Source organism: Megalops cyprinoides, chromosome 16, assembly GCF_013368585.1.
Source record: "Megalops cyprinoides isolate fMegCyp1 chromosome 16, fMegCyp1.pri, whole genome shotgun sequence".
Classification (NCBI taxonomy): Eukaryota; Metazoa; Chordata; class Actinopteri; order Elopiformes; family Megalopidae; genus Megalops; species Megalops cyprinoides.
The window spans coordinates 3,522,729-3,633,769 of record NC_050598.1 but is presented as its reverse complement, the minus strand read 5'-3'; the positions used below and the strand labels follow the sequence as shown (position 1 = coordinate 3,633,769).

At 43.2% G+C, this 111,041-nt stretch overlaps 1 protein-coding gene across 6 annotated transcripts; it reads left to right on the top strand.

The window, feature by feature from the left end:
- Positions 1–6,967: 6,967 nt before the first annotated feature.
- On the top strand, positions 6,968–88,548 carry LOC118791128 (kelch-like protein 13). 6 transcript variants are annotated; one of them, XM_036548396.1, is made up of 8 exons: positions 6,968–7,027; positions 22,244–22,318; positions 60,301–60,442; positions 66,373–66,505; positions 68,885–69,081; positions 71,207–72,002; positions 78,394–78,507; positions 87,281–88,548. In XM_036548396.1, the coding sequence occupies exons 2-8, from the start codon at positions 22,266–22,268 to the stop codon at positions 87,766–87,768; spliced, it is 1,923 nt and encodes a 640-aa protein (XP_036404289.1). In that variant the 5' UTR covers positions 6,968–7,027; positions 22,244–22,265; the 3' UTR covers positions 87,769–88,548. The 6 variants fall into 6 exon arrangements, with proteins under 6 accessions (XP_036404289.1, XP_036404286.1, XP_036404287.1 ...); XM_036548393.1 differs by having other exon boundaries at positions 22,244–22,330; XM_036548394.1 differs by having other exon boundaries at positions 7,016–7,082; positions 22,244–22,330.
- Positions 88,549–111,041: the final 22,493 nt, after the last annotated feature.

The window sequence follows — 111,041 nt, the reverse complement described above, 5'->3', positions numbered from 1 at the left end:
TAAATGATTTTTGCACGTTTTCTAAAGTCCGAAGAAAACGTGCAATCTGGCTGTATAACTATAATGTTTGTTAGCATTGTTTAACGAGCTAGCGGCCTCATACAGCATACTTTGCTACCCATGCTACATTATTAACTGGCCTATTTAATTTACTTGTTCAATTTCATGCGATAGATTACTAAAATCAACAATGATGTCTCGTCTTGTTGGTACCCCTTAAGATCAGCGAAGGGATTTTTTATACCGCTTATCAAGTCCAACAAAGGTTCCTAGCACAATATTTGACTGCAACATTTGTATATGAAAATTGATGCTCTTTGGTGCGAGGTCAGTATTGTCTATACTTCAGTTCATTTGGTTACAGATAATCGCTGGATCTGCTTACACCGCCAGATCCCTATAACCATTCAAAACCGGACCTCCCTACAAAACGAGTTGATAGCTGAACGTAGAAAGTAATAGGCTTATCTACACTGGTATTTTATCTTGTTCGCTTACAGAGTTTAGTCAGCTGCTTCATTCATAGAATTGCTGAATTCACAATCATCCGTAAAAGCAATACACTATATTAGAGTAGCCTACAGATTATTATGTGATATCATATTTCACAGGAAAGAAAACCAGATGATGCAAAGCAGAGAACTCGTGTTACGTAATAAGGTCAGGTGATGGTCCGAGGGTAGAAATTGGCCAAGCCCTTGATCTAGTAAGATAACACTGGTATCTTGAATTTGGCGCGAAGAGCGATCAGTACCCAGCAAAAGGGGACAAGGAAAGGCGATACATGTGCATAATTGCGGATGCTAAATGATGAAGAGGTTAGGAGCTAGAGGCAGGGAAGCAGCTGCCCAAGAGAAATAGCTCACTGGAGGAGCTGGGTGAGGTGAAGTGTACGGTTTTTTTTTTCTTAAATGTTGTTGAAGAAGACCTCCACAGCAGCCGGGTGACCGAAACTATGTTCTCAGAAACGGACAACTTGTCATCACAGAATCCTGTTGAAGACGGTGATATCTCCCCGGTTTTCCCGGGTCTGTTTTGTCCTGGATGAAGTTCAGATGTGCAGATCCGACTTTGCACACTTGAGGGCACTGTGCTACCATCCATAAAAGCTCCGGAAAGCGTAGAGTAGTATGCAAGCTGGACAGAGATTTAACCTTACACCTGTAGTCCGGATCTCTGTATTAGGCTACTTTTGGGAAGTTGTTCTTAACGGTTTCGACTGGTCAAATGAGGACAATTTTGAGGAAATTTGAAAATCGAGCACATTTCAAAAATTATTCTGATACTACTATAACAGTAATAAATATGATTACTGCATACACATGGCCCAATACGTCATAAATGACAGAAAAAAACTCTGAATTTTGAACTGAATTTTCGGCCATTTTCAGAGCCTTGTAGGAGAATACCTGATCTGATTACATTTTTGAATTCTACAGAAAAAGTTAGCCCTAGTCACAAAGTTTCAAAGCTGTACATGCCATAGCAAACGAGCTATGAATGTCGGAAGTTGGACCGAAAGGCTCGTTCGGCAAAATGCAGACCTAATATTTGGGATTTCTCCTTAAGTTTGGTATAGGAGCACCTGTGAATTTTTTTCAGGGGAATCTGAGAGGGTGACCTGGGAAATTTTTCTCAAACTGGATGATTTGATATGGAATGACTCTCAAGCAGTCTATGGCTCCAAATTCCACTCTGTGTCTGTTAAGCATGCCTGTCTGTGTCTCATGCAGCTTTACTACCACTATTAATGATTATATCAAGGCCATTTCACTGTTTGTGAGGGCACATATGCTGAGGCATTTACAGCACACCAAACAATTTTGCCTTCACTGTTGACTCAGCTAGAAAAACTCACACTAGTAATCACATTTCAAATAAATATCTATACTTAAAAACTTAAAGCAATTGCTGACATTTCATAAATAAACATTTATTAGTATATACAAAAGTGTGGATTTAATGAATACTTGGGAGTTTGTACGTAATTGGAATCTTAAAAGTAACGTTTTGCACATAGGAAATTTTCAATGAGTACGTGAAAAATGAACTCCAGGGAGAGTGTTTCCTGTAAGGAACCAGGCCAGTTTATTACAGTTTGACACACTCAGCCAGTTTCTCTGGACATTATATTCTCGTAGATCCGCCCAAAGTGGTTTTTAAAAGAAACTGTTGGTGTTGCTTTCACTGAAGAAGCGGTTATATTAGCAGAGTGAGACGCAGTGTCAGGAGAGAGAAATCCTGACTCACGCGAACGTGTTGAATGAGATTCAGCCTAGCCAGCACAGTGTACACCCATTTATTTCCCAATTGTCATGGGAGAAGGGGGGGGGTGTGCACAAGTTAATTGCTTAACCTGTGCACTATTGTGACATCATCATATTTGACCAGTCTAAACCCACCAGCATTTAATTGACTCAGAGACCCGCTATGTCACAATTGGTTCAATTACAGATGGTGAAGAGAACAAAATGACATTTTCACTTGCATGCCCTCAGCACCTCCCCTCATAATGCTAGAAGCAAAAATAAAAGGGGGAGGAAGAAGGGGAGGAGACAGGAAGGGAGAGGGAAGGTATCAGGGTGGAAAGGGAGAGTGAGAGGGAGAAAGGAGCTAACAGTACCACAGCACCACCGCAAAACCTTGCAATAGATTCTCATAACTGATTTCTTTAAATAGACTGATGAGCTTCAATTTTAATTCTGATGATTAGTTAAGCTGGCAGTAGATAATATACCACATGGAAGTTATTGTGACATCATATAACCTCAACTAGACAATGCCCTCTGGCTTTTTATTAGTTCAGAGGCCCCCTGTGACATGTTCAGTTGAATCTGCTCTTTCCCTAAAGAAGGAGAAGAAGGAAAGGGAGATATTTCTGTACAACCTTTTATTGAAAACTGTCCAAATGAACACTAACAAAACAGGATAAAGCCAAAAACAAGAGAAAAAAGGCATACATGCCATACTAACCACAAAACAGCGTAATGAAACTGAGAATGTTTACTCCTTCTGACATACTCCCATTGTGAGGGTCTAATATTGTCCACATTAAAAACTGATTCAGAAGATTTGCACATTGCCCAGAGAAAAAAAGCAAAGAAAAGAGCCAGCCAGACAGCCCAACAGATGCCCTCAGCATCTCTCCCCAGTATGGGGGCATGAGAGAAGAGGAGTGAGGGGGAGAGAAGGGGAAACTGAGTTCACTGTATTGTAGGACCACAACCAGAAATACAGAGCACTAGTAAATGAATCCTACAGATTGATTTTTTAATGACTCACACCGTGCTTTCATGATTGTTATGATTAACTGAACTAATAGTCAATAATAATTACTATCACCTGAAGGCATTTGTGACTACATCATATTTGACCTCACAACCCACAGACAATGGCTGCTGGCCTTTGATTGGTCCAGAGACCCTTGCGACATCTTTCAGTATTTTTCAACCTCAGAGTTTTTTTTTTTTAATTGTCAGCACAGCTACATAGGGATAGGGTTGTGCTAGGAAAGATGCACAGACCTGCACATTATTAGGTGTTGTTAATCATAATTATGAGAAGTGATTTTGACTTAGAATCCCTGAGTGTGATGACTTCTTAAGTTATTTACAGATAGCATATAACATATCAAAGAAAGAAAATATTATTACATGTAATAGGTACAACACAAAGATCTCATTATTAACATATAAGCCATTCTTGTTTTTTGTGGTGAGAATAGGCTTCCATGCCTAGCTTAGGTGTGTTTGCAAACTGTTCACTCTCTAAACTGCTAAATATATATTTTGTAACCAATCATCCTCAATACAGCCAGGAATGGCCAATACCAAAGTGCCCCCCTGTAGCCTCCTGATTTTACATTACCAGCTGTAATGTATCCTCCACCATCTAACACCAAGAATAATAATGGACATAGCTACACTGCAAAAATAAATATAAAATACATAAATAATATAGATTAAATGAATACATTTAACGCAAATTAAATATATAAAAATGAACAAAAGAATTTCAAGAATAGCTTTAAAACTTTTAATATAATATTCCTTTCTGTTGACATTTATTTGAGTTTAATAAAACTAAAAACCTCTTTGGTTGAACCGTCATAGAAAAGTATGATTAATAGTAAAGCCGTGTGCCTCCTAGTAATGACGCCAATGCTAACTGGAGGGGATGTGTATGTGGAAAGTGTGCATTCACATTCAGGAACCTTATGGGAGAAATACATTTGTGGGGAAGTAAAAATATGGGATCCCCCCCCCAAAAAAAAACACCTATAAAAAATAGAAATACATGACCCTTCTGTTTTTAATTGAGCCCCCCCCCCCCCCCCCCCCAAAAAAAAAAAAAGATTGTTCAGTGTATACAGTCTATATAATCACTTCTTTCACATTTATAATGATTTGTTTAAGTGGTAGCATATAATATACATAATTTCACCTGTACATTATAGTGGTATCATATTTGACCTCACCACCCACAGACAATGCCCACTGGCTTTTAAGGAGAAAGGAGGGAAGAGGAAGTGATTGACCTGAGAGATGTTTGTTTTCCTGAAATGTGCTTTAACAACTTTATTATGTGCACATTTGTCATGTCAATAAAGCAAAATGAATTGAACTGAATTCACCTGAGGTAGAATAGGGAAGGGTGGAGGGAGGAGAAAGAGGGGGGGGAAGAGAGAGGATGGAAAGAGAGAAGGACAGAGAAGGGAACAAGAAGGAGAAAGGGTGAAAAAAGAACAGAAGATATCTTCAAAAAATGAGATTTTCATGTTGCAGCATGAAAACAAAAAGTTAAAATACATCCTAAAACCCGATTTCTTTAATAGGATGCTGAAAAGGAACCTTTCATGGTTGTAATGATTAGCTTATTATGATTAGATTATTGTAACATCATCATGTTTGACCTCACAGTCTAATTGGTTCAGGGACACAATCCAATCACAGATGAGCGCACACCATCAGTAAAGAGAACAGGGCTGCTTCCAAAATAACATTTCACTCTCCTGTCTTCAGCGCTACCCTCATAATGGGAGGCACAAAAATAAAAGGGTGAGGGAGAAGAGAAGGAGTCCAGGAGGGAGAATGAGAAAGGAGCTCACAACAGTGACACCACAAACTCTTAAAATGGATTCTCAGAAATAATTTATTTGAATGGACTCTAATAAACATGTTGTGATGTTTAATGATTGGTCAAATTCACAGCAGATAGAGTGTCACCTGTAAGATGCTGTGAAATCATATTTGACCTCACATCCCACAGACACTGGCCTTTGATTGGTTCAGAGAAGGACAAAAGGACAGTGGGAGTGAGCAGTTGTTAAAAAAGAACTCATAAATGGTAGGAAAAAATGTGGGGTTTCAGTGGTGAACAAGATCTGCCTGATTAAACCTGATCATTACTCAGAAAGAATGGAAAAAAGAGGGAGATAGAATCACACGCTCAACATAAATGAACACTAACACACACTGTATATTGTATGAATGTGAAATGGTACAAAATTTCTGGTCTGCTATAATTATATATTTTAATGAAATAACAGACATAGATCTAACCCAGAGCATATTAGATATCTTACCAGAGGAAATAAACCTCTCTCCTCAACAAATATGCTGTTTCAAGTCTGCTTTGTAGTGGAAAGTAGGATCTAGTGTTGCAACACTGTAAGACAAATGATAAAATCCCTTTCAGAGAATGGTGATGAAATGGTTAACATTGCCTCATATGAGCAATCTATTTATAAAATACCTGTGTTGTATGGAAACATAGGCCCCCTATTTAAGTGTGATTTCTCAGAAATAAGATCTATTAATGTCCCATATCAGCCCTACTCCCATCAATAATAACTGGTTTATGGTGAAGTGCTCTGTGTACTACAGAATGCAATAAAACTGAATGCTGTATTGTAGTTTATTTCTGTGTGTGATTTTTCATGTTGTTCATATATGCATGTATGTATGTAAAAATGTATGTTTCTTCATCCGAGCTGTGGTGATAGAAGGCATGATGATAGAAGAGCATGTAAGATTCAGGAAGCAATGAGTTACCATGATTTAATTTATAAACCCCATCTGAACATAACTGTTAAGTTAATCAAGATTAGGTGACATAATGGCAAGCATCTGCGAGTGGAGCTTTGGGTAGTAGATTTAGTGGCCTACAGAGATGCAACAGCTGATAGATATTCACCGGGTTAGAACAAAAAGAGATTAAACTGATTAAGGGTTCATCATATTATCAGACCTATGTGACAGTCCTTAAATGAAAGCCTCAAAAGAATCACTGATTAGACGCGAGTGATCTGCTTTGACGGCTGACATGTAAAGTGAGAGCCTCAACTTGGAACAGTTCACTGCAAGATATTATAATGACGGAGGTAGTAGTAGCCCACACCAAAACACAAGGATGAAGAACGTAGAAATGGGCTGGTGCAGGGGATCTCAGATTCCATCTATATGACGTCAGAACAATTTTCTTACTAGCTGTAAAAAAGTGTTACATGGCACCCCAACGGTACGAGAACAATGTCCGGCGCACTGACACGTCCGATGTAAATAGACGCACGCGTGCATTAATAGATCGGTGAGTTCAGTGGACAGCTGCGTCCCGGTGAAAGTGTGATCCCATACACGTGATATATTCGACGGATGTACATTTACAAAGGTGTTAACGAAGCAGTACGTTCCCAGTGTGCTTTAAGGGAATGTAAATTGACAAAACCAACAAGGAATTACGTGTCTTTTGAACCCCGATCGGTGTCAATCCTGTCAATAGCTGAAATGACACCTTCCAAGCGGTGCGCTCGCATTCCCAACATGCGCACTCAGCGCTGTTCTGTAGCGGAAATCCTGGCTCTCCGCTGATTGCCATTGGAGTTCTCCATTGGTCGGCGTTGTTTCCGGAGATTCCTTTTCCACACGACCAATATAAACGGATGGCGGAGGCGGGCTTTACTGCGGTTTAGGTTAGGAGTAGTGGAGACTTCAAGGAGGAACAACAACAGCAACCCCGACAGTGGCAGGTACGAATCTTGCATTTAAAGTGATATTGGTCTGAGCCAAAATACCGCGAAAGAGGTATGTACACAGCCTGTGATAAGGCTGGTGTGTTTTACTAGCGGGAGAAGTGTAACTAGCCGGCTGTGTGTTGTCGTTACAATAGAATGATTTCCCCCCCGGCGAAGTTGATGTAATTTGACATGCTGTTCTGGCAAAGCTGTCTCATGTAGTTTATCGAAATGTGTCAAGAAGGCAAAAGGTCAGTCTAGGAAATGCCTTTTAAAATTAACTCTTGAAAGAAACCGACCGGCAACGGAAGGCTCCCCTACAAAAGATGTCATTTATTGGTAAGATTATGTGTAACTTTTTTAGGAAGTTGCAATACGTTGCACCAGCCGACCAGTCAGTCTGGTTCATGGCTAAATGAGTGTTTGATGGATGTAAGCGGGGAATTGATTCGAACGGTAATCAGCCGCAGGAAGTCGAGCTTCTTGGCGTCCTTAGACATGCTGAGACCGCGTTTAACGCGCTAGCTTTGACTTACAAATGTTGGTTTGGCGTGGACATGGCCGTGGCGTTTCTTGGTTTTGTGTCTAAAAGCAGGATCACCGTGACGGCGGGCTGTCACGTTATGGCGATTTTGTGATTTGGGTCAAGTGCTAAGTCAGAATAACAAAGATTAAGCTCGAAGCAGACAGCGGTGACACGGGACTGTGTTTTCGTGGACTGTGTCACAATAATACGTGGTACCGCTGCGCCTTCGGAAAGGGCTTCCCCGTGTTTTTTCCTGGCTGTGGCAGTAAATAGCTTGCTTGCTAGCTATAGTAATCCGCTGAAATGCTTGCCATACTTACGCTGTTGCTATCTGTCTGGTACCATGCACCCACTCCCAGCGCAAAAGGGGGTGGGGCGACACATGCATGTATGTTTGAAGATGCAGATAATTTATTTTAGAAGCACCTGGTTTATTTTGCAGCCTGCTCCCCAGCCACTGATTTATTTTGATTTGAATTTGTGCATCATCAAATTAGCAACATTAAATATGTTACAATGTGGCGTGTGCTTCTAACCGCGTGTTCCTGGATTTTTAAATTGATTTCCAAAAACATTTAAAAGGTATTTCGGTGTGTCAGTTGGACTGTAAACTCTGTTTGTTTTTAGCTGGTGAGCGTCTTTTTCTGTGGTTTTCATGAGTTCACGTGTCACGAGCTCAGCGCATACGGTTGGGCTGTTGGAATAGGAGAATCGTTTTATGTTCATTGCGCTCGGGAGGCATTCAGTGGTTGTTAAACCCTGCAGTATAACCAGCTGTCCATGTCATGCTGATAATGCTTTCAGTCATTCAGAGGACTGTTAATGTGATCTGCATTGATTGCTGTAAGTGCAGTGGGTCTAGATCGTGATTATTTTCGCGGGCCACATTAATGACGCAACTCCATACTATTTTGGTGTCTGGATGGTTGTGGGCGTGTATGATTTACATTTACATTTACATTTATTCATTTAGCAGACGCTTTTATCCAAAGCGACTTACATAGGTTACAATTTCTTTACAATGTTATCCATTTATACAGCTGGATATTTACTGAGGCAACTGTGGGTTAAGTACCTTGCCCAAGGGTACAACAGCAGTGTCCCAGCGGGGATTGAACCGGCAACCTTGCGGTTACGAGTCCTGCTCCTTAACCACTATGCTACACTGCCGCCCATGATGACTATGCTATGATGACCGCGAGACTCTACCGCTGAAATGTCTTTTACATTTATTAAATGTCTTCCCCGCTCAGTGTCTTGCTGTCACTGTGCTTAACAAATCAGATAAGAGGTCACATTTCTTGAGGGACAGAAACTCCAAGCACATTTCCCATAATCCTTTCCCCTTTAACAGCCGTAGTTCTGGGGGCACGTGCGTGCCCTGGTGACGTCAACTTGGCTGGTCCCTGTTGACAGTCAGGCCCAGGACTACGTGAACAGCTGATGGTGGCAGGTTATCTGCCTGCTCCCAAAGAAAAGCTTTCTGTCACCCAGAGCACCGCTAATTGACAGTAAGGCTGTGTTTTGTCACGTGTCCTAGACGGTTATCTTCATCAACGGCAGTGGAAAGGAGCAAGGCTCCTAACCAAAAAGTTGCCACTGGGTTGCCATTGTACTCTGGCGCAAGGTATGTAGCCTTACTTGTCTCAGTAAATGTGTCCAACTACGAATGGTTCGTATGTGAAAACTGTGACCTACGCAAGTCACTCTGGTTAAAACATCTGCTAGGGACCTGCAGTGTATAGATTGAAGTAGTTGGTGTCACGGTTGTACTGTACACAGCAGTGGTGTGATTGCCCCATGTGTTCATCATTATGGATTTATTTGTCAGGTACCCGTGATTGTAGACATGCCATTTCAGAACACCATCTGCAGGGCATTGTAGGGGAGGTCAGTCTTTTCTCTTCATCTGTGATCACAGCTTTTTTTATTCCTTGAAAGGAGGGAATAAAATGTGGTTTAACCATTAAAATAACATGGAAGGGAGACATTTGAATCAAAAATTTGTGTGTGTCGGGGGGGGTGGGGTGCAGGGCAGGAAATGGGTGACACAGGATGGCTTTTCCAAAACAGAATGCAGTCTTTCCTTTATTTCATGATTTCTGATCACTGCCCATTGAAGCCTGGCTGCACATAGTGGTTACTGTATAAAGGAGATTTGTGCAATATAATCAATACATAATATATAATATGATAATAATATAATAATATAATAAATAATTACACAAATAATGAGGCTTGCCAGTGCTTTTCAGGCATCAGATTTATCAGCAAAGTGTCCTGTTTTGGCACCAGGGGGTCCTGGCCCGTGGCAGCAGGGCTGCACATGGGGCATATCATGGGGCATATTGGTATGCTGGACCATCCCTGTTTCAGAGCAGAGCCGGCTGTTAGCAACAGGGCCAATTTATGCCACCTGCAGTTAAGCACATGGGCCTGGCGCTGCTCCAACTCCATTATTTTTTTTTCCATTTGAAAAAAGAAAAGCTGCAGTAATCATGTAAATGTGTTGTTTTTTATTCTTCTCTTTTTTTCTCCCGAGTGTTTTGTCCTTAAAGGATTCCCACACTTCGCCTTCTCACTGGTCGTGTCTGCTTAATTGGAATGTTTATTATAGATGCAGAGGGGGGAAAACAAATCTTTGTTTCATTTAGGTTGAAAACAAACAAACAAACTTGTTTCTATTAGATGAAAACAAATAAAAAAAGGTTGCATTTGAAAACTTGTGTTTGGTGTGAATTGAATTTGTTTTGATGTGCGCAAAGATTCGGAGGCACAGCAAGAAACCGTTCACAGTGGTGAATCTGTCATGGAGCCGTTGTTGCACCGCTGTAATTCTGTGTGTGTAAATTTGAGGCTACTGTGAAATGTGCTATCAACAACATTGCCTTCCACGTCGCTCCTGTTGTGTGAAATTGGTATTCTCTGGAATATTTGAGTGCAGCATTAATGAGCTGCAAATTGAGAAACTGGGCTCGCCTCCCAGGGGTAATAAAACAGTGCTTATTTATTGTTTCAACGCATCACCCGGGATGGCAGAGATATCGTTGTTTAAAATCACGAGCTGCACATGCAAATGGTGAACAACAGATAAAAAGTGACTGGGGCAGAAAAATATAGGCCTGTATAAATATCCAGGTGGACAAGAATGTTAAATTCTCTAACAAGTTAAACAGGTTCTCTTACCAGCTCAATTCTCATCTGGGAGCTGTTTTTCAGTGTATACATATATTTTCTTTCTTTGGCCAGGCTTAAGTCTCCTGTTTGAGCAGTGATATATCAGTTATTACAGCATTTCTAGCCGGGCTGAATGCTCCATTGATGGCACCAAAAGCCCCATGTTCACTCCCAATGCTGTCCTATGTTTGCTCAGCTGGGAGCAGGTGACACTTAATAAATGGTGTGGTGTTTTGTCACCATGCTCTCTTTGTGAGAAGCAGTGTGGCATCCATGAGCAAAAAAAAAAGAATATGTTTTCTGTGTAGTGCCCATAACAGCTCTCTTTATCCTACGGTGGCATGAATTACAGCACTCGCTCTGCTAAAAAGACACTCCTAATGACGCCTGTCCTTGAAGGCGAGCTCAGACCGGGTCACAATTGCCATGGTAACATCGAAGACCCTCAAACACTCCATGTTTGAGGCAAGATTCTGTGCAACCTAGTGGTACACCCAGGAAATCCAAGGGACTCGTGCTGTTTGTCATTGGCTGAGCCTACTTTGTTTTCATGTCTTTCAGTAAGCATTCGATAGCTCATGAGTGGGTGTTGCTAGGAGAACAAAGGCATTTTCTTTACCTATGAGATCAGATCAGTCCACATTTCTGCTTCACATTACCCAGCATAAAGTCAACACAGGATTTGCACAGCATGGAGACCAAAAGGAAAAAAATTATCTGGGAGGCACAGATGCAAGGAGCTATTGTTAAGGGTCGTATGCCACATCACATTCTTTCTTTAGGGGACACCAGCATTTGATTCGTCTCCCGTCCCCCACCCACATCTCCTCTAGGCAGGTCTGCTTTGGTGTTGCTAGGGGATACTCAACCACCTGTGGCTAGAACAGGCCTGTAATGGCTTGTGCTGATGTCCACATCATGCATTCTTAATGGCAGTTTGGGGGGTGCTTAATATGTCTTAGAACAGATATCGATTCAGCTGGAGAAATGGCTATTTATGTGGTCTGTGTGGTTTGCATAGAGAAATGGAACAAACGATGGTGGTATTTATATATTTAATTATTTATTTAGCAGAGCTGGCAATTTGACTGCCCCAGAATTAGCTGTGAAGTTAAAATTTATCTGTTGTTCCAGGTCAAGCGACAAGAACAACGGCAAATAAGCGTGTGGCGGGACAAATATGCAGAGAGTATCTTGAGGTCAAAAATTATTACACTATTATTGTGGAAAGAAGGGGGTAATAAGAGGGAAAATGACACACTCTACAGTAAAATAAAAACTATAAAAACGATACTCATCTTACAGCTGATTGATGGTCACATGACTCGTTTGTAGATTGATTTTAGCTGTGATTTTAATTGGAATGTTAACGCTGTGCAGGCTTCAGCATAACTGTGCTGTGCGTTTGGGCCTTATAGAATCCAATATGATGGCTAGCATTAGCACTGCCCGTCTGAGTGATTGGCAGTGTTTCCTCATTGCATGTTCTGTGAGCCAGGTGGTGGGTTTTTTTGGCGTATGCAATGGTGAAACGGCCCACACTCACTTCCTGTGCTGTCATGTGCCCGGTCAGCCTGGAAGGAGATGCCACTGAATAGACATAGTCGTGTCATTTTGTCTGTCTGCTCCCTTTGAGAGTGGCAGCGTGACAGTCCCCTGCTGAGCACTGTTTCTTTGTTGTAGGGTTAGCGTTATCATAGCACTGCCTGTCTGATTAGTTAATTCCCTATTAATAAAACAAAATTCAGTGTTCTGTTGGCCTTGTGGTGGGCCTATGCACATTTTTATTTTGTTTACTAATGTCACTTGGCAGGCACTCTTATCCAGAGTGGCTTACATGGAGCATCTAATAAAGTGGCAGGAAAAGTTGCATGAACATGACACCACTAACCACACATGAATGAACGTCAGTGCTAAACATAGTGCTCAGATCACAAGTGTGTGCCTAGATTTGACATGAATGCAAAGAAACCTGTACAACTTAAGGACTGTATCATTTAAAATATAACGCTAACACATACTAGACACAGGTAAACCTCCATATGCTCAAGTACATAAAACTCTGAAACGTGCTTCCACATATATATTTGCACATGAGAAGTCCCTTTCAGACATGCACTGAAAGCTGGAACTTATCTAGCCATTACCCGGAGGAGCTGTATGTGAGAACGCAAATGTCTGAATCAGGCGGACTAGACATGAGACGGACTTCACTCTGCCAGCTCCCTTGTACAAAGTCCGTCTAATGCCGGATTGAGTCCATGAGAGAATAGAGCAGGTCATGTTCTGGAGAATCCATGGTGAGCGAGTGGGCGTGTTGATGATGTTTCTATCTTTCTATCATGCGACTGGCGAGAAACCGGAAGAATACAAACATCTGCTCTGTACTCTTTTCTGCGTGCCTGCATATTGCTTTCTACTCTTTCGTTGACATTGAGCATACGTCCAAATACATGCTATTGTGAGTCCAATGATCATTAAAGAGATGGTTAGCTATAGCTATACTGCCAAAACTTGTCTCTTACGATGATTAATAACGTTGGTTAGTAGTTTATTATCTAGGTAGTAGCTAGCTAAGCTGTAGCTATGTAATAGTGATTGTTATAGTGAGATGAAGTGAACTGGTGACCTAACATTACATAGCGAACAAAAAAAACTTACCTTCCTGTTATAATAAATGTATAATTAATAATAAATTATGTGTACCGGTAGCACCATTTGGATGGCTATGTGTGATTTTTTTTATAGGCTGCCCAAAAGTACAATAGCTATGTTCGCCTTCTCCTCCTCCGTGCCACATTATGTGCCCGCACCACCGAAAGGTAAGACTTTGAAAAGAAAAAAAACTGAAAATACTTCAACTCTAGAATACTTTTTGTGAACTCGTCAATGCTTTTCACTCGTGAGAATGCAAGTTGCGTCTGACTGAAAAATACCACAAGGAAATCTGGATGTTTCTAAACTCGCAATGATTTCATGCGACAATGTAACATACTACAAATGTAATTATTAATGGTCACATACTACACTGAAAAATAGCATGCAGTATACAGTATATACTTGTGTAGTACGCAGTACATAGTATGCAGTAGGCGGTTTCGAATACAGCCGCTACGATTTCTGCAGCGTCCTTTTTGGGTCATGTCCTGCCTCCTGCACGCTCTACCCAGATGCCACCCCTCGCCTAAACCAAACCGGAGTATTTCCAGTAGGTGAGAACGTGTCTGACACGGACAAGCTCCTGTTGTGTGCTGCATGTGTGACAGGGCAACTCCGGGCAATGTGCAGACCTGATTCTCCAGACATTGTCCGAAATTCATATGTGAAAACGGCTAGAGAGACAACAGATCATGCTTGCATAGGGGGTTGAGGTGAGGCCTGAAGAGGTGGGTCTACAGTCTGTGATGAAAGATGGCTATCGTAAACAGGGAACTCATTTCCACCACGGAGGGGTCAAGGCAGGTGGTGGATTTGACCGGGCTGTGACATTACAGGCGGGGGGGTAACAGCCAAATGTGCTGATCATGGTGTGTGGTGGTCTGGCAATCTGGTGGTCTGTGTCGGGCTGGGCAATTCATTGAAGATAAGAGGGAGCCATTCACCTTACTGCTTTTTTACCCCAGATACGGGCCATATTTCCTCATATGATCCTGGTGGTAACCGCTTGCATGTGGATGTCAGAAAAGCAACAGCAAGGCCACCTCACAGCACATTTACAGCAGAACCACTTTAGCAGACATGCTAGCAGACACAAGCTCCCACCCTGGCTGGAGGGTTTCTGAATCTGCTAATGAGCCACAGTCTCGCCATGGCATCTCGGCACAAATAAATGCTGCTTAACAGAAAAAAAACCTGTTTTTTTTTTGTTTTTTTTTAAGAAGTAGAGATTTTGATATGGTGTACGCTAGTGCCGAATGTTGGTACAAGCCTGGAGGAAATGAGTAATCGCATCGGAAACGACCCACAATTATCGGCCTTCGCCTCGGTGTTTGCTCAAGCTTTCTGCCAGATTAGTCAGCACACTCACCTCGCCGTTTGGCCGCGAGTGCCAAGTACTCCTCTTAAACTGGACTGAATGGCATTAAGATGTACAGCGGTGTGGTGTGGTGGCGAGGATTAGGACTAACTTTGACTCACTTTTTTTGAGCCTCTATTGACAGTTTAGTGGCTTTGCTCTGTGGTGCAAGCGTGGGCTTGTGGGCAAGGCCGTCTTATGCGGTTTTATTTTTCACTTGGCTGACTCGGCCCACCCATGTTGCCGTGAACCGTTTCACTTCATGTTGTTTCTTGTTGTTCTCCCTTGAGCCACTACACAGTCTATCGCTTTGTGCACCCAGTGTTGTGGGAGAGTTTCAGGTTTAAATAGTAGCAGAAGGATCGATAATAAGCATTGCTTTGCCTTTGATATGATCCTCCCTTAGTCTAAATGCGGTCGTGATTACGTATTTATTTGACAGACGGCCTTATTCAGATAGGCTTACAGAGTATTAATGAGAACAAGGCAGGGTACAAATGGATTATGCATGGTATGAGGCTAACATGGTTTATTTAATATGGAGACTGATTGTGCATGGCCAATCGTTCATGATTCCTGTGGCACATGTCCACCTCAAAGTCAAAATGCAGAGCTGGGCTAACAGCATTACATTACTACAATTTTGTAATACTTGCAAGTTCTTCAGGTGGGTACAGACTTAGAGATGTTTTTGTTGGGGTCTATCTGTGGTGAAGCTCTTCAGACCTGGCATGTAGCTTTTTCTTTTTTGTCTACAGTGCACTTTCATTGGTGGAAATGTGTCACATATTGTATCTACAACAATCAGAGGGATAGGGGATGTCCCTTCCCTGTGTGTCTGAAAGTCACAGGTTTTGTCGTGCCTGTGGACAGTGGCCTCACCCAGCTCTTGAAGTCTGAGGACATGCATTTCCATGTCATGTATGCCAGAGTGAGCACAAGGAGATCCATGGCTCCACCCCTGGCCACACCCCCAGTACTACCTGTAGCTCCACCTCCGGACTCAGCTCCAGTTAGGATTTTCCTGCTGGGACTCCAGAGTGGCAATAAACTGCTGTAAATTGACCCGGTGTGATATAGTCAGGGCTTCTTTTGCCATTCACACACGGGCCCTTTTTTTTTCCTCCACTGCATTCAGAACGACCCATGCCAAGTTAATCCTCTCCCCCTGGTGGCGTGTGGTGCAAGGCCGAGCCAGCGCTTTCCTCTCTCCGATGTGACAGCACGCTTTTAAATAACTCGGCATGTTGAGATTTGGGTCGTAAACCTGTCATGGCAGAATGCCGAGCCCCGTGCTTGGGCAACACCCGGGCGGCCCACACATTTCACAAGCTCTCTGCTTGCTGTGGTCAATTCAGATGAAGGAAGCTGTCTTATCATGGCTTGCATCAGGGGGCTGCTGCCGGCAAAGCATGTTCTTGCTGCATATTCATTGCTATGTACAAGTGCATTTCAGTACTTTTCATCTACTGTCTGTAAAGTTTTGAGCTTCAGGTGAGAAGCTGCATCCCTGCTTGTCCAGCAGACGAACATCAGCCCAAACTGAGAGCTTTCTTCACCAGAGGCAGACTTTGCAGCCAAATATCAGCATATTAGCAAAGTAATATTGAATAGCTTGAATTCTTCAGCGATTAATTATGTGAATGAATATTCTGCCATTAAGTACAATTCATTATCATATTGCATTTGATTTGTAAGGTCTGAAATGCATAGGTGACATTGGCACGTATACTGGGGATGATGAGTCAAAAGGGCATGAAGTTCCTGCTTTTTTCCCTGCAAAGTGCCAGTGAAAGATAAACTTACAGTTTAAAAAATGCTGGTCGTCTGACTCCATTTAAAGCAGCTGGCCTAAAATGCCACAGTATTTTGCGGTGAGCTTGGATGGTTTTTTATGTTGATAGCGATTTTGTTCTAGCTATACGGTGAAAATAGTCCTTATCGACCAGGCTGCCGAGAGGCTGAGTAGCAGCCACTGTGACTTTCAAAGACCTCACATTTATCAAACGACAGTGAAGTCTTTTATTTGAAATTCAAATTCAGATTTCTCTGTTACTTACAATTACTTGTTTATCAGACTTGTCGACTTACATGGGCATCATGGCAAAATGGAGAGAAAACATTAAGACCACTCCAGTGATAGCACTGTGTGGAGTTCATTATTAATTAAATTTTCAGGATGCTGTTTGCTGTGGGGTTTTTTTGGTCTACCTTGAAACTGAGGTTGCTAACAGATAGTGACAGGGTTCCCATGGTCTTTCAAAATCCTTGGTAATAGTTACATACTTGTCCATGAAAATGGACAGTGGGACATTTGACCTATTCACAGTGATTCTGCTTACTAAGTAATTGCCTGACATGGCCTGCCAGTCTTAGATGTGATGTTCTTCAGGCGGTGACAGCATTATGGTTTAATCATCATCGGGTATAATGGACAGGGTTGCACCTTTCTGGCAGTTTGAGGGGTGGCCCCCTGTTGGCTTACATATGAAAGTGCACCAAGTAGGAGGAGTCAGCTTCAGCCGCTCAGCACAAAGGACCAAAGATGAGTTTCCGCTGCGACCAACAGCAACTCACTCCAGAGTGGTCCAGAAGGAAACCACTCGGGATGAATGTGCTTTGGATGCCCAGCTTCCTACCTTCTCAGCATCTCTTCCCCGGAGAACTCCAGGTATCTGTAGCGAGGGCTTCTGGGATGCCTTGCAGTAATCCCCTAGCGAAAGAACTGACTCCACTTAATCAGAATCCCTCTAAGGCCCCTTACTGCTTGACACCAGATGAACTGTGCATCTTAGCCCTCCCTGTCACTCTCCCTCTCTCAGCCCAGCATGCGTTTAACTGGCCAAGCCTGAAATGCACCTCGGAAGGATCCGGGGAGCTTGAACTTTCCGTGATAAGACTTGGCTGTGATTATCGCCTCAGCTCGCTTCCAGGCAGGGCCGTCATCACCTCGAAGGCTCGGCTCAGGGGCAGACAGATGGCAGAGCGGTCCCCAACAAATTAAGGGCTGAGACTATAAATAGAGGTGCCATATGGCCTGTATGTTCCTGCAGATTGAAGTCCCTCGCCAAAACGCAGAAAGTGACAAAGGTTCATCAGGTGCCACAGGTCAGAAGGTCATTTGCCTATGCAGAAGTTATTGCTCATTTTATCAGATTTGTGGAGACACATTTTGATGCAGCCTTCTTTAAAGCATGTAAAATAACTGGAGAACACACAGACACATTCTTAAACTTCTGTAGTTAAACCTTCTAAAATCTATGGGATGTAGGCATTCTGCTAATACAGGCTGAGTTGTGATGCAGCCGATGCTTTGCAGAAGTGTGAAAAGGTTAAACTGGGTAAATGATGGGGATGTTGATCAGCCGCAGAAATGCGGACACCGAGTGGAAACAACGGCAGTTTTGCACCACTGTTTTAAACATGCCCTACAGAGGCAGAAGCCTCTTATTTTTCTCTTTGGGGAATGAGATTGGCATTTCGCTTTTTGTAAAGGCCGGACAGTGCTGGCTGGGTTAGAGCCACCGCCGCCATGTAATGATGGAGTGCTATGGCCTGAACCACCCAGGCAGCCCCGCAGAGACTCTGGCTCCACCCCCGTCTCACTTGTGGAGCAGCAGGATGAGCATGCCAACCGACACAACTGCTGCTGTTGGTCCATGGCGAGGGGGCTCCATGCTCTCCCACACCCCTCACCATCCCTCCTCATGGTCATCGTCTTTCAGAGCTTTTGCTCATCAACAGAATCTCATATTCATGTTCCACATGAATTCCTTTACAAGCATCTTGTTTTATTATTTAACAGAAGTGGATCACATTTAAAAAAAAAAAAAACTCATTAGTTTTAATGATAATTTAGAGTGACAGAGAACACTGTCAGACAGACGAAGTGTGTCACTTAGGTGAGGTCTTCAGCTAACTCATACAGGCCACGACTGTTTAAAACAAGTGCTAAATGGTGAAAGCTGACTGGCTGGAAAATAATGTAGCTATTTTGTTATGGTTCAGCTCTGGGTCAGTCGCTCATTGTTGTGGTTTCGATGCAGTTTCAAAGAATCACAAAACCCAAATGAAGAGTAATCACACAGTTGCAACGCAGACTGAATTTTATTTTGTGTTTTGGGCTTTTACACTGTGTATAATGCAAAATTCTGCATTAAGGTGAGCTCTGTCCTTGAGGACGATGTCATCATCATCCCCTGGCCGGTGCGGGATGAGATCCAGGGAGGATCCCTGGGCAGGGTGAGGCTATGGAGGTGTCATCCACTCTAATGGAGTGATCCAGGCTATCTTGGCTCGGTCCTTTGACCAGTCAGGGCCTTTGAGTGTATGCTTGGCTGCTTCGAGGCCGTTGGCCAGCTGGATGGTTTGTAAGTGTCCTGTGTGAGGGAATGCAGTAATGGCATTGGCTCACTTTATGGCCTGTCTACGTGTGCTGGGAGGAATCTGCTGGGGAAGAACACATGGATGCACAGAGTGGGTTTTACAAATTGCAGAGTATGGTTTAACACTGGCTGGGTTTTTTAAGGTAACTCACCTCAGTGTGTTCAGGTTCTTTCACTCTGAAGTGTATTATCTGCAACCGGCAGATATTCCCAAAGCTGATTTTCTTTCAGTGTGATGAAAGTGTGAGGAGATGCACTGTGCAGGGACCACACAAACTTTTATCAGGGGCGCATGGGGAGATTGTAATGAACCAGCTGGGCTGGAATCAGGTACAGAATAACAGTAGGCACAAGCCCAATTATATCCATTGGCAGGCAGGGCGGAGTATGACCACCGCTCTCTGTCTCTCACTCCCTCTGTCTTGGTCTGGGCAGGGTAATCTTTCCTGGATTTCGAAGAATCACAGTGAAAAGACTGCCTTTGGCACAGAAGAAGGAATAATTAGATGTGGTTGTCATAGTAACCCTACTAAGAGTGGTGCAAGGTGCACACACTGCTGGTTGCCACTCTAATCGATGTAGTGATTTGAAATGCATAGATCCTCATTAGGAACTAGTCTTAGTCTTAGTCTTATCTAAATCTGGTTTCAGAAAAGGTCAAAAGTCCCTGTTCTTACAGTCATGAAGGTAAGAACAGGAACAGGAGCTGTAAAATTCAAAGAACCATGTCTGTTTAATAAACCAATTTAAAAGTCCATGGCTGTGACTTACTACAGAATTTAACACTAGAATGAGAATATTTAATTACAAAATGTGTACCAGAAACCTCAAAATTTTTACTCAAGTTAATTGACCATTTTGATTACCCTGAAACAACAAAAATGTGTGAAATAATATTTGATGGGTATTTTCATGACCAGTATTGTCCAGTCAAATATGTGGCTGGATAGCAGTACCAGGATAGCAGTACCAGCGAAAGAGTTAACCATGCAATAGATGTGCATGTTTCAGCTCATCCTTTCCTTTCCATTACACATGACTTACTGTGGTTTTGAATGGGAAAGTGAGGCCCTGGTGCATTGTGGGAGTTGCTTTCCTCAGGAGGGCAGTGGTTTCTTTAATGTTTAACAGGATTATTTTGGTCTATAGCTGGAGACCAAGTTCTGTTCTGTTCTGTTTGGTCCTGTTCTTTTTTTATTTCAGCATGAATTTGAGACAGATAATACTTCTGTCACTAAATAAGGGGGTCAGCCCATGAAGAACTGCATCTTGCAGTTCATTGTGGTTCACTTCGACGTTCACATGTTTTTGACAGCATACAGATGATTAACATGCTGGATGGTGCGTGACGTTTTGGTCATCTGTACAGATTGAATCTTGTTTTTTTGCCTTTTTTCACCTTCCAAAACACATTTTGTGCATACATGCATGATTCCATTTGCCTGCCAAATAGACAAAACGTGAAAATGCTCATTGCACTGAAAGTGCCATTGTGCCATTTTTGTGTCTGTTGCCAAGAAAGGTCTTGTCCTGATCGGATGCAGCATTAAGTTTGAGGGTTAGCCATGGCAAAACAAGATAACCCAACGCAAAACGGTGTTTTGGGCTTTTAGCCTAGCAGCATTATGGGTACCTGCTCAGGTCATCGCTCACGCCTTTGACCGAGCTGACCTGCGCTTCTGCGCAGAACCATATGCACAACAGATGGGGAAGAGGCCTTGTGCTCTCACTGATGCAAAGGAAAATACTGAGTCGAATGAGGTGGTAGCTCTAACCATGAGTATTACATGGAACAAAAATTCCATTTACTGATTTAAATCATCACATCACAACATGGCAACCAAATTTACATTATTACAAAGGCCTCTGCATCCATTTTCTTTTTTCCCCCTTTACCTTTCCACTTGGACATCCAGAGCAGGGATTTCTGGTTGTTGTAGTTTTAACACCGACTTACGTACATATCTAGCTGTATAAATTGTCAGTTTTCAGCATTAACATGTAAAAGTTATAACACATTTAATTTGTTAGTTTTCTGAGCCTCAGAAAAAATTGAGACTTATTCTAGAGTGTGAGTGGTTTCTGTTGGTGTCATGTCATTCCATTAAAACCGCTGTTTCTCATGCGCTGGATAGTGGCATCAGCCTGAGGGTCGCTACGTTACCATGTATAGATGGAGTTAGAAGGGACGTTCTGATTCGCTGGGAATTTGCTGTGGGGGAAATGTCAGTCGTTTGTAAGTACCCAGGATCCTACAGTTGGTTTGGCTCACAGTGGTGTGGAATGGCTTTAGGAGGAGTTGCATGGCAGCAGATGGTCTGCGTTCCTGTGCCAGGGCTAAAGTCTGGCCCTCTGAAAGAATGAAATGCACGCATGTGGGGGGGCACCAATCTTAAGGTCTTTCCAGCGTGAGAGCATTCCGCACCATTCTGTCGGCCATGGATGGGATAGAAGAGCACTGTTGGTTATGTCAGTGGTTTGATTCATGCGCAGTGCACGTTTTCCCTTCATTTGTAATGAAGGTGGAGCTGAATCCTTTCTGGTGTGGTTTTTACATGACTGTTTACAAGGGGCTCTTTGTGTGATGTCATCGATTGTCATTGGCAGGTGTGGCAAAAATAGACGCAGAGAGTGGCAACTGGTAGGTCCGACTCCTGAGGCTCCACATCACTCAGCCAAGTAATTAAGCGATAGCTGTTGCCTAAAAATGCATTTCAGTTCATGAGCTGTTGCTTTAGAATGTGGTCTGGTGCATGAGCGCTGTAACTCTGGAATGTATTGCTACACATGAGTGCTGTTGTTTTAAAAGGGGTTTCTGTGCATGAGAGGTGTTACTTAATGTAGATTGTGTCACTCTACTTAAAGGCTGTTGCCTAAAATGCCTTGTTGTACACAAGACTTCCTTTGGATCTTCCTTTTCTGTAATACTAAATGTACTAAATGATTCGGTTAATGTGTTCTCCCTTTATCAAACTGCTAAATAACACTAGTATGACACTGCTGCTGCTGTTTTGAGGGGGTAGTCTTCTGAGGGCACATCCTGACAGAGCTGGCGCTGTGAGTTGTCCCAGGTACGGAGTAAAAGCTCAAACCTCAGGCTCACGCGAGATGTGTGTTTCTCGTTTCAGAGGCGTGGTTTCGGGCGAGGGCATGGACCACCCTGGGCACAGAGGGGATATGATGTCCGTCGGACTGCACGACAGGTACTGTGCAATGTACGTCCCAGCTTTTTTTTCTCTCTTCACTTTTGACGCTGAACATCTCTCTGATTCTGCTGTTCTGTGGGAAATCAGGCTTTACCAGTGTATTTCGTGCCTGTTCTGTGGCAGGTTTGTGGTTAGAGAACAGGTTCCAGTCACACCACTGTCAATGTGCTGACCATGAACCCTTTACACTCTCACTTTGTTTGATTTTTCTGCTGTGCCAGAGGCTGTTGAATACATATTTATGAAGCATTAATGCGTCAGGAGAAATAAGCTGTTTAAAGAGACATTGTGGACTGCTATGCAGAAGGCTTTCAGCAAGTAAATGACAGGAAGATTAGAGGACTGGGGAAAAACTTGAACAGTGTTTAAAGAAGCACTCTCGGGAGATGAGGGAACGTCCTGTGAAAATGTGCAGTCATGATAGGGACGGAGAAACAGGTCTACATTCAGGAGAGATCTAGGGGGCGGGGGCTTAGGAGGAAGATGGGGTTAGAATTGGGAGCAGTCTGAGGCAAAGGAGAAAGAGACATGTTTAGGAATGAGACAGCAGTGACACAGAGTAGAAGCAACGCTTCAGCCAAGAGCTTGTAAACTTAATGTGGTGCATGTTTAGATTATTACCATACTGCAGACTGGATACACAGCCAGATAATGCAAGACTTTGGTTATACTCTATATTGATTGTGACCCTAAAAGAGAGGAGACTGGAGCATCAGTGCCAGACCAATGTAAGGCTGTGTCAGTGTATGTGAGATGTAAGGTGTGTTCCCAGCATGGAGTCAGCACCCTGTAAGCACTGCCCTTTATGTAATTTTTTTTGAAATGTAGATCACAATACTCCTGCGGGTCTGACACTACCATCTAAACTTCAGATCCTGGGTAAAACCCATTTTGCCCCTGTTATTGCTTAGCTGTGCTTGTTTCGGTTTTGCCACCTTGAAATTGATATTTTGAAGATATCTTATCATTCATTCTCCATTTCTGTGGCAAAGAAATTGCGGTCTCAAAGTAGCAGGAGTGTTGTGTCTGCTGGTAATTTGCCTTTGTGGACGTGTCTGTTGGTTAGATCCTGCATCAGATCAGAGGCGGAGATGCACCTGACCCCTCACAGTTGTGTTTCTAGCATTATGTTGCAGGGTGTCATGCTGCCTCCTTGGCTGCATGTTATTCAGCTCATGAAGGTCAATTCCTGTAGGGATGTGGCTCTTTCATGTGCTCTGGTTAAATAGTCATGTATTAGAATGCGTTTCGGCACGCTGGTTGTTGTGTAAAGGCTTCTAGCCTGCAGTCATTACTCTGTACTTGTGACTCATGAAGCCATCTTGAGGGGACAGGGACAGTTTTTCCTTGTTGGGGGGGGGATATGGCTCGGGCTTCAGCATGGACAGTGCCAAGTTACGGATGCCGACAGATTAATAGAACCATCTGGATGCCCGGCCCAATTGCTCCCCCTGAGTTCTGAATCCCTCTCTCTGTTTTTCCTGCTAAATGAAAAGGAGCAAGGTCATATGAACCCGAGTTGCCCAGCAACAACAGCCCGTTTGACAAAGGCTTAAAACTGAGGCCTTGCTGTGGCAGTGAGTTTAGGTTGGCCGGTACAGGCAGACTGCTGACAACTCTGCTGGCTCCAGCCGGTGACAGCGCTGGTGAGGTCACGGCACAAACGGAGAAATCTCTCAGCCGTGCTGCCATCTCCGGGAGATGCTTTTCAGTGTCCCTTAGTCTTAGCACTCCGTCATCCTCAGGATGGAACAAGACATGTTGACAATACCAATTACACAACTTTGGCTTACTCTCCGAGTGCCAGAACAGGGGCATGATCTGTTAGCTGCAGGATGTTTGAAAAGTAAACAGCAGGGGGCGCCCTATGTGTATGAATCATTGCTGAATTCCATCCAAGATGTGTTTGCAAAAAACACAGACCAAGCATTGACTGCTTTTTTGTGTAGTTGCTCTGTTTTGTTTCTTTGTTGGTCAACAGTTGGCATTGGGTTGGATAATTAACTGCGCTGAGTTCAGAAAGTCTCAAAAATTGTCGGCATGCTAAGGAATCCAGGACAATGGGCAGAGGATGAGGATATGTAGTTGCTGTTGACGACATGTCTTTCAGAAAAAGTTTCAGTGTTTCCAGTTCAAGTGACACCAGGCTGACGGTGGTACAGCATATGTGTTATTCTGGAAAACCAATTGCCTGCACCTTGCTGAACCTGAATCTGATGAATAAGCTTTGCCTTGTCCGGCCACGTGATTCATGCAGAGCCACTCCCTGGTTTCTTCCTGGAAGCTGGGACATGTACACAAACCCCCCTCATGTTTCCTGCTTATCAGTAGGAACCTCCGTTGTTCTCGGACCCCTGAGGTAGCACAGATCAAAGCACACAGGCATTTCTCAAAACTGGTTTGGAAATTCAGAGAATTGCCTGGACATGCTATGCTAGCAGTCACAGTGGTTTGTCGCCATGTGGTGGTCACCATGGTGCATCAATAGCAATCCCATCATTAATGGGAGTGCTATTGTTGGACATATTAATTGTGTGTGGTCACCATGATTTATGATTGAAGGAAGGGCAAAATGCTAGGATAAAGAAATTGCTTCATAGCAGCCTTTTGTTAAATATGAAAAATGTAAGACAATATAACTGTGTAGGAATTTCAAGCCATTGTCTGGTGTTAACAATAAATAAGTGTGCTGTAGTGGTAAGGGGCAGGGCTCATAACCTCAAGGTTTCTGGTTAAGTTTCCAGGGAGATGACTCTGTACTCTCGTACTTAACCCAAATTGCTTCCATGCGTATCCAGCTGTCTAAATGGATAAACCTTGTAAGTTGGTCCAAATAAAACCATCTGACAAGAAAATGTGTTATAAAAATGGCTGACGATGATGTTTCATCAGAGAGCGCAGCCGTTCCCTCCAGCAGAGTCCATCCGTTTTGTTTTCCTTCCCTCTCTGAAACGTTTTTGTGACCCTATACACCCTAGAGAAAATCTAGTTGAGGGCCTCCTCTTCCAGCATTGATTTTTTTTTTTTTTTGCAACTGTTGCAGCTCTGTCAAATGGCAAAAGCAAAGAGCTTCAGTCTGTGTGTATGTCTGTGTAGAGAGGGTGAGTGTTTGTGTTGGTCATGACATCGACAGTTACTTGCATGTGACCTCATTTTCCTCTGTACGTCTGAAGACTGACACTAGATCTTTCAGATGTCAGTTTGGGAAGATAAGGCGTTCGGTGAAGAAACAGGATAGTCCATTTGGCACTAATGAAAGTAACATTCACTATGATGACATCATGTTAATGTCAATTCTAAGTCAGCTGCTGTCCAAATAAAATAAGTCAAATGATGAAACAGGGAGCAGTAATTTCAGTTTGTCTGTCCTGAGCTAATCACAAGGACAGATAAGCGTATTTGTTGGCACTTGTGTGCCATCTGTATTTGAAACTATGATCTATTTAATATAGATCAGTGTGTTTTTTTTATGATGAAAGCAAATTTCGTAACAATTTGATCTTAACTTTATAGGATTTACTGTAATCTGAGAATTTTCCCAGGGGTGTGGTTGCACAGGACATAACAGGGCATGCAGAGATGCCCCTAAATGAATTCACCCCTATTTATGTGAATGACTCAATTGTTTAAATGTGTGTGGTAAAAACGGTATTGTCTGGAATTGCAATGGCAGCCTTTGGGTTGCAGCCCCTTCATCTTAAAGCTAAAGCTTGCTGTCATGTTCACCAGCCAATCGGAAGGACTTAAGAGTCACATGTTCTGCAGTTACGCAGGTGGTAGGCATTGTGCCGGAGCTGCTAAGCAACCACAACCAGGCTGAGGGCATGGCTTCAAGTGACAGAAAATGTTCGAATGCTTGGAGGTGGCAATGATGTGATAAGAAAATTCAGACACTATGGAATGAATTGCTAGCATTTTTCCTGCATCCTGGTTAGCCATTTAGAACCAAGTATATTTGCTTTGTAAGTTTAACTGGTCCCTTCAGTAAGTTTTGCTAACAGACGTCCCAAAGTACCTTATTAAAGATGTTGAACCACATGCATATTCTTATAACCAGATATTCAGCTCCAGTGTTCCATCCATGCTCCATCTAGGATGTTCTGGTTGGTAGCAGGAGGTTCCCATGCAGTCTGCATTCCTGACAACTGTACTTGTTCTGTTGTAGACCCGCAGCAAGCCAGCAAGTCAGAGCACTTGTAGCTTCAACATGAAGCTCACCAAGATGTCTGTCTTGTGAATATAGGCTGTTGAAAACCTATAGTGTTAGCATGTTGTTGAAGTAAAGGGACACGGGCAGGTGAAACTCACGCTAATTGGCTCATTAGCCTTTGGTTGAAAAGAACATGGACGAATGGTTCACGAACGGTGGGTGGATGCTGCTAATGCTTACGTGAATAAGAAAAGTAAAGCCATTCATCTGGTCCTCTCTCGGAAGCACTGAGAGTCTGTACATGCAACGTCCCCTCGTCCAGGAACAGGTTGTGCTTCTTGAAATGCTACCCTAAGCAGGGGTGTGATCACATAGTGTAATTGCCTGGTGGCAGTGATGTAATACATGAACACTCACCTTTGTGAGGGAGAATGTGGTCTGAGTGGACTATTTCAAGGAACTCCGTGTCGTGATTGCAGCACTGGGGGTTAGTCCTCAGGCCTTCAATGCTGTAGATTAGCCTAGTCTTCAGGCCGTGCGCAACTACAGATGCTGTTCTGTTTCATATCATGGTATTTTCCATACCATGATATGGCGTATGTCATCATAATTCCCATAATTCCCACTCACATGAGGCAGGCTGTTTCGAACCCCATCAGCAGACAGGGTGGTACTTCATCCTCAGTGCTCAATCCTAGATCACCGCTCAGCTGTTAATTTCTACTTAATTCAGCTTCTCCAGCTTGTTTAGTTACTCTGTTTAATTGACATGCTAATGGGTATCCCTTGTGGAAGACAGTCCTGAAGTCAGCTTTATAGAGCTATTCAGTCTGTCTATGACATGATGTTGGGGGAGGGGCCAATGGGAATGCTAATTAAAATTTTTGTTTACTTTAAAAGCATGCTCTGCTTTGTTGTGGCGTTGAGTAAGTATGCTGAACACAAAGGGGGAAAGCTGGTCCTGGATCTGGTATTTTGGAGTCATTTAGGCCTCTAACGTTACAGGACATACCAATAAGAAGTATTGGTCCTCTGAGCTCTGACATGACCTGCTGTCTTTTCCCACATAGAGTCCATGAGGCCTAACAAACCACTCGCCTTCTCATGACCATTGCAGATAGTTCCGTAAAAACTGATTCTCAGAGGAGCTAATCGTTCGCAGCCGTAGCGTCATGCGTTGACGTTCACATCGCTCCAAGTATGAAATTGATACTGACATCCCCCCAAGGGCCAGCCTTCAGGAGGTCTCTGCTGTTTATCTGCTGTCGGTAAACATGGCTGGGGCATCAATCTGCAGCTCCCCGAGGCGGGAATAGTTCAGATGCAAGCTCAGGGCGAAGAGAAGCTGGTCATTTTACTCCAACTGTGTGCCCGCCTCTACCCTACCCGTTGGGGGTCAGGCTGCCGTCAAAATTTTTGGGCAGGGGATGTTTGTGGGATTATTCACAGAAAGAATGTTTATAGCTGTTGAGCTGTATGGTATACATCAGAGAAAAGCAGGTTTTTATTTATTTATAAATGGTAGAACAGTTTATACACAGTTGCTGTCAGTCCAGCCCACGGTCAGTTTGAGTTTGAGTATTCTAGAGATTCAGATGAATGCAGTTGCTGAATGGCATGCTCTCAAGGGGCTAATTTCATGGTGCGAGCATTGTGCTGGTAAACACCTGTGCAGATAGCAACCTTGCAGCTGGAAATTGGCAATAATTGTTCAAGGTTGTAACCCCTATGAAAGCAGTTAACCTCACTGCAGCAATGTTTCCCACAATGACACTACATTTCAAGGATGGCACTAATGATTTTGTATCTGTGCGGCTCATTACCTGTTGAATGCACTTTGCTGTGGATAAGAGCATCTGCGAAATGAGCTTCTGTAAATATAAAATGTGAAATTTTCTTTCCATGTATTTTTCAGTCACTCTCAATCCACAGCTGCAGGTCATGTGATCATTCTTCAACTCCACTGTAATGTTCTCCTAAAAAAAAAAAACAAAACAAAAAAAACAATAATTGTGTTAGGTGTCATTTCTCAGCTTCAGGTTGAAAATGTCCATCAGGTTCACATTCTGAAAGTGCTCAGTCCACCATTGCACTTGCTTGAAGGACTTTCATCTTCAAGCCGTTTCAGTCAGCAGTGTAGTCCCAGAGACTCGCGAGCCAGATTTAGCTTTGTTTCAGGTGAGTGTAGGCTCTTCATCTATAAATGGTAGGGCCTGTAGTGGCTCTTATGTAGGCCGCGGTGTACAACGGTAGCTAAACAGACTGATAATTAATGGCTTGTTCCCTGTGGTGTCAACCTGGCGCGGATAAGGGGGGGGGGTGTTCACTGTGCGGATGTATTTTGGGCCATTCTGACAGCACAAAAAGCTCCTCTAACCAAGTAAAAGTCTCAATTCATGCGATTAAAGCAGTCTGATCTCATTAACATTGTTGTGGTGCAGTGGGTGGTGCACTGTCTAAAGGGTGGACCAGACTGGTGTCTTCTCTTACTCCTGCTTTCCTGTCTCGGGTTTAAGGTGTCCATCTCAAAAGGTTGTTGTACTGGTAGTACTTGTGCTAGTTTCTCAATCTCGTACTGGTTAGCACGCTTAGCACCATTAGCACCTTGAAGGGCTTCCTTTATCTTGGTGCAATTTGGAAGTATCTGTGCTTTAATTTGCTTAAAGTTTGTCTGCATCTGCAGTGTTCCTGTTCAGCAGTTTCGGTCACGCTCCACCAGAGGGCTTTCTCAGTAGCTCTCAGCAGGGATAGGTAGGGCTGTCGCGATAACCGCAATATTACAATACCGCGTTATTGACAAGCCAACCGCAGGGGATGGCAAGCAACCGCCACAACGGTACGCACGAGAAACTATTTTGGTTGAGCAAAAAAGAAATTTAAATAGTTTCTCATGCGCACAAGAAACTTTGATAAAACTTTTTTTGTCATGTTCCCCATTTTTTTTTTTTTGCTCACGTCCCTTTAGGGTCTCTGTAGATTTGCACTTAAAGATTTAGCCTAAACAATTTGCTTTATTTTCAGTAGTCCCCCCTTATCCGCGGGGGATATGTTCCAAGACCGCCAGCGGTTGCCTGAAACCGCGGATAGTACCGAACCCTATTTACTTTCTTCCTATACATACATACTGAACATACATACACATGATAAAGTTTCATTTATAAATTAGGTGCAATAAGAGATTAACAACAATAACTAATAATAAAATAGACCAATTATAACAATATATAGGGTTACTTAAACACAAGCACTGTGTTACTGCGACAGTCGATCTGATAACCGAGAAGGCTACTAAGTGACTAGCGGGCAGGTAGAATATACAGTGTGGATACACTGGACAAAGGGATGAATCACACGGGGGCGTAACGAGCCAGCACCAGGCCCCAATGTAGGATGGTCAAGGTGGGCCCCCAGCCCGTCCCACTTAACCAGAATGTCAGTAGCAAACGGGAGAAGTATTTTGAAGCATGCAGCTTTAAAATGACCGGCAATAGCAAAATGCACTGCACAGTTGACGCCACAATTATATTATTCGGCCACTAGTAACAGGCAACATTATAGGAAAGGAGAGAAAATAGCAAGGCCTATACATGGGCCGAATACGTATTATTGATGGAAGATGGAATGCATTAGCACTTCCCAAGTGAAATCAAGATAGTGATGGGCTACTTGACAAAATCTGGTGTCAGCGCACCACAACAGATGATAAACATTGTTGGTGATGGCGCACCATGACCCAGATATACAACATTGCAAATAAATAGGAAGAAGCTCTACTTACATCTCTACATTTACATTTTCTGGGCTTTTGGCTGTGCGAAATTATTGATTTCTCTTGCTCCAGCTCTAGCTCACAACTACTGCTATCTCCTGCTCTTTCTTTTTAAAGAAATTACCTATTTTTGGAAGCTTGGCTTTTTGTTTCTCAGCTGCTTTTTTTCATTTTTGTTTTTGAAACCCGCTTTTATGTTTGCACTTGTACTCCATTGCTTCTTGACTTGCCGTTTCACTGTGTGGAAAGTTAGCTAGCTCAAGTTCAACATACTGTTTTGGCCATGCAGTATGCATGTTCGTAATTACCATGTCCCAGAATTCCGAGTGCCCACTTACTTGAAAACTTCATTTAGAGCTATAATATGTAGCCATGAGTTCATACAAATATATATATATGTATGTATAACTGTTACATCCTATTGTGTTATTTATTCGGTCAATGACATTAAGAATGACTCACCATCAAGCAGATGACTCTGCTGATTACACTGGTAAGTAGCTCACGCTCACAGGCCCCCAGTTGTCACAACTGCAACCGCATTAGCTGCTTACCGCTAGTTACGCCCCTGGATTCACGTCCCAGGTGGGATGGTACGAGATTTCATCACGCTACTCAGAACGCCACACAATTTAAAACTTATGAAGTATTTATTTCTAGAATTTTCCATTTAATATTTTCGGACCACAGTTGACTGTGGGTAACTGAAACCACGGAAAGTGAAAGCGCGGATAAGGGGGGAAAATTTATATAGGCTATAGGCTAGGCTTAATCCTTTTTCCTTTCCATAAAGGAGAAAAGGCGTGTAGCCTACCTTGCTTTCTTATTGCCCCTCATTGCCCTTCTGTGTTCTGCATTTAACAATAAACAAGTATTTAATTTGTTTTAAAACTGTGTCATCTTTGTCATTTAAAAAGCAACAATATACCTAATAATAGCCTAGCAATAAAGCTTATTTATATAGCACTAAAATCAGGATAAATGAAGTAATTTGCAAAAACAAAAACAACAACAACAACAAAAAAATGGCGGTAATATCGCGCATCACGCTGTTGAGCCACCCTAAATCACCGCAGGAGAAATTCCTTCACCACGACAGCCCTAGGGATAGGTAGGATGCTTGTTTGAGTGGAAAAACAAGGTGTGAGCATTTACCAGCCTGAGTCCTGGAGCTTGGCTCTCCCTACCCATCTGCAACAGCTCAGCAGCATTTAGAGCATTTAATGAAGCAGTAATGATCTAAATCAAGTCATCTGCAGCTCTGGTTTAAACGCTTTGAGGTGGGACAACATTAATGAAGGTGGGGCCTAGAGCTGTAGATGAATGAGTTGAGCTCTAGTTTCATTACTCAGGGTCTCAGATAAGGAGTAGAGATGTGAATAAATCAACAACAGTAATAGTCAGAGCACTTGTAAGACAACAGTAATAATAATTTCTAAAAATACTTCCCCAGGCTTGACAGTGTGTGTCATCCTACTGGGCCTCAATGATTTATCCATACTCTTAAACTAAATAAAAAAAAAACTGTCATTGTTTATTAGCTGAATTATTTTTTGTAATATATTAAAAATGACTTTGAAAAGCGTTTGAAAAGCATTTGTTCTTTGTTTGGAAAAATTGAGTTTTTGCAGAAACAGTGTGATGTGAAGGCAAAATTGGAAGATGACACTGTTCTGTCTCACTCAATAAATCACTTGGTTTGGGAGCTGTATATCAGTGTGTTGGTATTTTTATTTGTTCAAAAAAAGGTGAACCACTGATTTAGTACTGTTAGGAGTGGATTAACCTTGCTTTGATGCAGAGGATTTTGCATTCAGTACTGCACTGTGACCAGCAGGTGGCATATGTTCATCTGTATAAAATGACTTCACAGCATGTTTGCAGTCTGTGTTGGCTGGGCTGTTTGTCGCAGCAGTAGGCTTGCGCTTGAGGCGCATTTGAATTTGACAGGGAGGCAGAAGACCAGAAAGGCTTCGCTCTCCCCAAACACCCTGGTTCTTAAGCTGTCAGACACGCCATGTTTGTCTGTATCTGCAGTTTTTAAAAATCTAATTAATCTCCATAGGCTGGGGACAGCTGAGGTGTCCATAATACAGTTTGACTTTGAAAGGCTTTACTGCTGAGGACAGGGTGCATGACCCAGAATGTGGTAGAGGCTCTTGGCTCGCTGTTGGAGTCACCGCGATTTCTGAGAAGAGCAGGTTACTAAGGCTGAGACGTCCCAATGTGGCTAGAATCTGAGGCTGGCATGCTAACATTCAAAGAGAAGTTTCAGCATTACACTAGAAGATGCACTATGCTGAAAGGTGTATAAAAATCAGTGTTGACATTGTGAAGGGTTTAAGGGTCATGATTGGAGACAGTGTTTTTCTGCCAAGGCTAAAGTGAAGTATTGTAGTAGTGCAGCAACATCAGGAAGTTTTCTGTGAAATTGTTTTTCTCCATTGTGACAGTTGCTCCTTTTGATCTGGACCAAGTCTTGACACTCCTACGTAATAACTACAGCATAGTGCATGGAGGTAGCCTAACTCCACTTTCGCTGGGCTTGTCTAGACCTAACTTCTCCCTCATTTGCATTTATTATAGGTAATTGTGCCCCACTAAAACAAATGCCAACAAATTACTTGCTAGTATGGAGAGCAGTTTCATTATCCTGAGGAAAAATGATCATTTGGCCCACTGCCTACTTCAGGCCCATGAATCTAAACAATGCTCTTCTGACTATGCTACATGCTAGCTGCTAGCAGTAGCAGCATTCCGTTGGTTTTTAAAATTCTGGAAACACCCACTCCTCTTTTTCCTGTCCATATTGTGTCTGAAAAGTAGCTAAATACTTGGTAAGTCAATCTCATTTAAAATTTGGATTTTAGCTTGTGGAGCATGGAATGAAAAATGCGCTTGGCTTTAAATTACATTTTGATCGAAGGAGACTCAAGAGGGCCTAAAATACATTGTGTATCATGTAATATGGGCCTCTTGCCAAACTAAATTATGCACTTGCACCATAATTAAAATGTGTAGTGCAGTGTCTTCTTACAGCTGGTTTTTGTGGGAGTGAATGTCCCCTGAACTGGAGTACAATGAATAAACTGAATGCAATGCAAAGCAATCAGCTCACACGAACTCTGGGAATTCCAGTGCAAGGCAGAATATGCTCTTTGTTAGCATAAATGCTGAGTGCTGGAAATGGACTTTGAAACAGGCCTGATATGATTTGCATATATGAAAGCCAACTCATTTTGGTGTGTGTGTTATTTTCTTGTCACTCTGAATCTGATTGGAAATTGAACATTGCCTCAGGTGATAATTTATGTGACTAATCTAACATAACAGCAGCATAGTGCTTGGAGGTAGCTTAACGACACCTTCTCTAAGCATGTCGAGGTCTTCCATGGCGATTCTTCAAAATCTCATTGTACTTGAGTTTTCTATTTTACTACAAAGATCTACTACTGCAGTCTATTGCAAAGGTCTCACATGGACCCACATGGAGCCAGTTAGTCTTGCAGTGCAGCTTTGCAAAGACCTTTCCTTGAAAATAATTTCAGTTTGTATTAATATGAGGAGTTCAGGCACAATGCCTCATGGGATGCCATTAAGCAGTTGCACAAGTTCCCCTGTGTTTTTTTTTTTTTTTTTTTTTCCCCTCTTTTTGCTTTTTTTTTTTTTTTGCTTTTGCCCTAATGTTGGAAATGCCACTTGTGCACAGTCCTCCCCCTTGCATGCAGCCAACACAATTTGCACTACACTCCGCTCAGTGCACCACAGCTGGGTAGAGTCAGTTGACAATGGGTACACCTCCTCTTAATGTCATCTGAGCCTCTGAGTCGTGAGATGGCCCTATTGAGTGGTGCAATGAAAGGAGCGTAGTGGAGGTCATGTCCCCCCGGCAGGTTCGAGCCAATTATGTTCTGCTATTACATTGCCTAATTGGCTAATGGCACAGTCTTGGAAAGGTTTGTGGCATTAACAGGGGCTGTTCAAGTATAAAAAAAGAGTCTGAAGAGTCTCAGAAGCAGTGATTTACTACAGTATATTAGCTAGTTAACAGCACTTTTTTGTCCTCATTTTGAGTAGCATATTTAATTTAATTTTACATCATATTCATGTATTAATCATCTACGAACATTCTGGTTTATACTATTCAAGCTGTATAATCATCAGATGGTACCATGAATATTAGGTGCACAGAATAATGATTGTCCATACAAATATGAATGTTTATGAGGTAACATGCATGCATACCCTACAACAGCATTTCTGTCTAAATCCCTGCATCTTGTAAGTTTGTACCCTGCATGTTCCTCGTCTGTTGGCTCTGACTGGTGCTCAGGAACTGCTTGAGAGGGAAAGCCCCCTGGGGAGAAGTACCTGTCACTCTGTCCTTCAGGCAGGTTCAGGTTTGCACACTGCCCCCTTAGGTCAGTTACATGCATTGCAACTCAGGGTGAGCATCGTACACATACATTTCACGCAGAAATTGTATTACATCTTAAGCCGTCCACCTGCTGCCTTGATCCTCTGCCTACAAGCTTCTTTAAAAATGTATTTAATTGCCTGATGACAGATTTACTACAAATATTAATTGTTCTCTCCTATCAGGCAATTTTCCAAAGTCTTTGAAAACTGCAGTTATTAAGCCTCTATTTTAAAAAAAGCAGCCTAGATACTTCTGTAATTAGCAACTACAGACCTATATCAAACCTACCCTTCATAAGTAAAATCATTGAAAAAGCTGTCCACCAGCAACTTTACAACTTTTTAACCTCAAATTGCTCCTTTGACAACTTCCAGTCAGGATTTCGGCCCCATCACTGCACTGAGACTGCTCTTATCAGAGTTCTAAATGACATCCGCTTAAACACAGATTCCGGAAAAATTTCAGTTCTAGTGTTGCTGGATCTTAATGCAGCTTTTGACACTATGGACCATACAATACAGTTAGACAGACTGGAGAACTGGGTTGGACTTTCTGGCTCGGCCCTTAATTGGTTTAAGTCCTTCCTGCAGGACAGGGACTACTTTGTCTCCATTGGCAACTATGCATCAGAGCAAATCAACATGACGTATGGAGTCCCCCAAGGTTCAATCCTCGGGCCTCTTTTATTTAACCTTTACATGCTGCCATTAAGCAAAATTATGCAAAAAAAAAAAAAAAAAAAAATTCTAACCATAATTATGTGGACGACACCCAAATTTACATAGCTCTTTCACTGAGTGACTATGATCCCACAGACTCGCTCCTTCAGTGCATTAAACAAATCAATGACTGGAAGTGTGTGTGTGTAAACTGAGATAATTGTCTTTAGTGCCCATAAAGAAAGGCTGAAAGACAGTGCCCACCTTGAATCTCTCTCTCTCTGCACACTAAAAACCAGGCCAGAAATCTAGGTGTAATTATGGACTCAGATTTAAATTTTAATAGCCACATCAACTTAATAACAAAATCAGCTTATTATCATCTTAAAAATATAGAGAAAATTAGAGGATTCATGTCCAAACAAGACTTAGAAAAGCTCATCCATGCCTTTATCTCTAGTAGGTTAGATTACTGTAATGGTCTTTTTTCAGGTCTCCCTAAGTCTAAGTCCCGAAGTCAAAGAATTGACTTTAAAATACTGTTGGTTGTTTACAAAACACTCAATAGCTTAGGACCAAAATACATCTCTGACATGCTTTCACCATATGAACCCTTTAGATCCCTTAGGTCAGCTAGGACTGGTCAGTTAACTATTCCCAAAGTTAGAACTAAACACGGTGAGGCAGCATTTAGTTACTATGCTGCACATAGCTGGAACAAACTTCCAGAAGGCCTCAGACGCACCTCTGACCACTTTTAAATCTAGACTTAAAACTTTTTTGTTCTGTATTGCTTATGCACCATGACCTTATTCTTGTTATGTATTGTCTTACTTATCAAATTTTAATTATTTGTTTATTTCCCTTATACACTACATTACTTCTTTTTATTTGTTTTTTTATTTATCTGTATTTTTTATCTAATGTTTTTGTTCTGCACTGCCTATGCACCTGATCTTTACTCCTTATTATGTAGTCTTACTTTCAATTTTAATTCTTTGTTTATGTTTGTTAAATTCTTGTTTATTCTCCCTTATACACTACATTACCTCTTTTTATTTGTTTTTATTTATCTTGTTCTGTATATTCTTATCCAATGTTTTATATGCCTTGTGTGAAGCACGTTGAATGGCCTTGTGTATGACATGTGCTATATAAATAAACTTGCCTTGCCTCACACTAAACCATTTTAGTATTTTCAGATTACCTGCAATCTGTGTCTTCTGAATTGCACCTTGTCATTATACAGGCAAAAGAACATGTTCTAAATGAATCTGCAAATGGGCATTTTAGTTTGTGAACCATAGCAGTCAGTTAACTTGGATGTTTATGGGCCACTTTGTATATTTAGTTGTTAAGAGCTTTAATCAGATCAGACCTGATTGGTTGGAGAGTTGTCATCGTTTGATTTACTGTCATTTTTGACCTCAAAGTCCAACTGGGATGAAATGTGAAAGCTTGTTGTGGTTGTTTATGTCCTGAAGCACAACCTCTCTTCCAGCTCTGTTCTGTGAATATGCAGTGTTGTTAGCAGTTGTTAGCAGTTGTTAGCAGTCCTCATGGGTCCTCACCTCCAGAATTTCTGCCATTTTAGGACCTTAATGTCTAGGAGGCTTTATGAGTAACTTTAGTACTTGCACTTAGCACAATTTGAACTCTTATAAATTTGAAGAATATGTACAGAAATCCTATTTTTATCTGTCCTGGAGATGAAAGTAGTGCTGTTAAACCAAATTCACTGTCTTGAGGGTGCAGGGCTTGTCCTGCAGTGCCATGAGCAATGATGGAAACCAAAAAGAATGATGCATCCATTAATGAAATGGTTGTGCTAAAGGACTTGGGAGCTCCAGAACAGGAGTCTGTATCACGCCAGAAAGGACTTGAGATGTGCTTATGTTCGCTGCCGTACAGTAGGTTCTCATCGTTATCTCTTGCGGGGTACTGCATGTTAGCATTTTGAGGATGGAGCCAAATTCCACCATTGTGTTCCCCAGCTTCATTTTATGTTGGACAGAAACCCTCTTTAGACTCATAAACAAAGTGCATTCTCCAATCGGTCTTTTGTGAACATGAATAAGAACTATGATTAAATGTTCAGACAATGTGAATGTGTTCCAGTACATCTGGGGCAGGCGCACAAAGGAAGCCTCTATTCCACTTTAGGCCCCGCTCCTCCTGTTTCTCAGTCCAAATGGTGCGCGCACAATCCAGAATGACTGCTGAGAAATCGCTCTGATTACAGCTGTAATGAGCATGTGCAGAATTGTGTTGCCTGGCTACACAGGAAATTGCATGGTTGACCTCTGTAAACAGTGGGTCATGGTGAATTCCTCCAAATGGCAAATTGCTGATTCTGTGTGGACAGAATTTGGACACCAAGGGATCACTGTGGGATAATGTTAGGGTATTTATTTGACTGTGGCTCTGTCTGACCAGAAAACATCACAGTCGCATAGCATTGTGGGAATTGGTTGAAAGCGGGTCCTTCACCAGGGCTTCCACTGTGTGTGTCTGTGCGTCTGCCTGCGGATTGTGGCCGTTGTGTTGCTGATGAGCACTTTAAAAGTGCACTTCTCTCCCCCGCGGTTATGGAGTTTTCTGAAGACGCTGTCTCGGTTACACAGGTATATAATGTGACCGATGATGTCAGCACGTACTGTGGATACATTATAAGGGTGATATCCACTAAGGTGGGGCACGCTGTGGGCTGCTGGGGCCCCTCTTGCTTCTCTCTCGCCCCCCACCAAATGGCGCTTTAGATTAGTGTAGTTCATGGGGATGTGTATCGACTCGCATTAGACGGAGATGAGATTTAATGGCTCAACAGAACAGAATGTACACATATTTCCAGGGAATTGATTTGGGTGCTGCGGGGGGTGAGACGACAAAAATTCCACAGAGGGGTGAGCAACATACAGGTGCAGACACTGTTTCACCACAGGTGAGGCAGTTAAACACCTCTGTGGAGCAGCGGTGGTAATTTGCATGGGAAACTGTTTAAATCTCCCAGCATCCGCACTGCCTTGCAGCCCCTTGCCAAATGAGCAGAGGATGCCATTTGTGCTCTGTCTAAGAGGGATGCCGGTGCAGTCAGGGGCGTGATTTGGGCTTCCTTTCTCCACATGCTTTTCCAACAGACTGGAGACTGAAAACCTTTTATGAAGAAGGATGGATTTGTAAAGCTTGTTATTTGGATTGCCTCTGGCTTTGAACTCGTGACAACAGGTGTAACTGGGAATACTCATGGTCCTTGTAGATGCACGCGCACACAGATGCACACATACATGTACGCATATACACATACACACAGACACCCATGCATACATGCAGTTGATGATTTAGAGCGGCTCTTATCTGTGCAGTATTTATAGCCTGTCACACCTCCAGGAGCTGGCAAAGGAGATGCTTCCATCATTAGCTCTTCATTTCTCATTAGAAAGATGGACTGAATGTGTGTGAAACATGACACTGAGGGGGTGGAGCGTATGATGTCTCAGTAGGCGGGTACATGCCTGTCAAATTAGAATATTACCTAGAAGTCCAGGAGAGTCGTGAAAACACTGCCTTTGGAATTCTCCTGTGTTCAATCTGCTCTCTCATGGTCAAATGTAGGCCTTAATTATACTCCAAGGGGAGATTCAGAAGCATTGTTCAGATATAAATCTGTTAAATGTAGCTCAGTTCAGACCTTCTCTAATGCTGTCTGTCCCCTCTGATTGACTTGGCAGAGGTATGTTGCCCCATGGCAGTGTAGGTTTTATTCAGGACCACTGAGGGAATGGGTAAAGGGATCCTCTTTGATAAGTGGCACAGAGCCTCAGACATCAGTGCCTTTCCTACATCAAAGGCAAAGGAAACAATGCAGCCTCTCATTAGCATGGCGCTACTCTGTACTGTTGTGGCCTTGAGCACACAGGTGTGGAGTAGCAGAAGGACTCTGCTCCCAGCATTCCCCAACAGTAATCATCCACTCCTGTGTGTGTCCTGCGGGAGATGGGAGGGGAAGCAGAGGGGGGAGGTGATGGTGGGAACAAAGGTGGAAACGAACATGGGAGCAGACGAGGGAGGCGGAGGGCATGGGCATAGTGTAGCGTAGCATTAAGGGCTTGTAACCAGTATGTAATGTAATTGCCTCAGGAAATATCCAGCTGGACAAATGGATAAAATTGTTACCTGTGTAAGTTGCTCTGGATATGAGCATCTGTTAAATGACAGTGATGTAGTGGGGGTGGGAGTAGAGGAACGAAGTGAAGGTTGGAGCAGAGGTGGAGGTGGGTCAGGCACAATGGCTGCCTCTTTGAACTCAGCTGCTGAGTTAGCTTCTCTTCCTGCAGGTGCCTGCTTTAGCAGGGGGGGAGGGGGCCGCCTTTCCTTACTGCAGGAAGAGAAGAGGAGGAGCAGGTGGAGAGAGGAGGGGGTAACAGGGTTGGCTGCAGATCTACAACACTCAAGGGAATGCCCATCTTATATGTGGGGGGTGGCTGGGAGGGGCATAAACCCCACCCATTGAAATAAAAAGCAGGATAACACGGGAGGCGGCTTGCAGGAAGTGATATCATTGGAGACTGGAGTGAACTTTGAATGAGGGGAAACTGTAACTATGGAAACGAGCAGCGCCTTGTAGAGGCCCTTCCATAGCAGTTGGACAGGGCCACAGGTGGGTGGTAGAAATCCAATCCCCCGCCCTTCTTAGTGGGCGGCCCCAGGCCATGGTGCAATCGGTGTCCCAGCTGGGCTGCTTTGGCTCCAAGGAGCACCACCCTGGCGAGGAGAAGTGGGCTCTGAGCAGGTACTTCGGACTGTATGAAAAGCCTATGTGCCATTTCCCTGACAATCACATGCAGCTTTTGCGAAGGGTTCTCTGATACAGAGTCTTTTTTTCTCTCCCTTTCCTTGACTGTCTCTTTTTCCTCTCTCTCTCTCTGTTTGGTACAACTGCACACTTGATTGTTTTTTGTTTTTTGAAAAGTGTACTATCCCTTCGTCTTGTGGCATATCTTGCCCCAAGCCCCTCTCTGTCCCCTGCTTTCAGTTACCACTTTGACTCCACGCAGTAACGAGGGGCTGGCATTCTGTGCCACCCAGTGCTGTGCACGGTCACCTCCCTCTCTTGCTTTCCCTCTCTCTCGCTCTCTCTCCAACTCTGCCTCTCCCTCCCCCCACCTCTCTCTCTCTCTCTCGCTCTCTCCCCCTCTATCTCTCTTACTCCCTCCCTCTCTCTTTCCCTCTCTCTTTCCCTCTCTCTTTCTCTCTCTTTCCCTCTCCCTCCTGTCTTTCTCTTCCTCTCTCTCCCTCTCTCTTTCTCTCTCTCTTTCCCTCCTGCTGAATGCTGCAGTCGATGCTGGCTTAACAAGGTGGCAGTGTTGCCGAGCGAGTCGGATGGAATCATCGTAGCGCTCCGGGGGCTGAGGGGAGGGGGGCGGAGGCAGAGGCTTTGTATAAGGAGATGCCTCTGAGCTCGCGCCCGGCCAGTCGGTGGAGCGGAGACTGGCGGCATAGTCACAGAGCGTGCCTGTCTGCAGCCGAGCGCAGGAATGGGGAGACGGGACGCCATGGCTGGAAGCCTCTTATGGGAATGCTCTCCGCCGTCACCGTCGTGGTCATCGTGGTAGCGCCGTGGTGACAACATGCCGCTGAAATGGAAGAGCGGCTCTCCCGCTAGCTGGAAATTCCCTGTCCCTGTGCTCAAAACGTCGCGTTCCTCTCCCCTCTCCCCCACGTACATGTGAGTAGAGCGTCTGTGTGCGTGTCTGTGTGTGTACATGTGTGAGTGTGTTTGGGAGCATGCAGTTGCCAGTGTCGTGTGAGTGTGCGTGTGTGTATGATTGTGTTTGGGAGCATGCGGTTGCTGGAGTCATGTGTATGTGTGTGTCAGCATTTTTGATTTATCGGCTCTGTCCCTCCTTCTCTCCCTCCCCCCACACCCTGCCGGACCCCAGCGTGGGTCCACACTCGCCTGCCTGACGCGGCTGTGCGATGCGGCTCCCCTCGCCTCCTCCCAGCGCGCCCTGAAATCCATCCAGCGACACCCTTGATGAGCGTTAAGGTTTCAGCTGCCACTGTCCCGCCTGCCCCTAGCCCCCCCTGTCTCCCTTTCTTACCCTCCTCGCTTTTTAAAGCTGCTGAGGGTCCGCTGCTGCTATTGTTATTGTTCGCAGAGAGGCTGAGGCTGTGGGTGTCCCGTCACAGCCGCTCTCTCCCCTCTCCCCCCCGCTCCGTAAGCGTTCCCCTCTCTCCCTTTCAACAACGTCTCACCCAGCCTTCCGCCTGTGTGTGGAAGGAGGCGATGTCTTAACCTTGCCTGTGCACGGGAGTGCCGATATAATCTTACAGCGGGAAGAGAGTTGTGCCGTGCACCCCAGATCTGACAGCCACAGATATACACAAATGATTCCAAGCATCCTTGCTCCTTTTGGCAGTGGGTGTGTCTGACGTGAAAGCTCCAAAAATAGGCAATTAAAATAGAAAAGGGGGTTTTGTTGCTGTACTCCTGAGGTTTGGTGTTGAAAGCCTTGTTTTGTGCATGGGATGGTGCGTGCTCCACGCAGGTGTGAGTGCGTTTTTTTTTTTTTACTCGTCTCGCTGTAGTTTCCTCTCCAAGACGTTTCTGGGGGCAGGTGTGTCAGCACGCAGCCAGCCTCCTCATTGCTGTGGAAGTGTGTGAAGTGTCAGAGCTCGCTTTAACAGCAGGTCTCATCTGCAGCATTCTTGCTCATTGTTCCTGCTCGTCTAAACCACGTCCTGCCACCTCTCTCTGTTCAGCGGAACATTCTGTACCCACTGTTCACTCCCCTACCATGCAGCGTGTTTCAGATCCGTATCGACCCATATCAATGCACTTGTGTAATTCTGTGTGATTGTGGCAGTTATACGGTGTGGGATTGTGCGGTTCATTAGCTGAGGGGTGAGTCTGCGGTTCTGTACTGACACGTGTCTGTGTTTTACATTCGGGGATACTCGTGTTTACAAGCATGTTCTTTCATGATCATCTTCCACTCACTCCATTCCTGTCACTCCCCTGGTCTTCTGCCTCCTGTACTTCTCCCACACCCCTCTGTTCCTCGGTGCCTGTCCTTTTGCGCCCTGTGTGCACTTGCATTCACATCAAAGCCCACACTGTGTACCACAGTGTGAAACTTTCGTGCGTACCACGTACCACAGTGTAAACCTTTCGTGAGTACCACAGTGTAAACCTTACCTGTTACCTTCCTGCGTACCTCCATGTGGTTCAGTGTGAAGTGTCCAGCATTTAAATTGGCTTCTGTTTGGCCACTGTAAAAGTATGTTTACACCATCTGTAATTTACTACACTCTGGCACCTGACTAAACTGTAAATATGATTGATTGTGGTATAGGTATATTTTCAATCTGGATGTAATGGATTTGATCGGTGGGGTAGTTTTCATTATTCAGTTGCACTCTGGACACCAGTTCACATGGCTAGAAAGTTTCTATTTCATGTATCAGGTTTTAGGTTAACATTAGTTGGGTTTTAAACAATTAATACTTAAGCAATTAAGGTGTAAACAGACATCTTGCTTTAGTGTTCTGTTGCAGGGCAGGGTGGGGCTTGGCAGAGGGGTGATGGAAGATGGATTTGAAGCATCCTCTGTAGGAAAAAAACAGTGATGGTGATGGTGATGATGATGATCTGAACACTATCATTTCAAATACTGTATCCTCTATGAAGCTGCTTCCAGAGGTTTTTTATAGCACTGATTAAACCCTTATGGACAATTTATTTTCTCCACACGCTGCACACTGTTGAGGTCAGAACTGTTAAGCCCTGTAGGACAGCTGAAAGGTGGCTCCTTCCCAGCATCGTTGGCCTGTTTGTTTTTACGGCTTGTGCATGCTGGTATATTTTCGGGCTCTTCAAATCCTCTTCATTCCCTCTGATTATGGTTTGGCTGTGGTCTCCCATACACCCAGCAGGGAAAACAAAGTTCTAAGCTGCAATTGCAGCTTTATCTCCAAGTTGCTTGACTTTTTTATTATTTTTTTTTGTTTGTTTTGAATTTTGGTTTTGCTTTTTTTACCACAGAGAAAAATCAGGTAGAAAGATTTTAATCTTGGAAACTGTTGTATTCCTGGGAAAATGAACAGACTGATGGGTGGTCTTGTGTAAATAACAATCTATGTTTATGTAAGTACGTATCAATTTAAATAATATGGAGTTCTGTTTGGATGTGGCTAATGATGCCCTGACTTCAGTTATATATAATGTAATCATTGGTTAGGCCATCTGTCATGGTGGTAAATGGCAGTAGAGTGCTTCTGGAAAAATTTCCAGTGTGGTTGAATTGGTGAAGGTGTTCACCCTAAGCGCAGACTGAGTGAGCCCTGTGGCCCAGCCATTCAAATCTGGGATATGCTGTGAGCTGAGGATGACTGGGAGACCTTGGCAACAGGACATAATTTGGCCTTGTTACACTGGGATAGAGTTAGCTAACATCAGCTGAGGCAACTTTGCACCTTCTAGTGGTTCATTATGCATTACTCATTTTTGAGCTGTGGTTCTTGAGAGATGCACCTAGCCTCTGATTGCCATTGTTTCTCTTGCAGTGCAACATGGGCGTATTGCAGGATAGTGGGAATTGCAGGACGTGTGTGTTGAGGTGAGATTAATACTCAGTCAGTAATGCTAATGTCCACGTGATAAAGGGGGGAAATCTGTATATATTTTTGAACACTTCATTTTTGGCAGTTTGGCATTTTTGTGAATTTTGTGCTGCCTGTCCTCCAGGAAGTTGAAGGAGTAATTTGCAAGTGTGGAGATGGTATAAGAATTCCAGCTGAACTTTGCTGATGCGATACAGGAGGAATAAACCTCTAATTTCCCAGGAACCTCTTGGGAATTCCACCCAGTTCCCCCCATTCTAAATCCATTGGCCTTTTTTTTTTTTTACACTTTCAGGCACCTCAGTACTAGGATTCAGGAGAACATCCACCACATTTCTGTGGTATTAGTGCATCTCACATCCATAGCTTTTCACTACAAGCATTTTTAGTCTTTATGCTCTTAGAGGACAGTAGCAGCACATTGTTTCCAGGCCATGGTGTCTAGCTGACCTCCTCTGGTCCTCTGTCTTTCCTACTGTTGCAGAAAGTATGCCTGGGTGTATGGAAACTGCCATGGCATTGTGCAGTACTGTCCTATGGTTAACCGAAGGGTTAACCAATGGCTGCCTTTGTTAAATGAAAGCCTACTTAGTTCTGCATGATCATGTGACCTGTGCCCTCTCGAGTCAGTGCCTGCAGGGCCTCACTCTAGTGTGTTGATGTCCTGTTTTTTTCCCCTTCACGCAGGGAGATCAATTCCTCACGCTTTATGGGGTTTGACTTCATCACATTAGCCGCCCATGAGTCATATTAGACTGCACATAGGAAAAAAAAAGTGATGTCATGTTGAGTTTCCTTTTACAGTAGATTTTGTGCATACAAGGTGCTGTCAGGGGAAGTGGACCACTCCTGACATTTGCAGCAAGGGACTGCAGTCTCAGGAAGGCAGTTCTGCAGTGAAGTGGCTGCTGTTTCACAGTCAGGGATTGCTGTCTCACTGTAAGGGTGTTGCTGTCTCACAAAATAGTGAATCCTGTCTCACAGTAAATTGACTGCTGTACAAATGATGGTACCACAAAATCTGATGGGTATGTTTTTGTGCCAAGTGGGCTGCTAATTGTGCTGACAGGCTGGAAGTTTCCTTAGGCTGGAACTCCTCTCTGTTTGCTTATAGTTGAGGCCTTTCAAAACAGTGCAGATATAGACATCACTATGGATGCAGTTCCTGTTTGGATGTAATGTCTCCATTGGAAGGCTGTTAGACAGTTATTCAAATCATTTTCTTAGAATATAACGTGAGTTAAAGGGACACTCAGAAACTAAGGGAGGGATTTTAGCTGGTACTGTATGATTCAGCCTTCTTTGTTTCAAAACTGGGCTGTTGATCTTTAGCAGACAATAAAACTAGCCCAAGGGCTGGACTAATCTGACATTTAGACTCAAGCAGCAGCTGAAAGCATCATGTGGAAATTTAGTTTTTTTGTGTTTTGTAAGGAATAAAAGAATGCTAATAGTATCATGCGCAAGTATTAGAGTGCTATACTGTCACTCAGATTTTGTACGAGCTCTGTGGCTAGCCTTACTTGCATGGAAAGCAAGGGTTATAGATGATTAAAATGTGCTACCCTGTATCACATTAACTGATTTATAACTGTGATCTATAATGTCAATGAAACGTTGAAGTAATCTTGGAAGAAATACCAGCATTGCCTTTGACTTTATCAGCAACAGTTGGTTGAGTTCCATTTGCAAGATATTTCTATGCCTTGCAGAAAGTTGAACTCACGCAAAGCATAGGCCTAGTGTGACCTTGGAAACATTCTGATGAAACAATTTTAGATTTCTGTGAACTTAAAATGTACTGTTCTTTCTCTCATAGTAAGCATATACATTGAAAAACTGAATGCAAATTGTTGGTACTCCTTCTTTAAAAAATGTATGACGAACACAGACTCCTTTAAGTAAACAGTAGACAGTGTGCCCTTTGACTCTCAAAGTGGTGGTTTGTGTCTTATTGCCTGAATCTGAACTTTAATAGATATCCATTTTAGCAGTGTGTGTTGACTTTGTGCTAATGGGCAGAAGGGGTGTGGCCAACTTGACACAGTGCATTCTGGGGGTTAGAGACTTACAGGAGCAAAATGAGATGCTGCACACAAAATTTGATGGCTCATGGAGATCAGCAAATGCCACTGGCTACGCACTAAAGAGAGATTATGAGAGAAAATTGATTGAGATTTTTCCTTTGACGCAAATGCTATGCCTTTCAGTGTTCACACCAGCTAAACCACAATGGCAAGGATTTATATTATAATTAATATTTTTGTTGAGGTTGAACTTAAGTGTATGAAGAGAAAAATCACAGAACGACAAAGTTCCTGTAACAGTACGTATCCAATCATGTTTGACCCTGACAGCTTCTTCGTCTAAAATAAAAAACTAAAATAAAAAAAAATAAAACAACTTTGATTCATTTAACTTGTTAACAGTCCTGCCACTATAGTGGCAGTCCTGCCATTATTTAGCTGTCAACAACTTTAAAGTAGCACTCCACCCAAAAGGATTCAGCATTTTTGGAATGGTAACTTCCTTTAATGTAGCAAATATCTTCAGGATTTTTCAGGTGAATGTCCTTTTTAAGATAACTGTGTGTTGACATGTTGCTCTTGTGTCCTATAGGTGTGTCTGCGTGTTTAGTGGTTGGTAGTGGTGTTCAAAACGATTCTTTTTAGTGATTCGGTCCCTTTCGTTCAGTTCCATAAAATGATTCGAATCTTTGACGCACTGATTCGTTCACTTCCATATCCGGTCGGGCGGCATACACGAATTTGTAAATAGTTTTATTGCGTTTTAAAAATTACTCTACAATGTTCCAATCATCATGTCCATTATTAGCCTACTCTGTGGCAAAAGAGCACGCGTGAAACCAAATGTCAAATTAACAATAATTAAATGGTAATATTCATTACGTGAAACTGCATCATGCTATTCAAACAATCATGCAGCCACAAAGTATACTTCGTCTTTAGGAAGGTAATAGAACCCCACATTTTAACGCGTATAATAAGTACATATCATTTGCTAAAACTAAAAAAAAAAAAACACTGAGGGGAAAAAAGAGCCACGGTTATATCCGAAGCGAAAAATTTCGTTTTACAAGTTTTGAACTAACCGAGCCCAAACATTTTAATTTACTTGTACTTGTCAATGATGTCGTATTTTCATTTGTTGTTAATGTAGCCATAGTGCGCTACAAATTTGATGCATAGGCTTATGCACCACATTTCTGTTTTGTTTTGTAGCCTACTGTGTTGATTTGTCAGCATTTATTAATAAGGACTTTATCCAGACCATACTCAGTGACTGTTTTGAGGGGAACGTAACCGGTGTACTGGGAACTTGTCAGCATTGTCAGTGAAGCTTTGGAGTCTGAAGGAACTATTGTACTGAGAACTTGTCAACGGTATATCAGGTCAGTAGGGGGAGTTTAGATTCTTCGTAGTCAGTCTTCGCATTGTCCCACATCGTCAGCATAGTCAGAGAATCTTTCGAGTCTGAAGGAACCGTTGTCCTGAGAATTTGTCAACAGTACATCAGGTCATTCAGCACATTGTCGCGTGAAATCATTGCTAGTTTAGAAGCATCCAGATTTCCTCGTGGTATTTTCCAGTTAGACGCCACTTGCATTCTCACGAGTGAAAAGTATTGACGAGTTCCGAAAAGTATTCTTGAGTTGAAGTATTTTCAGGTTTTTTCTTTTCAATGTCTTACCTTTCGGTGGTACGTGCACATAATGTGGCACGGAGGAAGGGAAGGGCTGCTACAAAAAAAAACAACATTTTGGCCGTGATATTTGAGTATGAATACAATGTAAGTAGCTTACGCTGCTAGCTTGCAAGCTTAACTTTTTATGGTGTTACACCTGTTAGGCTGTGTCGTCAGATAAGTAATAACGTAACAATGTATATGAAAATTTACGAATAATTATGAGTAAAAATGTTGTTTTATGAATAAAAGATTTTCTGTGAGAAACAATTGATAGTTTAATTACAAATGTCATACAGTTTTAGATTTCATTCATTTACATGTAATTGAATTACAAAGGATCATAATCAAGTCAAGCTGTTTTTCAGCTTTTTACCCTCAAATTTACCTGTGACGTCTACAGCCGCACTTCCTTATGGGATATAGTAGGCGAAGTAGACTGGTCTGATGCATACTGGCGATATTTTTCCAAATCAGTACGTCATCCGGGTATCTTTTGTGTACTGAACATTTCATTTCGTTCGCATACTGTGCATGTTGACTGTACATTTGGTCAAAATCAGTATACACTGGTAGTATAGTATGCGGTTTCGAACTCAGCCTACGTTTTTAGTTTTGGGAAGCAATCTTTGACTCCCTCCAAATTCACTGAACCCCGCTCTAGTTGTGAACTGGTCTCTCTACGCCCAGTTCCTCAAGAAATACAATTTTCATCAAGGAGCAGCAGGAGTGTGAGTTTAAAGGTGCGCGGTTTCCCAAACAATCGATTTTGTGTGACCTACAGCCGCTTATCTTCATGTTAAAATTTATTTTCGTAATCGCGTGATACGTTAACGCTGCTTTTCTAAATTAAATTCGTTAAATCGTTCCCACAAGAAGAGCCCGCCTTCTGTCTCTTAAGGCAAAAAGCGACTAATAAGAAAGAATGGCCTCTTTGTCACACTTTCTCACTGACTGTAGTCCACTGTCTTGTGCGAACCTGCACAAACAAAAAAGCGATCAAGTGTAATCGCGGAGACCGAGCAAAAGTGCAACGCGTGTATCTCCATCAGAATATCAGAATAGTGGGAGAGTGGGAGTGCCAGCTGTTCTTCCACTGGCTGGAACAGGTGTGGCAGAGGGATACTACTGATGTAGAATTACTTCACTCTTTGGAATGAGCTTGTTTCTGCACTTAGTAATTGGTGCGTTCCGATGGTCTCTTTGTGTCGCTTTGACTTGCTGTTGAAGAGTACAAAAAATCCAATTTCAGAAACCTGGCAGCTGTAATGTATGAGTTAATATGGCCTTTCGTTATGTTTGTTACAGCTCATTCAAGAGAGCCAGCTGGTGTCTGGCATTTTTCTTATCAGTTATGTTTATTTTTTATAATTGTACTGTTTCCACATCCAGCTGAAGTCTGGTGGTAGGAGTCCATCTCGTCTTATGTTTCCTCTGTTCCCTTCCACAGATCATGTATAGTGTTTGATTTAGCTGGCAAGCATAGAATATCTTAAGGTATGGTTTTTATTCAGAAGAGAATGTGGTTTTGTTTTGAGGCTTAAACAACAGTAGAATCTACAGCCTACTAGTGGAGTACTGTCATCTGCCAAACATTAGGAAAACAAACCATTGTACTGTGTTCGTTCTTGCAGCCAAATACATGACCTAGCCTACAACAATGTATAATGAGCCTACTAACTTCATTTTAAAACGGTCTAATGTAAATTATCACATGGCAGAAGCCAGAAAGCTGGGGGCATGGTGCTGTGAGGTTGTTATGACTCAGCCAGGTAATACTGTACTGGCTCAGACACCTGGAGGAGAGGGTACACCGAGCATGATTTTGGCTGTTATACCTCCATATTTAGTGGTTGGTAGTCCCACTTGTTAACAAAATAATTATGTGTCTTCAGTGAGCTCATTGACTCAACTCAAAATCAGTAGGGAAGTACAGTAATGTGATGTGGGGAAATTCTGCAGTTCTAAGTGGCATTGAATGTTTGTAATGTAGTTCAAAATCAAAATACATTTTTATAGCTTCAAATGTAGTGCTTTTAATCAGTGTGACCAAATGTGTGTGTTGAACTTTTTGTGTCCTCAGTGACGCATTAGAAGGCAATAGGCTGTAAATTCATTGCCAAATGTGTCACCAACCTTGTTTATCATTTAGAGAGTGAGGAATGCCATCAGACATAAGGTCATTTAGTTGCTACAAGAAAAAACGCAGTCAATGTGTCTCGTTTTACATTCACACGCAGGCAATTATTCACAACACTGAATCCTGAATGTGAATTTTTATGAATGTGCTGTGCTTATGCCCACAGCTTAATATTCCTGTTAAACTTTTCAAAAAGTGTACAGGTTTCTGGTATAAATTACACTGAAGCTACAGTATGTGCATGAGGTAGGAGCCATACCAAAGGATATTAAGCTGCCCATCCCTCAGTATGTCCAATTATCCCTGTGGTGTTTTTCTCAAAACTCATTCTGACTAATGCAAAAGTGTATTTAACCCCACATTCAGGACAGCATTCAAAACAACAGATGAGTGCTCTTTTTAAATAGATGCCACTTGCATGGCAGGATCAACAAAAACAGGTCGCCAGTCAGGTCGGAATATTTTTAAAGCACTTATTCAGAATACGGCCTCATTTGGGCTACAATATTCAGAATAAGATGATTAAAGGGTGGTGTCGTATTTGGAGTTCTTGAATGAATATTAACATTTTTTTCCATTTAATTGCCACCTGTACAGTTCTTCTGTATACGTTACAGGGCTACTCACATAGCAGTTCTACGCACACGAACTCGTGTCAGTGGTTTAAGTTCTTTACCATCAGATCACCTTATAACATGCTAATATGATGACGTCTGTCGTAAAAAATGACCGCAGTTTAGGTTGGGTGTGAAAGTGAAAGTGATTAATCATACTGAATAGCAGAACGAATACAATTTTTGGGTTGATCGACAGTGTTACGCTCCGTCTCTAATGAAATCATGACATAAACGGAGGTCCCCTCCGCAGGCACACCCGAAGCCACGGTCGATAGTAGTGGTGTTCAAAACGATTCTTTTTAGTGATTCGGATCCTTTCGTTCAATAAAATGATTCGAATCTTTGACTCACTAATTCGTTCATTTCTATATCCGGTTGGGTGGCATACACAAATCTGTAAATAGTTTTATTGATTTTAAAAATTACTCTACATTGTTCCAAACAACATGTCCATTATTTGGCTGCTCTAATTCCTATAATGTCACAGAAGCGCTCCGATTCCTTTTGCATCGTCACAGTCAATGGCGGATGTAGCCCAAGCCTGCTATACTGAGAGCTAGCGATTCTGGCAATACGTAGTCACCAGATCTTCATAGTCAGTGACTGTTTTGAGGAGAACGTAACCAGTTAATTGGGAACTTGTCAGCATAGTCAGTGAATCTTTGGAGCCTGAAGGAACTATTGTACTGAGAACTTGTCAACAGTGTGGTGTATTGGGTTTAAGAATAGTGTCATATTATTGGTTAATTAGTAAAAGCAAAGCTGATTGGCTAAGATACTGTGGCGGCAATCAGCAAGGGCAAGTTGAAGTTGATGAAGCCAAAATAAAAAAAGAGAAGTGTGGCATGTTAAAGGAAGGTTGCGCAGTTGGTGGAATAAAGAAATAATATAAGTAATTTACAGCACTCCCGCGTCATCCTTTATTTTCACAAGCAAAAGAAGACCTTATTAAGTGTATGAGTACACTTCAAACAGTACATCAGGTCATTCAGTACACAGTGGGGGCGTTTCGAGTCTTCCAGAGTCAGTCACATGCTGTAGTCACCATGGTCAGCATAGTCACTGAGCCGCTGTGGTGAGATGGCCAGTGGGAGGTGCTTCGAGTGTTTTAGCATTTAAGCCATTGGCTAGTTGTTATCATGAGCATACTGCTGATACAGTTTTGTAATAGGCTGCTTCATGGACAGACCGCATAGCTAATATCCACTGTAGGGAGAGTGCGCTGCTATGCCAGCTAATCAGCGTGCATGTTTGCAAAGAGGAAGGAACTAATCTTTTAGACTAGCGATTCAGTGCACTCAGTTCACCTCAAAGATCCGTTCAAAAAGATTCTTTCGTTCACGAACTGCACATCACTTGTCGATAGCCAGCTGCTGTGTCCGCCATCTCTTCCTCAAATTCACTTCAGCTGACGTGATACCCTGGGCGACTGGAGAATTTCTTATCTGCAGATGAAAATTTTATCAAAACTCAGAACTCAATTTTGAAAGAGGATATTGTGCTGGTTTCAGACGTACGCTTTAATTCCGCACAACATGACATACCATAACAAACAGTCTCTGTTGTGTCTGTGTATGGTGAAAGAACACACTCAAACACAGCTGATCCCGCTTTCTATAGCATGCTCGCCATGTCCCCCTGTTTGGCAATCATTTGGTGAGGGGTTTTTTTTTTTTTTTTTCACATTTACGATTTAAAATGAAGAAGACTGTCAGCACCCAGCATGGGCAGGGGGTGCTGCGTTTTTCCAGCGCACATTGATAAGGCAGTGAATTATTAGAAGCACATTTGGAGGGTAATGTAGTGACTCATGCGCTGTGACGGGAAAGCTTATGAAATCTATTTTTACCATATTAATAAAAATGTTTTATTCCCACCTCTGCTTGATCTCTGAAGAGATTAATCACGTATCCCCCCTCCGTGAAAGTAATGTAGAAAACTGCGTTATTGGACATGTCAGAATCCTTGGGCAACAGCGGGGATCCGTCATGCTGGCATCTCCCTCAGGCTCGACCTGGCGTCCTGCTACAACTGGCATATTTGCACCACTCTAAAAGCCTGATGAGTTTGTGGGTGTACTGACCTGAGGAGGCACACCTTTACTGGTAATTGAGTGTGGCAGATTGTATTTAGATTAAATCACTTCAGGTTGTGCCGTTTCTTTGGCTGGCATGTGCAGGTAAGGGTAATTAGTCTTAGCAGCACAGCCACCTCTGAAACATACAAAGCAGCATGGCTGTCGGTCTCTCTAATTGGTTTCAGTCAGAGGAAGGCAACTAAAGGCATTTTGTTTTTCCAGATGTCAGTGAATATTCCAAGTAAACTTGTGCTTTACTCACAGACTGAGAAACTGTGAGTCTTACCAGCGTCCCTCCACAGTTTTGTCAACTGCTTTTATTTTGTTGCCTTTCACTTAAAATCATGGTTACAACATTATATGTTTTCATTCATGAAATATATATTCTTCTTTCTATGAGCTGGACAGGTGACTAATAGACTATTCATGCTGAGGTCATGTTTGATGATCCTGTATTCTAATTTAGCAGTGCTGGTTGCTTTGAAGAGGAAGAGGGGACTTCATAAAAACCAAGACTACATGTAGTCTGCTGCAGATACAAGCACTGCAACAGGCCAGGCTAGTGATAGGAACAAAGGATGATGTTTGCATATTACCTGTCACCTACAGATCATTTGTATTGCCAAAGTCATTTTCCACATTTGTTGTATTTCTCTTCAGAAGTTGTTTAACAAGAAATATTTATATTCTGTTATGGTCTAGACTTCACTAAGATCCTGACATCTGTAAGTTGATTTCTTGATTGTAACCACTAGTGGCTGTACTTGGTTGTGCCAGCTGATTTCGAAACATTATTACCTATTGTCTCTCCTACTTTGAAGAGTGCACCAGGGCAAATTGCAGAGGAAAGCGAGAGCACTTCTAATTAACCCGTTTCTTTGGGGGTATAGCCGTGGGCAACTTTATTGAGTTCTGGGAGCTGGAGTGGAATGGTTATGACCCTTTAACAGGACTCCTAGATACAGTATTTCTTTGTTTCTCTGAGTCACTAATTTAAATGAGTGAGAGATACAGAGAAATAAAATGAAATATGTCTGCTGGTTCTTTTGTGTTGTAAGTCATGTGGTAAGTGTGACTGAATAGACCTTATTACTTATCTAGGGCCCGAGATACCATCATGTGTTTACTTCAATATGTGTCGTCATCACTTTCTGCATAGAAACACTTACACACCGTACTGCTTGTGTGTTCCACGGCCCTTTGAAAGAAAATACAAAATGACTTACCACAACTTTGGAGGACAAATCCATACACCAAGACAAAACAAAATTGAGTCATTTTTATGCAACTTTGTGTGCGTCATCACAAAGTAAACCAAACAAACATACATACAAACACACAGAAAATTAGATCACGATTACTTTTAAATGACCCTTTTTCATTGGCAGCACGCTGGAACCTTAATTTAAAAAGTTGTTGTCGCGCACAGTTGAAGGGGACATCGCATAATCAGAAACGTAAATCGGCGCGTCTGAGGTGCGTCCAATGTTAAATCTGAAACCTCCTGAAGCACAAAAGTGCACATCTGTTCCGTCTGTCTGCCTGCTGCATGCGGCGTCTGGAGCTCAAAGCGCGGAGAGCCGAACTGGCCCGTCGCTTTCAATTTTGCCAACCCGTCTCTCGTGTTTTTTTCCCCCAGTGCAACGAATAAAACGGTGGCCATATTTTCCCTAGCAGGCTTCCAGCAGGAGCTAAACAATTTCCTTTTTTGGTTTAATTGGACTACTTCAGTTTCAAGTGCTCATTTCACAGGATTACTGAAATCATACTCAGGCTTCAAACTGAGTTGGAGAATCTATTACTCCACATACTGCTGCCTGCACCCCTTCACGCCATCCTTGCTTGTTGGTGTTTATAGGGGAAAATGTCATCTGTTTAAATTTTTCTCCCCCTGCTGTTTTTACAAACAGTGCAGTGAGGTCCGAACTGTGCAATTTCAGCTGTGCAGGGAATACGCATTTGTAAAAGGCGGGAGAGGGTGAGGGAGCAGTAGATGGAAAGAGGGGTAAGTGTTGGAAAATACAGATGTGTTAAGACAACGATCTATGCACCTGTTTACCCGTGGGAATAGCACGAAATGAAACCCAGAAGACATCGTTAGTTCCTCGTGTGCTAACATGTTTATGGTCCCTACAATCGAGAAGACTAATATACTGCATCCAAATCCTATGCCCACATGATTCATTACGGTAAGTTGCACAAGGGTGCACCAGACAAAGAGACATTGTGTATTGCAATAAAATAAATCCCTCTTTTCCGCTGCACTTTGTAAATGCGTGCATTGATCCACAGGACGTTCTATCCTGATTCAGTATTGCGTGAACGCAGGGAAAGGATCGCAAGCCATGAGTGTGAGCAGATCTGGAAAATGTGCAGCATCGTGGAGTCTGCTGTTTGTCTGCACTGTCTGGGAGAGATGCTAATCTTCCTCTTAATAAAAGTGTTTTAAGCATCGTGCAATTTAAAAGGCAATTAAGGTGCATTGACATGGTGGAAAAAACCATTCCATTTAATAAATGTAATTAAGCGTTCGTTAGGAGCTCATTCTCTCCTGAGGCATGGTTTGAATGACTTTCTCTGTGTGAGAGATTCTTGGTGGAGTTGTTGGGGGGAAGACTGAGCTTCTGAATAGATGTTTTATTAAAAACTGAAGTCTGGTTGCTGTGGCTCCGGTCCTCTTTATGCTGTCTTGTCTACTTGTGTAGCGTATGGAGGGAACTGGCACGCCCAATCTGCAGCAGCTTCTAGTGGTCCAGGTTTTACTGGAAGCAGGTTGGAGTGCTGCCAACAGGTGGGTGCGCTCACTACACCAACCCACTGTCTGCAAAACCAGGGATGGATCAAACCGCTGTGCAGTGGGTGCACCCTTTCCGTCTCCTTGAGTCATCTCCGTGTTCCCCTTTATGGGGGTTGTGTCATGATGCTCCCTGGCAGCAAAAGCGCAATATGAGCCTCCTAAATCTGATTTGGGGCATAATCCTACCTAACTGGTCATGACGGAACCCCGCTGTGACTGCTCTCCATATAGCATCCCAGAAGCCAAAGGGGAGTGCTTGCTACACAAGCAGGCCCAACCCCCCCCCCCCCAACCTGACTGCCTCCAGTAGCTTTCTTCCTCAGCTGTTATTTCGTCAGTTGTTCATGCCAGGTTTCTGTGGTTACCTGGGCCTCCTGCAGAAAAGCAACTCTTGGGCTTCTGTAGGCTGGGCCAGGGAGATGGCACAACCACAACCAGTAAGATGTAATAGAGTTTCGGTCATTTTTTTTCCACACCCGACTGGATGTCGTGAGAGTGGTCCATTGATCATTGGTTGCGTTTAGGCCTAGACGCTGTCGCTTTTACCCTTGTGACCTTGATCGTTGTTTCTTAGTACAGCCATGCGCTGTAAGAGGATTTGGCATTAGAGACTGTAGCAGCGATGCCATGATATTTAAACAGATGCCATCTCCCTGTCTCTGCGTGGGTCCCGGAGGGAAGCTGCTTACCCGCTGGAGCTGTGCCAGTGTGCTCGTCTCCATGGGATCAGGTGATGCTCTGTGACGTGGCTCAGGGGATCGTGGCACAGGCTGTCCCGCACCGGAGCCTTTGTTTGTCCCCTGCCTCTCCAAACCAAGAGGCTTACCCTGTCCACCTCAGAAATGAAAGAGGGTAGTGCTGTGTGCCTGGCGCATCAGCCTCAAAAAACCTGAGACTTGAATCCATCAACACGCCCTTCTGCAATGATTCTGGGCACAATTCACAATTCAGTGGGTTGGAAGATGGGTGCCTGTGTTTGTGTGGGTGCGTGTGTGAGTGTAGGTGCATGTGCAGGTATGTGTGTGTGCTTTTGGTGTGTTAACATTTTGTTGTGTGTGCACATGTGCAACTCCCCACCCTCTCACCCACAAATGTTGCCTGTGCTCAGTTATCTGTTTTGTTCTGTCTGTGTGTATGTCTGTGTCTCTGTCCGTGCGTGTGTGACTCTGTCCATGCGTGTGTGACTCTGTCCATGAGTGTGTGACTCTGTCCATGTCTGCATGTCTGCGTGCGCACGTGTATGTGTGTGTGTGTGTGTGTGTGTGAATGTGTGATGGGAAGGGAGCATGGACCCCTAGCAGAATGTTGCTACTCTTGTTCTTCTCTTTGCTTCATCCCGACAGCCACCATCACTCCTTTGTGGTCTGGACAACTCACTCTCTGCTCGCTGCTGCTCCGACATGCCACGTGACCGGGTAAATGGACCAATCCCCATGCCCCCCACCCACCTAGTGCAGTGTGTCCCCCCCCCCCCCCCCCCCCCAATGCAGTGCACCCCCACCCCCCCCCATGCACTGTGTCCAATCCTATCATCATGAATACTCCTCAGCTGTTAACATAACAGAAGGACATAGAGAACACAGTGGTACGTTTCCCTAATATTCCTGAGCCTGACTGCAAGGAGAGGATAGATTTAACCTCGTCCCTTTTATGAACGTGCCATGTAACTTTTTTTGCATCACCATAAGCTTGCCTGTGTCTCTGTGACAGCAGAACAAGCGGAAAGTACTCAGGTTTTCTTCAGACACAAAAAGGAAAAAAAGCTGAATCCAGTTTACCTTTAGTGTAAATTTTTTTTGAAATTGGGCAAAGTATTGCAATAAAGTATCTGTGTCCTGGGGGGAAAATTGCATAGCAGCAGTTCTGCCTCAAAACTGCTGATTTCAACTTTTTTTGAAACATTTTTCCCTGTCTTTTTTGCATGTGCGTTAATATGTGTATAGAGGATTTACTGTATTTATAGTATGCCTTCTCATGCAACGTATGAACCTTTCTGCTTGAAGTGAGGGTTTTTGATTACCACACTTTGAAATACGATCTTTTTAATTCAAATGTAATCCAGTTTATGTAAACTTTATTGAATGCAGAAGACATCTGAACATTTGATGAACTACCAAATTGAGAAAGGTGGAATTTGCAAGGGATAGCACAGCCAATCATATGTGGAGGAAGGGATCAGGCAGCCTTATTGGGAACCAGTTTTGGAGATTAACTGGAATGCCGGTGTCAACGCCACTGCTCTTTTAATGAGTGGCGAGGGACCAATTTCAAACTGGGATGTCTGAACTGGGTGTCGCATCTTAAAAACTACCAGTCTGGCTATGCCTGATAATGTTCAGCTCTGCAGTGACTCACGCTATAATTATTTTATAATAGTTTTCTGAGCACCATATAGACATGGTTGCCACTCCAAAGGCCCAACACAAAAACAACTATTTGTCTTGCTGACGTTCTTATTAATAGAGGAGCAATAATTCAATGAAATGACCCGAGATGATGATGTCATTGTGCACTCGCAGTGTTGTGGCAACATTTTAACTGGGAGATGTTGATCTGGCGTCCCGGGATCTTTGTGTTGGCATGCACGAGGCGGGGCCTTCCCTGGGAGTCTGCGCTAAATCAGGCTGACGGTTAAATCAGAAGGGACCACTCATGGTGGGAACTGTGCTCTCCTGCAGCACCACCACGCACACATGACTCTCCTTCCCGCTGCACCCACCAGCTCACCCACCCGCCCGCTTGTTAACAAAACAAACACCTCCTTGATTTCGCTTGGGGGCTTCACCCGTCTTCATCACACCCTCCGCTAATCCTCAGGAATTGGTGGGTGGGCGTCTGTGACCTGGTTTACTTGGGCGTGGATGTTTGCTCATGTTCCTGTTTTCAGACAGATGCCTGCAGCGCGCCCCTCCAAATTGGGTGTAATTGGGCTGATTAAGCCTATGGGACTACCTCAGTTGGAGGTGTCAGACTTCATTTGGTGTGCGTGCGTGCGCACTGCCTCAGATGCATTGCAGACGTGATGATCTTTACATGATTAGATAATATTGTAATTATGTAACATGAACACACCAGTCAGCTCATCAGTTTCCACTATCTGCAGGGCTACGTTGCGATTGCTCAGAACTGATAACCAGCTCCAGTCTGTCTTCCTCTTTACATAATTAGTTCAATCGCTCACTCAGTTAGCCAGTTATATCTCAGCCGAGGCCTTCCTGCAGTGCAGCCGGTTCCCAGGGTGCCAGCTCAAAACCAAATTCTGTGCTATGCTTTTCTGTCCAGCTTCCATGCTCTGTGTGTTCGGCATAACTTCATTACAGTCTCATTAATCTCTCTGTCTGTCTGTACAGAAAAGGAAGTCCTTTCTTTTCTTTTCATCATTTGAGTGGGGGGCTGTCTTTGTTTTGTCAACTCTGTTGACAATATCGGCACTGTCCTCTGAAGTGATTTAGTAGATGCTGCTGGGGCTTTGAGAACAGTAACAGGTTCCCCTGGTGTCTTTGGCTCCCACTCCTCTCTCATCATGCAATGCAGCATTTTGTAGTTTAATATTTCTTGCATATGCAGGTAGTCCCTTATCTAAGAGGGGCTGCTTGTTTGCAACAATATTGATCATTTAAAAACAAATAAACAGGTAAATAGAAATTATGATTTACTTTTGACCAATTGTAAATTTACTTGTTGTGTTGGCCTGTAACCTGAGATGGCATTTAAGGCATGAATATATATATATTATTATTATATATAAATATAGTTCATATAATGTAACATAGTAACATTGTAATTGGTGTTATCTTTACTTCATTACATTTTATATGAAATGCAAACGGTGCACTATGAGAAAGTGTTCCTGGTTCTGCTAGTCTGTGCTCCACTTATAATCCAGGCTTATGGCCTGGGAAGTTTTTTTTTGTTGGTCCTGCTGGATACGGGTCACTCATACGTCAGATAAAACTCTGATGACTAACACACAGGTTCAGGAATGGTGTGGAAACAACAGTGGGTTTTGATGACACAGTAGTTAAGTAGTCGAGGTGAGGAACAGGTCTTGTAACCCAGGCATTGCCGGTTTGATCTCAAAGGGTCCACCACTGTTATACCATTGGGCATGGTACTGCCTGAGTTGCTTCAGTAAATCCAGCTGCACAAATGGATAACCTGTTAAAAATCCATCTGCTAAACAAATGTAATGTGTTTGGTACTGTTTGCAACTGTTAAGCTGGTAGAATATCACAGGTGTCATTTATTGCCCAATCGACTACCATCTTTGCAACTGTGTGACCACAATGCTGGGAAGCAACAAAGAGTTTAAGGAGGTCTGATGTTCTGATGTGGTAAAGTATGTAGCGTTTAGCATCTTGTCACAAAACTATTGAAAATCTTTGATGCGCTGAGCCAGATACAACACATTTTTCTAATGAAATGTTACTGTGTCTTACATTGGACTGTACATTACAGCAGTAGAAATCTGTAACTTAAAAGTGTCTCCTGAATTGTTAGTGTTATCAGTGTAGGAAGTTATTTAGATGTTGGTGAACAGAGGACTACCTGTAATAATGCAACTCAATATCAGGGCCATTTTGGGTACGGGCAGGCTTTGGAGTTCTCCTGGACACGTTTGGTTGATTGCTGCCACTTACAGCAGTTGACCAAGCCATTGTGGCTTGGCACTTTAGGGACTGTGAAATGCCACTGAACTGATGCTGGAGTATTCATGCGCTGTAGTCATAGTGTAACCCTGTAGTGTAGTCCCACCAGTTAAACATCAAGTGTTTTGTGCTTGAATGTAACTATACGGTATGTTGAGTCATATGGGATGTCTATTGTGCTGCACAGCCTTTTTGCAAATAGCATGCAGGTTTGTCTGAATGTTACCATTAGGTGCCTCTGCAAATGCGTGTAGCTGTGTACCAGCCTGAAGGTGGAAGGCTTGGATGTTGTGGGGTTTTTGCTTACATGAACAACATTAGCACAGCACTAAGTACCCTGGATCTCCCCATCTCCTGTTCCCACCTCCTTGCAGATCCCTCGTGGATGAGGACGACCCTCACATGAAAGTGTCCTTGGGGACAGCCGACATGGGCGTGTCCGCCCACCTCCAGGCCTCCAAGACGGGCAACACCCGCTTCTTCACGAGCAACACGCACAGCTCTGTCGTCCTACAGGTGAGTGGGGGGGTAGGGGGTGGGATGGGTTTTTGAGTTCTGAAATACTGTACACATTCATGTATAAATGTACATAAATAAACTGGGCAATATAATAGATACACCATGGATTTGGACTTCCCCTGCAGCCCCCTGTTGCGTACTGGTGGTGCTCATTAGCTGTGTTATTTTTATATTTTGTATTTGACAACTTAATAACGGTATTTATTAATAACATAAATTTATGTGATGTTACAGTGTAGCAGGTTCTGGTGTTAGTTGTGTTGGCAACAGTAAGTATTTTGATAATGTGATGTTATGGGATGGTATATTCTTAACAGGATCCGGAAGGGCTAGACTTTGATCTGGGCTAAGTGGCGGGTGGGGGTGGTTAGTGATGCTCATGTTAGTCCCTCGATGGCTGATCAGTAGCCCCTCTTTTACTGCTGGATGAAAACCTTAAACAGCCAAAGGAATTCTTCCCCTCAAAGCCTGGGCAAATTAGTTACTTATCTCTGGTCATCTGCTCGGGTTAGCATCTAAAAGAAAGCCAGAGATTAGGATCTCTCTGAATGGTGGATTTCAGTCTGAGCCACCCTAATACACACCTTTTACCTGGTTTAAGCAGGGCTGTAGAGATGGGTAATTGTGTGCTGTCAGCAAGGGTGCAAAGAACCTCTGGGCTGCTTGAGAGGCCGGCTCGCTCATGCAGAAACAGTCAGGCCGAATCCAAGGGAGCCACATCGTGAAACAAAATGAGAAAAGCGGGTAAGATCACAATGGATGGCCGTTACACGTGCCCCGACTGGCCCCCAGGCTCTGATGTGACATGCTGTCGATCTCAGGGCTCATGCACATGAACCAGTGTCTTCACTCTTTATACGGTTGATCAAATGGAAAAATGAATTGTATTGGGTGGAAGTAAAAAATGCTTACAGGGGCTGAGAGCAGTGCAATATTGAGAACTTGGACTGTTCTGCTGCAGTTGAGTCTGGCCATACATGGCCAGATAAGTAAAGAGCGCCCTACTTAAGGTGGCACTGTAGTTAGGATTGTAATCACCATGGAAAATGAGTTTAGCTCCAAGTGGGTCAGCTGGTGCCCAATTGGCCCCTCCCTCCTTCCACTGGTGACTGTCATACAACAGTGGTGGCTAGAGAAGCTTTCCCAAGGGTACAACAGTATTGCGGCAGGGAATCGAACCAGCAATTTTTCTGTTATGAGCCCTGCTCCTTACCACTGGACCATGCTGCTGTGTGCTGTGTTCCTAGTAAAGGTGCAGAACTGAGTTATTCCTTTAAACTAAAGGCATCTCCAGCACTGGCTCAGCAAACCTAGAGTTTGATATTGCTTTTTGAGCCAGAGTCCTTTCGGCTAAGGTCCTTTTGCAGTTCCTCTGTGCCAGAAGCTCATTATATAGATCATTTTGTAAGGGTAAGAGAGAGGGGTGGGATCGATCGGTATTGGAGCGTTGCTCCCATGCTTGCGTGACAGAGTTGGCAGCGGAGGGGTGGGGGGTGTCGGTGGTGGGGGTGTCAGAAGCGGCACGTCCACGTGACGCAGCTGCATTCGAGCTGGCTCCCAGGGGCCCCTGGGTGACTGCAATCACAGATGCCGCTAACGGCTCATCAAACGATCTCCACTGACGCCCAGAGGCCAGCAAGCGCCGACGCTGTCACAGCAAGGTTACTCCATTGACTGACATCTGAAGACTGGGGGCTTTCTGACAGCTAAGGACAGCCATTGCTTCACAGTGCTTTGTGACAGATTGGGCTGATTTTGGCTTTCTTTCACTTCTCCTCATCATATAATACCTGTTCATATTTTGTGAATGCTTGAGTAAAGTCAATGACTTAAATGCTGTCCTGCAGTTTATCTTTGCTGTGTGCTAAACCCAAACCTTACAATAGTACAACATCAAGTATGCTATTACATTACATTATTGTCATTTAGCAGATGCTCCTATCCAGAGCAACTTACATAGGTTACAATTTTATCCACGTATATTGCTGGATATTTACTGCCATGTTGCTGTCTCAACTTGGAACAGCGATGTTATCAGTTGGATGCAGCTAGGGCTATCTCCATGGCGGAGGACCCACTCTGCGCCAGATTAGAGTAGATTACAGAGCTCTGCCCAGCCCTCTCACAGTAAGAGTCACAATGATCCAGCTTGATTTGAATCTTTTCATTGATTCTTGTTGGTGGAGCTTTGTTTGTCCCATAGATGGCCAGATTTCATTAGTAGCCATTAGTGGCAGAAGTTGAATTAAATAACCTGAGGCTCCTTTGAAAAGATGTCAGAGAAACACATCTGTTTGGTACAGAGGTCATGGGTTAATGTTAACATGAGGCCACTGACCTCAACTTTCACAAGATAGACATCTGTGTTGTCATCGTGCATTCTGCCACAGCTGCCTCAGTCCAAGATGTCGGAGATGTCTTGTTTCATTATATTATCATACATTTTGCTTATCTCTGATTCCTCTAACTTCCAGTCCAGTTAACCAATTTTTAATGGAGCGCTTTCAACTAAAGGTTTTAATGGATGGAACAGACTTTATGGACTCGGCAAACAGTAGTTTGTGTGTTTCTCTTTCATTTCCCAGCCTTTGCTATTGACGTTCTCTTGCCTGAAAGGAGTAAAGTCTTTAGGCAGTGAAGATGGATTCCCTGGTATGAGGCTTGTGCTGTAATCAGAATGCACAGTGCAGTTAAAAAAATATGCAGATGTATTGGAATTAAAGAACCATTGTGCAGTTTTAATGTAGCACAAACAGAGAAATGGTCTAAGTAATTATGAGCTTTTCTTGTGCTTTGTTTTATACGGCTTATCCTGCCATACTTGCACTGAGACTGTTGGGTGGAGAGGGTCAATTTCCGAAGTTCCTGTAGCCATTCTGTTCTGTTTGGTGGTGACAGTTGCTGCTTTCGTGTCTGAGAGTATCACTGTTGAAACATTATTGTCATTTAGTAGATGCTCCTATCCAGAGGGACTTGCATAGGTTACAATTTTATCCATTTATACAGGTGGATATTTGTGGCTTAAGTACTTTGCCCAACGGTACAGCAGTGGTGGCTGGTGAGCTGGAAACAGGGGAGGCTGAGACATTACCTTTAAATCTATCATTACTTTCAACCTGTTCCCCTTTATCCTCCTTGATTAACAATAAAACAAATAATTCTGCTTGCGAAAGCTACAACATAAGATTGTTTAATTAACAAGGATGGCATTTATCGATTTAAATTACCTTAAATGCTCATGACACATCATAGCTTTTGTGAGGTCTGTGTTCTAAACGTTATTGTTCATTGCACTCAACCTAACCTAAAAGTTTATTCTCAGTAATTTAAATCGATCTAACTAAATTTAGCTCCATTTTGTAATTTGAATTTTGTAACACAAGACAGCTTTGGGATTACTTGCCACTTAATTGTTCAAATTTTCATCCTTGTTAATTAAACAACCTCATGCTGTAGCTTTCGCAATAGCGCACAAACTTTTTTGCGAGCATAATCATTTACTCTATTTATGCATTGGTGTCAATTATTGTGTGAATTATTTGTTTTATTGTTAATCAAGAAGGATAAAGGGGAACAGGTTGAGAATAATGATGGATTTAAAGGTAATGTTTCAGCCTCCCCTGTTTCCAGCTCACCAGCCGCCACTGCTGTACAGTAGCAGTCCTCCAGCAGGGAATTGAACTAGCAACCTTTCAGTGATGACCTTACTGCTTACCACATAGGAAAAATGTAACCCTGGTTGGAGGATGAGAGATGCCTACATGCTTCACACATTTGGCAAACGGGATCTGAGTTGCGACGGTGGCAAAAGCTCGATCAGGATTTTCCACAAACGTGGAAACAGTTGTACCAGCTTTTTCTGTAGGAGTGTTTTGAACTCTGCATTTCTTATGGCAGTTTGGAGACAGGTTTGGTTATTGATTCCTGATGGCTTAATATAAGATTGATGGGACTGTACCACCTTGAGGCACCTTAAGCAGCAGCAGATGCATGCGCTGCTTTGGAAGAGTGCCCTGCGCTTGGGACTGCTGCTTTGAGCTCATCCGCTGAGTTACTGCGCACATCAAAATCGATAGAGGAGAAAAATCAATCGCTCTGTGAAACGGAGCCACCGTCCACCCTGTTTCCTTTTTTAGACTGGCATGGTTAAATGTGCACCCGCAGGGGGGAGGGTAGCAGGCTGCTCTGGTGTCACGCAAAGCCTTGTGAAGTGTCACTGACGTTTCTGAACCCCGGCAGACGACTCTGATACTATGGAAAAGGGAGACAGGTCATTATATTGCCTCGGCGAGAGTTCCCTATGCTTCCATCTTGAACCCCAAACATGAGCACAGGCGGGGCTAATCCAAAGACAGGATGGCATCATAGAGATTCTGCCATTTTTCTCTCAAATTGTTGTTCATTTTTATTTCACCAGGGTATGATCCCATTGACATTGACACATCCTGGAAGTCCTGGACAAGACAGCTGTAAAGCAGTTGCAAAGTTGACAGCGGAGAATATCTGAAATCAATATGATATAACAATATAACACAATTACAAAGATAAGAGTGAAATCTGAAATTTGCAATAAAGAGATAAGAAGTGTAATAACAGAACGCAGTAGGCTAGAAGCAAGAACAATACATATCAGTACATACTTCCTTCATCACTGCAGTTAAAACCTACCTTGCTTTTAATGATCCCCCCCCCCCCACAGTCATTACATTCATTGATATTATGTTATTGTCATTTGGCAGACACTGTTATAAAGTGGTATGAAAAGTTGCACAGACAGGACACCACTAATCACACATGAACAAGCATCAGAGCTAAACAAATCTGTGCCTAGATTGATATGAAATTGCAAAGCAATATGTACAACCTAAGGACTATACCATTCCAAATCTAATGTTAACACATACCGCACACATGCACGTCAACCTCCACATTCCCAATTACATAAAATGCTGAAATATACTTCCACATATATAATTGCACATAAGAGAGAAAAGATCACACTTGTCAAAAAGAATTTATTTCTGCAGGCACTGCAGCAAAATAAACTAGCCTCCCCACTGAGGACTGTTTGATCTTGCCAGTCCACACGTGCAGCCTAGATTACCAGTAACGGCAGTCGAGACCTGTGGTTTAATGACCATGCGAAGCGCTATCCCCGAAATGAAATGGCAGCCTTGTTAGTCTGATCTTTATTAGCCTGTCATGGGGGGACTCGTACTCCTGCTGTGAATGCCTCCCTCGGCCTGCTCTCCTTTTAATTAGAGACATCATTTAGGCAATCCCTACCCTGCATAGACATCATAATCCCAAAGCACACCTCTAACTTTTATGTCCAATCAGAGTGATGGAGTGATGTCATAGCTACAGAAGCAATTTCACTCTGCAGTCCACAGTCAGGCTAATAGTCAGCCGAAGTATATGAGAGCTGTTGCTGTTCCTTTTGTGGTCTGTGGTCCCAACTGAACAATGCTCAGTAGGCGTCCAGAGCTCATTACATCACATTATGTTATTCTCTTGTGTGGAGTGACTTGCACATCTTACAGTTTTTGTTTTACACGTCATCCATTTATGCTGTTTGGTAGTTTCCGAGTGCCTTGCCCAGGGCTCCAAGAGTAACAGTCCCGCTGGGAATGGAATCGACAACCTTTGGGGTATGGGCCCTGGTCCTTATCCTCTATACCACACTATGGACTGAAATGGGAACCTGGAAAGAGGTCTCCAATTCTGAGCACTTTGTCATGGGGGGGGGGGGGCTCGGAGCGTGACAGCGGGCTGCTCCTCCGTCAGATCCATTATGATAGGCCGTGTGATGCCCCTGCTCGCCGGTGACATGGCCATGCTCCGGTGGCTCACTCCCTGTGCCCCCCCACTGTCAACGGAGATCAGGCCGGCTCCGTCTCACGGGTTGCTGTTGGCCTCGTTGGCAGGGGTTCGACCAGCTGAGAATAGAGGGCCTGCTCTGTGATGTAACCCTTGTCCCCGGGGATGGAGAGGAGGCCTTTCCGGTCCACCGGGCAATGATGGCATCCTCCAGCGACTACTTCAAAGCAATGTTTACAGGTAAGGATGCCACGTTGTAACTTCTCCAGAGTGTGTGACACTCTGATCACCGTTAACCACTGGATTTCATCTGGCTGTACTAGAATGATGTAGCACACTCCTGAGGACTGCATTCCAAACCAGAGCACGGACAGTTTTACCAAGCAGCAGTACAGAGGAATTCTTCATAGTATGTGTGGATTGGGAGCCTGTCTGTGGCTGGCCCTGCATTGCCTTATTTTATATATCCTCGGTAGGGAAATCTCTTTCTGAATAACTCCCTGTTGATGTAGCAGCCATTAAGCACAGGAAGCACTGCTACACCCCCTGTGCAGCTGTCCAGCAGCCTAGCCACACCCCCAGAGGCCTCCACCACAGACACTCTACATCAGGGGTCTCCAACACGTTGCTCGTGAGCTACCGGTAGCTCGCTGCCTCTTTTTGAGTAGCTTGCCAAAAGTTTCAAAGATTATGTACAAAAAAATCTGACAACAAATAAATGCACCCTGGAAACCTCTTCTCATTTCAATCCAATCAAATACACAGATGTCCCATCCCCCTCCAACACAAAATGATATCAGCTGTCAATCAAATAAGTTACGCTACTGTCAAGTTTGTCAACACGTCGTCGCGTCACTTACGCTGTAGGCTAGCTACTGAGGTAGCTACTGAGCTAAAGCAAGGAGTTTGGTGGTGTTAGCAAGCCAGTTTAGCTTATAAAATAGCCAGATTTATGATGAACAAAGAAGGTGGGCAGGCCAAAAAAAGCAGAAAGCATGCCGTTTCCATGAGGAATGGGAACGCAAGTTTTTTTTTTTTTTTCCCCACGAATGTGAAGGACAAATGTGTGTGCCTCATCTGCGGTACCAGCGTTTCAGTCAGTAAAAGATGCAGTGTTCAGCACCACTTCAGGGACATTCTAAAACTCTTAATGTGAAAAGGCTTAACGTGGCTTAATGTTCCAAAACAGTGATCAGTGATCACCAAATTTCTCTCAGACATGTCTTGTCATAAACACTTTCACCTGTCAAAAAAATCAAAACCGAAATCCTTCGAGTATGGACGTTATCTTACATTAAGCGTTTTCCTCTCCATTGACGCCCATTATAAGGAAAAGGCTTAATGTGGCTTAATGTTCTGAAATAGCGTCCAATGATCACCAAATTTGTCTGACATCTCACGTCATAAACACGTAGTTATGGTTTCTGACTTTGATGTGAATTTAAGATGTTTTGATATATTTTGTGAGCTTGACACATTGAAATTTTAAACATGGATACAGAACATACATTTGACATGCTATTGATGTGAATTTAAGATGTTTTTGATCCAAAATGTGAGCTTTGGATATTGACATTTGATACATGTATATACAAAAAGTAGCTTAATTCAGCTGGTTAATTAATGTGAGTGTTTTCATACGTTATGTGAATAAGTGTAAGTAATGTAAGACATGAGTAGCTCTCGGCCACTTTCATTTTTTCAAAGTAGCTCTCAGATGAAAAAGGACCCCTGCTCTACATATTGCCCTGATGTTCAACTAGATGTGCTTCGGACTGAAAGTTCTGTTGCTGCCATTGTTGAAGCTGAAAGTGTTCTGTTTTGCTGGCTTTTTATGGACATTCTTGAAGGGGCACAGTGTAATGTGGAGATGAATATCTGGTCACAACAGAATATCTGTGATGTCTGCTGTGCTTTTGCTTCTTGTATCGCCATCATTTATATGTTTCACACTCACACATAGGGGTACAGTTTTTAGCCAGAGTGCCTTGTGTCTAGCTTTGCGTAGAGGGTGTAAAGGGAAGTACAATAGGAGGGCAGGACCAAAAGGAGGACATGGGTTAACCCACCTGAAATATTTGGAAAAAGCTCTAATGGAGAGGTGCTTCATGATGATGGGTGGGGGCATTTGAAACCTCGCGCAGAGGATATGCACGCTAACACCACAAGGTGTGGATGTTAGTGCTGGTATGTAAGATGGGTAAGAAACGAGTCATGCTTCACACTTGAACAGCTGTAGGGGAAAATGGGCAACTTGCGTGAGCCTGCTTAATTCTGGGTAATTCATGCGAGAGCCCGCAAGGTCTAATGCATCTTTGATTGGCTGAGCCACATTCTTCACACAGAAACATGACCGTTGACACATCCATGGCCCTGCAAGCAATTGGCATGGTCAGATTTGTCATCAGTCTAGACTTGAGCAATGAAGCAGGCAAGCAGTTCTGTTCAGTGGGTCTTTGTACAATTTACTGACTCTTACTCAGATCATTTGCTGAACAATATTGTCCTGAGAACAGTTTTGGAGCAGGTATGCATATGCAGGTAAATATCTTGTGAAGGACTTTGGCTTTGATTGTGCATTTTATCAGCCCCTGTCTCCTGTCTGATGGGTTCTCCCAGGTGGGATGAAGGAACAGGACTTGATGTGCATCAAGCTCCATGGTGTCAACCGAATAGGCCTGAAGAAGATAATCGACTTCATCTATACTGCCAAGCTCTCGCTCAACATGGAGAACCTGCAGGACACGCTGGAGGCGGCCAGCTTCCTCCAGATCCTCCCCGTTCTGGACTTCTGCAAAGTCTTTCTCATATCTGGGGTAAGATTTTGGCCTGTGCACTCTCATGTCTGGGGTAAGAGTTGGGCTTCTGTAAAGCCTTTGTTATATCTGGGGTAAGAGATGATGTCTCTCATATCTGTTGTAAAAGTTGGACTTCTGTGAAGTCTTTTTTTATATCTGGGGTGCAAACACTAGCACCTTCAGCCCCTTCTATTACTGTCTCCTGACTGGGAAGCTCGATGCAGACCATCCATTTAGGCTCACAAGCAGACAAGTATTTTGTCCCATTATTCTTTCTGAAACGCGTGGCTGCTAATGCCACAGATATAAATGGCACTCGCACTGGCTCCCTCCCCTCCCTGCCAGCTGACATTATAACAAATCCCATGTCTCTAATCGGATGAGCCAAGATGGAGCCTCCCATCCGACTCCTCTGGGAGCATCCCCTCTGTTCACCGGTGGACCGAAATGAAATAAAAGCAGCCATGTATTACTGTGCATTCGAAATAGCAACCGCTTCGACTGCTGATGTTGTTATTTGTGTATACACATTCCTATGATATAAATGAGAAAAATAGCATCACTTAAAACAGTTATGAACAGCATGAATTGATAATAATTGATCTAATGGATAAGGCATAGAAAAATGCCATTTAGGCTGGAATGTTTACAAAATCATATCAATAAAGATGATATGCACAAATTCAAGATTAATATTAAAAATTGTCTTTTTCCCACAGAGGAGTGGCCACTGTGGGAAGTCACATTGAAACGTACGGCGCTGTAGATGCGCTACAAGCTACAATATACCTTTGAAATAAATGCGATATCTCTACACTCCTAAGTTTTGAGAATACCAAGGAAATCAGCTAGACAGCAAAATGTCAACAGTTGAATTCCCATCATAAAGCAGCTCTGAAGGCCTGTGTAGATGATTCTAGTTCCTTTACCTGCTCACATCCTTTGGAGAATGAAGGAAGTTGCCTCACTTTCTCTTGGTTACATCTGAGCAAAAATTCCACAGATTTTAAAAATGTTGTGAGTTAACCGGCCGTGCGACACTAGCCTCAGGAGTAACACTAAGCAGGCACCACCCAAAGAGGCATTGAGTGTACCTGGACCAAGCAACTGTAGCAGAGCTGAAGTAATAGCTCGTGTGAGTCCTGCGTAAAAAGCCTTAGGTAGCGGGTAGCAGGTAGCCGAGCGGTTGCAGCAGCTACGTCACTCCCCCGAGACCTGGTTAAGTAGCGTTGTTGCCAACAGGCTAACGGCAATTTGCCTCAACTGGCAACGACGCTGGCTGTAAGGGGTTGGCAGCGAGCAGTGAGAACCTTGGTTCGAAACTCGCTCGCTGACCCACACCCGTGACACGACCGGTGTGTGCCAGTTAGCTTCTCTTAGCTTTCCTCCATCCCCTTCCTTTGGCTGTCTTTATTTATATATTTTTGTAATCAATCAAGGTCTGGTTTTCAGTCATGCCAACTCCCTTGTAGGTTTAAGTATATAATTGGCAAAAGCAGTTGTTTTTTTGTAATCTCTTTGTGTATTTGTTTTTGTTAAAATGTAATTTGCCTAATTCCCTTACAAACCAACTCATTGGGACAGACGGTTTGGTCAGAAACCAGCATGTGTGTCACTCCAGTGCATTGGCACCCAGGATTTGGCTGGGTTGAAACGGAGAGCCATTTAGGCATACCTGGAGTCCTCATCTTTGCCAGAACTGATGGATTTTTAGGAGGGGGAGATCTCAGTGGGGTAGTGTGTTTTCATCTGTGTGTTCAGTTTTTTTCTTTTTCCACTGTATCCATTTTTCTTTGTTAGCCAGTCTCATTACAGTAACACTAACAATGTGTTTGCAAAATGTATTCATGCTTGTGTTTTTAGGAGTCCAACATTTTGGAATAAATTAATTTCTGCAGTTTTTCCACATCTACTCCAGGACAGTTTGTGTGATTCGTATTTTTTTCCCTTTTAGGAACATTATTGTAACATTATTGTCAGTATTCTTGCATTTGAGTATTTAACCAGAAAATACCAATGGGATCTGTGCCAAGTGGCTGCAGAAGAGGTTTCACGGTTAGCCATTGTGTCTAAATTACCACCTCCTGCCCTCACCTCAAACCACTTCCTGCCTAATCTCAGCCCACTTCCTGCCTGACCCCAGGTCTCACTGGACAACTGTGTGGAGGTGGGCCGCATTGCCAACACGTACAACCTCACCGAGGTGGACAAGTACGTCAACAACTTCATCCTGAAGAACTTCCCCTCACTGCTGGCCACTGGTGAGTTTGTCAAGCTGCCCTTTGAGCGGCTGGCCTTTGTGCTCTCCAGCAACGGCCTGAAGCACTGCAGCGAGCTGGACCTGTTCAAGGCGGCGTGCCGCTGGCTGCGCTACGAGGAGGGCCGCATGGAGCACGCGCCCCGGCTGATGAAGAACATTCGCTTCCCGCTCATGAGCCCGCAGGAGCTCATCAACCACGTGCAGACGGTGGACTTCATGCGCACTGACAACACCTGCGTCAACCTCCTCCTGGAGGCCAGCAACTACCAGATGATGCCCTACATGCAACCGGTGATGCAGTCGGAGCGCACGGCCATCCGCTCGGACTCCGCCCACCTGGTGACGCTGGGCGGAGTCCTGCGGCAGCAGCTGGTGGTCAGCAAAGAGCTGCGCCTCTACGACGAGCGGGCACATGAGTGGAAGGCGCTGGCCCCCATGGATGCACCGCGCTACCAGCACGGCATCGCCGTCATCGGCAACTTCCTGTATGTGGTGGGTGGCCAAAGCAACTATGACACCAAGGGCAAGACAGCGGTGGACACGGTGTTCCGCTACGACCCACGCTACAACAGGTGGATGCAGGTGGCCTCGCTCAACGAGAAGCGCACCTTCTTCCACCTCAGCGCCCTCAAGGGGCACCTGTACGCCGTGGGCGGGCGCAACGCTGCCGGGGAGCTCGGTGAGTGGGCGGGTTTCCTCTTTCCCCCTTTGTTTCCGAGGCACCACCCTCACCATGTAGTGTAACTCGCACCGTAATAATAAGTGGGTAATAAGAGGGCAGAGATGGATTGTGAGGACAAGTATTTATTTATTTCATTAATTTCATGTTTATTTGATAGGGACAGATGCATATAGATACACATAAAATGGTAAAACAATAATTCAGTACAATTTACCACAGCATTTATAGCTTATGCTAATTTCCAGTGCTTATCCCTCAATGGTCTATAAGGTGTGAGGGGACCAAATGACATCATATTCATGTACATTTGGATTAGTGTTGGATTTTGAGATAGATTTGGATTGGATTTTTTGTATACTTCTCTGTCTCCACTGCTGAAAACATTCCATATTCTCCCCATAACCCACAGCCTCTCAGCCAAAGAAAGCAGCTTGCTTTCACCAGTTCCCCTCAGCTGATTCAGCCTGCGAACCAATAAAAACTCCATCTCATCCCACAAATCAGTAGAAGCTGTCGTCTCACGGTCGCCATGGTCGCGCTGTTATTGTGACATCATCACACACACTGTATCTTTGTCTTCTTCCATTGCGTTTTGTTTTTTTAGCATGATGCTACTCTATCAACATCAGGTTATGGCCCAGGTTGGCCCAACACATCCTCAGCGGTACTGGGCACGATTGTGTCATAGATGCTCAGTTTTGATTGGTTAAAAAATTAGGCCGTGCAAGCAAAGCTGTTGGAGGCTTTCTCTGAGCAGGAGTGGCCTGATTTGACCGCGGAGGGACAAAGCTCTGTCAGGGTCCACCTGTCTGAGAGGATTCGAGCACAAAGCCAAATCCTGTGGTACCTGATCCAGAGAGGGCCGGCCCTTTTCAACCTTCTAACACATAGACCTCGGCAGAAACATAGGGCAAAGTCTCCAATGCATAAAATCCTCTTTAATCCTTTAATGCTACATAAAAGGGGCCAAAAGCGTTCTGCTGGTGGAGACAACTTTGATGTGCAAAGAGACAGAAAGGAGTTGTGACTGTTGGATTATTTTTTTATTGAATTCTTTAAAATAACATCAAAGCATCAAAAAGTCACAAACACTTGGACGTATGCACACACACTCATACAGATGCGGTCACTGAGAAAGGGCTGCCCACAGTTCTTCATCCACAGTCTGGGACCTGGTCAGTAAAACGAAATGTGTTTTCAGGATTAAATATACTTTCCGTTTTTATTTAATTTATTTTCAGATTAATGTCCATGACCACACCCCTCTAAGTAACAACAATCTCAGATGGACACTGGTAAAGGAAAGCATGATTTGGCAGAGTGGAAAAGACGGTTAATTTTTTTATTTTTATTTTTTTAATTTTTTAAGAGATTAATGTTCCCTCAATGCCAACAATCCCCCTTATTAATGTTGTTTATTAAGATATGCAATAAAAGTTTGGAACATTCACTGCTATACACCTGTGAGGACTCTTCTGTAGCTGGTAGATACTGAGTGTCCTGCTAGCTGATGCTAAATGCCCTAAAATGATGACATCAATGCCCATAGCTGTGTGGTTCAGCTCAGTCCGTGTTTATGAAATAAATAGTGAGGGAACAGGAGCACGTTTTTCACTCGTTTCACAGCGGTCACAGTGGCTGTGTTTTTGTTTTAATCTGTGGGTTGTGTTTGTTTTGCAGTTAGTGAAACTGGAGTTTATCAAGAAATTCCTGGCAACCTGCAGCCCATGCAGCTACGTTATTACTGGTGCAATGCTGACAAATTGCTGTTTTTTTGCAGTGTAGTATTCTAAAAGGGTATCAACATACAGCCTTCCACGCTTCTACCAGTGGAAATACACCCGTAATGTCGAAATACACAGTTGCTACATAATACCTGATGGAAATACACCTGTAATGTCCAAGTGCACAGCTGTGCACCACAACCTCTCCTCTGTCATTGCTCAGGCTTGTGAAACTAGTGTATTTGGTCGTCATTTTAATACTGCTTTCTAGATGGGTTCATGAATGTGAGTATCAGTCACTGAGATGAGCTCATCTTTTCATTTTTCAGTGGAAAGTATAAATATGCTCAATAAGGTCACACTAGGCTAAATGCTTTCATAAGGTAAGAGGCACTGTTATGTTTGTTTGATAGCGCTTGTAAGCACAGGTTCCTTTTCATATAGGGAAAAATTTGGTAGTGGGCAATTTGTGCATACATAGAAAACCTATTTTCATTGTACCTTGTTTCGCTGGTCCCTGGAGGCTGTTTAAAAATGGCTCATTTAAAAAAAAAAACTCAAGGTAAAGTGATGAAGGTAATCCCTTTAACCTCTGCAGAGGGAGGTGTCCTTGCAAATGTGCTCAGACTTGAATCATTGGCGCATAAAACTGTACTAATCCCTGTTAAACTGCCACAGATCCTTGTTTCTGTTCCGATTTCTTGAGCCTTAATTGCCTGCATGTTTGATGAGATCGTATTTTACACAAATGAAGGTGCATGAGATGGCCTCGGTCTTAATCCGTGCCAAGAGGAAGATGTTCTGGTGTTGTCGTCAATGTTTTTAACAGAGCGTTTGGACAGGCTGTTACAGCTGTGTGGCCTAGCAGTGAGGAGCAGGGCTCATAATCTAAAGGTTACTGGTTCTACTGCTGCTTGGGGAGCAGTTATACCCTTGGGGAAGGTGCTTTACCCAAACTGCCTTAGGGAACGTCCAGCTGCAAAAATGGATGAGTTAAAGAAATGTAAGCTGTATAATGTGCAAAGGTATTGCATCCAAATGGTCACTGATCACCCTTTTCAGCACTGAGCTGTCTGAACCTGTCAGGTTTTTTACCTCATCACACACATTCGATAACACGTCCAGCCTGCCGTTGGTAAAATGCTTGGTCCAGAGAGTCCGGAGGTTATGCCCCCTCCCTTGTAATGATACGTTCAGTGTATTCAAATAATCAAAATGTCCACAAGATTAGAAAGATGAGCAATCCACAGGTCATCGTTAAAATATTCTTTTCTGCAAGAAAAGCTGATGACTCGCTTCTAAGCCTGTAAACTCGGAATAACACTTTGCCTCTGGAGAGCCAGCGGACCTCAGCGTGATAGAGCAGTTTATCGTGCCCACTCCCCATCTCTTGACAAAAAGCTTGAAAATACCTTGCATTCTTGGCGCTATGCTTGATGTAATTAACAACTTTCACCACCTCTTGCAGTTTCGTCAAGCTCCAGTACCATGTCTTATGCTTCTCTGCTAATGCTTCTGTGTAAAAAAACAGTGGTTCCACGTTGCGTTCGGTGCAGCTACTTCCAGAATTTTTTTTCACTACCCCTGAATGTTTGCCTTCTTGCTTTTGTTAGCAAGCAGTTCATTGCACAGGACACACAATGGCTTGTGCTCACCATCTTTAACAGTGTAGGTAAGTCCATGCTTGAGAAAATCTGGGTCATATGTCCTTTTATATTGTCCCTTCTGTTCAGAGGAACATTCCCCCAAGCTGGTGGTTTGCCGGTAGATTTAAAGAATTTGTCCATTTTCCTAGTTATGCTAGCTAACGTTGTCAGTGGGGTCTACATGCGAGAGTTTAGCGCAGTGATCAAGTGCGCAGTGCACTCTGCAATCTACGCCAATCAACGCGTATCAAACAAATCTGACTGGACATGCCAGTGCATTTGAAATTAAACATCTGGGGGTAGGTTTATTTGATTGGTTGAGCGTTGAGTAGTTTTGCGCTAAGCAACTGCAGATCCAGGATCTGTTTATATAGGTTATTGTTAGGATTGGGGCTGGGAAATCTGATCGTGGATCAGCATTTAGGAGCTGGCTGGTTTTAAAATGTTTTCCAACTCGGGGCAGGTGGGGATCTGCTGCTAGGACACCGTGTGAAGGTCAATGTCCAAACCAGTTTGATGCAGCATCCTTCCTTCCCAAATCTTGAGAGAGCGCCCCCATATCGAAAGTGGCTTTTTCCTCTGCCCCCACCACAGCCTTTTCAGCCTTCTCTGAGTTTTAAAAATGATTTGCTGTAACTGACCCCGCATTAAGGGATTGTGCTCCAGAGAGAGCTTTTACCTGGATGGGGTTGCTAAGTAAAAGCATTAGGATGCTCGGTAAGGTGAACAACACAATTATAGCACAAATATTCTGTTTACCAAGCCAGACTTCAGAACAAATATGCAGGCAGTGCAGTTAGCTGGCTTGGCTGAGTAGTTTTGGCTGTTTTTGTTTTTAATCATCATTTGTAGCCTGGTGTTAAAAAACAGTAGGCAGTTGGAGGGTTGAGGGGTATTTCTGATGCAACAGATATAAATGTAGTGTCTGCTGGCTGATATTTGTGGGTCATGTTTGAAAACATCAGAAAATGGAGTATGACACAATAACTGAACAGTAAATGCTTACTTCATTTTTTAATTTCTTTTTTAAAACTGATGCTATATCCTGCTTTCTTGATGTTTCCACCAGTCCTTATACAGCCTCAATGAAATGATCTCTCTCTTAGTGTTAGGTGGAAACTGGTTGCCATGGAAATTGTGTGGTAATATGGTCCATAATGGCTACCATTAACAGGGCCCACTGTCCAGTCTTGCTCCTGCTACATGTAAATATCATAGCAATCTTAATTCAGGATATAAACATTGATCGTGATTTTATTACATGCAGCCTTTACCTTTAATTTTACTCTCTGTAAGAGTCTCAGCTGAATGACTTAATGAAATTCAGTGATTGAGTGCTTTACACACTTATGATTAAAATGCTAAATCTGTCAATACGGCTAGAATATTTCATCCGGTAAATTTCTCAAACTCATGTGGCAACAGCTGTCATGCTTGCTAGTAGCTGCAGTAGCTGGTTTAACTGACATCATATCCTAGACACTCCCTCTTTTTTATTCTTTTTTTTTCGGCAATGTTTTTGCTTTGGATGAGAAGCAGTGTTCATTTACAGTTATGTAAATAACTACCTGGCTAGCAAGCCAGGAACTCTGCCACACATGTAAATGCAAAATTCAGGATTTATAAAATTAAAAAACTTCCTCTGCAAAGGACCCACACATGTAATGTACCCTCAAAAGGGCATAGAGGATGTTACAGTCTGCAGCAATTTGAACTTGTTCACTGTGCCCAACCCCAGACTGTACATTTCAGCAAAAGCAGCTGCATGTTGAGTCATACTGTCATAACTGTGGTGGGCAGGAGGGAATGATTCACTCATAATGAATTCATTTATTGTGATTATCCACACAGTCACAAAACTGCTTCTCATGGGTTTTGTCAGGTGATCTGAAGAGCTGAATTAGTTTGGTGAGTTTAATTGAGAAAAATAAGATAAAAAGGCTCATAATGGTGACAATGTTACCATTGTCACCATTATGAGCCTTTTTATCTTATTTTGGCCATCTATTTATCTTATTATGGCCAATAAAAACACAGGGAGGACTATGTGTGTGTGTGTGTGTGTGTGTGTGTGTGTGGGGGGGGGGTGTACATATAGAATATAGATACATATAAAACAATCAAGTACAATGTACCACAGCATTTATAGCTTATGCTAATTTACAGTGCTCATCGCTAGGTGATCTATAAAGTGCCAGGGGTCCTCAGAACTCTGCCCCCCGTAATGTGGTTAGATTGTGTGCGTGTCTGTGTGTGCATGTCTGTTCTGTGTCTGTGTGTGTTTGTGTGTCTGTGTCTCTTTAAAATGCTAGGCTATGTGTGAAGCTGTGTTTACATGACTAGAATAACAACTTTAGTGGTGTGGGTTTGAATCTCAGCTGGGACATAAGTGTTGATCCCTTGAGTAAAGGTTCCTCTGTGCACCCCCAGTCGTCTCCTTGTTTTTTAAGATAGAACTGTATTTTCTCCTGGCGCCAGGGCTAAATCACTTATGCTTAAACATTAAATGAGTTACAGAATCCAATGTAAAATTGTGTAAAGTGACATCTTACATACCACTGTAAAATGACATCATGTTCATGTACATTTGGATTAGGATTTGATTTTGGGATACATTTGTATTGGATACCTAGGATATACATAGGATACATTTGGACAGGGTTATTGTATACTTCTCTCAGTCTCCACTGCTGAAAACATTCCATATTCTCATCAGACCCACAGCCTGCTTGCTTTCACCAGTTCCCACACCTGTGTGCGTGAGAGTGTGTGAGTGATTGATTGATTATTAATTATTAAAGTCAGGCCGCAAACAGCCAGGAGATACCCTGCAGTGGATTTAACTCTGGCATTAGTCAGTGTAATTTTGTAATGGAACATGTAATAGTTTATTAGTCCTTAATCCCCAGGCATTGTTCAGGCCACACAAATGCCCTCCCAGGTCTAATTTTCCTCCACTGTTCACCACTTCCTGTCATTTCTCACTGTCTTCGCTTCTGCTTTCTGTTTTCCAAACAGCCACAGTGGAGTGCTACAACCCCAGGACGAACGAGTGGACGTACGTGGCGAAAATGAACGAGCCTCACTACGGCCACGCCGGGACAGTCTATGGTGGCTTCATGTACATTTCAGGTACAGAACCGCCATCCAGGTCAAATGGGAATTAGATCCGCAGCAGGCGGCTCATTCACACTTCACTTTACTGCATATTATTCTTGCATAGTGGTTACATCTATGTGTTAAAGATAGCTAACTATGCAGCAGAAGGAAGGATGTCCACTGAGGTAACTCTCATTTATTCATCCAGCCATTCATTCATACAGCTAGTCACTTGCATACAGATGTCCGTGTTAAGAGTTCCTGGAGCACATTGGCGTATGCATTCTGTATCAGTTCGCTCCGGCTATCCCCGTGCTTGCATCCACGCCCGTCTCCCAGTTCCAACACACACGGGTCCTGACTTATGGAGATGTGCTCTAGTTTTCAGAATGTGACTAATGCCGAACGAAGTGCTGCCAAAAGACGTGTGAGGCGGTCTGTCTCCCTCATTCGCATTCAAATGTATCCAGCAATAAGAAGTCAAGATATTTTTGCCTGTTTTCAAAAAAAAAAAAAAAAAAAACGTTAGCAACGGCATAGTTTAAATAACTAGTCGGAAAGGGCTTCTCAGCCAAGAGGCTGTCAGCTGCATCTCCGAAAGACTTCGTCCTGCCCGGTTGGCAAGCTCGTTTATGTAGAGTGCTTTCAAGTTGTGTGTTCTACAGGGACATTACATGCTCTACAAAACCTCAATCTGCCAGTTTCATGAGGCATTCCTTTTTGAGAACCATATTTGGCAAGAAGTGCTCTTCTTGCGTTACTGTTAGCCACTTTCCTTTTTTTTTTTTTTATTTAAAGAAAGTTTATTTTTTTATTTTATTGGAGCTGACAGGAATGCACATAAGACTATCCAGGTTTGCAGTGCTTTGTTAATGTTGGTCTTACCTGTAACTGAAAGATTTTGGGTGTTATTTTAGCATGGCGCAAGGAATTCTCAGACTCTGAGCGCTCTCTCAGGAGAGCTGAACTGGAGGAAGTCAAAGTTTCCCGCTAGCAGTTGACGCTTTTTGCCTCCGATTCCGGAACTGTCTCGTGGCGCACTCCAGGTCGCCAGCCACGTACAAGTTAACAGAGAAAACTGTTAACTTGCGAATTCCAAGCAACGATGCTTTATTTTATGTCGCTGTCTTGTTTCCGTTCTTCTGGCGAGTCCGAGTCGCTCCATTGGTTCCAGTGTCGCGCTGTTGATAAGTCGTTTCTATATTTGACCAAGGCCTCCACCTGGTGTGTGGAAAAATCCCAGAGGAAGAACCATGCATGCATTCTGTGATAGCAATGTGCCCATCCCAGTCATCAAATTCTCCTGCCTCTGTGACCAAACATTGTGCTTGTTCTTGATGTCACAACATTTTAACCTCATACAGCAAAGTAAAAAAAAAAATTCTGTTAAATTGAAAAATGTATCCGTTCCAATGTATCCCTCTGCCTCCCTCAAGTAGAAAATTGGCTGAAAATTTTCAGGGATGATTACAGAAGAATGCAGGAGAATATAAATTTTATGATGAATCTTTTCATTATAATCAGCGATAGCCAATAACAGGAGTTCAGTAATAAAATAGTTCATTGCCATGCCCAGTACTGTTAATTCAAACAACTCGCTTCCTACTGTAGATTTATGGATATGGAAATAGAGAAAAATTACATGTTTTTTTTAGTACAAGCGTTTTCCCATGACACTTTGACACGACTAGTATAATCAAGATTAAGCGTCCTCCCATTAATAACATAACACAAAAGTGTCATTTATGCACAAAAATGGAAAGCCAGGGTACAAAGCTTAGATTTTCCATAAAAAGTGGATATAAACAAAGATAAATATACAATTAAAATGAAGCTACTCAATGCTAAAACAATGTCACCCAGTGCTTAACAAAAGATGTCATTTCTTTGTGCCTTGTAATTTATGGATGGGAATGAATGTATGCATATGAGCTGATTTCTAACAGGAGAAGAAAGATGGCGGTATTGTTTTATCACTGAGGGTCTTTAATCATATGACAGGACAAGGAGGCTGTATTTTATGTGAAGCCGGTTCTGTCAGACACAGTATATTGCTTTTTGTTTTATGGGTACAGTGTTAGCTTTAGTTTAAATGCAGTGTTAACTCCTGAAAAGGGATCGGTATACTGTGAATGTAGTTATCGTTTGAGATTTATGTGTCTGTTTACTCTACAATTCCATTTTCTGCCACACATTTCCTTCTGCTGATTAAAATAAGTCATTGCTTGCAACTGTTGGGTAATACATGTTACAGAGATCAGAGCTTGATTCTGTCAGTAGACTAAGGACTATGAGTGGGAATTTTGCTGAACTAGTGTTGGAGTTGACCTGTAGTTTGATCCTGCATGGTTTTGGTTAGCGATCCCATTGAATTTGCATTAGTCCAGTCACCAGTTGTGTAGTCTTATTGTATTATTGTACAAGGAATTGAACCACCAACAGTTGTCACATGATGAATATGTTGTAGTGAGAGAATTGTAGCTCTAAGAATAGTGTGGAGTGGCTGGATTTGAATGTATGTAAAAGGAAGTGTGAGATGTTCAAAAACATTTCTGAATATTAGAACTAAACTGCTATTAACAGTATCACCACATGTGTCCAACTTGGTGTGCTGATGGTTAATCCCTCTAAGCATTTCCTCATAAAAGCATGATATCCATGATGCAAGAGAAGCACCATGAACCATTGCCCTTGTCATTAAGTGTTAACATAACTGTATTCCTATAGTCATTTTTGCTATGCTGTTTAGACTAACAGAATAACTGCCAATCAGCAATTGAGTGAAAAAGGTAAAAAAAAATCACCCTCTGGTAAAAGTGTCATTGGTGAGGGTCATTAACAAATGTGCCATTTTTAAATATTTCTCTAAGTGAATTTTCATGAAAGAAAAGCACAATGTTGACATGCTCTGATCACCAGATGTGACCTAAATGGGGGCACAGGTTCTATGCTGCCTGGTTGTAGCTCACCCTAGGGTATGGTCTTGATTGGCTTATCCACCAATTCAAATGGCTGCACTCCTGTGATTGGTAGATTTCTCAGGAGTAGTTTTGCAACTTATTTTCATCCAGTTCCTTCTGTGAATGACAAGTGTAACATGTCAGTGGAAACGTACCTTTGGACATGTCCAGTATCTGTTCTCAGGGTCGCCAAGCATTTTTTCACAGTTGGTCTGCAATGCTTAATTAAGTGAACAAGGGTGTGAGAGGGCCCTGATTTTTGGCTCATCCTTTGGGGGGAATCACGTATGGATAACCTTTAAAATTTACAATTGTCCTCAGCGATGGCTTATGAACTGAACTGAGAAATTCTTTCAAGCTTTGCTGTAAATAAGACCACGCTTTTTACTATGACTCAGGGTTTCTGGGAGACTGTTAATATAGGGTACTTTCAGGTATTTAATGGTCAGCAGAAGTGGTCACCTGGAGTCATAGCCCACTGTGTTGCTGTCACCTCTCACTGCCCAGGTGGGCACAATCAGGTCTGGGTGACCCCTTCTCTTCAACCCCATCTCCTCCAGTGGTCCCCCTGCTGTTCTGTTCTACCCAGGGGCAGCAGATGAGCAGATCTACCTCTCTATGGCTTATAGACAGCCTACCCCCATCCCTACCGTGGTTTTAGTATTCCCAGCCCAATCATGGATTTAGGACTGCAGCATAGCATGGTGCTCATAACCCCAAAAGCTTCTAGCTCGATTCCCCACTAGGCCACTGCTCCTATATCCTCAGGCAAAGTACTTGAACTGGTAACCTAACCTAAAATTTGTAAGACGTGGAAGCAGCTCTGCATAAGAACGTTGGCTAAGGCAATGTAATGTACCATAATGCTTTTTCAGCCTTTCTTCCTGAAGCCTGCTGAGGGGACCTTCGCCTGACATTGGCGCTCACCTCCTCTGTTTATCATCTGCTGGTATTCTTAGAACTTGCTGACTGGCTCGTTTTTCCCATCCTGGATCTGTGCATTGTGGAAGCAGTGCCCTCCTTAAATCCAGTCTGCTCCAGCACTGTCATTCCTCCACTGCAATGTAGTCTAGGGTTTAATATAGCTGGGTCACATTTCATTGTGAGGCACCAGCTAAATGTTAAATTGCACAGTGGCATTTTCCCCTAATAGCTGTCAAATTTGCAACATTTGGCGTGACATTTTGGGCATTTTTGGTGACGTTGTTGTGGTTTATCATGGCAGTATTGTCATTTGTCATGACAGCTGAATTTGTATCACCTCTCCTGACCTGTTTGCTGGGCTTTACGTAACTCTGCCCCTTTTGTTCATGATTAGAATGAAATAGTCACATGCGATATCCCCCATGATGTCACAAAAGCATGTTCCATTAGTGGTGGGTATCCTGAGATTTAGCATGAGTGGGCAGAAGGTTGAGGACTGTGGAGATGTGTGGCTGCTCAGGGGGTTGACCAGGTGGAGAGAGGGGGTGTAGTTTCTCTGTGATAGTACCACTCCTAAGCAGAGGAGAGAGTGACAGAGTTTGGCTCCAGGTTCTTCTTGCTGTGTTCAGGTTAACCCTCTTTGTGCACTGGGTGGATGTGAGCAGCCCCTGGAGAATGGCATTGGAGCGGAGCTGGTGGAGAGAGGAGAGAGTGCCCAGATCAGCTGAGAGCATAAGACTGTCCAGTCAGAGAGCAGAGGGGTGGGCGTAGTGGAGGCACAGTGCTCAGATGAGAAAGGGGATGACCACAGACAAGGAGACCATCACCTCTGTCTCTCTCATGAGCTGTGAGTGATGGAGACAGGCAAGGGAAATCAGGGTCCTGATCAGGGTTGGGGTCAGGGTTATGCAGAATCACAGCTGTGATGTCATCAGGGACTGATTGGCCATTTTCTCTTGCACAGATGTTCATATTCACATCAGTTACCCCCCAGCATATTCTAGGGGTGTAATGGTACACAAAAGTCATGCAAAACACAAAATTTTATTTATTATGAATTTAACGTGTAAACATATAAACTTGTACAAACTTGTGAACAGTGGCAAACTGGCCATAATTTCCTGAACACGGAATGCACATAAAGGCACATACCTTTCTTTCTTAAAAAACATACCTACATGTAGGTATTATTTTTAAAAAAATGTCAGTTAATATTGCTGCAACCTACTAACAAAACTTCAGATTACTTCAGAAGGTTATCAAATGAATAATAAAAAATAAATAAATAGTATAGTAATAAAATAAAGATCCATTAAAGGGTCCTCAAGCTCTGGCTTTGCGGTCGCCGTACTTACAAGGCTGCATCACTGAACATGTGCTAATTCAGTTACTAAGTTACGGCTCCGTTATGGAATTGGAGAGGAAACTGAGTTTTTAATTTTTGTTCCGCACACAGAAATGTAGAATAGAGGGCACACTGTATCTTGTCAAGTATCACTTTCTTCGCTAACCTTTCGGTCAACTGACCATCAGAGCATAAAAAAGTTACGCACGTAACGTGCGTGGTTAAAGCTAGACTCTAATCACAACGTGCACCGAACTGAACGTCCTGTACCGAACGGTACGGTACAAATACGTGTACTGTTACACCCCTAGCATATTCTGAAGTCCGCTTACTGTAAGCATAGTATTTAGCTACACTGTGATAGTACCCAGAAGCCAGTGCTCTGTGTGAAATAGCCATCATACTACACACCTTAAACAATAGGCAGTGGAGCTCCTCACGCTTGCTCAGGGAAGAGAATTCAGGTTCTTATCTTTTGTGTGTCTCTGTCTGCCTCCCTTGAGAGGGCAGATGCTTACTGCAGGCAAGAAACACTGTGTAAGGCATCTTCCCTGTGGGGTCCTTGAGTTAATAAATCAGGAACCTTTACGGTTGTGATTGAGCAGAGTCTGCATGGCACTGTTGCAGTGTTCAGTACCTTGTCTCTGGAATCCAATTAGCTGAATCAGTTCAATGAACTATGGGCTCTAGTGGCCCTTGGCTGGGCCTTGTAGCGTTTTATCTGTCTGTCCTTTAAAAGTCATCTTATGGAGAACATCAACTGGAATATGGGCTTATCTGTGGTCTGCAAAGGACTTTAGTAGGTGTGTTGTCTTATCTAGTGGTACAACCTAAATGCATTGGTTCAAAGTATGGGGGCAAAGTCTCTTTAGCATAGATTTGGGGGCGGGCGATGGGGAAATTTTCAGGCAATGTTAGCGCTGGAACAATGCCGACTTATACAGAAGAAAGTTTGCACCTACATGGACATGTGGTGTGACGTCCACCACATCCTCAGGGCTCTGTCACACGAACCCCTCTGTTAGCGTCCTCTCTGTGTCCAACTTCTCATTTTTGTGTTGCTAGTGTGCAATGTGTGGGGGACAGAATGGAGTGATTGGGCTATACCTATCGTGCTGATTATGACCGGTGCTGATGGGTTTGTGGGCACGAATGGGTTAACGGAGCAGCAGCGGCCAGTGGGGCAGCAGTCTCTGCTCCAATGGGCATGTGGAGCTAACCTTCACCGAGCCCTGCTCACTTTCGGCCGCTCCTCAGGCTGACCCATGGGAAGGAGACCTGCTCATTGTCTCTTTCTCTCTCTCTTTCTCCCTCCCTCCACCTCTCTCTCCTCCAACACCAACACTCTCCCCCAGTTTCTCCTTGCATCTCTTCCTCTCTGTTTCCCTCCCTCTCTCCCTCTGCCCCTTTACTTTCTACCTCCCTACCTGTCTCTCATACACCCCTCCCTCTCTCCCCTCCTCCTTACACCCTCCCTCTCTCATGGGGAGGATTTCACTCCTCTTTCTCTCAGCCCTCCCTGCAGGCATGTCCTGTTTTTTCTCACTTCCACTCATTGCATACCTTCATTTTTTGCTTGTTTTTTTGCCTCCGTACACCCCCAGTTCATATATGATGCTATCGATATAATTTGTGTTGTGCTTCAGAATTGATGTACACATCAGTATTCACTGTGTGTGCATGTTATATTTTAGTTTTTCGTCTTTTTAATATTGTGTGCAGTTCTGGGCACTGCTCTATAAGAAAGATATTGAGGCTCTTGAAAAAGTTCAAAGAAGGGCAACTAAATTGGTTCCTAGCATGAAATATAAAAGCGACGAGGAAAGACTCAAGTTACTTAACCTATTTAGACTTAGCAAGAGGAGAGGGATGATCTAATAGAGGTTTTTAAATTATAAAAGGACTCAATAAGGTTAACTATAATAGATTTTTTAGGGTGAGTTCAGTCTGTAGAACAAGGGGACATAAATGGAAACTAGTGAAGAGTAAGTTCTGCACTGATGTAAGAAAGTACTGTTTTACACAAAGAGTTATCAATACATGGAATAGGTTGCCAGGTCATGTAGTTGACACAGACACCCTTGCTGTGTTCAAGTCCAGACTTGATGCAGTTCTGGATTTTCTTTAATTGTAATGGCGAGCTTAGTTGGGCCGAATGGCCTGTTCTTGTCATATGTTCTTATGTTCCTAATGGTTTCCCCAGTTCCCCAATGCTCAAAACAGGGAACATTTGGGGACAGTTTGTAGCTCAGGGGGTGGGAGAAGTGGATGGGACTGAAGAGGCAGGATCAGAGCACTCTAGTTTGGGAAGAACAGAAATAAAGACTCGCATCAGATCAAGGAGCAGTTTCTGTGTGCCTGGGCTTTCTTGGTTTCAGACAGATGGAGATGATCACAGCCAATCATCTCAGAGCAATTATTAATCCCTGCTACGGCAGGCACGTAGGCATTTATTCATCAGCAGTCCGCAAACTTCCTCCAGTCCCACCTTTTGCTGTCTCACCATTAGCCCTCTCAAATCCAGCATTTGTTTCAGCTCTTTCTCTGTGTGGCTACTAATAATAGCCAGCTGGCTGATTTCGTAACCTCCAATAATCTGTTGATGAAGGTGTTTTTGTGCAGCTTTCCTCAGACTTTACACTAATCAGGCACATAAAGAATGCGAGCAGTCCACGTAGGCCCGAGGTTTGCTGGCTTTTGAAAAGCTGTCACATTATGTTCTGCTCGATGGCATCTTGACGACATACTGTTGACGATGCACCCCTGCTGTTGCCGTGCCATTGCTGGGCAGTCGTCTGGATTTTTGTCATGTCAGAGTATGGGGTAGAAGACCACTCATTACTGATGAACCAAGTCAGATTCATCCTGAAGTTGCTGGAGGCATACAGTTTTGATATGATCGCCACACTACAAATGCGGCCTTCGTATGTTGCCATGGGCAGATTTTGGTTTGAGATGGTTTGGTGCAATTCATTGCTTGGAAAAGGTAGTGAGATCAAGGCCTAACAACCAACCAAGGCATGTGGTGATGATCCCTGGCCAAGGAGATGACAGTAATGAAGAAATAAAATCCACACACTACTCTGATGCTCCAAAATAGTTTTATTTTTACAGTGCTATAAAATGGAATTTTTCAAAGCATTTTATGGCTGTGTGCAAATAAAGCTATTTGGGTGCATTAGAGTAGTGTGCAGATTCTTATTTCTTCTTTATTCAGGTCTGTTCTAGTCCTGATGTTTATTCCAATATAAGGAGCTACCTGTGATTATTTATTGTGGAAGGAACATGTGATGCCACGATTGCAAGGTCATTCAGCTGAGCAAAGAACATTGTTGGAACAAAAATGTCTGTTAATTGTTTATCAAATGACTGAGTGACGAGATCCACCCCTTATGTAGCATATGCTAAATCTTAAACAGGCCTTGGTATGGTCCATGAGGAGCTACTGGCTGCTTCACTCTTGGTTGCTTGATTCTTAATTGACTGTGATTTTGTTAATGCTCATAGTATCCTGTGGATGCTATGTGTGTTTGACCGTGAGATGTTGACTTTGTGTCCTTTGACCTCGCCATTCCAGGTGGCATCACCCATGACACTTTCCAGAAGGAGTTGATGTGCTTCGACCCCGATGCGGACAAGTGGACTCAGAAGGCGCCCATGACCACGGTGCGCGGACTGCACTGCATGTGCACCGTGGGCGACCGGCTCTACGTGATCGGCGGGAACCACTTCCGGGGCACCAGCGACTACGACGACGTGCTGAGCTGCGAGTACTACTCGCCCTCGCTGGACCTGTGGACACCCATTGCAGCCATGCTGCGTGGCCAGAGCGACGTAGGCGTGGCCGTCTTCGAGAACAAGATCTACGTGGTGGGTGGCTACTCCTGGAACAACCGCTGCATGGTGGAGATAGTGCAGAAGTACGACCCGGAGAAGGACGAGTGGCACAAGGTGTTCGACCTGCCCGAGTCGCTGGGCGGGATCCGTGCCTGCACCCTTACCGTGTTCCCCCCTGAGGACAATACGGGTTCCCCCTCCAGGGAGTCGCCACTCTCTGCTCCCTGATCAGAAGGGGGCCTCACCACCCTGCCCACCCCCCGGAACCCAACACCCCACCCATCCAATCCCAGTGTCACTGTTTGCACTTCCTCTTCCGGACTACACCCAGGAAACGTGGTCCGTGGGCAGAGTGCCACAAAAACGCTACAGAGGGGCTGATGGGAATTGAAGTCTGGAGCTCGTCTGATATACTGCCCAGCTTCTTACTTTGGACTCCACCTCCCGTCAATCCCTCTACGAACTTTAGGTGACTCTGTGCTTATGTAACACAGTCCTGTACTGCTGCCCCCCCTCTCCCCACCTCCCAATCCTAACTCGATAAACTATTTATACTGGGCTGCTAGGCTGGCCTTCAGTTTGTGCTCAGCTGAAAAACAACTCATACCTGCGAAGCCTTTCTGCCAGGGTCTCCTTATGAATGGCAAAGGGGCCAATGCCCTTGTTGCAGCACGGGAACGTTGCATACTCGGCTGTTTTTGGAATTTGTTTGGCAGTATTGCCAGTAACTAACACTGCATGAGAGGAGTGGAACAGGAAGGAAGGGTTTCTGTAATGTTTATTTGAGTTTAATCAGCCTTGTTCCTCTCCAGGTTATGTCAGTGAGTCAGCAGATTGGGGGCGTTGTTGATGTACAGTGCAGATTTGTTTTTGTTTCATTTTTTGTTAAATTTATTTTTTAATCTTCATCTGCAGAAGCACTGGGGCCGTGGACCCACAGAAGGAGATAAAAATGTTTTAATCTCAGGAGTTGGCCAGCAAACACCCCAACCTCCCCTTGTGCCCCCCTCCCCCAACAATTTCAGTTATTTCTGCGATTGTTATTAACCATTGAGGAAATGGTGTTTTCTAAATTTAATAAACAAGATTTTGAAAAGCTCTCTTCTTTTGTACTGATTGAATATATGGTAAGCTCTAGAATGAGTCACTAACCTGCCACTGTCACAGCTGTAGTGGGTTTTGGTGACACAGCTCTACATTCTTAAAAGGCCCTAGTGGGTTATACCTGGAATAAGTAATGTTGAGGGCATCAACTATTGTACTTGTATCAGCAGGTTGTGGGTTTGAATCCTAGGTCAAGATGTCCAACCCATTTAAAAAGAGTTTTTTGCCTAAACTTTTCTAGCAAATATCTAGCTATATTTTAATGTTACTATACACCAGTTGTGAGCTATTTCAATAACTGATAATTATGACCTGGCCACTGCTCTGATCTGTAATGCTGGGTGACTTTGACCCACACACTGTGGTGACAGCTGGTGGACTCTGAGCACCTCACATTGCCTCATGGGATAGACCAACACTATCAAAAGCTGCTAACTCAAAAACCACAAGTGCAGCTAACAGACAAGAATAGTGGACTGAATGCTGATTCTGTTGATGACTCTAATGACTGTTGACTCTAAGAAACATTGTTTCATTGACTCTACTGACCACTGATTCTACTCACTCTACCGACTACTGATGCTACTGATTCTACTGACTACTGATTGTACTGATTCCACTGACTCTCCCTGTCTCTCTCTCTTAGTCCTCCATGCTGGCTCTGGCCCAGATTCGGAGGTCACAGCAGTCCAGCCACCTGCAGTTTTGATGGCAACATATGGGCCACAGCTTGATTAAAAAAAAATCCCAATTACTTTCCAGTCACGCTCTGCCTCTGAGCGCGACAACCTTTTTAAGGTTAATTCGAGAACATATTTCGATTAATTGGACAGATTTTCAGCATGACAAAAGAACCTGGGGGTTCAGCGGAGAGCGGTGCACACAGCATGTAGAGGGGGCATTGGAAGAAACGCACCAATAGATTTACGCACACGTCCTATCTGAAAACAAAAAACATTGACCTTAACTATTTTTGGCAAATAGGATTTCAGAAAATGCTAGCCATGGTTTGATGGGCTGTTGGTGACTGACCACATGCCTTTGAATTGCTTTGAGTGTTGAGTGGGCATACACTAGTACTTGAGTAGCTCTGAGTGGACACAGGCGATGAGGTCGCTTGGCAGGTTAAATGACATGTTTGGTGGAAACTCAAGGAGGGCCGGGGATGGAGCACATCATTGTCTCTCACAGTCTGGGTTGGTGTTCTGAACAGTGGGGGGTGTTGGTTCCCCTCTGCATTTTCCAATATTTTCACCAGACTTGACAGTGGACATGTTAAACATCCCTCTCACCCCTCATCAGTACCTGTCCAACAGTCTGAGTCATTCTAACCTACATCTGGTCATGAATGGATCGGTCACTGATGCCAAAACAATTGTATCTACATTCTAAATCTGCACCCCTTATTTAAAAAACACACATGTATGAATGGTCATTTTTCCTTCAGTGCTGTATGTGTGTTATCATTTCTGGGTGTTCTTTGGGCTCCTGTCCTCTCTACTCACAGTTGTAAGTGAAGTGAAAGGAACATGTACATGAGTACAGCATATCTTTGCTTTGCTGGTTCTTTTTCTCCCCCTCTAATTTGCCTAAAGCAAACTGTAGTCAGATAAACCACCATATTCCTCCACCTTAGCAATCTTTGTGTCAAAGCTGGGAGGAACTTAAAAAGAACTGATCGATACGCACAGGATTTGACTTAGTGGCCAGCAAGCTGCTTCTGATTTGAAATGAGAGCTGTGTGTGGATTTTGGAAACGTGCTCCACCCTCTCCACTTTAATCCTCCCATCATGGGTTGATGCATAAAAATATTATCTGCAATGATGATTGAGAGCATTCATACAGCAAAGTGAAAGGGCTATAGCTACAAAGTGAGACATCTGTTCTGAGTAGCAAGGTTTGTACAGCCATATTAATGTTGCTAATAGAATAATAGCTCGGATTGTTAGTACCGCTTAATACAAACAAGTTTTCAATTTTGTATTCAATTTTGCATTTGCAGATTGCACCCACTAGCCCTACATCAATTTTGCTTTCAAAATCACGTAAGCCTCAGGAGTGAGAAAAGCACAAAAAACTTTTGACACAATCCTGCAACCAATGAGCAAACCGATGGATCCGTTTGAATGGAATCCCACACCATTGTGTTGTTCTCTCCCATTGGTTGTGGTGAAGCTGAAGTGGTAGCTCATTTTACAACTACATAAGTCATTCTCATACAGAGGACAAAGTTGAATACCGATTTCTGGTTCACATAGGTGAAATGAGAAGCTAAGCTATTGTTGCTACATGTGCATTCCAGTGTAATAAAAGCGTTTTATTTTTTCAGAGGATACTGAGCTTTGACTTGGTGTGCAGAGACTAGACAGTCAAAGCAGGTTTGTGTTTATGGCATTCTAAGATGTGGAGGATGTGTGATTCAGTTGCTGTTGGATGTTATTGCTGTGTTTTTGACACCAGTTTTTTAAAAATTTCCTTCAAATAATGACATTGCCTTTCCCCAAGTGGATGAATCATCTCATTCAAATATGTTATATAATAATTACACCATTGTGATTCATGAGTTGCTATTCTTAGGTGGCCTTCTTTCTAAATACAATGGATGGCAGCTAATAGGCACTGACATACAATGGAACTCTTCCTGTGCATGTTCACCTATGAGGTGAACGTGGGAGTCAAAATGTTAGAGGCCTGATTAAGTTGGCTGTGTTTAGTCCTCAGGGGAAACACGGTCTCACCTTACCTTACTTTTGTCTGAGTGCATCCAGGGAGACTGCAAGGGACAGAGTCGCCTGTATCTTGTCTACCGAGAGGACACCCTGGCTGGGTCAGCGCCATGCTGAAGGTGATTGTGCCAGGGCGTATGGCTCGTCCTAATGCCTTCACCTGTCTTTGGATCTCCATGGCTTTGTCCTCTAAATTTTAGTCATTTCCTTAATTTGAAGACTTTCCTGAATCATGTTCTTGCTGCTACTCTCTGGTCTGACCAGATTAAAAGGTACAGTCTCAGCACAGATATTTTCTATATGGACCAGATGGTCAGCTTAGTGCACATCACATTGAGAATTCTGTCTCTGCTATTGTTGAAGCTGCAAGTGCTCTGATTCGCTGGCTCATTGCAAACTTTCTTGAAGGGTGCATGACTTAAAAACAAAGCGTCCATAAAAGGGTATAGGAAATCCGATACTACCAAAACCTCCTGCTATCAAGCAGGAAGGTGGAAGGAAGGCAGGAGCAGAATGTCTGATAATAACTAAACATAAGTGGTCTCTGTGCCCCTCTTTCTCCCTCACACTCTCCTCTGGTGCTGGAGCAGTAGATCCTGAACATCTGTTACATATAGCTGATCCCCCGACCCCCACACTCTGATAGGTCAGACAGCTGCCTCCATCTCTGTCTCCTTACCCTTGCATTGCATAATATATGAGCTCATCCAATGCCTCATTTCAGACTTGGTAATGCTCCTATCTTCACATCATGCTCCTCCTGTAACACATCCTAACAGCTGTGGTTTGGATGTAGTCACAGAGGTCAGGGACACTTCTGAGAGGCACAGCAGCAGGATTGAAACCCACCACACCCAGAACACAGAGCATAAGGGTTTATCCTCCCCCCCCAAACAGCTGTGCATAGCACCCAGGTCAGCTAGGGGGTATGGGTCACTCTTGAGTCTGCCATAGCTCGGACAGTTAGGTTGTCATTCAATGTTTCAAATATTGATTGGCTTTACTAGAGTCCTGGATTGACGTGGTGATCAAATCGCCTCTGATGCCTGCTTTAAAGATGAAACCGAAATTGCCTCTTAGCTTTTTCTATGCAGTCAATACAGGAACCTAGGCACATGTATTGGACACATTGTCTTACCGGGTAGGCCGCAATGAAGAATAGTGTTTGATGGGGTTGGTAAAGGACAACCAGGAAATAAGAAAAGCTCATCCCTGCTATTAGAACCAGTTTGTGTATGCTCATTACTAGCCCTCTGTACTGCTGGTAAGACTATGTGAAAGAAGCAGGCCTCACAGTAGTGGAGGCTTGGTTCTGCCAGGGCCAGTCTGTCGTGACCCAGAGCACACCCGATGAATAGTCTCTACTCCTGTGTTCTTCCATCCCTCCCCATCTTCTGTGGAGTCACAGGGAGGTCCTCTAAGGATGCCCTGCATGTCCTTCACCAGGTTTACAAGTGCTTTACTGTGAAGGAGGCTGGCATATCACGTCGTCTTATTAAAGCCCATCCGAGGAAAAGAGGTGACACCTGCATTTCGTCAAAAGGTTCCGTTCCGTGTAAACTGGAAAATCTTGGTGGAGTGTCATTTAACAGGGGACCCGAGTCGCGGTGTGAGACAGAAGGAAGATGTCTGATTTTAAAGTTTTAACCCAATAAACCAGACTTCTATTTCAGATTCTCTTTATCTGATAATATCCCCTTATAAACAATGCAAAGCATTATAAAGGAATGTAGCATAAAAGATGAAGATCAGAAGAAGCAAGGTAGAACACATGGAGAGCCACTCTTTGCAGAAGAGTGTTTCATTCTGTTGCCTTTCTGGTTTATGCAGGGCTCTACTTTTGATGCAAAGTTATATAATGCGATCAATAGTGAATTCATAATGAACAGAAGCTCTTATGTTTAAGAATTCAAATTGGGATCCTACAACATAAATTCAGCTAATTTATCTGTGAATGATTTTTTGAATAGGTCGAGGTCTCTAACGGCATTTCCGCTAGAAAAAAATGGTGCCGGTCAGCGTGACCAGCAAGATTTCAATTTCCCGGACTTGAAATCAAAGGTGTCAAGTGTCTCTCCACAACTCGCAAATGCGCATAAGCCTTGTGACCTTGTTCTCCGCAAGACGACTTCGCTGTGCTGTTTTGATTCGATTCTGCAGAGAGAGCCCTCTCTCTGCTGGAACACTGGAGACTGGGATCACACAGGATATCTTCGCCAGTCTGGCCCACTCGGGGTAAATTTTGTTGAAATCTCATATGAGGACCTCGCAGGCCGCTGAGAAATTCAAGGCTCCATAACCGTGGAGCGCTGTCATTTCAGCAATGGTATCTTGTCGCAGGCTTGTGGTATCGATGAGAGGGGTTGTAGCTGGAGCAGACTTGGTCACTCCTCCGAAATGACCAATAATCCTTTGGATGGCTGGTTCAGCATATTCTTGAAGTGCTGATTGATAAAGAAAAAGTGATGTAGGCAAGCACGTTGGTTATGAAAACCTATTTATAGAATACTGCCTTTTCTAAATCAAATAAACTTCTACTTACCACTCTGTGTCTGTGGATATTTAGAGGGGTTCAGAAGCATGTCAAAGCAGTTAAGTAGATCCACAGAATCTTCTGGGAATCTGTTCTGTACAGCATCTATCAAATGTTGCACATAGCGTGCTCTGGCTTTTTTGAACGCTTGAATAGACCGGTCATCTGAATGTGTCACTTTTACACCTTTGTAGATTTCGTCCAGGCAGCCCGCCTGGAAGTTCTCCTCTTCTGGACCTGGGGCATCTCGTAACTGTGTCAGTGCCGCGATTGATGCTTCAACCATTGGTCGGATTGTGGACAGATTGACGTCGTTTTCTTTCTGAAAAACTAAATTCAGTTTTGTCATTACCGGTAGCAGATCAGCCAGAGCATGAGTCAGGGCGATGAAGCTGTATTACTGGATTTGACCAAGGATTCCTTGGGCTTGGGCATTTCCTCCCATGGCCTTCTCATTTAACTCCATCACCACAGCAGGCCAGTTATGTTTCATACCCTCCACGGCCCTGTGTAAGGACAACCAGCGGACAGCACACGGCTGCTTTAGACTGACCATGTCTTCATCGCTGAGCGCTGCTGTTATTTGATGGAGGCAGTTGGTCCTGGAGTGTTTGTAAAAGGAGCATACCAAGCCAATCATGTTCTTGTAGGCTCTGGTATGGTCCGCAGCTTTCGCAGCATCCACCGCGGCCAGTGCAGCTTGGTGGGCAACGCAGTGTACCTGAATGCAAAACAGATTGTCTTGTTTCAGAAGAGCACCAACCAGCATGCTTCTCCATCATTACACTGGCCCCATCCGAGCCCAGGCCAGTGACACGGGACAGTTCCACATCCCTCTCATGGAGCACCTCAACCACTTTGTCATGTATGCATTGCGCGGCCCCGGAATTCACTTCATAATTTCCCAGAAAACACGTCTCAACCCTTCCTTTTACTTCCAACCTGATGTATGTAATCAGCTTTTTGTTCAGTGATATTCACTGTCTCATCTATTATCATCCCAATGAAGTCACTCTTTTTCAGCTTTTCACCGATCTGTTCCATCACAACATCTTCTGTTCTGTGCTTCTGTTGCTGTGCCGATAAATGCCATCGGTTGTGATAAAATCTGGAGCCTTATGTGCTCTCAGTAGCTCAGTCAATCACATACTGATTACATGCAAGGTCGTGTTTGGACATGAAAAATACTACCTGCAGCTGAGAGCACAGCTTTTTGTTTGATGTTTCCTTAGCCTTCTCACAGTGGACTTTCATTACAGCTTGCTGTGGGGTTAAGTTGACCGCTGAAACGTGGTCATTGCTTTGACTGTGCTCAATGAGAGCTGAGATTCTCAAATTCGCAGACCCTCTAGTGAATTCATTATGTCTACCTGATCTCTCGCAGTGTGAGCAAAACATTTTTCCTTTCCCATCTATGATGTCGCACCTCAGCCAGGGGAATTTGCTTTTCCATTTGGACCTGAATGCCTGAGAAAAAAATGTTTTAAGGCTTGTCTGTTTGACCGTATCTGATCTCTCTCACGCGCGTTAGCCTATAGACCTAGCCAAAGTTTGTTTTTAACGTCAGTAGGCTATGCTACGCACGCTTTATTACAGCGAATTAAATGTGGCCTAGTCTACAGGTTAATTCCCCATAAAGGCAAGCCTATAACGGTCTCAAATAAAATTAATGTTGATTAAAAATAGAAGGGTAGTATAGAAATTTTGTTTCAATGTTTTAGGACATTTTATTTAATTCAAACTGTGTTTGGAGGGAATTATTTTTTATCGGACATTGTGACCGGAGAAATTTAAATTTGTTGGACTTTACAAGATTTTCCCGGTCAAAGTCCAGTAATTACCGGACAACGGAAACGCTGGTCTCTACGTGTTCTTGTCCTGGCTGAAGGGCTTAGTGTGCAAAGTGGAGTCAATATGGTAATGTGACAAATCACAGTCACACCGTAGTGTACAGTCTACATGATAGAGAAAGGGGACTCTGTTGTTTTTGGGGCTGCTTTCACCTCAAATATACAAATATATTTATGCATTTGCATAAAAACAGGAGAGAAGAAAGAGAACTGTCTCCTGTTTATATTACCATTTTCCCCCTTTCTCTCTCTCACTTGACACACAATAATAGCAGCATGGGACTTCTGCAGTCTTTTTTAGTGGGCAGGCAGTCTGCACCATGACCCATGTCAAAGGCCTCAGTAATTCAGCTCATCCCTTCATCTCTTATCTCATTCCTGATGTCAGGAGGGCCCGGGTGGGAGGTAGTGAAAGGCATTGGACCCCCCAGAAAGATTTATTTTCCTAATCCAGGAAATGCCCTTTTTTTGATCTCCTCTCAGATCTGACTGCTCCTCCACCAGTGACAGAAAGGTGTGTGGGTGGGGCTTTGACCACCTGTGACATTTTTGTGCCACGATGTTGTCCACAGGGGTCTCTCACTGGTGCCAGGCATTTGGCGTAACAGCCCCCCCACCCACCCAGTTATGGCGTCTGGCAGCACTGTCATCACGTTGAAGGGCAGGACAGCTCCATGAGGTGGCTGGAGAAAGGAGTGTGAGCGCATCCTCTTCCCTCCAACCTTGCGGCTGTGTGCTCCCTGGATGGGACCTGCGCTAGAGACCTGCCACTCCAAACAGAATGTGACAGTCTGTCAGACACACGCTGTGGGCACCACCATTTCTTTTTCTCTCCTTTATCTTCCAGGAAGACCTGAGAGGAAATAGGAAATGACAGCAGCATGGTTCACGTGACCTACCTGCAGTCTGCCTTCTCTCAGTGATAAGGACAGGACCTTCTTCAGTCTAAGGAGAGACTGTCTCCTGTTGGAATAATCATTCTCGTTTCATCGCAGTTTATAACATATGGTGTGAATTTGACCGTTACTATGGGAGATGGACATTGCAATGTCTTAAAGGATTTTTTGTTTTGTTTCTCTTTTAACACCTCCATGCTTTATGATTCTCTCTATTTTTTCACTATTTTGTTATATTTTTCAACTGCTTATCTTGAGGGAAAATGGGGTGTATCAAATCATTTATGTATTTATCTCCATGTTTTTTAGACTCCTTTTCTGTAACTGTTTTATTTAAAACTTCATCAGTAAAGCAGATCGTGTTAGTGCCATGCATGTAAGGTGCTATGGAAATAAAGTTATTATTATTAAGGTTCTGACTATGTTTCTAAGTTCAGCCCCCAACATGTAGCTGAAGTGATGAGCTTACAAAAAATACTGACAAGCTATAGCACCTTCCATTTTTAATGTGCACTCCATGCCTTTCCCCCCAGGTTCAAGGTGTTTAATATTTTCACTTGAGACAGAAGATGAACACAGATCACCAAAGGATGTCTGACTAATCCTCCAGTCGTGACGGTCATATGACCCCTAACTCATCCAATCACCTGCTGTGTTGACCGCATCACGGAGAATATGCCAGCGAGGAACCTTTCTGCTGGAAATGAGCCCAGACTCAAGCCAGGACACTGGCCCTGGGATGACCTAAATGGGCAGAACCTCTGTGGAAACACGCCCAACTCTCCTGTATGTAAGGAAATGAGAGAACTAACAGTCCCACCCCAACCAGCACAACACAAATACGCTTGCAATGCAAAGAGGCCAGCTGCTGATTAACTCCAGGGGATATTAGTGTCTTCACCAGCCTCACAGACTCTGCAATAAAGGTCAGAGGATTTGTCTGTGATGTGCAATGAGACCAAAACATACATATCTGCCTCAACACTGGCACTTGGGTCAGGGGAGAAAAAAGGGAGTTTTCACAGGAATGGAGAGAACCACCATAAGCCCAATGCACAGCAAGTCGTTCATGTGATCCCACACTACTGATCTGCTAAAAGTTGTTCAATATCATTAGCGGACCTCAAGCACCTATTGTTATGTGCTGGTAATTTGTAAGTAACAGTAGGTTAATTGAGTAAAACATTCCTAAGAAGCAGAATGTGACCACAGTCTATGTCCAGGAGGCTGGTGTCATTAGCCTCTTCCCTTAAAATGGTGTATCATTTTTTTCTTTGATTCAGAGGCCTCTCTTTCTGAGTCATTCATATTTTTGTGTCACTATCCCGCTAACATTTTCTCCCCTCCCTTGCATGACATGTTTAGTGCTTGAAGGTTCCTTCCTCTGAGCCACGCAAGTCCTGCTGGGTTTTGTTGTCCCCTCCCACCCGCAGAGTAATGTCACAGATTGCTGGAGGAAAGGGGTGACACTGTGCGCCGCAGAACCCCGTGGCAACACGAGCCCTCTGTGTGTCCCCAGACGAAGGCTGAGAGAAGCTGCTCCTCTTGTGGCACACGCCTCACACAGAGCAGTCTCTGTCTCCCTTTCAAAGAAAGTGATCCTACTGTCGTCACAGCCACTCCATATTCCACTGTGCATATAAGGCAAAAGATTTAATAATGCTGTTTTGATTGCCTAAAATGGCTCAGTTATTGACTCCTTTCAGTAGAGTAACTACCCACAATGCTGTTTGTTCTTCAGCATGAAAAGGGAAGAAGCATTTGATGAAATTCTCTGAATCTTAAATAAACACACCGGTTTTTTTATCTATAGGAAGATGTTTTATCTAATAAAAAAGAGAGTTTGGTGCTGGCTGTACAGTGTACCGTAGAGTACTCCCACACTCTCTACTGCTCAGTGTCCTAGCTCCAAAGCAAGCCTTCATGTCCGGGAAAATTAAGTCACATTGTCTTGCTGCAGTGAATATCTGAACATTCTTTTTTATTGTAGCCCCTAATGAATGTTATGTTATCTGTGCATTTTCACAAAGTAATTCAGTACATTCTGTCCACTGGGACTGCAGGGCCAGAGAGATTGTGTAGCTTATTCTGCTATGCAGGAGCACAGTGAGAGCAAAATCTGTTGAACACATTTCACAGCTAGTCAGAGTGGAGACTTTGCCTTCTGATTGGTCATCTGCACTTACTTGACCCAGCTGATGTCTGTTCCACTCAGCCCACTGTGGTAAGCATTGCCTCATGAAAAAAGCTAAAAATACTTTATATCCATTATTTCAATGATGGAAAAAATAAAAAACTGTCAGCATCCAGCTTGCTCAATTTTTTTCATTGCCCCAGTCATTGTCAGTGTATGACTACCTGAAGAGTTAAGTCTTCTTCTAAGTGTTCTTCACTCAGGTGGACCAAGTTAGATAGTGTTAGAGTTAGGATTATGGTTTTAGGGTTTTGAGGTTAGGGTTAGGTCTAGGTTTAGGGGACTCCTGTTTCTAGAAAAAAAAGGAAAGGGGGAAAAAATGGGGAAATAGGAGGCACAGGGAGTCCGCACAGGCACACACACACACTTACGTGCATGGTTAGATTAGGTTTTGGGTTAGGATGATTAGAGGGTTACAGCTGGGGTTGGGGTTGAGGTTAGGGTTAGGGTTAGAGGGTTAGGGTCAGGGTTAGGTTAGGAAAATTCCTCTGTGAGGGCCCCTTAGGAAAGAAAAGTTTGCACTGGACATTCAGAGTACTGGAGCCCTTGGTAGACAGCTTTTTTGTTACCCTAGTGTTGGATTTTTTTGTGTGTAGGGTTGGGGTTAGGGCTAGGTTTAGGGTTTAGGTTTAGGGTTAGGGTCAGGGTTAGGTTTTTAGCAAATATGCTGAATAAACATAAGCATTTTAAAGCTTTTCGTTACTCAGGCCTGTTGGATTATTTGGAAATGCCGACCCCACTCTGGAATTCAGTGGACTTAAAGCTGCAGGAAAGAATTTTGCAGCTGTTATGGGGGGCCCAGTTAGGAGGGGTTTTTTTTCTTTGGGGGGGGGGGGGGGGGGGGTTGAGGGGTCCGATTAGGGTTAAAAGGGGGGTTGGGGGGTGGTTTTGTGGTTGGGGGGTCCGGTTGGGGTTAGGACAGGTGTTGGGGGGGTCTGCTTAGGGTTGGGGGGGGGTTAGTTGGGTAGTTGGCGGGGGGGGTTTCGGTTAGGGTTAGGAGGGGGGTTGGGGTGGTTTGGTGGTTGTGGGGGTCCGGTTAGGGTTAGGAGGGGGGTTGGGGGGTGGTTTGGTGGTTGGGGGGTCCAGTTAGGGTTAGGAGGGGGGTTGTGGGGGTCCGGTTAGGGTTAGGAGGGGAGTCGGTGGGGTGGTTTGGTGGTTGAGGGTGGTTTGGTGGTTTGGGGGGGGTTTTCAGTTAGGGTTAGGAGGGTGGTCGGGGGGGTTCAGTTAGGGTTAGAAGGGGGGTCGGGTGGGTGGTTTGGTGGTTGGGGGGATCCAGTTAGGGTTAGGAGGGGGGTTGGGGAGGTCTGGTTAGGGTTAGGAGGGGGGACAGGGGGGTCCGGTTGGGGGTAGGAGGGGTGGTTCAGTGGTTGGGGGGTTCAGTTAGGGTTAGGACGTGGGTTTGGGGGGGTCGGGTTAGGGTTGGGGCAGTTATGGGGGGGTGGCAGGGGAGCTTTGGGTGGTGGGATTTTTGGAGGGTTGGGGGGGCCCAGTTAGGTTTAGTGGGGTGTTAGAGCGGTTGTGGGGGGGGGGGGGGGGGGCATGTTAGGCTCAGCAGGGGGGAAAAAATGAAGGTTTTCAGGATTCTGCAGCCGGGCTGGAACCATGGAACCAAGGGGAAGACTTACAGGAGAGATGTCATACTCTATTACAGTGTTTCCCAATGAGACAAAATAAGTGCATTTAGGCGGAGTTAACAGGCTCTCATTTTTTTCCTCTCATCAGTAAAAGAAACATAATGTACGCTAGCCTTTCATACTAGATTCAATGTTATAAGTACAATTATCAGAATAATACGAACATTCAATACTATCAAAACATGCTTCTCGAAAGTTTTTTGAATACTCATGCCTATTATCAGAACAAGTGTGCAACTATTCAAACAGTCAGTCAATCAATTCGAACAGTCAATAATCCTTGTGTGTCTTTGCTTCAAGTTCTGGCATCCTGTGACTGATCGTTTGCAGTATTATTTCAACAAAATTAACCACATCAGGTCTATTCCACGTCAAATCTCATTAGACACATTATGTGCTATTTACCTGGCTAATCTTTTCGCATGTAACTTATTTTACGCTATGTAGCACGCATGTTATGGTTCTTTATGTTTTCATTAGTGTTATTAAGCTTCTCATAGTTTTCACCGCATTTGCTATATTTTTTAATGTTAAATCGTTGTTTCCTCAAAGCTAAAATTAGCTAGAATTTTTCCAATGTAGTTTTCTAATCGCACCAGTTTTAGCATACGTACTAAATGGCTAATCACATCGACGTGATCGTACGCGCGAAAGGGTGTGATAGGTCATGGAAGAAATTCTGCAAGTTTATTTGGCAACCCAAATAAAATCTCCTGCGACCCACCTGTGGGCCGTGACCCAGTCTTTGGGAAACACTGCTCTATTATATTAAATAGTGATCCCAGGGGTGTAACTCAGTAACTCAGGGTGCGGGAACAAAACCTTACAAAAAGCTTATTACTCTTAGCATATACAGGTATGCATATATATATATATATATATATATATATATATATATATATATATATATACACAGTGTATATATATATATATATATATATATATATTTATATGCATCTCTACACACACACTCACACACATATTCAAATTAATTGCATCACCATACCTCCACTTGCATATATATGTGTAAATCTATACATACTCCCGTATATATATATACACATGTCCACCAACATACACATACACATATAAATAATGCCTAATGTCTCCAAATTAATTACATGGACCCAGGTCAAGAAAACATCTATGTTTTGTCCCCATTATTATATTATTATTAAAGTGCTATTAATATTAAAAGTGGGGCATGCACATATAAAATTAAATATATTGAATTGTACAAAGGATAAAAACACATTAAACACCTAAACCACACCTCAATATAAAAGATACAAGAAAATTCATTCTATGTCATTCTTTATTAAATCTTCAAGTGCTGTAAAAGCATAGGCCCAGTTTAATCTCCAAGCCCAGGTAAGTATGAAAAGAAGGTTTTAAAATTAGAATAAATGTTATAATACATAAAGTAATAAATATTTTAATAACCCATATAATAAGCATATTAAGAATAAATATAATTATAAAAATACATATATTAAAATCAGAGGTCTTCATCAAAGTTTATTTTTTCCAAACCCACCAGGAAGCAATAACCCCATTCTAACTCACCCTATTTTTTCATGAAGTCCCTCAGGTGCCACCGTTCCCAGCCCCATTTACACACCACTGTTTTCCTCCGTCCACTGGTCCCCCATCCAGGGGTGAGCCACAAATCCTCAGGCCAGAAATCGGATGTGACTGGAAGTGGCTGGTAAGTATTGTCTGTATATGGTATCTTTGTCTATTGTATATGTGTTGTTTGAGTTGTGTTAATACTGTGTTCTGAGTTTCACTGACATACAATTTGTCACAGAGGCTACATGTGATTAGATAAACCATGTTTTTTGAGTTGAGTGTCATTGACTTCCATATAGGTGCTGAAGTATTGCTGTATCTGTTTGTGATATATGTTAGAGGTAAGAAATATTCCTGATAGGGTGTTGTAGAGTTCCTGAGTTTGGGTGATATTGTGGAATGCACCATGTCCTTCAAATTTTTGTTTCTCCTATAGGCCACAATCATTCTGAGTTGTGGAATATTCCTCTGTAGGTTCTCAAAATTATTTTTAATTTTTGAAGGTGAAAGTCTTGTGAGATTCTGTGAAGGTAGTGATAAATGGGACCAAATTGTTATTGTTTCTGTTTGTTTTCATCATCAAGTCCTTTAAAGTTTCTGTCTTTGTGTATCTCAACAATCTTTCTGAACGCCCCCTGTGTTGTAGAACTGAAAATAAGGTGCTGGTAGCTGCCTCAAAGTCACTCTGAAGGGAACATATTCTATGGAATCGGAGGAGCTGAGACGTCACCAGCCCCTTGAATGTGTGTTTTGGGTGATGACTACGTTTATGCAGTAATGCACGTGTGTCAGTGTTTTTGAAGTAGACCTGAAGAAGACGGTCGTGTCCGGAATGTTAACCGACTCCTGCTCCAACATGTATTTCAATTTGATGGTTGGTGAGTATTGAGAATCTAGAAAAACTGTTCAATTTGTTGAAGGCTATGTGTCCAGATCCCAAATATGTCACCCAGATATCGGAAATATGGTTAGGGTTACGGTTAGGCCATACCGGCATCTACACACCTAATTGTTTTCTCGTACTGTAATGTTGCAGGTAACCCGGTAGATATTACAGTAGCACTAGGCTCGTTTGTCTTAGCTGAGAGCTTTATCCTGCACTTTTGTGTTATAACGTTAACTTAGTGTGGGTAGTATTGATCCTTGTTGTGCCGACTACTCTTTTGGTGTCCAATTGGTATCTGCCCTAACATCAGGGTTGTTCCCTCCCTTCATCAGGGAAGTGGCGTAGTTCAATATTAGGAGATCCTTTAAAGTTAAACACGCCTCCCGCAGGCCACATAGATGTAGACTATGTGTAGAGTACTTGTACATAGTGTGTGCAATGTAGTGTGGTCTAATGCACCTCAGGAGCAATTACCAGTTTTAATCAGCTTATAGATACCATCACAGATCACTTTAACATACTGTAACACACATACTGTAATGAGAGCAATCAGAGTATGTGTAAAGTATGTGTGAACGACATCAACAGTAAGTGTAAAGTAGGTGTATTAGTGTGGACATTCCCAAGGCTGCACTTTTCACTGTTTTCCTCCCTGACCCCTGAACTCTGATTCAGACCCCAGAGTGAAACCTTTTCAGCCACTGTCTTGATTTTTTGAGCCGACTGCTGGGAAAATCACTGTTATTCTGAAAGAAAAACTTGGGCTAAGAGTCAAAATTAATGTTAATCTTTCACATTAACTGTAGGTTCCCGGTTTAAGGCAAGCACTTGCCATCCCACCACCAAGTTTGGCACAGGTTACTGTTGTCTTGTTTGTGCAACGTTTTGTGCAACTTTATTAGATGCACTGTGTAAGTCATTCTGGATAAGAGTGTCTGTGAAATGACTGTAGTATAATGGTTTTGGTCCTTGCACTGTGAAATTTGCATTTGGAGGAAACTGAACTGGCAGACCAGAGAATGACCAGAGGTCATTTGCCAGCTGAAGGGCGACTCAGCAAGAGTCCATTTCCTGTTATTTGTGCTTCCTTTTAATGTTTCTCTTCCTCTTTCTTTCTGTCTCTCAATATCTCTCTCTCCCCTCCTTCTCTCCTTTCATTTTTGTCGCTCACTCACTTACTCACTCTGTCTCTCTCACTCTGTCAGGCATAACATAAGTTTGCCAGCTTCCTGTCACTGGTCGCAGGTCACCCTCTGTCCGTGACGGGTGGGATTGGAACAGAGGCTGCGTTATTTCCTCAAGGTGCCGTGAAGGTGTTGACAGTGCGTAGGCAGACGTGTGTAGGAGAGGCACAGCGTGGGAGTATGTGATTTATCCTGGCCTACCTGCTCTGTTGAACCAAACGCTGGCCTCCATGGAGCAGGAGACATGGTCACCGAGAGCCATCGGTAACCGTGGATACCAAGCTTCCCTCATTACAAAAGCTCAAGATTCTTTACTCTTCCTTTTCTCCTTAGTCCTCCGCTGGTTTGATTGAACTGAACTGAAAACTAGGAATGAGTTAGCTTTATTAGAGAGATTATGCGCAGTGAGTTTCTTCTTTGTTTTGTTTTCCATGAGAAATGCAGCCTTTTAGCAATCAGAAACTTATGAAAAAAAGCTGTATTTTTCTTCTTCTTTTGTTCAGACACACTATAAATCTGTTTTTAAATATGCAATGTATGCAACATGGATCATTTGTCTTTTTATGGAAATTGGATCAATAGGAATGCATTGCTCATTAGTTTTTTCAATCAGTATTTTGGCTGAATATTCTTCCTCTTCCTGCCTCCACCTTACTGCTCTAGTAGCTTGAATTTGTGATTCAGCATTATTGCTATACTTAAACTTAAAACTGGACTCTGTGCTTATATATTGTACAGTAAACTCTGCCAGACTTCCCAACATAAACGTCCTCTATAATTAGATGGATAATAGAGATAAGGACATTAACAGTTCCTAGATTATGTTTAGCTGTAGGTCCCCACTATCCTTTTGAGGTTTATGATGCAGCTCTAATAGATACAGCTATAATAATGGCTTTATACAGTCACTATTATAGTAGTAGATAGCACTATAATTGCCTGTATTTATTTGCTGTAATTTGTTTTACTGAGCACTTTTACTTTTGAGTCACTCATTTAAGATTTGCTTGAGTAAGAGCATAAGAACATAAGATGTATAATGATGAGAGCAGAATATTCAGCCCAGCTAGACTGATGAAGTGTATCTATGTCATCCTTAGTCTTGAACATTCTGGTGTCTGCTTCCTCTACAAATCCTGGTAAACTATTCCATGTGTTTATAAAACTGAGAGAAAAAATGCTTCCATCAATATGAAATGTTCCTGTAATTTCCATCCTCTGCTGACAGATCTGTAGTTCATGTTCTTCATCCTCTTTAAAAATTTAAAAACCTCTATCAAATCTCCCCTGACTCTCCTTTGTAAAGGCTATAAGATGTAGTCTTGAGTCTTGAGTCTGTCCTTTATGTGACACCACAAGGGGAAAAGTGAATGAGGTTGGTTACTTCCCACACCAGTGGCTCCATCCCTTTCCCACCTCACACCATTCCCTCCCAATTGGGCACACCTGAAGGGCAGTACTGGGTAAAAAGCCCTTGCACCCATGCCTGCAGTGGGAGTGAGGAGGCTTTGTTGGAGCTGAAATGTCAAGTAGACATTCATTGTATATTTGGGTGTGAGCATATTTGGAGGAGGACCTAGATTGTGTTTTTGACAGGTGTCAAATATTAAATATGAATATATTTCATTAAAAAATTAATACACCCTCCTTTCGTTTGCAATTTGTCCCAGCATCGTAATTCACAGAAAATCACAACTGATAATATTCATCAATTCAGTTGATCCTGCCCTGGCCCTCACAAACCCCTTGATAGTTTCCGAAATTGACAAGCATAGCCTATCAATGCTTTTGCAATGGGTGGTAAACTGTAGTTAACAAAAGCTCCAGGTGAGAAAATGAAACCAGTGTTGGGTCTTAGGGTGTTAAGGTGGGGATGCATTTTTTAGGTCCCAAAATGAGGACATGTACAGGAAAAAGAGGACGCATGGTTATCCTAGTTAATGTACATGGTGTCCTGTGAGTGTGGGTGGTAGTGCCTAAGCCCAATGTCTCTGGACAGCAGCTGATGCCAGCTTGTTGGTCAACTGGCGCAGCAGTTTATTTGCTTGATGTTTTAATAAGACACAGCCCTGCTGAGTGGGAGATAGGACAGCTGGACAGGTGACAGGTCAGTGTAAAACGCACGCTTGCTTCATGACGGGATTTTGCTGTTGCCCCATCACTGGCTATGGCTTTCATAGAATGTTACGATTGCCCTAAGACAGCTGATGCCATTTGTTCCTTCACCAACTGGTGAAACCAGGTTTCTCTTACATGCAACAACAGTGTAATAGTGGAACAGTCAAAAATGAGGTGAGATGAAAGCAATTTTTCAATCTTTGCATTTCAAAGACATACGGGGGTAATTAGAGCATAATTATGGATTTTACCAGTTTCAACAGCATGTAGTCGTAACAGTAAGCAATGTACAGTTAAAACTAATTTAGCTTTAATGCATTAGGCATCCATTAGGTCTCCTTTCTTCACAAGATATGACTGGCGCAGCTGTCTGGATCCCCTTTAATTTTCTACTTTCATAACTTTTTAACTTCATAGTTCTTTTGAACTGTGTGGCCATTTGCAGTATAATGGGAAGGTACTGTAATTTAGGTAGCCATTCTTTTTAAGGTTTGATTATGTTTAACAGAGGAAGAAAATAATTTTTTGAGGCTATTTTTGAGGCTATTTTGTTATAGTGCACTGCTGCTGCAATTACTTCAACAGTGTCACTTTTATTTGTGTGAAAACAAAAGTTCAGGTTGTGATTACATCAATATTTCATGCTCATTTCCAACCTATAATAAGAGTATGGATATTTTTACTGCAAGGAGATTAAAGACAATCTTGAGCAGCCAAAAGAGGACAGGTTCAACTTCATTTTCTACAGTTTTCTATATTTGTTATTGTCTTTTCTTGAAGCCTTTGTCAAACAAGACAACATTGCTGCAGAGAAGATTAGTGAATGGCTGTCTTTCTGAGTTTGTCTTTCTGAGCATTTCTAAGCAGAGCAACCTTTGTGTTTTCCACTGGCTGGTGATGAAAGAATGAATCCTTGTGCATCCAGACACATTTAATGACACATAATAAGGACAGAAGTCTTATTCAAGCACATCTTCATCAAACCAATGGGTCATTCATGTACACAGAACAGTGACATTTACTCCTTGTGGAGATTCAAATAGTGATAATGGAGAGGTGGATGAACAGGCATTACCAGACAAGATGTTTAAGAGTGTAACTGGTTGGCCACAGACATCAAAGACAGGATTTTAGCCATTGACTCAATTAATTATTGTCATGATTATGTCCCTCCATTTTCCACAAAGCCCCTGTTCTCCAGTCCCATCACACATCATTGGCGTTTGTCAGGTAATGTACCGAACATAACGCTGGCATGCTCCAGAGGACCTCAGAATGAGCTTTAAGAGACTTTAAACCCAGATCATTCTGGGATGTCTGCTCAGCCACACAGAAACAACTGTGGATGCTCATCTGTTTCTACGAATGATTCCAGCTCACCAAGAATGATCGTCTCTGTCCCCTCATTGGTGAAATCGATCCAGGTCAGTTGTTACAATGCACATCCCATTTGGTCATGGTTGGACATTATAAGCAGTTCATTTCTTCTATCACATCCAGGCCTTTTCCTCTTTTGCAAACAGAATTCTTCCTTCATCCCATAATTTCGCTGTTGCCAATTTGGCAACTGTTGTCATTTGGCTGTATGAGTGTAATATGTGACACAGAGAAAGCTCACAGTTGGGGAGAAGGGTAAACTGAGGCCAGCATTCTGCTGACTCTCCTCAGTGTAGCACGTAAACTTCCCAGCATGCTTTGCCTTCTCCACTTCACCCCAAGCAGTGAGGGTGTCTCTTATTTTCGGTGTAGTCCCCTTTCAGATGCACAGTGGTTAATAATTAAAAAGATTATAGGAACATTGAAAATGTAAGGAGACAGATGATCCAAAGATGATGAAAGGTAAACGATAAAATATTCCAAACAATGGCCTGCTGTCACTGATTTACTGTGTTACTGAAAAACCAGTAAAGACTAAATCCATTACAAATTCAATCCAAAATTATACCAGATTACTAGATACAAATAACAGGATGACGAACATGAAATAATAGCAAATAACATTATCACAAATAATATGCAAAGAAAGAAAACTGTTCACAATGAATTGACATAACAGTTGTAACTGAAGGACATGTCTACTGTGTGACATTAAGATAATAAATTACAATAATTTAAGTAGAATTTAATTAGAATCAGTAGGGGGGACGTGCTGTGCAACTACTTTAAGGTATAAAGGACAGTTATCCCAGACAGATGGCCTCTTGAAGGGCTGCTATGCAGGTAACTGGAAGCAGCTCTTTGAGCAAGAAACCTTATTTAGCTGCCAGCACATTTTGTGCCTTTAAGTTGTGAATTCTGCATATGGCAAAAGTCAAATTTAATTAAATAAGAATTATTACCTTTCAGTCTACATGTAAAAGTAAATATCCACCCACATTCTGGTCAGCCTATTGTGTGGATTTTAAGCCTTGGTCATGCGATCATCTATCATTTTAGACCCTTGACTGTAGGGAGAGAATTAATCAATGCTACTGTCTGTTCCTAACTTGTCATCATTCAAAATGGGATTTTATGACTGCCACTCCTGACAGCTCTTGGTGTAACATACTGTGCTTCAGTATCGAACCCTAGATGACCCATACAGTGAAAACAAACAAAAAGAAGAGACATCTTAATTATTTTTGTAAAAGGAGATGTAGCTTCTAGAGTTAATATATCAATAGACATGCCCAGTAATAATGGAAATATCCATATGTGTGGGACATGCAGTATATACTGTATAACATATGCATTCTGCATGCAGTAGTGTGGTGTAGCAGGGCTAGTATCTGTAAGGTTGCTGGTTTGATTCCCTGCTGTGGAACTGCTATTGTACCCTTGGGCAAGTTACATAACCCACAATTGCCTCTGTAAATACATCCAGTTGTATAAATGGACAAAACTGTAACCAATGGAAGTCACTCTGGATAATGTAATGTAACATTTAGCAACGAGAGTACTGAGACAGTACAGAGCTGTGCAGAAATCAGGACTGTCGGCAAGAAAGCTATTTTGTACAAAATCCAGAAGCACTGAATCTACACCTGAAAGCCTTTAAACCCAGAATAAGGTCTGGCTGCCTGGGTTTGCTGGATTTGTGGCTCTGCGCAGAGTCCTTCAGTCATTTGGTTCCCTGACGGATCACAGTGCGCTGTCACTCGTCTTGCTTTTATCGTTAGAGGTGGGTTCAGGGCCCACCGCTTCCTGCCCCCTTGTGCACGTTTCCATGGAAACCAGTGCGGCTAACAGAGGAGGTCGGAGGAGGGGCAAGCACCTGAGGACTTGGACCAGTTACAGGAGATGCGGAAACATCCTCGTATTTTAGGTAACTTTAGAGGGTGCCGTGGCTCAGCTTACATTTTACACTGTGTTTAGTGGGTCGTCATTGCAAAAGACAGGAGATAACAAGGAGAAATTTGTTAACATGATAATAAGGATTAAAGAAAAGCAGACATACAGACAGGTAGATAGATAAAACAATGGATAAATTGATAGATGAATGACAGATGATGAATAGATATATAGACAGAGGCATGGAATCTTCTGTACATGAGACGGCTGAGCACATGTGACATAATTATGTTGGAAACCTGATGGACAGAACCCATGGGAAATGTAGACAGCGCCTCACAGCTCATACTGGGGTGCATATTAACTTTATAGTTCCTATGGTACATTTTGATTCAGATTTCATTTGATCTCACTTCTGTCATTTGGTGTAATGAAAAGAAAAAAGCTCACACAATTTCCTATCCACGTCATTATGCATGTCCAATTAAGAACCTATGTGGTTATTCTTGGCTTGGTGAATTCTCAGGTATGCTTCCCTAGGTGAGGTCAGTGACATTCTGTACTGTAACACTAGAACATTGTGTTACCACAAAAGATAACTGAACTTTTTGGAACAAAACTGGCACACACAAACTGTCAAATTTCAAGAACAGTTAGTTTGGGATTGTCTGTATTGATCATCTGAAATCAATCGATATCTCAAGTTTTATTTTAAGGAATTTAAGTGGTTCACTTAAACGTGAGCTCCCTGTACATTAGTTAATGATGCATTTAGGGTGATACGCAGTAACTAGCTGGCCTAATTCCTGCCTGGTTGCCAGGTTTCTGGTGATTCATACATTACTGGGTTAATTCACACCTGCAAGTATGGCCAGGTTCATCACTGAAACCCCGGTTACAAAAAAAGGTTTTCGATATTTAGGTCAATATTTTACTTAATATTATACATGGGGCTGGGCTAGCAAGAGCTAGCAAGAGCCGTACAATTTCTTTACCAAAAAAAAAGGTTGTTCTCGTTTGACGCATGGCAGACGCATTGGTTCCAGATTCACGCAGCGGGTGTAGCATCCTTTTGTTCCGTCACAAACATCTAATGCGAAGAGAGTTCTCCTTTTTTTTTTTTTTAGCAATGAGCGACAGAATTATACCGATGTCGGGGGCTCAGAGAGCGGACGTCGCGCTTAGTTCTGTGATAACAATCAGACTGACGTTTTCAGAGCACGGTTAAAATGGACCGTCTCTCCAAAATGAGTGATTAAATACATTCTCTACAAAAATGTTGAAACTGACTGGCTCTTTGTGTTTAATTCTCTGTGCTTACGAACAATGGCCTTTGTTTCTAATTTCAAAGTACCTAAATGTTTTGTTCATTCAATATCCTATCATGACATCTCTGCAAAATGTACAAATAGTTGGAACATGAGATTACATATGAAGCCCCTTACCATCATTATTCAGGGCAATATATACTAGCCTTAAGTACAATACCATGACACAATGCTAAATAAAACGTAAATGAGAATTTTTTATACA

Excerpts from the sequence above, each read along its gene's own strand:
- LOC118791128 (XM_036548391.1), top strand. The coding sequence starts at position 40,947 with ATGCCGCTGAAATGGAAGAGCGGCTCTCCCGCTAGCTGGAAATTCCCT. Across the intron at positions 60,443-66,372 it reads ACAGCTCTGTCGTCCTACAG|GGGTTCGACCAGCTGAGAAT; the intron begins GTGAGTGGGGGG and ends CCTCGTTGGCAG. Across the intron at positions 72,003-78,393 it reads CAACGCTGCCGGGGAGCTCG|CCACAGTGGAGTGCTACAAC; the intron begins GTGAGTGGGCGG and ends TTTTCCAAACAG.